Source organism: Zootoca vivipara, chromosome 12 (genome assembly GCF_963506605.1).
Source record: "Zootoca vivipara chromosome 12, rZooViv1.1, whole genome shotgun sequence".
NCBI classification, from domain to species: domain Eukaryota; kingdom Metazoa; phylum Chordata; class Lepidosauria; order Squamata; family Lacertidae; genus Zootoca; species Zootoca vivipara.
This window is the reverse complement of record NC_083287.1, coordinates 14574573-14697924: the sequence shown is the minus strand read 5'-3', so window position 1 is coordinate 14697924 and position 123352 is coordinate 14574573. Positions and strand designations below refer to the sequence as shown.

Genomic DNA, 123352 nt, shown 5'->3' with positions numbered 1-123352 from the left:
TGATTCTTCTTCTCTCTTTCTCCCACTCTCCATTTGCTTTCCTGATTATTACCATCACTATGTGGAATGCAACTGGCCACAGGCACCATTGGGTGCCATGGATGTGCTCAGTCAGTAGAGCAAAAGACTCTTAACCTCAGGGTTGTGGGTTCGAGTCCCACATTGGGCAAAAGATTCCTGCACTGCAGGGGGTTGGACTAGATGACCCTTTTCCAACTCTGTGATTCTACGGTTCTTTGCTAAACTAGACATATTCACATAATCACAGAGCTTAAGAGTGCAAATGAATAACTTCCACTATGTGACTGCTGTAAAAATATTTCTGCTAGTGGTAAAGGCTGTTAAGACTTCCAAACATTTTCTACCTGGGTATTAGGTATTAACCATCCATGGCTAATAACCTATGGGAAGAATGTATTTCCCCAACTTGTAAGACTCCTCTACAGCCATGAAACTCTATAAGGAACAGCTCATCTCCTCTGGTCTTTAACAGACCAAGGACCTGTATACAATGATATAGCACAATTGCTTCAGTGTTTAGAACTTATACAAGCTTAATTTGGAGGTATTTTGATGCACACATTCCCCTTATGCCACAGGTGACCCAAGAAAGACTGTACCCGTATCAGGCAATTAAAAACTGGCCCAAAGACTCCCCGCCCCATCAGCAATGGAAGAGTGACAAGAGCATAGTTATGCTTGCAGATGAACACACTTTATTTAAAGAAAACTAGAGTTATGGGCAACTGCATCTACTGGCTGCTTAGCAACAAGCTACTGGGATGCCCATCAATTCTCAGTTTATAATAACCTGAGACAGATCTAGTTTTTGTTTTCCCTTGAGGGTGTCTCCCCTACACGGCTCTATAATAAATGCTGCATAGCTATGCATCCAGCACATCGGGAAATAATGCCATGGGACATTCTGCATTCTGCTCGCTGAGAATTGCCTAGCCAGCAGGGTGTCCACAAGCATTATTAATCACATAATTAATCTCATAGTGTAGCTCTAAGGGTGTTTTTTTTTTATTTTTTTTTAAAAAATACACTAAAACAAGTGCCATTCAAGAACCGGAATGTATGTATGAGCAACCTGCACTCTTTAGGGCCTGTACCAATCATTCTCCCCTTGACTAACTTGTAAAATGGGTCATTATGCAAAATCGAACCTGCGATACCCCTAATACTTAGGAGGAAGGACTATAGCTCAAATGTAGAGTATTTGCTTTGCAGAGAGGTGGCAGGTTCTAGCTGCTGGGATAGCTCAGTCAGTAGAGCGTGAGACTCTTAATCTCAAGGTCATGAGTTTGAGCCCCATGTTGGGCAAAAGGTTCCTGCATTGCAGAGGGTTTGACTAGATGATACTTGTGGTCCCTTTCCAATTCTAAAATTGTATGATTTTATCCCCAGCATCCCCATGTAGGTGTCCTCTGACAAACCTTGGAGAGTCACAGCTGGTCCACATAGACCAGGCATCCCCAAACTTCAGCCCTCCAGACGTTTTGGACTACAATTCCCATCTTCCCTGACCACTGGTCCTGTTAGCTAGGGATCATGGGAGTTGCAGGCCAAAACATCTGGAGGGCCACCGTTTGGGGATGCCTGACATAGACAATATTGAGCTTAGATGAACCAGTGGTCTGGCTCACTAGAAGGTATCTTCCTGTATTTTAAGCCTTTTAACCCTAAGTAGCATAACAACCCAGAGCTTTTGGCTACAATATTTACATCAAAGTTTGGCCAGTATATACCTCTTGTGACATGAGACAGTACAAATGCCATAACAATCCCAAATGTAATTATATTCTTTTTGAGAGCACTTTTCAGTATAGAAAGATTGTTCCAGATGACAGCACTGGTAGCTGAGCTATTTCCTAAGGACACTGAACCCCAATACTTGATTGTTCTTCAATATTCCATGGTGGAACAATAAAGAACTTTGCTCTTCTTACCTTGGGGTTGAGGGCCTAGAACAAAATATAGGTAACAGTGGAGAAACTTTTGCTTTTAGCTGGGCTCCACACTTTTGTTTTGCTCCTAACTCTGATTTTCAGGATTCTTTTGAAAAGTCTGCCCCCTACTGGCAAGGCATGGAACAACACCAGGCAGAACTGGTTGCGTAACCAGTTGGACTTTAAGCTTTCTTGTTTGCAAATATAATGTTCACACTATTCTCTTCTTATATTAGGAATAGGATAGCTACATGTTTTGTTATTCCATATGGACAACAACAGGAAGGCTCAGTTATATATGCACATGTAAGGCAGGGCATATTGTGACCTACCAAATGTAACGTAGATCAATGGCTTTATATTGCAGTCTTGCCAAGTGCTTGACACACACCCTTTTATTTTTCCAGTCCCAGCCATGCAGCAAACATAGGGTATGTACTGAGCTGCTGACAGGGCGCCATCTATGGCTATTTATTTATTTAATTTGTACATTGCCCTTCATCTGAAGGTCACAAATACAAAATGAAAACACAAAATGCATAACAAACAAAAAAAACCCTCAATAATTCCGTTTTTTCAGAAACATTCAAAAGGCCATAGACTGTTTCAGTCAAAGGCCTAGGAGAAGAGGAATGTTGATAAGACTTATTGGACTAGGTGGGTAACACTGCACAGGCCTTTTATCAACCTTTTTTATCATCAAAAAAATTAAACCGTAAATAACATTAGTCATGCAATTTTAAGACTGTTTTATTTCTGAAGAACAACACTGACATCTCATCAGGAGTAGTTTAAAAATACTGATACAGGACAACAGAACTTTCAGACTAATGACATCCAGCAGCACTCAAATATGTACGCAGAAGCTTAGGGATCATTATTTGGGAATATGAATGCTATCAGCTTCCACGGAACCCACTACTCGCACTAACAAGAGTGTTAACATCTCTTCCTTTCCCTGTTGAGAGATTTCATTGAGTTAGTCATACATTATAAACACGTAAAAACAAAAGTATTTTTTTTCTTGGAAAAAATTAAAGAGAGGGAAAAAAATCAGTGCTGCATTTTAACCCAATGAGATGAAACCAAGTACTTGGTAGACAATCTCATGACAACCTAGTTTTCTCCATACTATTCCTCACACTAATACTCAAATTTGGTACAGTTTGCATGCATCTTTTGCATACAAAGGTGGCAAGACATGTCTTTTAAGGTGCTTATTTCAGAGATCTGACTTTTCAAACATTAGGGATTTCATGCAGAGTAGGTTTCCCCACTCTGCATAAATAAGCTTCCTGCTTTTGACACAGGGGTATCCTGTGGAGATTAGGGGGCCCTGTGACTTATGGGTAGATTCCCCATAGTACCTAGTAACGTGCACAGGCTGTTTCTGTGTGGACATGTACTATGCTTTGGCTGGAATAAGCTGTAAGTGCACCTGGAGAGAATTACACACCAGTATCATGGCTGAAAAGACGACAGTTTACAAATCAAAGTGCAACACAGTAGGAAATTTTTTAAATTTTATCTAAAAAAAAAAGTTGAAAGTGCAATGCTAATGGGTAAAGGTTTTCCATAGACATTTATAAAATTTTGTCAAAACAACCTGTACTGTACTTTTGCAAAATAAATACTTTGCTGTATGCTTTATGTACAAATACTCAACTAGAATATTGGCAACGTCTGAAAAATATCCATTCATCAGTTTTTATAGTCTCAACAGCAGGCATCCCCAAACTGCGGCCCTCCGGATGTTTTGGCCTACAACTCCCATGATCCCTAGCTAAGAGGACCAGTGATCAGGGATGATGGGAATTGTAGTCCAAAACATCTGGAGGGCCGAAGTTTATGGGGGTGCCTGCTCAACAGTGTGTGTATTGGGGGGGGGATCTGTGCTAGAGATAAGCTTCAATGCCAACTTCAATTCTCTAAGTACAATTTCTTATATATTAAAACCCATACTGTTCATCTATATTGGAGGATGTACTAACAGATTTTGAATATATAAAAACCCACATGCCTTTGTCTTCTTTAGAGTTCATCCAAGTTTTGTACATCTTGTCCCCCAACAGATCCTTTCAGTGATCATCCTGAAGCAGAGACATCCCGGACTTCATATAGGAACCACTCAGCCATTTGTGAGACAGCATAAACAAACTGACGTAGTAGTTTGTTGCTTTAGCAGCAGTGAAAACCAAGGAACCGTCTTGGATTACTTGTAGAATACTGGCATAAAAAACAAGCATCTCAATAATTTAGTCTAAGTAGTTCCGATTGTTCATTTGCTTCTTAGGAAAATATTGGACTGGTCAAGTTTGCTCAGTTGGTGCCTTCAGTGTTTCCAGTTCCAAGGAATACAGAGGTCTCCATCCTGCATCACGGAATAGAAATGAGAAATGCAGAGATGCATGCCTTGCAAGTTGGGAAGCGACTCCCGCTCCAGCAGTCTATTGCAAGAATGGATCATCTGTACACTGGAAACGCTGGGCTCTTTGTACAGCCGTTGGAGACGAAATTTCTCAGCTGAAGCCTTGATCAGTTTCTTCTCTAACACCATTGACCTGAAATAATAAACATAAACCCCCATTCCAAAGTTATAAATGTGAAGGGGAGAAAATACAGAATTGGTTCTTGTCATTCAGCTTTTGGAACTATCCGTTCTGCTACAAGAGGCCCATATTTTACCCCCCCCCCCCCGCCCCAGTGCTTCCCAGACTGCAAATTATCAATTTAATGGATGGCTAATCTTGTACCCAGCTGTGGGGGGATCAGGATAAAGGAGTATTCAAGGGTTTTGTCTCAGTTATCATACACTTTTCCAAATTCCTAGCCAGGTCCAGGAAAGGGAGGCAACTGAACTAGTGACTAGCTGGCACTAAGGCCAGGTGAAAACTAGGTCCTCAACCCTCTCTCGCTCACCATGGTGTGTGGTTGTATGTATATTTGTGCTAACACATCCAGATGAGAACCTAGAGCACAGCATTTACTAGGAGGGCAAGCTAGGCAAGAGTTTTTTCACAACTTCCTGAAGCAACACACTCTAAACCTCCCAAGATGTCAAGCACAGCACAGAGCAGTAGCAGTAGCACTGAGCTTTAAGAACCACAAATGATGTATAGATGGTATTTAACACCAGTAAAATTGGCTAAGATGTATAGAATGAGTAGTAAATTATGCTGGAAATGTAAGGAGAAAGATGGTGAGTTTTATCATATGTGGTGGACATGCGATAAAGTTAAAAGATTTTGGGAAATGATATATAATGAATTGAAAAAGATTTTCAAATATACTTTCCCCCCAAAACCGGAGGCATTTCTATTGGGAATTATAGGAGAGGAAATTGGAAAAGAAGATCAAGTATTATTTATGTATGTGACAACTGCGGCTAGAACATTGTTAGCCCAAAAATGGAAAACCCAGGAGTTACCAACGATTGATGAGTGGCAGACGAAAATGATGGACTATGCGGACTTAGCAAGACTGACTAGCAAGATCCGAAACCAGGGAGAGACAAGGTTCCGAAAAGACTGGAGTAAATTTGTGGATTATATGGAGAAGAACTGTAGAAGTTTAAAGGCACTTGCAGGACTGAAATAAATCCTACAAACTGACTAAAGTAAGGGAAACAAAGAACTGCAAGATAGGAGTGAATAAGAAAACCGCATGAGGGGAGGGAGGGAAGTCACAGCTCGGCAGAGCAAAAGGAACTGAGATGGGTGAATTTAAGACGAATTGTATAAAAAATTGTTTTGTTTTGTTTGTTTATTTGGAAAAAAACTTAATAAAAAATTATTATTTTTTTAAAAAAGAACCACTTACTCTTCCTTTCTTTTCAGTTTCTCTCGCGCTTGTTGTGCTTTAGTGATCATAAACCACTGGAGTGCTGCTGGATCACAGGTTGTTGGGATGATGAAGTGCCCTAGTTCATGCAGATATGGTGCATACCTGTCACTGTAATAAAAGAGGGAAAGTACACTAAGGATAGTGCAAAACAGCCGATGGTCCTTTTTGTATGGAAGGTTTTTGCTTAAAGTAATATTTACAATATAGAAACTTAACCCAAGAAGATAAGTCCTTATTTATTGGATCACCCATATGCACATGCTTATTGGTACTCTTAAATAATGCTAAAACGTTAGACAGACCAGTTACCATTGCAGAAGCCACGCTGATTCTGCTTCTTTGAGATGCTTCGTAATTCTCTATTTAATGACACTTACCATCAGTGTTCCTGGAACATATATTAATTCTAACTGGTCTGTAATTTGCTGGAACTCTTAAAAAAATGGAGCTGCCATGGAGGAAGTTCCTGCCTCCAAAGAATGCTCTGCAGCTGTTGATGCCACTGCCACCGCAGACAATATTCCTTTGAGCAGTGGTTTTCAACCAGTGTGCCGTGGCACCCTGGAGTGCCTTGAATGATTGGCAACACTGGTCCATGTCCCTCTTTCCTTCCCTCTCTCCTCTGATGCCCTCTCATGTCTCTGCCTCCCAAAGGCTTGCACAGCTCTTTATTGCAGCAGCCCTGGCTACAAGCTCCACAGGTGAATGGTGCCTCTGGGAGGTACCTCTCCTTGGGGCGGGAGGGCACCTCAGGGATGGCAGCAACAGCTGCCTGGAGGACTCCCAAGGAAAGGGGAGAGGAGGCTGAGGGAACACTCTACAAGGGAGGGTGTTTGAAAAAGGGTGAGAGGTGCCAGCTCGGCAGGGAAGGGGTGACATAACCGGGCTCCTGAGCCCCATGGGGTGCCGCAAAAGGAATGTGGTTTGTTAAGGGAGCCATGGACTCAAAAAGGTTGAAAACCTCTGCCTTAGAAGCCTGATCTGCTGCCCTTGTGGATCCTTCTGCCCAAGGCAGTTGCCTCACCTTGCCACATGAGTGGGCCAGCCCTCATTACTGTAATGCGCAACGCTTTGAATACAGTACAGAAACTGCAGCTAGTGCAAAATTCGGTGGCCAGATTGCCTGCCAGGGCAAGATGGTTGAACATGTAACAACTCTGGCACAACTACACTAGTTGCCAGTTAGTTTCTAGGCTCCGTTCAAAGTCCTGGTTTTAACCTATAAAGTCTTGTGTGGCTCAGGTCTCCAATTAACTCAAGGACTGCCTCTCTGCACATGAACCAACCCAAACCCAGCATTTGTCATCTGAGACCCTTCTCAGGCTGCCCTCTGAGGAGTGTGTGGAAGGTAGTAACACAAGAATGGACCTTTTTATTGATGGCTCCCCACTTGTGGAATTCTCTCCCCAGGGAGGCATGCTTGGCACCATCACCATCTGTTTTTAGGCACCAGCCAAATACATTTTTATTTACCCAAGCCTTTTGCCCTTAGTTGAGAGGGTGGCCTCTTTGTTGTGCTCATCCTTTTAAGTGGGGTGAGTAGGATTTGTTTCTTGTATAATAAAATCATACCTACATGGATGAGCACATTAGATCTTGTTTTACTGCTTGGTTTTAACATTTTGACAATTTCTATTTTTATTACACAAGTCACTTTGAGACACTTTGGTTCAACAAGCAGCAAATTAATATATACTGTATCATCATTGTCTTCATCTTGGTAAATGCACACCTTTCTAGAATCATGTGCAACCCACGCAGGCTGTGAGGGTGAAATGGGAGCCTGCTGTTACGCACTCGATTGTAAAAGCTGTCCAGGACAGAGTAATACTCTTCAAGCATCAGCATCGGTTGAAGCTCTTCAATGTATCCTACTTGTATGCCTCCCAAAATATGGCTTATGAGGTCCTCCAAAAGCAGCACTTTTTTCTGAAGTGCAGAGTAGCTTGGCAATCTCTCAAAAATCTGCACAAATTAAAATGTTTATTTAAGTGGGTGACATGATCAAACACAACCAACTCCCACCCAACTGTCCAAACGTACGTTTTAGAAACTCTTTATCAGCAGAGAGTTACTGTTAATGGAAAATGATAAACTCCCGGCTTGAGACTTGAACTTCCTACCTAATGAAATCAAGTTGGAAAATATCTGTGAGGGGTTTTAGGCGCCAATTTAAGGATTTTGTAATTTCAGCAAATCTCATGAAAACAATTTAACGTTTTTATAACCTTGTCAGATGACTCATCCTGTATTTCCATTTTGATGTATTTCGGTTTGTTCTCATCTGTTAATGCCATTTCAATTTTTACAAATTCTTATTTGTAAAAGAATTCATACATTGCCTATTACAATCTTTCAAAAGGTAGGATACAATGATAAAACAGTAAAATCACAATAATCTAAATAAAATACAGCTGATAACCCAGAGGCACCATTTATTCACTTCAGATTTTAACCCCTGAAAAGGTTTAAGTGCACAGCTATTTTTTAAACAAAAGCATTAAATTGTAAATAGGAACTCTGCTTAGTATTAGCTATAGTCAAAGTGGCTCTGACACAACCTCATAAATAAGCTCACAGAGACTACTAGCCTGCATAACATTTCACGAGCTTCCTAGGGGCTAGCAGAGTGGGATGGAATCCTCTGAAAACCTGCTTAGCTATCTAGGGTAGGAACAACACACTTTCTCCTTTCCTCGGAAGCCCCCTCACTCGCCTACATGTAATTCCTTGCCAAATGGCTACCAGACTAGTGCTTTAAATACAAGACTGTACCAACATATTCCTTAAGGCAGGGAGGGGTGGGAGGAGGGAGCTCATGAGTTAGGCCTGCACTAGCCCAATATATTACAGAGATATCAGAACTGCAGGAAGGCTTTTAAAAAATGCATTCATGTAACCCTTAACTAGAACCAAAATATAGCTTTATAAGTTATATTTTAGAGTTGTGAGTTAGTTGCTTTAGACATTAAGGCACTAGAGAAAGAGTCAATTACTGTATGCACATACAATGTTGTAACTCCACTTTCCAGCAGCAAGGTGACAAGTCACCATAAACTCTCCTTAAGAAATCAGGGACAGGTTGTGTCAGCCAGAAACAGGGAGGTTGCCCACATAGGTAATTTTTTTCACTCCACATACATATTAAAACAGGCTGGAAACGGCAACATTTTTTTTAAATTAGAAAATACATAATTTAGTTACCAGTTCTTACTTTGGTCCAGTGGTGGTGAACATCCATAGTTCCTAGCATAACATTGCCTGTTGCACTCATGCCTGAATGGTCTGTAAATATCACTGTGCGGCCTATTGAAAAGAGGAGGCATTTTTGGGGGGTCACTATTCACAGCTGAGCCTTTTGGAGGGTGGGGTTGACAGACAACAAAGGGAATTTGTCTAGGGATTCCAAACGGTTCCCTGTGGATCCCCTGCTACAGATCTAAGGTCTCTTTTAGGCTGTCCTCCACTCTAGGCATCTCTCTCTAGGCCCGCCTGAATTCCTGGCACCCACATGCATAAGTAAACCCTATGAGTTAACACCAACATAATCTCATGTGGGTGCTTTGAGTCACCACAAGAGATCAGAGTAGGATAAGAACACATGAAGACCTCTGCCGGATAATGCCAAAGGCAATGGTACCTGAGTGAAATGGATTCCCCCCCACCTGCAATCCCTCTGGAGCTTGTGTCCAGAATAAACTACCTCTGACAGAGGAAGTAACGTGTGGCAATCATGCCTAGTAGTCACTAATAGCTTTAGCCTCCATCAATGCAACCTTGGAGACGTGAAGGATCTGAATCATTTACAGCTTTAAAGCTCAAACACAGCACCCCACATTCTGCTGAGAAGGAAAGCAGGAAACCAACTTGCGCCAGCTTAAAAGATTAGAATTTTCTTTAAAGAGCAGCATAATATCGTTGACAAGTGAAAGAAAGAAAACTGCAGCAAAAGAATGTACCTTTAGCATTCCTTAGCGCTTCTGGGCTTTGTTGAGCTAACCGACTTAGACTGTGTAGCTGGCTGCACCGATGGGCAATACCCCAGCTCCTCTGCCATCTAAAAAAACCAAACCAACACCACTCCTTTTAAATTGCACAGCAACTTAGGTAACAAAAGTGACAGAGTTCGTCAATGAAAGGCACTATTATTTGTTATTAGCAGACAAGCAGCTTCGAGCATTATAACTCAAGGTCTATAACTCAAATAGAAACTTTGATAGTTTGGGTGAATGGGTGACTGCCATGGGTGTCTATATAGCTCTTATCTAGTTTTGCTTTAAATATATTTGCTTTTTTGTGTTCTTAAGTATTTTTTGCTGTTGAAACAATTGTGTGGGAGGATATTAAAACATTGATGATCATCATGCACAGAATGCAGCTGCTTAGAAATGCAAGAAAACCAAGAATAAAACTGCAGTGACCATTATAACACTTGGACAACACTTGGACTAGCATTGTAAAGACACATTTCTGGTACGTTTAAAATACATTCGCCAGAGTCTATGATATACCAGCAGTATTGCTCTGTTCCATCCTTAATCTAAAAAAAAACCCATTGCTTTCTCACACAGTTTAAGTTAATTTGTTACCTGATATCAGAGAGCTGTAGCTGATGAGAAAGTTCACCTTTCAGACGGTCTAGCTCTTTCCTGAGTGGTAAGCTATTCTTCAGCTTCTTTTCTGCACTTTGTTCATTACTATCTAACCAAGAACTAGAAAAACAACATGGATCACAAAGAGATTTTAAAAAACAGTATTTGGGCAAGAGGATTAACGATAAACTTTAAGCAGCAATTTAAAGTGCTCATGTATCAGAAAAATTGTGAGAGCGCATCAGGAGCCTTCATAAAATTATGGAATCATAGAATTAATTGTAGAGTTGGAAGGGGACACATGGGTCATCTAGTCCAACCCTCTGCAATGCAGAAATCTCTTTGCCCAATGTGGGCTCAAATCCATGACCCTGAGATTAAGTGTCTTATGTTCTACTGACTGAGCTTCCAATTAATATTTATCTAGCACACAGCCAGCCACACCCTCTTCCAGGATGTGCCATTCCACCTCGTTTTCTCTCTCTCAAGGTCTTTGGGCATTCAGTACCAACTGAGCATGCTTAGTCTTCATTGGGTTGTTTTGTTTACCTGCCTGTGAAATATCTGTTATATTTCTGCAAACCCCTGCAGGTTCCTCTAATCCTGCTGATTTGTCCATCTCTAGTGTGAATGCTGCCCTTTTGGCTACATAAAGATCCACACTTGGAGAATGACTCGCAGTTGTATACCAAAAGAAGAATTTCTATGGGTTTGTTGATTAAAAGTTGTGGCTGGCTTTCATTCAACAATGGCTAGCCTCCCTATGGTGCTCTTCAAAACTACCAACATTCCTGGCAGTAAATACTTTGGAGGAACGAACATTTTCATGGAAACCTGTATTGTCAGCCTGTGAACACAGTTAGAAGGACTGATGGCAACGTAGTGACAACTATATGAAGTTAAAGTGTGTGGCTGTCATTCTGGGAATTGTGCACGCAAATTTCTGTATGTACTCTCAGGGATGGAAAAAGCATGTCGCTATCAGTAGATAACCAATTCAAATTGTGATGGTCAAGTCAAAGTCTATTTCATGAATACTACTTTTCCACATCTATCTATTTCCTAGTTGGGGAACCTGTGGGGTAGATTTTGGGAGCATGGGAAGCTGGAGGCTGCAGTGGGGGAGCAGCGGAATCTGAACTTGCATTGTGCAAGCTGAAGTCCATTCACATAGCATGCTTGTATGCCTGGTAGGAGTTCCAAATTCAACACTTCCCTACTCAAATGATTTAAAAATTAATCATTCAAGTCTAAAATACGAGGCACAAAATATCTGCTTGGGATAAATCAGATGGTTTGCAAGAGAAGTTGCCAACTTCTACCTGTGACATCTCCTGGTGAAAAATCAATTGGTTCAAAATCCCGAAAAGGCCTCTTAAGATTCTGAAATTGAGGAAGGTGATGTCACTAAGGTCAGTACCTTAGTGTAGTTTCCATCCTTTGAGCCTGTTCAAGTTCTTCCTCGGGATCCTTGAATCCAGTAAAAGAGTAGTAAGTCTTGTCCCATTTGATAGGCCTGTGGAAGATTCTTTCTGCTGACTGGTTAGACGGAGTCGCCACTTTGCCATTCAAGATTTGGACATGCTCCGTAGATAAGTTACAGGAGTTCAGGATGTCCAGCACTGTGCTTAGTAGGTCCTTGGTGCGCAAGGTGAAACTGACTGCTCGAAATTCTACAAAACACAAACCCAGAACAAGGCAGTATTTAACAGAATGCATTTCCTTATGCTTGCCTTACCAAAGATAATGCAAACCATGGCTTGCATGGATTAATCTCCTAGTCAACTTCATTAAATTGTAGTACTACTGTTATTAGCTGATTTGATTTCAACTGAGAGTGCTCCTGGACTCAGCAGATTAAGTACCCACTCTCCAAGATTGATACGAACAGGCTCCACTGTGAAGGCTTTTCTTAATGCTATTTTTGGATGAAGGACTCTATTTTTGGATACAGGACTCTGATAAAAAACAACAACACTGAAATATAAACCAATAGCTGTGAAGTGCTATGGGCAGGTATGCATGATACTAAGACACAGAAACATCAGTGTATTTGTCTATTATCACAGCACCCTGCTCCAACAATTGATTACTATGTATTAGATGGTAAATAAAAGAACTTGTTAAAAGTGATTATTCATAATTAATTCTCAGTTCATTGTGCTAATAACTTCTAGAACAGGATATAGTAAAGTGAGATATAGTTAGTATTTTCAAATCAAAAACTCAACATCTTTTTGATTTAGAGACTACATGAATTTTCAAAAGTGGAGCTTTAATTTTCAGAAAAATTCCTCCTGTCTACATTAAGCAGTTTTATACACTATATTTTGGCTAAGTGAGGGAAACCATAATTTTTATAGGAATACACAAAGAAACAAATCTAGTGGCTAAATCCAATGTTTAAGAGGCTTCTCAGAAAAACAACAATCCAGTGCTTAACGGCTAGAAATTTTAATGACAAGAAAATTTCAAGTACTCAAAAGCATTTTATTTTGTAAGGGAGGCGGGACCCGAAATGTCTAAAATACCTGAGGAGCCAAATGGTTCTTGAACATTGGAAGGATTTTGTTCTTTCTCGCGTACGTAAAAAGTGAGCCGAGTTGGTTTTAAAGACCTGAAACCTGGTTTTTGGAGATTCTCCAAATACCCATTTAATTTCTTCAAAGAATTTTCATTGATCTCCTGAAAATAATTACAAGAAAAAGAATTACTCAAGTTTTGAATATGGCCCAGGTTAAAGCAAATAACACATAAATTAACAGTGTCTGTTCACAACAACTTTTGATTCACAGTATATTTATATGGAAATGTGTGTAGTTTACTAAGACTGAGGAAGCTCAGGTTCAAAAAATCCCTATTCTGCCATGAGTTACCGTGTGCCAGGCAGCTTTTCAGCCTAACTTAACACAGAGAACTGAAAAAAGTGGTGACGGGGGAGTCATGGTCACCATCTTGAATCCACTGAGGCCCACCTGGTGCCAGGGTAAAATCTGCATATTTACTCAAGCTTTTAGTAACTGTTAATCTCACAGTCTAATTTTATAATAACTGTCACGTGTTTTAAGATAATTATTGTTTTATCTTCTGGATTTGTGTGCTCCACCCTGATAGTGGGTTATAAATATTATGTTCTTACAGAGGAGCCATCATAAGCTTCCAAAGGACCCTAGGGTTCTCTGGAACACATAATGAAAATCACTACAAGAGTCTAAAACAGTGTGTGCATTTTTAAAATGTCAAACAGATTAGTAATGACCCAGCTACCATAATGCCTTAGAACATAAGGACTCCTAATATTTAGGGCAAGAGGGAATGACGCAGATTTCACCAGGTTTTTATGCATCTCTTTTTACTGGGAAATTACCCCTGTCGATTCCTAACAGCAGCACTTCTACTTCAAGTTTTATCCACAAAGTTCAACTTCACAACAATTCTAAAAAATATTTTAAGTGATATATAATGGTAGAACGGAATCCGTTCCGGAAGTCCGTTTGACTTCCAAAACATTCGGAAGCTCCTGCAGCCAATTGGAAGCCGCATCTGACGTTTGGGTTCCAAAGAACGTTTGCAAATTGGAACACTCACTTCTGGGTTTGCGTCATTCAGGAGCCAAAATGTTCAACTTGCAAGGCGTTCGGGATCCCAGGCATGACTGTATTAGAGTTTGTCTATAATACAAATATCTAACAGTACAGTATCTATCAATTCAGAAGTCCCACCGAGTTAAATGGAGCTCAGTCTCCATACTTTTCTCATTTTCTATTTTTTATGTTGTGAACTGCCCTATAATCTTCAGATGAAGGGTGGCATACAATTTTTAAAGACAATAATAATGATGATGATTATGTCATGGTAGGTGTTTAGGATTGCAGCCTAAACCACTGGAGAAAAATGTATTTACCCTTTCTCTGGGATGCTGGCCAAAGAAATCTGGATGCACTGCAAAATAGAATGGCCGCAGAGCATTGACAGCATCAGCCCCCGATAAAGCTCTTGCCTGGATAACATGCTGCAATGGTAATTTACTGAGACATAACCTAAGAAATAAAGATGAAGAGTAAGTTAAGCAGCCTAAGAGACCACAAAATGCTTAAATGTAAATTGCAATAGAGATGGGATAATTCTGGGACTATTTAAATTAGGATTGGGCTATGCAATAAGAGGTAGCTATGAGGATAATACTTGTAACAGTACTAATAAATTTAGAATTATATAAGCATGCACTCAGAACTACCACATAAGTCCAATAGGCAACATACAACCGTAGATAAATTTCCTGAGTATGAATTGTCTGCTCTATGATGATGATGTACATTTACCTCTATAGTTTTGACCAATAGATCTTCCAATTTACAATCTTACTTCTAATTTACAATTCCTAGAACTAAAAGTTTTAAACTCCCAGAAATTAAACCAAAAGTAGATGTAATAATTTATATGCTACAATTAAAAGTGTAGGAGTAGAGCCACCTTACCTCCTCACAGTCCCCCAACGGCAAAACATCTCAATTCTTTTAATCTTGATTCCAGATTGCCTCTAAATTTCTTTAAGCAAATAAAACATATTAAACATGTAATTAATACATTTAGTTTTGTATATGTTTACTTTCATTTTGCCAATACTTAAAGCAACAGAATTTGACTGTGAAATTACAATCCGGTTTTATGTAAAAATATTCACCAGTGATGCTAAACAGTAGCAGGAACAACCACTTTAATGTTGTTGTGACACAAGTCGCATAAAAATGGACAAACTAATTAAAAGTTTGTGTAAGCAAGTAAACACAAAAACCTGATAATTTCTATACAGTACTAATTTTTAATTTAAGTGCCTTTCCTGGGCCCCAGTACAATGGTAAGAGCACACTGACTAAATCAGATTACAAGGAGATGCTGTTCTAGCCAATTTCTTCCTGAAGGAAACTTTAAGGGAAATAAAACATATTCTTGAATAGTAAAGGCATTACTGACAGGGAGAGATACAAGCAAATATGTGGACACTCATACATCCCATCTTATAAATAAAATAAAATCAACTGAGAAAAAGAGGAGTGCTGCTCATCATGGGTACTATCTGAAAGGCGCATGCAACAGTCATAACTAACATGTATTGCACCAGTACTAGCTGGGTTGGCTGCTGGGTAGTAATTTACAAGTTTTCCAGGATACAATTAAAAATGCTACAGGAACCTGTTGCCTGGAGACCACAGAAGAGCAGAAAAAAAGTTTAACTATATACTGCAGGCAAAGGAAACTTATAATAACCACATCCAGTTTTTTCAAATACCCGCCTTTATACAGAGGCACACTTGCACACAAAGGAAAAAAATGTTTGAAATTCCCTCAGATAATCAATTGACATTAAGTAGAGCTCTGTGTTAATCTGGATTTTAAATGTAATAATAGAGTTGCAAGGGACCTCAAGCATCACCAACCCCTTGCTAATACAAGACACCTATTACTATAGCATCCCTGGTTACCCAACCACTGCTTAAAAACCTTAACAAAGGAGAGTCCACAACCTTACAAGACAACCACTGTCAAACAGTTTGTACCATTAGGAAGCTATTTGTGATGGTTAGTCATAATCTTTTTTTGTGTAATCTGAACTCACCAGTTCAGGGCAATACCACCATCTGGAGCACAGAATCATTTAATTGTAAATGGAAAGGGACCCAAGGGTCATACAGTATAGTCCAATGCTCTGCAATGCAGGAATCCCCTCTAAAGCATCCATGACAGATGGTCATCCAACCTTTGCTTAAAAACTACCAAGGAAGGAGAGTCCACCACTTTCTGAGGGAGTCCATTCCACTGTTGAACAGCTCTTACCGTCAGCAAGTTCTTCCTGGTGTTTATAGTCGAAATCTTCTTTCTTGCAAGCTTGAAGCCATTGGTTCGCGTCCTACCCTCCAGAGCAGGAGAGAACAAGCTTGCACCGTCTACCATGTGACAGCCTTTAAGAGATTTGAAGACGGCTATCCCCTCAGTCTCTTCTTTTCCAGGGTAAACATACCCAACACCCTCAACTGTTCTTCATATGGCTTGGTTTCCAGACCCTTGATCATATTGGTTACCCTCCTCTGCACATGTCCCAGCTTGTCAACATCCTTATTAAATTGTAGCACCCAGAACTAGACACAGTACTCCGACAAAGGCAGAATAGACTGGTACTATTACTTATAGCTAATGCTATTCTATGCAGCATCAACAGAAGTATAGAGTCCAGATCAAGGGACGCTCTATTATGTTAAGTCTGCTTTAACCATGTTAATATTTGCTCTAGCCTATCCCTTATGTTTGGGGATATGCAATGCTAAACAATGGTTTAGTGCTACATGGATGAGCTGCTATGAGCCCAAGCAAAAATCCGCCTCCCCTCCTATGTAGCTCAGAGGATTTCTGTGCGGATAACACTGGCTTTTCAACTTGTACAAATCTGGAATATGGCTTAAAACAAACTGCTTACTTAGTTGAGCCAGCTTCATAACCCATGATTTGAAGGTGGTTTGCTTTGAACCTTACCAGTTTTTGTTGTAAGTGAGGACTACTGGTTTGTAGAATGTGACAAGCCAACATTATTTGAAAGCGAAATAAAACTCTTACCAGCAGCAGAGTATAAAGAAATACAGGAGCACTCAAGCCCAGTGCTTTTCTCAGTCTCACCAGAGATTGTCCAGGTAGTGCTAAATCATGGTTTAGTGTTATGCACAAACACATGTTAGCAGGTTTCACAGGTTTTCCAAGAACAGGATTTAAATACAGTGGTACCTCTGGTTACAAACTTAATTCATTCCAGAGGTCCGTTCTTAACCTGACCGCTTTAGCTAAAGGGGCCTCCCGCTGCCGTGGTGCGATTTCTGTTCTCATCCTGAGGTAAAATTCTTAACCCAAGGTACTACTTCCGGGATAGCGGAACCCGAGGTGTTTGCAACCTGAGGTACCACTGTATCTTAAATTATGGTATAAAGCTACTTCAAATGGACATAGGAAGGCAACATAATTCTGATTGCTTAGATACATGTGGAGAATCCCTATCCTTCAGAACTACATGCCAATACTTAGAAACTCTAAATGATTTTAAAGCGTTTTTTGAAAAGCCACACACATTCTCCCCAAGCTTTTAAAATCTTATTGTGTTCAGAAAAGGAGCAGGATGGGGGAAGGAATCAAGACCATGCCAAGTGGAAATTAGAGATACAGCCTTATTGCAATCAGAAGATCACACTACATAGACAAATGATTAGCCACCTTTTGAAGGCTGTACAGTGCATGACACACAGAGGTTACATTAAAAACTGCAGACTCAGGACAAAGCTACTTAGGTTTCTTGCGGAAACAGGAGAGCAACCTCAATAGATTGGCAAAGTGCCATAACACACTCTGATTGGCTGAACAAAAAGTTACATTTTAACAGTACAGCTGATGTTTACAAAAGTACAGCATAAGGTAAGCATGTGAAGGATCAGACAAGTGCCTAGAGATTCAGAACTTTTACATGCCAATGACCATCACATAATGACTTTGGGAGATACAAAACTATGCCGGCAGCCTCATACAGTATTTTTAGATAACAATGTCCATAGGACATTCTATACAAGATCTCAAAGTAGCTGTCTTACCACAAAAGAATTTCAGAAATAGACTGGAAAGAGAAGTTGCTGAATTGCAAATTATCACCAAGCTTAAAACCATGGAAAGACCTGGTTTGAACAGAGACGTTGGATTCTTATCTCATTATACTTGATAAAGCGATCTTCAGCCATCTCACCCATTGCTTTTTCATGCAAGACCATTTGCAGTAGTTTACAGTCGTCAACTCCTGCCAACCTAGCAGTTCAAAAGCACGTCAAAATGCAAGTAGATAAATAGGAACCGCTACAGTGGGAAGGTAAACAGTGTTTCCGTGTGCTGCTCTGGTTCACCAGAAGTGGCTTTGTCATGCTGGCCACATGACCTGGAAGCTATACGCCGGCTCCCTCGGCCAATAATGCGAGATGAGCGCGCAACCCCAGAGTCGGTCACGACTGGCCCTAATGGTCAGGGGTCCCTTTACCTTTACAGTTGTCAACAGCTATCAGTCAGTCAATCAATCACCCATTTCCACCACCCTTCTGAGTGATACCCCTCCCCACCCTTTCTCTACAGTGGTTCCCAACAGGTGGTCCGGGGACCCCCAGGGGTCCGCGAGCTATGCCAGAGGGGTCCGCAAGATGCTATTAGAATAAAAAATATATTAAATATATTTCGTATGATAACAGATTTTTGTTTTGGCCGCTTCCTGCATGAGCAGTCTAGCGCAAAACTAGAATTTAGAGGCAGTAGTTCTGCTGTATGCCGTTAGGTGGCGCTTTACAAACACTACTGTTTTGCAAAGAGGCAGCGCGCGCATTCTACTAACGCTCACCTCCCCAAGATGCTTTGCACACGTCGGCTTCATTTGTGCGCTACTGCGCAGGTACCCCGTCTTCTCCATTCCCCTCCCTCCTCCCTGGCGTGCGCTGCCTCTTTGCAAAACAGTAGTGTTTGTAAACAAAGCAAGCATTTTCTTCCATGTGTTTCATGAAAAACAAATATAGGAATCGGCTTGACATGCGGTTGGATTTCAGAGTGAAAGTTTCAAGTTTGGAACCTAATATTTCAGAAATAATGGACTCAAAGGACAGATTTAACTCATCTCATTAAGAACTGAAAATTAAAACTAACTGTATACTGATGGAGTACTCTGTTGTAACTGTAAAAAACGTATAAATATAAAATATAAAAAGACTCTTAATTTGGCTCTCACTTTTTAATTTTAGGATTAGGAATTAATGGGGGTCCTTGTCACAATAGCGGCTCGATGAGGGGTCCTCGAGAAAATTTTGTTGGGAACCCCTGCTCTATATATAAGTGTCTGGGGACTTGCTATTTCAGTGTATCTGAAGAAGTGTGCATGCACATAAAAGCTCATACCAAAATAAAAAACTTAGTTGGTCTTTAAGGTGCTGCTGGAAGGAATTTTTTTATTTTGTTTCAACTACATCAGACCAACACGGCTACCTACCTGTAACTATTTTTAGATACAGTACTTAACCATTTTTGTTTCTTTTTTCCTCTTTGTCGAAAACCTTTAATAAAATTGATCTAAACAGGGGAAAACGCAGCCTATGAACTTTATTTGCCATTATGCTACGCTTGTTGCCAACCATCCAGTTAGCAGTTCAATTCCGGTCACAACAATAACAGAATCATAGAATTGTAGAGTTGGAAAGGGGTCCCTGATGACCATCTAGTCCAACCCCTTGCAATGCAGGAACAGGCAGCTGTCCCTTACGGGAATCAAACTCGCAACCTTGGCGCTATTGATGCCACACTCTAACCAACCGAGCAATCAGGTTGGCCCATTCAAGTTAAACGAGGCTTGCTTGCAAGTAAGCGCATCTCAGATCTTAGGATGGAAAGGGAGCTTAAGAACCACCTGCTGCTGGGTCTACCATAGCAAAGGTTCCAGATATGACACTCACCACCCCATTACCTTATTCCCAAGGTAGGGCAGCGCCCGGCTTTACTAACACGCCACCATAGGGGCCAGCTCCTAGGGACTGAGGTCCCTTTGCTTACCCCACCCCCAATAAAATATTTGAAGGGGGGGTGGCCTCCCCAAAGTCGATAGGCATTGCCATTCAGTCATGCGATTATGTGGGGTGGGGCTTACCTGCCCCCCATATTTTATTCCAACTTGGCACCCCTACACGCCACAGACGCGAGCCCCACTTCATCCCAACGGGCCTCGCTCCAGGTGAAGCAGGCCTAAGTCACTTCGAAACTGCGCGAACCTCCCGCGAAACGCCGGTCCCGTTGCTTTACCTCAGCGAGGACGAGGGGGGTGGGGAACCCAAAACAAAACAAAACCCCAGCGCTTCTTCTTTCCCCAACCCAACACTGTAGGAAAATCAACGCTGCAGCGCTGACTACACACCCGCTTACGGGGCAGCGCTCGGCGGAACGTGACCCGTGTCGAGCGGTTCAGACGTTCGGAGAAGCAGAAAGTCCTCCCCCTCTCAGAGCCCCCATCACTCTCCTCCGAAATCTCCCACCCCTCCACTCACCCGACAAGCTCACCTTACTCCTCCTCGCTGTCCCGCTGCTCCCGCGGGACGCGGGACGCGGCCCCCATCGCCTCACGCGGGGCGAAGCGACCGCTCGCCGAAGCGCCGGGCTGCCTGTGAGACTCGGTCGCGTCGGCGGATGACCTCGCGGGCCTCTGCGCGCGAGAGGCACCTGAACCGCCGGGAGGTCCGCGAGGGGGCGGGGCCGACGCCGTCACGCTGACGCCAGGAGAGAGACGGGAGGACGCACGCACGCACATGCCTCCGAAGCTCGGCGCTTTAAGGCAGGCGGCGTCACGAAGGCGTCGCCACTCCTCCTCTCCGCCGCTTTTCTGCGCATGGGCAGAAGAGGTTGCTGTTGGCCCTTTGCTTTGAGCGGTGGGGAAAAGCAAAAAAAAAAAAAAAGGTGGGTGGGATTTTAGCGGCCCGGAACTTTTTGCCGCCAGAGGCGAACCACAAAATGGCGCCCCTCCCCCTCCCCCCCAGGCAGGGGAGAAACGGGGAGTGATGCGCCACAGCAGGAACAAGGAGAGGCGGAATAAAGATATACATCAGGAACAAGATCTACATTGGGATGTGCTGCTCCTGTGGATTCCGCAGCCTGAGGCAGTTGCCTCACCTTGTCTTGTATGTGGGCCGGCCCTGGCTGGCTTACTTCATGGCTCCTCCAGCTGCATTTTTGGCGCCACGGGTTCATAGCTGCCAAGTTTTCCCATTTCTCACGAGGAAGCCTATTCAGCATAAGGGAATTTCCCTTAAGGGAGAACTTGGCAGCTATGCACGGGTTAGATGCTGCAAATGTGCCCATTGCCCTCCTTGAGAATGCCACCTGGCTTGGTAGATCTGTAAGGACTGCAGTGGCAGAGGCGGTTGGTTGAGCTCACTGTATGGTCTTGTTCCACATCTGCTCAGCAGTGATGCCCCACTGAGCACAAGTTCCTTGGAAAGTGGGTGTTGGGCTATCCAGTCTGTTCCAAACTGGTTCTTCAAGGCCGCCCTGGCTCTTATGTAAGGGGCCTTTTGAGAAGCTTGTAAGCGTGCAGACCGATTAAGAAGAATCTGCACACTGCAAAAGCTCCCAAAGCAACGTGGGAAGTTTTTCCAAGCAAGAAAATCAGAACAAAAGCAGCAAGGAACTTCTATGGGTTACAAACACTTCATTAGGTGCATGAAATGGCACCCTAGAGGCATGTCAGTGGCATTGGACTGGCTGCTTATAGACTCTGGAATACAAGACTGGGTTCAGGAAATGGGAGTAGAGGTGGGAGCACAAATATTTCCCCTTGGGGAAGTGCATGGGAGCAGGTGAGCCATAGCACAGGTCAGGATAGATGCACTCACACAGCAGCCAGAACTGGCTTCTGGGGTGAAGCAAATGTGTCTTGTACCACAAGTGGGAAAAATGGTAGTCTTTTGCTGTGAGGGCACTGCTCCTTTCGCCAGCAGTAAGAAGCCTTCACAGTTTCTACTACTGCAATTGTAAATGTTGCTCTTGGTTTGAATCCTTGAAGACCCCCTGAACCTATTTTCATTTCCAAGGCAAGTTGTTCTGAGCATGCTCAATATACAGCAATTCAGATGGGACTAAAGAACTTCCTACAACTTTCTAAGCTATATTACAAGTGGTGATCATTTTGCATGTATGATATATCCAATTGACGTGAAACCAGAGGTGTGGGTCTTTTTGCCAAGTGTAACTTACCTTAAGCACTTAACTTTCTCACTAGTAAATCTATTGGCCACATGCGTGTGATTGATGGGAAATGAAACCCAGCGAGAGTTTAATGGATCCTTGGGCTGTAAAGAAAAGGCACTAAACTCCACAAACTATAAACAAGGACCAGCAAATAGATAGAACAACTTAATTCCTCTTTCCTCAGTACAATTGTTCACTTGAGCTTATTCATATCTCAATGGAAATTTGATACTTTGGCAAGTTAAGTGTTCTATATTTTTGTTGTATGGAATATTGTTTCTGCCTACTGTGGAGTTAACTAGTTTGCAAATAAGTCTACCTAAAGATGGCAAAGAGATGAAGACTGTAACACTAGAGAACTCAGCAAATCCTTTGTTCCGTTACTGGAGTTTTTAAAATAAAAGTGCATAAATACATTAAATATTCAAAATCCTCCAACACATTCTCTGCAATCCTTACAACTGTCATGTGAGGTAAATTAGTTGCATTATCAGTGTGCTGCAGATGGACTAGGACTGAGAATGATTTGTGGCAGCCAGCCTGCTGTTAGTACGTTTGCCTGGCACTTTCGAGGATAAAATCGCTCACCTCCATCATGCCAAGTTGAATATTACTTTAACCGAGCAAAGTCTAAACTGATGTTGTGGGATCACTTTCAACTGATTGATGCCTGAGGATGTGGACACGGTACTTTCAGTGATTTGGCCCGCTACATACTCTCTTGACTCATGCAACATCATGACTTGAGCTAGAGGCGGACTGTGGGATGAGCCTAGGAAGCGACTAGTGCATCACAAGGGGATGATGCCAGATTCCTTGAAAGAGGCAGCTGTGTGGCTGCTCCTTAAACCCCACACACCCCTGGACCTTGAGGTACTAGACAACTAGTCCCCAGTCACAAATACTTTAGGTAAGGTGTTCAAAGAGGGTAGTGTTGGGTCAGCTCCAAATGCTCTTGGGAGGAAACAGATATTGGCCCATTTGCTTGGCTTCAGGCTGTTTTGGGACAGAATTGGGCTTGGTCACTCAAATGGATGACGTTGGGGAGGACAAGAGGGATAACAATAGTCATAATGAGTTGGAAGTTGGCAGCACTGTTTTCCACTCCTACTTAAAAGGCTGAATTGACAGAACAGTGCTAGTTTATGTGTACACCCCACTGCTATACAAAGCTATCTCTCTATTATATCTGAATTAGGAGGTGTGGCATTTTAGATTGGTCCCTGGGTGAGGGGGACAACTGACACTGATGCTCAGTAATACAAATACTCTGCGGGTGAGCTGTTCCCAGGTCCAGGAGAGTTTACTATCTCTATATGAGGCTCAACTCCTTCTGCAGTAGCAGGTATGTAAATTGAAGGTGCTCCTAGATTTGTCTAACCACTGGTGAGGAGCACTTGTTAGCAACTTAACTTGGTATGCCAATTTCACCCTCCCCAGGACAGGGATAACTTGGCCACCATGATTCATGCACTGGAAATATCACCAATGGATTACTGCAATTTGCTCTATGTAGCATGCCGAGACTGGTCCAGAAGCTTTAGCTGGTCCAGATCAGAGTCAACAAGTGGAGCGCCTAGACGTGCATTGATTAGAGAGGGCACTGAAGTGGCTACCAGTCAGCTACCAGGCCATGTTACTAACATATAAGACACTCACTTGGGACAATGTTACCTTAAAGACCACACTTGTCCCTGTATAGATCTGCAAAATAACTTCTATCTGGGGAAATTTTACTCATGGTGCCACACCCTGCAGTGTCACAGGCTACTGACCCCCCCAAAATGCACATTTCCCAGCATTTCCACTGTAGGATGTCCTCGGTGCCATAGATGAAAACTTGTAATTTCACAAGTTTGGTAAAGATACATCTTTTTGCTCAGGCTTTCCCTGACCCACAAGATTGGACCCTATTATCCAATTCCTGTTTTTAATAATACTGTTTTACTGGTTTTTATTTATTTTTATGATGTGTATTGCTTATATGTTGCATTTTTATATACTGCTTAAATATTAAGTGGTTTAGAAATGCTTTTAAATATAAAAGATAAATGAAGCTAGTGAATTCAATTTGAATTGGGGAATTCCCAGCTCATACTCAGCTTCCTTTTTCAAGTGATAAAAGGAATAAGGCTTACATAGTCTCAAAACCTTTGACATCCTCATGCATGATGGGTAGGAGGTAAATGATCTGCCACACTTCTTTTATTAGGAAAAACACACAGTACTTCACAGGATTCCACAGCTTATTGTCAAGGGCTTGCAGCAGGTAGATTAGTTTATTCTGGAAGATCTCCATGTAATTTGCAAATTGGCAAGGGTTAATGACGGGAACAACTATTCCCACCTAAATTAGATGGCTGAAATGAAGAAAGCTAACCAAGAGAATATACTTGTATGAAAGGACTGTAGCAGATCAGTTCTGCTACAGAAGACAAATTCCTAAAATCCGAATGTGGTCAGAGTCTAATTCTATGTCTTTAGCAACTGGTTGGTAGATCTTGAGTTTGTAGTAAAAACAAGTATCTACCAAGTCAGGAGCCTTTTAAATGCAAGTGTTATTTGGGTTACTGAAATTAAAACATAAACAGGTTAGAAAACTGAATTATATAAAATTAACAATGGGAAGTTTGAACACAACAGAAACCATTTATTGATTCATTATTTTGAACAGTGATTACTATAACTGAAGTTTTATCAATGACTAAAAAAGCCAGACTTTTCCTGCCCACTTCATATTCTCTTTCAACCACTCAAGTACACAAGTGTTTTCCAAACTACACACTTGCTCCGTGCCACTATTTACTGTGAAATGCTTTATGAAAAGCTTTGGAGTAGATATGTTAGTAGCTTGAATCAACCTCTCCACTGCACATTGATAGTTATCTTCAATGCCTTCACATCTGAAAAAGAGTTTTCACAATCAAGAAAAGTTACTATCAGCAACCAGTCATTCTATGATAGTTAGCAGTGTGATTTAAGCTACCATCCTGCCTTTCCTCCCCAAATGTGCTTCAATCCTCTTCTGTTAAGTCTTTCAACTGGGAACAAACGATAACTACTGTAACGTGTTAGCAGAAATGAAGCAATTGCATGGAAGAACCAGCTCCTTTCCACACCAAGCTAACTAACTAAAAAATTCCTTCCAGTAGCACCTTAGAGACCAACTAAGTTTGTCATAGGTATGAGCTTTTGTGTGCATGCACACTTCTTCAGATACAAAGTTTATTTTGTTTTGACTACGGCAGACCAACATGGCTACCTACCTGTAACATCCTAACTAATGTGTGACTGATCACAAAAAAAAAATGAGGAAATGGTGCAAAAGTAGAAGACAACACCAACAGTAGCAGGAGGAGAAGATGGAGAAAATTCAAAAAGACAAAATAATAAAACCAGGTTTCTATTACTGGCAACATTACAAAAAGGACTTTGAATAACTTAGGTATTAATTGTATTTTATAAGTTACTGATTTAAACTGATTATCATAAGATTCTTTTCCTTGACACAAATCAAAGACATAAGCAAGAAAGCTGAGGGGAGGATACACAATCATGTACTGTACAGTGGTACCTCGACTTACAAAGACGATCCGTTCCATAGCCATCTTCGTAAGTCGAGGTTTTCAGATGTCGAAGTGTGAAGTCGGCGCAGAACGCGTGCGTGGGGCACACGCGGCGAGAAGACTTCCGGGGTTGTCGACTTCGGAAGTCGAAACCTTCGGAAGTCGAATCGTTCGGATGTCAAGGTATGACTGTACTTGGAAAAGCAAATGAACTCACCTTTTCAGTACTATTTGAAGTATTTGATTGGAAGCACCAGGACTCAGAATACTACTAGCATTAGAAACCAAGAAAATTTCAATTGCTAACAGCATCTCAATCTCAGTCATGTAAGAGGGAATCAGAAGAACTTTACGGTGAAGATTTACTTCCAGTGGTGGGTAGCAACCCAATGCTAAAGCATCTAAAAAGTGACAGGAAAGTATGTAAAAGAAGGTGTCAAAGTTGCACTAAACAGCACACATCTCTAGGTTTGTGTGTGGGTACTTGGATCATCCACTGCTTTATTGAAAAACAGTTTCTTCCAAGATTATTTGAGCTTCTGGACTACTTTTAACTGTTTCCAATTTCCATCCTACTGTTATTGCTGTTTTGGACTGTCTCAAAAACTGAAGGCGAGAAGTGGCAAACCTCCCCTACTTGTTCAGAAAGTCCAAAGCTGCTCTACATATTCCTAAAAGCTAGAAAACTCTAAATTTCAGTTTTAAAGTTCTGCAATTGAATTTTGCTGCAATCTGGGACCAGACCAGGTTTTGTTTTCCCACTTCTCTTTTTCCAGACAAGGTTAGCAACCTACTACTTTTCTTCGAAAAGAGAAGTTGTCACTGAATGTTCCTTTTGCTGTAGATCCATTCTAAAGCACAAACCTAGGAAATCTAGAAAATGCTGGGTTTGCTTGGAATGCAACACATATCAGACAGGTCTTCTGAATAATTATAGCAAGTCATAAAAAGTCAAACAAAGCAGATAACTTCTTTAGCTATATTGTACCTTCAGGAGCTCCCAAGACATCTCCCAAAAATAATTTGGGGCAGAATTCTTCAATATCTAGTTGTTAATGTGTAATTGTGGGTTAGACTGCAGCCTGAACTTTTCTAACAATGCAACCCGAATCATATCTATTCAGAAGCAAGTGCTACTAAATTCAATGTAGCTTATTCCTAGATAAGTACATTTAAGATTGCAGCATAACTGAAGTTCTTCAACTAGTAATGTAGTAGACATTGAGAGCTTACGTTTATAATGTGTCCTTGCTTTAAGCCACCAACAGCCTCTTCCAAGTGCTGTGATTAAGGCTCTAAGTAAATCAAATTCAACGGGAATGTTCTTTGCAAGCATGAAATCTACTACAGTAGATGATATTTGAAGCTTCTGGCTTTCTAAAGAAGCACCTAGCAGTTTATTAAATAAACGCCTGTACTGGGCTACATCCAAACTATCTGCAAAAGAAAAGCATTACAAGTGATTAATTTTCTTCAGTTATTAGAACATTGGTTTCAGCAATATAATAGTGGAAAACTACAGCAAACATTTCCCTCTCTGTTTTAAGTTTTTTTAAAAAAGCAGATCTTAGTTTCTTTCATTTTCACAAACAAATCAACCAAGCTTAGAATGCACCCCCCCGGCCACCTGAGGCATCATTTCTTCTTGTATTGGAATAACTGCACTGCAAAATGGTTTTCTGCTAAATGGAATATTTCAGAAGTGTGTACACTAAGCAATAGATATTATTTTCATATCATAGATGCTACACAGAAATAGATCTTGATGAGAAGCAAAAAAAGTTACAAATATATTGTGATCTGCAAAACAAACAGCTTAAATCCTGCATCCTGAGATATATAGGTGATTGTTTTATTAACCTCTCTAAAGTGTTTGGGCGAGCAAACAGTGAACATCTGTGCAGGCCCCCAGTCTGTTTTTGAGCCCATTTAAAAGCACTAGTTTTAACTGTTAAAGCCCTTATTTGCTTTTAGCCAGGTCCCCTGAAGGTCCATTTGCTCTAATTTATACCTGCCCAAGGGGACCCAGGTGGCGCTGTGGGTTAAACCACAGAGTCTAGGGCTTGCTGATCAGAAGGTCGGCGGTTCAAATCCCTGCAACGGGGTGAGCTCCCATTGCTTGGTCCCAGCTCCTGCCCACCTAGCAGTTCGAAAGCACATCAAAGTGCAAGTAGATAAATAGGGACCGCTCCGGCGGGAAGGTAAACGGCGTTTCCGTGTGCTGCTCTGGTTCGCCAGAAGCAGCTTTGTCATGCTGGCCACATGACCCGGAAGCTGTCTGCGGACAAACGCCGGCTCCCTCGGCCTATAGAGTGAGAAGAGCGCCGCAACCCCAGAGTCAGACACAACTGGACCTGATGGTCGGGGGCCCCTTTACCTTATACCTGCCCAAGAATTGATTTTCATCAGAAACCCTTGTCCAAGTTCTCCCGCTTAGCAAGGACTAGAGAAAGGGTCTTATTTGTGGTGGAATGACCTCCCTAGAGGACTAACTGGTGCCCACACTATGATCCCTTTTGCTAAGTCTTTGAATGTTAATCTGTACAATTATTTTAGTACTTTTAGAACTCAGAACCAAGTTGCTCCCCTGGCTGGTATTATGTTGTTTTAAATTGTTTTCAGTTGCTGTGTTGGCTTCCATTGCCTTGATTGTCTTATAATTGGTTTTTGTGCTTCCAATTTAAATTTTATATTTTGTATTTGAATGGTGCAGAAACCACTTATATAACTCACTTATATGGGCAGTATATAAACGTTAGTATACAAATATTTATCCCATTATTGCGCCTCACAATCCAGAAGTATGGGTGAAGACTTAAAAATAGTTCTGAGACCACCCAGCAAGCTTCATGGCTGACCTGGATCAGACCTAAGGTCTACATGGTACAGTGTCCCCTTTCCCAGTGACTGGCAAGATAGTTATGGGAAGGAGAAGAGGGCAAATGCCAGTGTGGTGTAGTGGTTAAGAGCGGTAGACTTGTAATCTGGGGAACCGGGTTCACGTCTCTGCTCCTCCACATGCAGCTGCTGGATGGCCTTGGGCTAGTCACACTTCTCTGCAGTCTCTCAGCCCCACCCACATCACAGGGTGTCTGTTGTAGGGGAGGAGGGGAAAGGAGAATGTTAGCTGCTTTGAGACTCCTTCGGGTAGTGATAAAGTGGGATATCAAATCCAAACTCTTCTTCTTCTTCTTCTTCTTCTTCTTCTTCTTCTTCTTCTTCTTCTTCTTCTTCTTCTTCTTCTTCTTCTTCTTCTTCCTCTTCCTCTGCGGCTTTCCAGCAACTGACATTCAAGGAATTTTAACTCTAATCTCCACACTGCAAGTCTACAAAGGGTTCCAACACTGCTATATGCCAAGAAATAATCCACCTCAGTAAATCTGTTCTCATTCCAATCTCATCTAAAATTGGCCCACCATCTCTTGGCATCATTTTCAGGAGTACACATGTCCAGCTTGTTGCTCCTCTGATCATCTCTATCCACAGTGTTTACCTCATTCATTTCCTGACACCCAAGGCCTCCCTTTACACTTCCTTTGCCTCTACCCTGCAAGCATCAAGGTATTGCAGCTTTAAAGTTCTGTTGGCAGATTAAGAATATATTGCAAAGGACAGGCAGGTCAGATCCCCAGCAAAGACTACTTTCATGACTTAAGGTAGGAGGACTTGTTTCTGGAGGAGCCTTCTTGAAGGCTGACCAATAAGCTTTAGCGCCCCCCCCCCCCCCGATTTCAAAGGAGAACCAACCCAATGCAGACTGCCTGCACTCTAAGAAGGCAGGGAACAAATGCTTTATATATATATATATATATATATAATCTGAATGGCAGTGATGATGCAACATGGTATCTACCTAGATACATACTGTTGCCAAGTGTATCCTGCTTTGTAGATTCCTGAAAGGTCTTACCAAAACATAAACAAAAACACCTTGTGTGTTTCTTAATTCTATAGACCTCAAAATAGAAGACAGGATAAAAAACAGAAAGAAGCGGTTGTTTTAAACTGAACAGTTGCTCTCCTTTCAAGAAGAGAATGGAAGGAAAACCTTTCTTATGAAATGAGCAATCTGTATCAAGCACTTGCAGCATAAAATACCAATTTATCCTAGTTTGCATGAAATCTGATTAAAAGCCAATAGATGCTTACTAGCTATTGAGAATGGAATTATAAACACTTACTACAAGAATTCTGGAAGCCTGGTAGATTTTGCAAGACTTCAAATGCTTCTCCATAACGGCTCTTTGCAATGCATTCAGATGCTATTACATATAGCAGGTTATGTCGCTTGAGGACATCCATTCGATCACAAGGCCATGTTGGAGTACTTATTATCCATTCCGACTCTAGAGAGATTAATACTGGTATTTTAAAAGCGATTAAAATGAGGCCATGAATGCTGACAAACAAAATATTATAGGGCCTTGTGAAAGATCCCAGGTAACTGCCCACCTTGCATTCAGCTATTTAACAAAGAACTGCTCTCCATGCAGAGCCTGAGGAAAATCATTTTGATGTCCAGTTATGAACTACTGATCATTGTGAATGTCATGGGAATGTTTGGAGGCTGCAAAGACTTGAGTGTTATCTTGGCAGCTTATGTGGAAAACTATCAGTTTGGCCTAGCCTTGTTGACAAGCTTGAGTTCCTGACTGAGACAGAAGCCAGGTGTCCCCAAGGTATTTGCACAGGATGGGAGAGAGAAAGAGAGAGAGAGAAGAGTTTAAAATGTGTGATTGGAGGATATAATGTCATATATCATATATCCCCCTTCCAGAGCAGGTCTATAGGGTTCATTTCCTGGTTGGCTACTGCTAGGAGCAGCTACCCAAAAGTGTCACTTGAAGCACAGCAGCAGGTCAGAGCAGCAGAAGCTGGAGTTAAACACAGACAAGAGCACCAAGGGACCATCTGCACAGCAATGTGCGGCACTGTTATGGAACAGGCCATTAATCTCACAAAATGTTACATAACTAATGAAAGTTGCTCTCCTGAAAACTGCCAGGGAGGTAAGGATTTGACATTTCTGCATTCAGCAAGACATGAAATATGAAGGAGACAAAGTTTTATATGATGGACAGTTCCCCCTGCTTCCTCTATTCTTTATTATTGTCAACATACTTTAATTATTCACCAAGCCTATGTCAGCAAATTCTCCGAAATATGAGTAAATGTCAGCTTGAGACTTCAACCACATATTTTGGCTCTCTCAATTTCCGCTTTTGCTGTAACGTAGGACAGAACCTACACGTGTCATTTTAAGCCCTGCTTATTTCTGTTAATAAAGAAGTGTACCTCTCAATACCCATAATGCTCCATCTAGGCTCCTGCACTTGAGAAATATTTCCACAGCAACATTAACAATGTGGCACCGTGATGCCAATCTCTCCTGACCAAGAAGTCCTTTCAAAAAAGTGAAATGTATCTTTAAGGCATGAAGCGTATCCAGAACCTTCTTGGCCTATGATACAAAGGAGGAAAGCAGCGTAGATAATTACCACAGTACATATCAGTTTTTCATCTCAGAATACTTGTTCATGCATGACACTGTATATTCCTAAGCACGAGGGTGTGTGTGTTCTTTTTTGTTCTTAGCTAGCAACACTGATAAGTATGAAAAAAATGAGCATGGAAAGGAGTGGTAGCTTTTACCTGTGATAAACTCATTTCTGCTGTGATAGGATGACACCCTCATTTGGGTTGCTCCTCCCACTTGCTTCTTTTTGGATCAGTCAGGACAAAGGACTGAAGGTTGGCTGCTGCCTCCCACAAAGGGAGCCTTGAAGCCTAATTGTTTCAGCCCTAGTCTAGTGGGAGGAGCAATCTGAACAAGGACATTATCCTCCATCACAGGAAAATACAGTATTGGTTCAGCCAAAGCACAATACACAAGCATATTGAGCTGCACTCCCTTCATACAAGGAATTGTTTTCTGCTTATGAATTTAATTCAAGATTAAAAGGCACCAATATTTTTATACCTGTATGGTTTGCAATTTCAGCTTAGGGGTCCAAAAAGGCAAATTGCTTTGTTGGTATGTGTTCAATGATTGCCAAAACCACTTTGAACTTATAAAAGTGAGTATGTAGTATACCAAGCATTACCCTGGCTCCTGAGCATTTACATGAATAATTTGGCTGGAAATTTCCAATATTATTTATATAAATACATATGCCTCAAGAGGAGAGCAAACATCAGGCAAGTGAGACCCTTTTAAAAGCAAATCGCCAAGTCCATTTGTCGCAGCGGGAAAACCTTGCCACATATACAACCAATTAACCAAGTTTAGCAAATGAAACTATTTTTAAATTTGGCATGTCCTCCACATAACCCTTAATAACCATGATGTACAGGGAATTAAAGAAACACTGCCTCCCCTAAATCCATATTCCAGTTCCCAAGAATGTGTATGCCTCTGAAAACAAGGTAATTTAGAACTATATATAAAACTCCCAAGCATTCACAGATGCTGTTTAAAATTGCTGATCAATTTATAATTAAATCTATCCCCACTCAGAAAACACTCACTTAAAGGCACTGTTTCTGCCAAAGTACTGTACTTCTTATGCTGTCTCGCTTATATATCTTGTGCATGATCAGGCAAAGTTAAGTACTTTTAAAATCCCACTGACTTAAGTAGGATAAGTAAGCACTTTCCCACTGAAAAGAGTGAGACTTAAATTTAAATACAGCAATGCAATAACCACAATAATCATTTGAAGCATTACAACTTGTTTTGGTCTTCTTCTAAATTGCCTCTAAAAGTTTGCCAATGTCATCCATCTAATTGAATTTTAGAGATTCAAAGTTGGCAGAAGCAAACTAGAATAATCTTAGGAATGTGGGAATCATTATTGTTAGTAATTAATTATGAGTAAAGGAACAGTAACCCCCCCCCACTGCCAAGGTGTGCAATAATTTCTAAATTAAATATCTCCAAAACCATGCTGCCATGGTCATGTGTTACTTGCATGCTCATGTAATATGTGATTAGACACACAAGAATGCCCTGTAAGAAGCCAAGTACCTTTGGCCACTGCTGTACTTTGTAATATGAAAACATAGCACCGATACCAATCCTTCCCAATAAAGTTGTATCTGTTGCATTGTGACAAGCATCAGCCTTAACTAGAAAAGAAAAAACACACATGTTGCTTTAGATTTCTTGAAATTAAGTTTTTAAAAGAAGGAACTAGTTAAATGATTACCCATTCCCATATGTGCCAATGTGACATTCATTATGTGAAGTAAATAATCTGAATTATTTCCTATGAAAACAGCTTTTTTAAAGACATACAATAAATGTAGGATTAGCAGGCTTCCATCTTCAACATGCTTACTAGGTGGCATGTCTCATTGGACACAGTGGGACTACTGAGTTAGTATGCAGACTTTTGCCATGGGTAGGCAAACTAAGGCCTGGAGGTCAGATGCGGTCCAATCGCCTTATAAATCTGGCCTGCGGAATCAGCGTGTTTTTACGTAAGTAGAATGTGTCCTTCTATTTAAAATGCATCTCTGGGTTATTTGTGGGGCATAGGAATTTGTTCACCCCCCCAAAAAAAATAGTCTGGCCCCCCCTTAAGGTCTGAGAGACAGTGGACCGGCCCCCTGCTGAAAAAGTTTGCTGACCCCTGATTATGCTGTAACTGTTTTGAAGGGTGACAAGTAGGGTGGGAGAAAATGGCACCACCACACCACATATGACCCATTTAAGGGCCAGGAAACCAACACCATCAGTATGGAGCCAGTTGGCTGGTTCAGATACCATGTTAAAATCTAATTCAAGGATGGGGAACCTCAGACCTTGGGCCAAATGCAGCCCTTCAGAACCTTCCCCAGGCCACACCCTTTGCACGCCAAGTATTTTTTTGCACCCTTTGCACCCTGGCTGCAATGTCTCCTGGAACTCTGATGGCTCTTATTTATCTGGATGGAGGACAAGTGCGAGTAGAAACTAGTTTACTGCCCCACCCCGATATTTGTTGCTCCACCCACTATTAGAGATAAACAACTACCTGACATTTAGAAAACATCTGAAGGCAGCCCTGTTTAGGGAAGTTTTTAATGTGTGACTTCTGTGGATGCACTTTTTAAAGATGTCTCCATGCCTGTGAACTTCCTCCAAAATCTCATTGGGTTGGTTTGCCTGTGAAATATTTGTGGTGGTACTGCACTTGGAAGAGGACTTGGGGGTGATAGTGCTTGCTGAAATGATATTTTGGTGAAGCACCCCCAACTTTTATTAAAGTTCCCTTTGCATGTGACTCCAGAATAATGGGCAATACTGTACAAATTTTACCTGCAACTGCAAATTCACAAAAAGGAACGCCTGGTCTCTCTTCTGTCACTGAATCGGTCAGGATATTAGCAATGCATAATGAGTACTTTTCAAGGTCACCAAAATTTTCACATCCACTTCTCACATTAACATATAAAGTTCCCAGTTTGGCCCAGTCACTTTTTTCTTTGCAATGCTGTTCAAAAAGTAATAAAATGCAAATAGAATTATTCATAATTTGATATGATCTCAAAACAGTAAACTTAATAAGCATTTGAATTTTTTGTTTTAAAACTGGAAGTTTTATCTCACTTTAGTAACTTGGGATTTGTTTGTAACTTTGTCACTGGGAAACTACAGTAAATTCTGTAAGATCTTTCACAACCAAAGCATTCAAAACAGTTATTGTACAAAGAACTGAAAGATAAGTCTTCCAATTATTCTTCAATGCAAAATGCAATCCAATTTTCAAATAGGAAAATATATAATATTATCAAAAATGTACTGCCTTAAGCAGCTGACAAATACTTTACATTTTGTTTAACAGTAGCTTCATAGGGACAAACAAAGATGCTGAATACAAAGATGTTTGGGTTTCTATTTAGCTTTTAAACATATACAAAATGCAGCAATGTAGGTTGCAATCTACCTCAGGCTAGGCTGTGCTACTTGTTCCCCTTCAGTGGGTTTTCCAATGAAAACCTTGGATGCAGGTGCACCCACAAGTTTTCTCTCCAGCAAAAAGCTGCCAAAAAGTCAAGTTTTCATCATGTGCAAGCCTAATACCATTCACATTTAGTACTTCCAAAAGCAGCTACCATCAGGACTGATTTCTCCAGGGAAGGATCTTCTTGGACAGGACTTATTAAAAACTAAGATCAAGACAGTGCTACACTGAATATGCCAGCAAGTTTGGAAAACTCAGCAGCGGCCAGAGGATTGGAGAAGATCAGTCTACATCCCAATCCCAAAGAAGGGCAGTGCCAAAGAATGCTCCAACTACCGCACAACTGCGCTCATTTCACACACTAGCAAGGTTATGCTTAAAATTCTACAAGGCAGGCTTAAGCAGTATGTGGACCGAGAACTCCCAGAAGTGCAAGCTGGATTTCGAAGGGGCAGAGGAACCAGAGACCAAATTGAAAACATGCGCTGGATTATGGAGAAAGCTAGAGAGTTCCAGAAAAACATCTACTTCTGCTTCATTGACTACGCAAAAGCTTTTGACTGTGTCGACCACAGCAAACTATGGTAAGTTCTTAAAGAAATGGGAGTGCCGGATCATCTCATCTGTCTCCTGAGAAATCTCTATGTGGGACAAGAAGCTACAGTTAGAACTGGACATGGAATAACTGATTGGTTCAAAATTGGGAAAGGAGTACGACAAGGCTGTATATTGTCTCCCTGTTTATTTAACTTACAGTGGTGCCTCGACGTACAAATTTAATCCGTTCCGAAGGCACCTTCGTAGGTTGAAAAATTCATAAGTCAAAAAACCCCATTGGAAACATGATTTCCCATAGGAATGCATTGGAAATGGAAAAATTCGTAAGTTGAAGCAACCCTATCTAAAAATTCGTAAGTCGAAAAATCCCTATCTAAAACCGCCGCGGTTTCCTTTCGGATGTCGAGACATTCATAATCACGCAGCCATTAGCCCCATTCGTAAGTCGAAAAGTCCCTATCTAAAACCACCGCGGTTTCCTTTCGGATGTCGAGACATTCATAATCACACGGCCATTAGCCCCATTCGTAAGTCAAAAAATTCGGCTGTCGAGTCGTTCGTAAGTCGAGGTACCACTGTATATGCTGAATTCATCATGAGAAAGGCTGGACTGGATGAATCCCAACCCCAAGCCGGAATTAAGATTGCTAGAAGAAATATCAACAACCTCAGATATGCTGATGACACAACCTTGATGGCAGAAAGTGAGGAGGAATTAAAGAACCTTTTAATGAGGGTGAAAGAGGAGAGCGCAAAATATGGTCTGAAGCTCAACATCAAAAAAACTAAGATCATGGCCACTGGTCCCATCACCTCCTGGCAAATAGAAGGGGAAGAAATGGAGGCAGTCACGAAATTAGAAGACGCCTACTTCTTGGGAGAAAAGCAGTGACAAACCTAGACAGCATCTTAAAAAGCAGAGACATCACCTTGCCGACAAAGGTCCGTATAGTTAAAGCTATGGTTTTCCCAGTAGTGATGTATGGAAGTGAGAGCTGGACCATAAAGAAGGCTGATGCTTTTGAATTATGGTGCTGGAGGAGACTCTTGAGAGTCCCATGGACTGCGAGAAGATCAAACCTATCCATTCTTAAGGAAATCAGCCCTGAGTGCTCACTGGAAGGACAGATCCTGAAGCTGAGGCTCCAATACTTTGACCACCTCATAAGAAGAAAAGACTCTCTGGAAAAGACCCTGATGTTGGGAAAGATGGAGGGCACAAGGAGAAGGGGACCACAGAGGATGAGGTGGTTGGACAGTGTTCTCGAAGCTACCAACATGAGTTTAACCAAACTGTGGGAGGTAGTGGAAGACAGGAGTGCCTGGCATGCTCTGTTCCATGGGGTCATGAAGAGTCGGACACAACTAAACAACAACAAGATCAACAGATGACTTTCTGTTCCAATTAAAAAGAGGATGAACGAGATGCAGTGCCATGAAGTCACCAGACACATTTGGCTGGCACACTGTATAAACATTTGAGTCAAGCTTTCTGAGAAGCAACTATGGTTGGTTGGAAGGAAGGATGGAAGGAAAAAGAAAGAAAGAATACCCAAAGACGATAGTGTAGAGGTCAGGTGAATTGCAACTGCTAGCTGTGAGTAATGATGAAGCAATTAATCTTCAAGCTTTTCACATTGACAGTAAAAGAGAAAGTTGCAAGTACACATGGCCATATAGACTTTTTATACAAACTGATCTTAATTCCTATCCTGAGCATGAAACTAAGCCTATTCTGCACCTTGCTCATGAGTGCTGGCAACTGCATTCAGAATACTTAATACTTCAATGTGATGTATGAGAATGAAGATTGAGGGACATTTAAGCAGGCTTTAGCAGTCCAGGTCCCTAAGTCTCCCACCACCCCATTTATTTCTCCTTTTAGAAGGGAAAGTTATTTCCTCCATATTTTTTTGAATACTAAACCACCAAGAAGAAATATGCCATTCAAGCATTTAGCACCCCAGTCACCATGTGATATATACAGAAGCAGGGTCTACTGATTCCAAGGTATCTCTCTTCCATTTGATTTGATTAGTATTGAGATGTCCTCCCAAGCTTGATTTTAAAACAATGAGTATATACTGTACCTGAAATTCTGCAATTGCTGAATCCAAGTCACAAACGCTAGCCTTATGGAAATGTCTTGCCTGAAATCTAAGGAACAACAGTTATCTGCTTTTGATAAAGCTTAAATTTGGAGTTAACAGAAAAAGCAACAAGTGACTTTCTAAAAAATTATCTTTTGCTGCACTTATACTCCCCCCCCCCCCCCCCGGCCACAAAGCATACACTCTGCAATCAAAATATGATCCAGTTTTTTTTATCTGCTGCATGGCATGGGTAGTATTATGGAGGTCAAGGGAAGCAACTGCAGCATACAACAAAAGTGTGCACCTGGATACTTCATAGTGTTGTTTTTGTGGTTCAGTGTGGATATCTTTGTGTTCCTTCCAGGCCTATGATGCTGTACATGTGAGGTTAGAATGTGTGAGAGTAAACCTGCTGGACCAATCAAACCATTTCTTAAGTTAAGATAATTGCCTTAGCTACCCAGTTAATTACTGGTACATGTCCAAAGAGGTTGCCCTTTTCCCATAGACACAAATGTGTGGGTCTTTTCCCACCTCACCTTGCTGTATGCTACATCACCCTAGGGCAGAGAACAATAGGCAAAGGGGGGGGAAGGCCGTGTGTGAGAGTGCTTGGGCCCCTGCTGGACCCGGAGCTATGTCCTGGGGTTCTGCCTCAGAACCTAATGGGGAGGCAAGTTCTGTTGGAATGTTAATACTGCTCACATTACCCTAACAGCATCTCCCTCCAGCTTCCCCATTCTCCTACCTGTTGTGGCCTCAGATTTTGTCCCTACAGCCTAATTAATTACCTCTTTCTACTCCTAAATTCACCCAACAACTCTGTATACTTACTGGGGATTGTGGTAAGCATAATCCAGCTCATTAATTACCTAGTTGGTTTCGCTCCAATTCCTCCTTCCTCTCTCCACAGGCTCCAACAGAAAGTTCAAGACCCAGTTCAGAGACAATGACCATGGTTTGTTTATTAGATGGAATATTAGCATTATGCACTGTAATGAAGGACTTCCAGGGTTTCTTAAACCGTAGCTTCTCTCTTGCTTTCAAACTGGGAAACTGGTTTAACTAGGATCTGATCCTGGTTTCATATCCTAGCTTGTACTCTAAGGCCATACTACAGTTCCCAGGTTTGGATATAAAGAGGAACAATGGTTTAATAAACTGAGACCTAATTGTGGAGCATCAGAGAAAGGAGGAAGGACATAAGCAAGTTTTTATTTTGGGTTTGATAAACCATACTTTATTAGACCAAGATTGTTATGGCTGAACCAGACATAAAAGTTCAGAAACGGGAGATCTTTATCACATTGTATGTACTCATTTGAAAGTGATATTGCCAAACTTCATTCTTCATTTTTGTTCATCCTAAGTAAACTCCATGGACATAAAAAAATGAGAAGCTTTGAAAAGAAAGAGAGAGTTTCCAAGGCATGCTCTGGTTCATGGGGTCACAGAGAGTCAAACACGACTAAGACGACTAAACAACAACAAAACAAAGCATAAGAGCCCTCAATGGCAGCTTCCAAAATAAAAAATAAAATAAAATCAATAATATAACCCCATATTTAATATTGTCATCTTGTTGAGACCGAAAAATAGTTTATAAAATGCGTAGACTGGCATTTTATGGCACCAGTAGTTGAGAAAATATATTTTAGATTTAATATAGATTGCATAAGAGAAGAACATACCTGGACAAAAAAATAGCTTGTTCCTGACTGGAAACTTGTAGTTGGTTTAGGAATGTGGTGATGCAGCCAACGTGTTCGTCTTTAAAAACCATTCCACCATCACAAAGCTATGACAGGAAGGAAATAAACCCCAAAGCACCAAAAACCTGAATATCACTGAAGACTTCCTAAGCAATTCTTTGTTTACAAAGTTCTGTACAAGTGATTAACAATAGACAGTTAAGTAATACACCTATGTATAAAGCAGTGTTGGGCAACTGGCTTTCAAAATCCCGCTGCAAGTGATCAGTTCTGTTATCTGGCATGAGTGATCTAGCCCTACTGTATGCAGCCCTCAACAGCAAAGAGGTTGCCAATCTCTAGTATAAATCCTTATATGACATATGCTCTGGGGATAAGGGAAAACTGGTGGAAGAATTCTATAGCTAAATGGATTTTGGAGGTAACAGCTTTCCCAACCTCCAGCCAAATTCTGTCTAATTCACAGTTGCACTGTAAAAGGTAAAGGGGCCCATGACCATCAGGTCCAGTCGTGTCCGACTCTGGGGTTGTGGCGCTCATCTCGCTCTATAGGCCGAGGGAGCCGGCGTTTGTCCGCAGACAGCTTCCGGGTCATGTGGCCAGCATGACAAAGCTGCTTCTGGTGAACTAGAGCAGCACACGGAAATGCCGTTTACCTTCCCGCTGGAGCGGTCCCTATTTATCTACTTGCACTTTGATGTGCTTTTGAACTGCTAGGTGGGCAGGAGCTGGGACCAAGCAACAGGAGCTCACCCCGTTGCAGGGATTCGAACTGCCGACCTTCTGATCAGCAAGCCCTAGACTCTGTGGTTTAATCCACAGCGGCACCTGGGTCCTCCAGCCAAATTCTGTCTAATTCACAGTTGCACTGACTCATAGGTAATGCAAATTATACTATTCCTATGGTAAAGCCAAGGCTTATCGTAACATGAAGCAGTCACTTCAGGCAACAGATTTTAATTTGGATGCCAATTTTGCGCCTCCTGCTAGCAGACCTCTGTGTTATGTAAGAAGGGTGCAAATTTTGATTCCCCCCCCCTTTGAGGTATAAAATGTCTAAGGTTAGTGCTAGTACTGACAGGATTGAGTCTTCTAAATACTATGATGTTATAGCCTTTGCAGAGGACTATAGAAGAAGCTAGTACATGACAGCAGCTTATGATCATGTAAAGGGATGACCCAGAATTCTATAAAGCTGTCCAAATTCTCCAAATCTTATACCAATTTACAGTACAAAAATCAGCTGCAATCCTCCATGCTCCCATTATATTAAAAAACAACAACAACAACCCAACTTCCTCCCTTGTATTCAAGAAAGCATCTTTCCAAACATACAAAGTTCTTAATATTACAGGAACATAAACACCTTCATGGCGTTTGTAACTTTAGTCAGTTTTAATCATCTGAACAAACCTCCCAGTGAACTTAAGTTATGTAAACAGTAATGTAACAAATAAATGGGAATTATATATGCCACCTCGAGCTCATTGGAGAAAAAAGGTGGAATATAAATGCAGCAAACAAACAATAGCTTAGTATATTATCTACAAGGCTGATACTATTTCTTGGCTTAAGTTTTTAATTCTATGTGTATTGACTGTGGATGGTAGAATTTATTTTCAATAAATATGCTCTATGTCCATATAACTTTCCTCTGGAGTTTTTTTTAAAAGGGTTAACCTTTGGACCCACAATCTTCAGCATGAAAAAGCATAAAATCTAATAAAAATGAACATAATTTATGAGCTTTATAAGATGTGTAGAAGAAGCAGATAAATTTATGCAGAAGGCAGAATGACATTTAAGATAGAATCAAATAATCAAAGTCATACCTTACAAGATATGTCAATTAACTCAGGCACTAAGACTCTTAGTTTCATGGACGCCACTTGTTCAAAGACATTGAGGAGAATGTCTACAGTTGGCTAAACAAAAATGCCTCAACATTAGAGCTAAATACATTAGCTGTAATTAACAAAACTTCAAGGAACAATTTCAATCTGAAACAAAACACCTGACTCTCGTATAGATGGCTTCCAACAGTTAATCATTACTCCATGGCATGAGGTTGCCACTTCTGAGCGACTGGGATACTGTACCTGTGCAGTATCACCTGTCCTGGTGAACCTCAAGCATTGGACAGGCAATGTGGTGGTGGTGTGGGAAGTTAAATTCTCTGTGGTGACCGCCATGATTTATACTGCATTTGTGATATTCTATTATGTTCTTACTATTTATTGTTTGTAAGCTGCTTTGCGATTCACCTGAATGAAAAGTGGCACAGAAATCTAATAAATGCGTCCAATCAGGTTGTAGGACTTCCACCCTGAGGTGCATCTTGCATCATCACTATATGCTTTTTCATGATTGGTCAAGAGGTGCCTCTTTTACTCAGGTCTTTGGCTGACAGCTGTCTTACTCCTCCTGCATTAAAGGTAAAGGGTAAAGGGACCCCTGACCATTAGGTCCAGTCGTGACCGACTCTGGGGTTGCGGCGCTCATCTTGCTCTATTGGCCAAGGGAGCCGGTGTACAGCTTCCAGGTCATGTGGCCAGCATGACAAAGCTGCTTCTGGCAAACCAGAGCAGCACACGGAAACGCCGTTTACCTTCCCGCCAGAGCGGTACCTATTTATCTACTTGCACTTTGATGTGCTTTCGAACTGCTAGGTGGGCAGGAGCTGGGACCAAGCAACGGGAGCTCACCCCGTCACGGGGATTTGAACCGCTGACCTTCTGATCAGCAAGCCCTAGGCTCTGAGGTAACCCACAGCGCCACCCGCTGTGCATAACTGTTCTGTTAACTTGGTCATGGCTTGTTTTGCAGTTTTATGTTGTTTGTGGTTTAATGTAACTTGGCTATTTTTGTGATCATTTGGTGAATGGTGAGTTATAAGTTAGTTAAGTTAGTTAGTTATTATCTGCCTGACCCTACCAGGTTTTCAGATACAGTCAGTACTATTCTGGTGTGGGACCCCATCCATATGAAAGCAACCACCATGCTGCCAGGCAAGGGGTTAAATTGCATTCTATGTTTATCTATTTTTAAATGGCGATGGTCACAATGCAGAGCAGTATAAATCAGAGAAAAGTGTGCTGAGAGTTTTGAAAAATCTGCTATGCAGGGAGTGCGGAAGCACCTATTTGTGTGCACATACAATAGGGTTTTTTTGTTCTTGCAATGTGTAAAGTCCAATGGTCATAATCCAATGGAGCCACTTATGCATGTGAACACTTGGAACCCATTCAGTGCCATTTCTGGAGTTTTAAATGTCTTAACTTTCACAGAAGGTGAAAGCAAAGCACTGGTTGTCTATTTGCCAGGGATAAATGCAGTTATGGGCACACAACCTCTTGCTATGCTCCCAGTTGTCTCAATTCAGTCCTATATTTGTAAAAGTTTTAGTCTAAAGTAATGTTCAAAATCGGGGCTCGTCTTATACATGGATAGTGCAGAGGGGGGAATGGGCGATTGGTTGCAGCCACAACCAGGAGTTTGTCAGCAGCGATTGGGTGGGTGACTGGTAGCTGTGGCAAGGGCTGCTGCTGCGCCAATTGGGCAGACGGTTCTCTGCTTCTGTGACGCGGGCGATTGGCAGCGTTTGTCAGTCTGGTGAGTGATTTTCGGCATTCCTCCCCCCAAAAAGTTCAACAACTCTGGGCAACCCTCCCCAGAAAAACCTCAACAACTCTGGGCCATCTCCCCCCATTTTCTTAAATTGGAGCCCCCAAAAACAGGGGGCATCAATTGCACAGCAATTTTCCTGCCTTTTTGATGGGTTCACACCACAGCCACTCACGTGATGAGTCAGGTACTGCACTTCCCTGGGCATTTAAAGGCTGTCTCTCCTCCCTGTCCCACTTTAACATTTTTGGCTCTTGTAGATTTTTAAAACTTATCTTATGATTTCCAAATTAATAGCTCAGAACCAAAACCCAAGTAAACAAAATTGAAAGCTTATTAAGATAAACACATGACGTCATTATACCATGAGTAAGAAGACCTTTTAAGCTGCAGTTGTATACCCATTTACTCAATGGGACTTACTTCTAGGTAGACATGTATAGTCTTCACCATTAAAAATACCAAGCTACTTACCAGTATTTTAATCATTATGCTAGTGCGGAATACATGAAATAATTCTTTCAGCAAACAGCACCGGAGCAAAGATGTTAGCAGGTTATTTAGCATTTGTGAATCCAAGTGCTTTTCAGAAACACCATTTTTGCAGTAGTCTATAAATACTTGGGCTAAAAAAAATGGGAAATTTAAGTGTGAAATTGTTTTATGTAGCATAGTACTGAAACATTATTTAACACATTTGTAAAAGGCAAAAATGAGTAAAAATGAAGCACTGAAAATCTATTTTACTGGTCAAGTGCATTTGTAATGTTGAGAGCAGTATCTATGAACATATGAAAAGCAGCCTTTATTTCTTATCAGCATTATTTCATGATCTGTTGGATGAAAATAGCTGTACCAAATTTTGTTCCTTTCCTTTACAAAAACTGTCCTAGTACATCATGGATCCAAAAATGCTCGCATCCCTAGTCAAGCTCAATGAAGAATTAATTTAGTACTTTAACCTGTAGGCCACATTAATATTTACTGGTTCATAGCTTCACATAAGATGAGAGGGATAGCACCTACTAAAGCAAACACCTCAGCAATGATGCCTCAATATGTACAATATCCAAAAGAACCTTGTTGTGGGGAGCATATTAGAAAAATACAATTTCCCTCTCAACAGTGAAATTCACTACCTTGAAAAATGTCATCTAGAGCTTCTGCAACAATTCATCTGCATATTATTATTTTTTAAAAAGAATTGAATTAAATTATGGTAGGGCCTTGATCTCATATACCGTGTTTCCCCTTTTTTAAGACACCGTCTTATAACTTTTTTTCCTCAAAAAAAACAACACGGTGTCTTATTTTAAGGGGATGTCTTATTTTTTTTAATTATGTTTTTATGGTACCTTAAGGCCTCCTTGGCCGGGCTGGGCCGAGGGCTCGGGGTGCTGCTGGGTGCTCTGCATGGTGCTGCTGGGCGCTCTGCGCGGCGCTGCAGCAGCAGGTTCCACGCACCGAGGCGACAGGCTGCTGGCTCTTTGCTCTGCCCAGCGCTGCCGGGCGCTCGGTGCTGCAGAGCGCTCCGCTCTGCAGCTGCTGATTCTGGCGGCGGGGCGGCAGGTCTCCTCGGCCGGGCCAGGAAGAGGCCAGGCCGCTGGCTCGGCGCTCCGCCCGCTGCAGGGCGCTCCGAGCACTCGGCGCTGCGGAGCGCTCCGCTCCGCAGCTGCCGATTCCGGCGGCGGGGCGGCAGACCTCCTCGGCTGGGGCAGGAAGAGGCCAGGCTGTTGGCTCGCCGCTCCGCCCGCTGCAGGGCGCTCCGAGCACTCGGCGCTGCGGAGCGCTCCGCCCTGCCGCCGATTTCGGCGGCGGGGCTGCAGGCCTCCTCGGCTGGGCAAAAAAAGAGAGAAGAAGCTAAGCCGCTGGCTCGGTGCTCCACTCTGCAGCCGCGGCAGACCGATCCTTTGCGGAGCGACCCTTCATCTGCCCGCGCTTCAGCATGCGGGACCCGGGAGACGCTGCAGCGGGGAGAAGAGGCAGCGGTGGCAAAGGGGGAGGAGGCGGTGGAGGGGGAGGTGGCTCCGGCTTCGCCTCCTTTCCTCCCTTGCAAGGCTCCTCGGCAGCCCCAGCGGAAGGCAGAATCTCGGGCTCGGGAGCCGCCAGCTGGCACTCACTGAAGGGAAAGGACCCAGCATGCCGGCGACATGGCTCGCGTGTCTGTTAGCTGCCCCCATCGCTTGGATTCACACCGCCTCTGCCATTTTCCTGGGGCGCCGCACATGCCCGGCAGCAGCACGGGGGGGGGGGCTTCCCTCCGCCTTCGCGTCCTCCCTTCACAGCCCCCTGACAAACCCACCGCCTCTGCCCCTACCACCATGCTGCGGACCCGGCTCGGAGGTTTCGGTGGTGGTTTCGGAAGAGGGAGCGGGGGGAGGGCCCGCTTCGGCAGAGATAAAAACTCTCTCGCGTTCTGCGAATGCGGCAGGCGCCCAAAAACTAAACTAACTAAAACAACAACAGGGGGACGAAGAGCGTGCGGGGTGGCGGAGGTGGCGATAGCGAGGCTGGCCACCCTCAGGAGCTCTATCCAGGGCCGTCTTAGGTATGGCTTATTTTCGGGGTGTGGCTTATATTTCTCAAATGCTTGAAAATCCTGCTACGACTTATATTATGACTACGTCTTAAAAAGGGGGAAACACGGTACATATGTCCTAATAATGATAATAATACTTCCTGTTTCAGCACTGAAGTACTAATATAATAAAGCCCACAAACCGAAGAACTTCTAGTGCTTATACCACAAAAAACCTCATTCAGGTTAGAATTCTAGTTCTGCGTAGAGTTCCAGATCTAAGTAGAACTATCCTCTTATTTGGCTACAGGCTTTTGCTTTTATGATCTACATATTAGACTGCTATCACAAACTATTTCAGAAATGCTGTGCTAGGATACATGTTAAGAAACTATGCAATGTTAACAGCCAAATTTTGACTCAACATAGTTGGACCGTATAATGGAATGTATTATTTGGTCTGTTACTTATAAGCATTTAAAAGTTATGGCACCGCCAATCTTCAAGCAAAACCTATATTTTGTGTTATAATGATGATTATATCATACCTGCACGCTGCAACAAAACCTCTTTACCAATACTTATATATGTATTAAGTATTTCAATGAAAAGCTGGAAAATAAAATAAAACCACAAATCTATTATAAATATATTACAGATAAACTTGCCATCTATTACAAGCGTATTCCAAGTTTCCAAAATGTGAGGATCCACATATGCAAATAATTTTGAAGTACACATTGATCTACATTTAGTAGAGCTAAAAAAAATCAATACATATTAAACTGTAGCTAAGAGTTAGTTGTGGACAAGAGTGTAAAGCATGAATAACTTCCACATGGAACTGCAACAATTGTTTTATCATTATCATCCCTGTGCACAACCTTTTGCTTAGTATACCAGCCAAACCCATTGTTTGTGGTTGCCACCCCCACCCACCCTCCCTTTCCCCAGGCATGTGTAGAGAAGCCAGAAAATAAAGGAATGTTTTGTCCTTGTACTGGGCTTCTGCTGAAGATGCAAGCAGCACATTGCTGCTAAAAAAGTGTAAAAACCCCACAGGAACCCTCAAGTTGTTCATGGAGAAAAGGCATAGTTTCTTTCACTTTCCATTGTGCATTCTGCCGGAGGAAACAGCAGTTAAGGCTGGCACTTTCTGCAAAACCCAAATCACAGGTTACATTTGAGATGGTATTAAAGTTTTATCTGTGCTCTCTTATTTGATGGCTGCATTCACAGATCACCAATGGGTTCTGTATTCATCAAGTAATGAACATGTGTATGTCTCTCAGGCTACAGAATTCTCCAATTACTCTACTGTTAATGACAATCTTATCCTGGAGATCTGATAAAGGCCTAATGTATTTTGTTCTTTAACCAGGCAGCACCAACCAAGTATTTTATACAGAGAAGAAACACACAGTTTTTACCTTTTCATGTCTTGGTGCAAGTGAATGCGAATACTGGCAATTTGCTCTCTGACAACCATTCAATGTATTGAAATGAATTCTGCAGTATCCACGGGGTAGACAACTCAATCCTAGATAAGTCTGCAATGCAACCAGAGAGTAGTCTTTCATTTCCCTCTCAGAATTCTCATTTGAAAACCAAAAAAACACATATGGCACACATATTTTGGGATTTATGTGCATTAAGCAGGGTATGGACTACTTCACACATAGCACAAAGTGTCATAGTTTCCTTAACCTAACAATGGTTTACTTGAATGTACAAACCTAGCCCAGCAAACTACTTATAGCTTATTTTTCTACCAACACACCATGATGAGAAACCATGATTTGTTATTGGCTTATGAAGTAAGACTTATTTCTGAAGGAGTGGGTACATTGCTTGGGGTACATTACTGGATCCTTTGATGTTGCTTGAGGCTCAGGTGGCCTCAGTAGTGTGGAGTGCCTTGCATCAGCTTTCAAGCTAGCAGATTTGGGTATGAGAACCAGGAGAGAGGCTTAGAATCATAGACTTGTAGTGTTGGAAGGGACCCTGATTATGCTAAATTTTCAAAAAATATGAATCAAATGTCTCTAGCAGCTATATACCTTAAGTCAGAAACTTTATATAAAAGCAGGACAGTTGAAAACAGGATGACTAAACCCTATGAAAGAGAAACCTCAAACAAGCATGTAAATTGCACCTGTTTAAACTGAGCTTTAAATGGTTGTTAACAATGTAAATGCTTAAATGGTAGCTAAACTTATGCTTAGTTGCAGGAATTTATGAATTTTAAGGACTTACCGTAACATTTTTTTTAAAACTGTTGGAATATGATTGCTGCAAAAGACCTTTCCCTGAGAATCTGAAATCTAAGATTGAAGAACAAAAACCTCCTAAAGTAAATGAAATAGCCATAAGTCATGATTATACATTATAAACTTCAATTATCTTATCCCAGAGATGACTGACAACTGAAGTTTTCATTTCCTGTCTATTGAAAAGTTAAACTCTTTTCAAGTACCATGAGTGATAACAAATCTTAAATGAAATTTGCCACACTGGAAGGCAAATTTTGCAATTTTCAAACTGATTCTGTGGCAACGTAACAAAGAGTGATTTCTTTATGTTGATATTGCATCTATGCAGGAATACTGTACACCTTAACACATACAGTTTCATTTATGTATGCTTTTTTCAGATGTTACAGTATATAGACAGTGGCCTGGTTCACACACAACTCTAAACCATGGTTTGTTTAGCCAAAGTGTGTTTGTTCAAATATCTGGACCCTGCCCATCAAATTAGCCATGGTTTTCTAGCAGCAAACCATGATCTGAAGCCAAATTTGTTGTTACCTTATAAACCACTGGTTGTTTAACTACATTTTAGAGTCATGTCCTAAAACCAAACGGACTTGCTTAAGCATGGTTTGTTTTGCCACCCCACCTTAGCCAAGCTAGAGGAGGAGTTGTGGTTTGTTTGAGCAAACCATGCTTAATCCATGGTTTAGCATTATATGCCAACACCGTCAGTGTATTACATTGATACCTTACACACAAGTAATGCATTTTGGAAATTATTTTGTGTGTAGCTGTTCTTTTATCTTTCGGTCATATAGCTCTTCAACATCCTAAGAGAAGTACAAATACTACTGTATTTGGAAGAATTAAATGGTTTTACTAGTAGGGTAGCAAACTTGTGGTCCTCCATGTTGTTGGACCCACAACAGAACCCCTTCAACAGCCTTTAAACTTGTTGTTTGACGATTATGTATTCTTACATGCATTCCTATATTCCCAGGGGATACATTATCTCTGTGTTAAAAAAGTGAGAGGAATGCTTCACTATGAAAATCTGTAATTTATCTGACTTCTGGGGTGACAGCCTTTGAAAGATTTTGAATTCTGTTGTAAAGCTGTAACTCTGAAGAATCCAAGTAAGCATGATTAGGTACACAGAAAATGTAGTTCTAGTCACATAGGGTCAAATTTACAGACGTTAAAATCATTTGGGCTCTTTGACTGCAATAGGATCTGGCCTGCACCCTACTTTACATGCATGGTCATATTTCTCAAGATTTTATCTAATCTGGATTTAACTCAATATGGTGACTAGAATCCAAAACACGTAAGGACGCTTGTGAATGTTCATTGTGTGTGTTTTACTCTCTGAACGCAAACCTCCTGCCATAGCAAACTACATTTGAAGTTTCCTTGTTTTCAAAAACAGTTTAGTAATGCCAAAGCTTTACTGAGTGCAGGGAACTAGTTACATGGTTCTCTAAGTCTTGGGCCAATGAAAATAGAAATGGCACTCAAACGCTATCCTAAGTACACATGATAATGCACTGATTCGGTAATTTATTTCACTGTCATATTTAGGTTTAGTTTAGCTAACTTTCCATAGTATTTTAATTAGAGGGTCATTTTAGCTAAACAAAGATGCATTTATACTAAATCTCAACTAAAGGTTGCCTTGGCAAGGACAAATCTAGAACCCGAGTACAATTAAGCTAAAAACCCTCTGATCTGGATACAGAAGGTAGAACTAAGTGAAACAGGCAATAGAAAGGAAACTCCAGATGTTAATTCCAAGCTTTAATACAGAATCACCCTACTTTTCCTAGGTTGTATTTTAACTTTTATAAACTTAAAGTAACAAACACACCCATCCACATACATTTGCATCAGGTACACAGACATCATGGCCAAACCATTTATGCCTCTGGAATGTGCTGTGGGCTCACACACTCCTGCCTCTTCCAACACATTGTTTATGTCATGGTTGCAGAAACCAGTTTGTTGCCACATCTGAACTGGGAAAACTATGGTTACCACTACCACCAGAATCCACTGCCCACTTCAGCTGTGGTTTAGACTGTGGTTCCCACAGAATGGAAGGGAGCTTTAGGATTACCTAGTCCAACCCCTTGCAATGCAGGAATAAGCAGCTGTCCCTTATGGGGATCAAACCTGCCACCTTGGTGTTATCAGCACCACTCTGTAGCCAACTGAGCTATCCAGCATGGGCAAACTATGGCTAGCAGTAATAGCTTGTCTAGTTCATATATTATGAGGTTATGGCTGTGAGCCAGGAAATTGAGGAAGAAATCAGCACATGAGTGAGCCCACAGGTTTTTCCTGCAAACCAAACCCTGTCAATGAAATAGACCTTTATACAGACATGGAAAAGTAGCACTGTAGTACCATAAAACAAAATGTGTAGGTATTTTAAACTAATACAATACCATTCACCCACGGTTTCACTGCTGTGACTTGCTGCCGGCGATCAGTTTTCATAGCAGGAAATGTCAATTCTAGCCGATGATCAAGGCTCGTAGATTCAATATATTGAGCCCTCTCACTAAATTCCAAATGAGGAAAAAGATGCTTATTTGACTAATGATACAAAAACTTTATATCTATTATTTAAAAATTAGCACAATAAAGTAAATTATATTTTCTATACCCAAGCACACCTCCCTTGTGGAGTAGAGGAGGCTGCTCCTACTGATAGCAAAGATACACATAGCAAGTGAGCTGGGAATGAGAAGAAATGTGAGTAGACAGATGGGATGTACTGGGCGTAGCATTTATCACTTCTTGGTCAGTACCATCTAAATGGTTGTAACCTGCCCTGGGATCAGCTGATGAGGCAATACATTTTTTATTATTATTAATCCTCCTCCATTGGCTATATCAGTTAGGGTTCTGCTCCACAGCACTTGTGTTGTGAATTTCCAAAAGGCTCCATGCTATTTTACATCTATGTAAAATCACTAAGTGACACCATACACTGTTCTGAAGCGACAACCATCCAGTAATATCTCTCTTTTTCAAACTCAGATGAAGTGGTCAATGTGCTCAATAGGTGGCAAAGATCAGTAATAGACTAAAAGAGGGTGAGCAACCTGCAGTTCAATTTAGGCAAGACAAAATTACTACTGACAGGCTGCTTGCGTGAATTGAGAAGTGGCCTTTCAACATGTTCTGTATCAAGTTGCTGTTAAATCCTGAACTGTTGATGCTCTTCATGCTGCGGCATGAATTGCCTTCCAGCAGCTAAGGCTGGCCAGCTACAATTTCTGCAAAAACATGGGCGGTTATTATTAAACAACTGCGAATGCATTGCGCATGGGGCTGCCTTTGAAGACTGCTCAAAACCTCAACTGGTTCATAATACTGCTGCTTTGATTACATATCAAAACCGGTCAAGTGGAACATCTTGCCAGCTTTAACACAGTTACAATGGCTTCAAGTATGGACTTCTTAAGAATGGCTTCAATTCAACATTTAATTTAAAGCCATAAAGAAATAAATAAAATACTGCGGGAAGATTATTTGTTTTGGTTTGTGACTATGTTATGTATTTTTGTGTTTTTATATCATAAACTGCCCTGTGATCCTTGGATGAAGGGTGGTATAGAAAATAAAATAAAATAAAAAATAATATAATATAATATAATATAATATAATATAATATAATATAATACACAGCTTGATACCCAGGTAGCTTAAAGGACAATTTGCTAGGTAGGTGATAAGTGGGGAAAGGCTCATTTTGTTTGTGGTGCCTCAGCTCTGTAATGCTCTCCCCAAGGGGAGCTTCTGACCAGTCATTTTATCTCTAACTTCTATGTGTCTAACCTTGACTATAAGACCAGAGAAACAGGTTTGAAGATAAAATATCGTCCTTTCACTTAACTAGGACTACTTAAAACTCATACACACATTTTTGCAGTGTCTTGAATCTCTGCTTCTTCTTTCACAGTTGAAATTTTGTACTGTAAGATTTAAAAGGTTGCAATTCAGTTAAAATAAACAGAGACTCGTGTTTCATTTAATAACTTTCTCTTTTTCTTCACAGAATATTCAAGTGGAAGAAGTTTGGTTGCTGTTTATGGTTCTGCAATGTCTAAGTCCAACTCCCTAATGCAGGATGTCCTGTTTATGGAAGAATACCAACAAAAGCCTACCAAGGTCTTCTTCAAATCTAGCATGGAAGGAAGTTCCATGGCTTCCCTCTATAGCTCACAGTATTGCTAGACCCATAAGTTAATAAAAGAACACATCATTTTTTAAACGTTCATCTAATTTCCTTGCTTTGCTTAATTTTGATTTACAGACTTAAGATTCACAACAGAGTTTCAGATTTATGAAAGAGAAATTAAAACTACCATGCTGGTTGAAAACAGTACATCTAATGAATCTCATTGTATTAAAACAGCATGCATACATCTTTAAGGCCAGGCATAGGCAAACTCGTCCCTCCATGTTTTGGGACTACAACTCTCATCATCCCTAGCTAACAGGACCAGTAGTCGGGGATGATGGGAGTTGTGGTCCCAAAACATATGGAGGGCCGAGTTTGCCTATGCCTGTCTAAGGCTGTAACCCTATGCACACATAATTGGATGTTAGAACTGCCCAATTTCAGTGGGACTTACTTTTAAGTAAACATGCATTGGATTGTGCTGTATGTAGTGCAACTTACTACATGATAAAAGTTCCCTCAAATAAATGACACTCTTCTGCAACAGTACCTTTTATACAGCAAAAAATTAATTCACTTCAGTACCTTTTCATTTGCGTCAGAACTCTTTATAACATAATCTGATTCGCTCAAGTGCCCATCCTCAAAACAGGATTCTGCTACACCTCCTGTAGAACTTATTCCACATAGGAATTCTGATTTACTTCCATCAACTGGAAAAAATGCAATACATAATGCTGAAACAGTAAAATTAAGAACAGAATGCTTAACTATGAAGCTGGGCATATCACTGGTAAGTTTTTAAAAAGCTGACCCTTCTTACAAAGTATGCAGTAGTAATGTACTGTACTAGTTGTGAAATTTCTGTGTTGGGCAACTGCTAAACTGATACAAAATAATACCACATGATTAATCATGTGATCAGCAGCAGCAGTCCCATGTATTTCAAGTAATGAAATGACAGCAATTATCATATGAATATGCTAATATGGGACTAATTTAAGACTCAATATTAAAAAGTTAAAAATTCTCTATGAAATGTCTTTTATCTTCAAATACACTTAAAAAGACAGCACTGTATCAAAAATTAACACTAAGACTGTGTGCAGCAGCTTGTGTTTTTGTTTCAAGTACCTGTACCGTGTTGGCCCAAATATAAGCCGCATCTTTAATAGTGGAGGGGGGGGAAATGAAAAAATACCCGAATATAAGCCGCTCCATTCCTCACTGCTCCTAACTGCATACTGGGCCGGGGGTGGGGAGTGGAGCCACGCTGTGTTGCTGGCGGCCTTTTCCCTTCCTCACTGTCTCCCTTCCCAACCTTAGGGGAGAGAACGGCGGACTACACATGGGGCGGGTGCTGCTTTGCCACGCCCCTGGCACTGTTTGCCCTACACTCCTGATTACATACCAGAAGGTTGCAAATATAAGCCGCACTTTAACTTTTCACAATCGGAATTTGGGGGGAAAGTGAGGCTTATATTCAGGCAAATATACTTAGTTTTAAAGGAAAAAAGGAAATATTCACATATTTAAGGAACGCAACCAACTGCTGTCACGAGTTGCTGTTAAGGGTTAGTATTGTAAAAGGATTAGATCTTTATAGATTCAAATAAATGCACTACCATAATAGAATCTGGATAATCAGGCAAGTCACACAAAGAACTAGGTGTACAACGGTAGCTCCTGCTGGGAGTTAAGCAGAGCAACATCTGTCACAGTGCTCAGCAGCTCATAAGAGGCAAAGCAGCAACTTTGGGCTCCTCCTCATCTTCCCTTGGACAATAAAAGACCCACAGCGTAGATAATTATACACCAGGCAACAAATAATAATGACAAGGAAGTTGTTTCTCTCACTCGATTGTCCTTTTGCTCCTTAACCTTCTAATAAATACATGATTGAGGCAGACCTAGGTTTACACTTTAAACAAATGGGTATGCCACATCACAAGTTGTTTAAACTTGGACTTCCAGGGGGGAAACCCCCAGGATTAATTTAACAACAGCTGCATGCTAAGTGCCTCTTCGCATTGTGAGGTATAGTCAATCCCTGCATAACTGAATTGTCTTCATGGCAGCTACAACTGTGATTGGCTTTAAAATAACCCAAATCCTATATGTGATGCATGGGAGGACAAAGGGAATAGCAGTACAAGAAACAACAGACTGGAAGAAGCTGATGGCCAAGGAATAATGGAGTGGGTGGAGCAGAAGTTAAGAGAAGTAGAGATTATGAAAAGAACATGAAAGAGCAAGAGGCAAGGTCTTCTCAAAGACAGTTATTATAGTTACAGGTAGGTAGGCGTGTTGGTCTGAGTCGAAGCAAAATAAAAAAATTCCTTCAGTAGCACCTTAAAGACCAACTAAGTTTATATTTTGGTATGAGCTTTCGTGTGCATGCACACTTCTTCAGATACACAGTTATTATACCGGTAGTTATGTTTTTGCATACATGTATAGACATTTACATCAACTGCTGATCCTTGCATCAAGCCTAATCATTTACTCACTTCAACAACATTGACTACACATAGCAGCAATCAGAACTTATCAGAGCATTCTGGGAAAAGAAACATTGCTCAGGACTCGGAATGAAAGGGAAATGTTATGCCTCCAGAAAGAGCTAGCACCGAATTTTTCACAAATACCTAGGATTTAGGGAAAACCAAAGTAACATTTAAGAGTAGAGGTAAAGGGACCCCTGACTGTTAAGTCCAGTCGTGGGCGACTCTGGGGTTGCGGCGCTCATCTCGCTTTACTGACCGAGGGAGCTGGTGTTTGTCTGCAGACAGCTTCCGGGTCATGTGGCTGGGAGCTCACCCCGTCACGGGGATTCGAACCACCGACCTTCTGATCGGCAAGCCCTAGGCTCTGTGGTTTAGACCACAGCGCCACCTGCGTCCCATCAACATTTAAGAGTAGACGCTGTTTAACATGCTGTTTAACAAGTTGTCATATTCTCCTTAATGTTGCATTTTTAAATTCCTGTTCTTACCTTCTGCCAGTGGAACACCAATATCTGTGAAAGAGTCCAATGTTCTATCATACTGAATGGGATCTTCTCTGTAAGCAAGAAAATTTTACAAAATGTTAAGTGAAGGAAGTTTTCTGAACCAATACCACACTCATCTAACTAAAACACAATGAGTGCACTAAGTCTGCCACAGCTATCCTTAACAATCTGGGTCATGAGTTCATTTGCCCGATTTCCCAGCACCATAAACTCTTTTTGGAAATGGTGCCTATTCAATCTAAGCCCCTTATACCTACTGATAAGCTCAGGAGGAAAATTTGATGACAATATTTGAATTTTATAGCAACAATTGCAGTGGGGAAAGGCGGGGCACATTCCTCTCTGCACTTGCATTGTTATCCTAGGACCCATTATCTCCCTGAAGGAACAAAGCAATTCTCTAAGAAAGGTGAAAGGAAGTTCCTACGAGAGTTTGAAATCAAGTAAGATTCCTGAGACTGGTCCTATAAAGGAAGTTGGAGATTGGTTTGGGAGTCTAGATCAAAAGAATAGGGAGAGAATCCATAATGTCCCCTTACTTGATTTGTTTCCAGCCACTTAGTTCAATAAATAACCGACTAAGCCTACAGGATGACTTTTATCCATGTGCTACTTTCCAGATCCTCTCTTGGGATGTTGTTGCAAGATAAGAGATGCAAACCGATGGACCTGAAATTCTGTACTACCTTCAGTCCTTTGACATTATGGGACCCCCAGCCCTGTCCTGTTTGTGAGATAGAAATAGTGGCAAACTTTAAATATCTCTTGCTGACCCATCTATTAAGCAGGTTTACCCTTGCTCATTAGATTCATCACACTGCTCTTTTAGCAATTATTTATATTTCACTGAATGTTTTATTAATAAACTCTCTTTTTACTGAAGTATTTATTTGTAATTCTGGTTAGAAGAAGAAGAAGAGGAGTTGGGATTTGATATCCCGCTTTATCACTACCCAAAGGAGTCTCAAAGCGGCTAACATTCTCCTTTCCCTTCCTCCCCCACAACAAACATTCTGTGAGGTGAGTGAGGCTGAGAGACTTCAGAGAAGTGTGACTAGCCCAAGGTCACCCAGCAGCTGTATGTGGAGGAGCGGAGACGTGAACATGGTTCCCCAGATTACAAGTCTACAACTCTTAACCACTACACCACACTGGTTACAATGTTGTATTCAGGTTTATCTTTTCCTTTTTAATCTTATTGTGATTTATGCAAACCACTTGGGTATTTTTTATGTTAAGCAGTATATAAATATTAGAATAAGAAACATAACTTTGGAGCTAAAGAGACCAGGAATGCTTATATTATGTACAATATAGTCTCCCACCTTCAGCTCAGTTCAACAAGTAGTGCCTTACCAAAGAAAGCTGTTTTATTAACCTGGCTGAGTTTATATTTACAATAATTTAATAATAGGTTCTGGCATTTGGGTATCAGATTAGAATTGACTCTTCATTCTACAGGTGTAACAATAGTGGTATTTTAAAATAGAAAATAAAATTTTAGATGTGTCTAAAAGAATCACAAACTGTGCCTTAAAGCTAAGGGCAGTAAAATCTTGCCATTCAAATTTGAACATGGAGACTTGCATGCATAAGCTAGAACCGTTAGTTTGTACTGACTTTGTTTAGCTATGAAAGGGATATGTCCACTTAACTTGGGTAATTTATTATAGAATCATTTATTGTTGTTTTGCGTTTTCTTGTTTTATTATTGTTAGAAATTATTCTGTCTTTTTAAGTATTCTGAGTCAATTGAAGATTCTTTTCCGAGCCTTAGGCATAACAATATGTGCAGTTTTAAAGCTGGAGAATTTAGCACAGTTAAGATTAACAAAAGATGCATACAAGATTTGTTTTTAAGGGCTTTCACCTGCCTAGTGTGGCAAGTTACCAGTCGTAAAGCTGTTATGTATTCTAAACACATCCCTCCAAAGGGATCACAACTTCATAAAGATGCTTTACAATACAGTACAGGAAAAGCAAATGTAGGATTATCACATTTGGGAGTATTGATGGTAGGCTGAACTATTCACTACTGCCCACACAACATATTATGTATGCGGTAGTTGGCTTAAATTATTTGCCATTCTGCCTTGGTTGTATTCTATTGATTGACAAAATTAAATGATAAAAATGATACATAACACAGCCCTATAGTTCTATTAACTATGTCAAGCAAGCATATTCATCTTTGGCTAACCACAAATCTACTACTGAATACCTACCAAATGAAATTAAGCTAAGTAAGCTTTGGCTAAAAAGGTTTACTGCAGCTGTATGGAAAAGTATTTCTAAATGCTATGGTACTACAAAGAACAATCTTCAAATGAAAATTATTAAGATAATTCGAAGAGGCTATTTAGTTCTACTGTCAATTGCAAAAGACAATTTTATACTGTCTCTCACCAGCATAGTCAGATGTGTTTCAAACTTCACTTTCAATTGTTACTCTTATAGTTTTAGTTTTTACTTTTATCACTGGGTTAAAATAATAAAAATAAAAAGCAGAACAATCCATTATTGCTAATCCTCAATTCTCACTGTAAATCCTAATCTATTACTGTAAATCCTACATAATATACTAAGTAGAAGCAAATCACATTTTTAGTAACTAACCTCAAAGTCACTGAATTGTTTAAGGCTAGCTAGAGCACAAGCATCCAATAACTCAATACACTTACCATACTACATATATACAGTGGTACCTCTGGTTAAGAACTTAATTCGTTCCGGAGGTCTGTTCTTAATCTGAAACTGTTCTTAACCTGAAGCATCACTTTAGCTAATGGGGCCTCCTGCTGCCGCCGCACTGCCAAACCACGATATCTGTTCCCATCCTGAAGCAAAGTTCTTAACCTGAGGTACTATTTATGGGTTAGCGGAGTTTGTAACCTGAAGCGTTTGTAACCCAAGGTACCACTGTAAATTATTTCCAGAGGAAATGCTTACCTAGGACAGCAATCCAAATGTCTCTTCTGTGGAAGCCGAGGGGGTTCCGGTTCTAATTCCATTTCTTCCTTTATGGAAATGCTGACATTCAAGTTGGTTTGGGTACAATGCCCTTTTTCTTCTTCCTTGGTTTCTCCGAACAGATCAGGGTCATCCTGAATTACATCAATCACAAGAACATCATCTTCATAAGCCTTAACAACCTCTGCAGAGAAGTTAGCTTTGTCCTGTGCAAAGTTATTGCTGTAACTACTTTCATCATTAGTTGGCACTTCCAATACCACAGCAGAGTTGTGGTTTTGAATCTCCATATAACCAGTACTCAAAGTATCAGGCTTATCTTTCAAATCTGCCAATTCCAATTCTCTCTCATGGGAAGTCTTCACACCTTCATTATGAACACTTCTCTCTTTATAAAGGCTTTCAAGAACACTGTCAAATTGGTCTGCATTTTCTTCTAGGACAGTAATTCCACTAACTTCCTTTGACTTGAACTGATGTCTACAATTCACATTGGACGAAATCTCTTTACCTCTGGCTTTCTTCACTGACACAGTAGAATCTAGGATGTCCAAAGGATTGCAAACATCTCTTGACAATCTGGTATATTCTCTTTTTCTGGATTCATTTTTATCCTTCAGTAAAGGAATTTTGAAATTTGATAGGTTCCCTTTGATTAGCGGTTCTTGCTTGAGAACTGATGTCTTCCTATGTTTTCCACTATCTGAACAAACACCATTTTTATGGGTATCTATAGAACTATTTCTCTTTGCTATACTTCCTTTATTTTTAGCCTCTTTTGCTGGTGAATTTAAAGCTATTTTTGATTTCTTTACATTTTTAGTGCTAGATGTGCAATGTTTAGGTCTCTCCTCCGTACCCATAGAGGAAATTCTGTTGTTAGCAGTAGCTGAGTGAGCCTTGCATATATGAACTACAGATTCTGAGGTTGGGTTTTCATTGGGAAGTTGCGTTTTATGATCCATTACCTTATATGCAGAAGTTTCGACAGTACAAGCCAATGGCTTATGTAGCTCTGCCTGGCGAGAGAGAATTACTGAATCAGAAACTCTTAAAAATTCTCTTTTTGAGTCTGATGCATGATTTTTACCAAACCACAAGTATGTTCTAGCACACGATTCACGGGGCCAAACATTTTTACCAGAAATTGGTACTGCTCTTTGACAGCTTTGTAGCACCAATTTCTTTCTAACTTTATATATTGTGTTTTCTTTGACGGTTCTTTTTTCTCTTTTCATACACCCAGCAACATTATTGTTGTGGTCGGTAATTTTCTGACTGACTAATGTCTCCCTTATAGAGTTATCAACCAATTTATTACTACAGCAAATTTGTGGTTCTATGCTACTTAACTCATTTTCCTTTTTGATGAAGTGTGCTTTGCTCATCTCTGTACCGTGAGATAATTTGGCACGTTGATTTTGAGGTTTTTGCACAGCCTGCTTAAGAACAAAATCAGGTGTATGACCAAGTGAAGAAAATAAAGTTGTTTCATTGTAGAGTGGGTTTTCCAAAATCATTGAACTTGTTACAGCAGTTTTATTCTCCATTTGTAATCCACATTCGCTGTGTATGTTCACACTTGTGAAAGCTTCCTGGTCTGTTATTTTTTCCAGATCCTCAAGCACTTTAACCCCTTTGTTTAACTTTTTGAAATCTAAACACATTTTACTTTCCCTGGATCGCTTTCTATTTTGACATCTTGAGGAGTTCTTAATATTTTGGCACATCTCTTTTTCAACCAATGTACTTTTTTCTGGAAATGACTGTCCAGCTTTTACTATATTAGGGCTCCGACTCAAATCGTTCTGTCCCATATCCCTGCTAGAGAACAAAACCTTACACTGATTAAGTGCAACATGCAGAGATCCAGAGTGAACCTTACAGCTTTGGGTGGTCTCAAAATCTGTAGGTGTCAAGAGTGCCTTAATGTAACGACAGTCAAGCAATCTCACTACTGGAATAGTAGTCCTTTCTACTGTATATGGCAAAGTATTATGCCTAGAAAACAATTTGCATTCTTCATTTTGCTGCACTACCAGTGCATTTGTTTCCACATTTTCAGCTACTGTTGTGCCCAAAAGCTGTGAATTGGCATTTGTAACAGGAAACAAGGAAGTATCCGCTCCAAAACAAGGGATGACAGGATCTTTGTTTTCAGTCTCATCCAATTTAGATACTGGAAGGCTTGCAGATTGCTCTAGCAGATTTTGTATATTGCAATCTTGATAAGTACTCAGACCAGTCTTGCGAACTTTTCCATGCTGTATGCTTGAAAGTTCATGGACTTGCTCTCCTGAGATTTAAAAAAGGGGATGATAATTAATCTAATGTTGAATGCATTCTAATATACAAGGTTGGACTTTGCCAAAGCATATCTGTAATAATAAATATGTATTTTATAAAAATGCCTTTATAAACTGCAAGTGTAGTAATGACAAGCATATCTAATGGCTTAAAAACACAAAAGCATAGTTCTCATCCACTATGGCTGGCATTCATTAGTATAGCAATTAGAATAATAGAATTAGAAATACAGAATATAAGAATCACAGAATTGTAGAGTTGGGAGGGACCACAAGGGACATCTAGTCCAATCCCCTGCAATACAGGAATCTTTCACCCAACATGGGACTTGAACCCATGACCCTCAGATTAAGAGTTTCATGCTCTACTGACTGAGTTCTGTATTTTGCTTGCTACTGGCTATATAAAATACTTTTTTAAAAAAATGTTTTTTAAACTGCTAAAATAAATTTGCAAGCATTTCCAGAATGGCAAAAAAATCACAATGTTGGAAATTCAATGCTAAAATTACACAAAGTAGAATGTGCACATACATGCACACACACAATATAGGTAACATACCCAAAGTAGGAAAAAAAAGTTCGTGAAATTGTAAATTCAAACTTTGCCACTTTTGGTGATATGTTAACAAGCATATTAAATTTTCCCCATAGATTAAGTTTAAGTACTGTACAGGCTAAAACTGTGGTGCCTAACATTTTCATTAGTCAAAAGTGAATCTAAATATGAATCAAAAGAAGCAATTTAATGGCTTCACACAAATTGTAAACAAAAGAGTGCTCCTTAGTCAGGGATGGAATTTCAGTCTCTTGTCTCTTCCAGCAAGAAGCTTGCTTTGTGAAGTCCCAATAAAATGACTGTACAATGGTTTCTAGCTTAAAGATTTCCTAGTTAACAGTATCCTACTGTACAGTGTTTCTCCGAAAATAAGACACCATCTTATATTTATGTTTCCTCAAAAAACACACACTATGGCTTATTTTCAGGGGATGTCTTATATTTTTCCTCCTCCTGCTGTGGCCGGTATTGCTGTTGTGCCTATACTATGTCTTATTTTCGGGGTATGGCTTATATTCCTTGAAGGCTTAAAAATCCTGCTATGGCTTATTTTATGACTACGTCTTAAAATAGGAGAAACAGGGTAAATATAAAGAACTGTGATTTAGTTTTTATATTAAATTTGAAAATGAATCAAGATTTTCATGCTGTAAGAAAATAAAGGCCGGGGGGGGGGGGAGGTTATGGTGAAAAAACATAACATACAAATACAAAGAGAAAGAGCGAATAAGCATCCTTACTAGATGTTCTGGTCTTTTTTTTTAGTTCAGTTGAAGTCAGAACTTCATCCTTTCCATCTCTCTGTTTCTTAATCCTACCATGTACTCTGGTAATCAGTAGATCCTCTGTGGGTCCACAATCCATCATTTTCTCCTCACAGATCACTTGTCTACACCCAGGAACCTCTGAAACAGACTTCTCTGGTGTCCAGCTCAGGTTCTTACTATCATTTTTGCACACCACTAGTTTCAAAGAAGCTCGGGTTACCATTTTATGCTTTTTTTCTGCAGTGTCCCTATACCTTCCATTCTCTTCTTGATTTGCTACACTCTTCAACAGGCATTTGCTATTTTGTTTTAGAACTTCTGCACCTACACGTAATTTTGCTAGATTCCCTGCAACAGAATTCTCCCCTCTTTCTCCCAAAGTTCTCGGGCTTACGTTCTGTATACCAGACTTTAACTTAAAAGACAAGCACCCCCTATTTGTTATTTGACTTTTCTCTGGGTTCATAAAAGCTTTTTGCTCTTGCCAAACCGATTTAGTCTTCTTCCTCATGTTCCATGTTTTCTGGTGTGGTCCCGGTTCAGAACAGCTTTTGCTTTTCTGCAGTCCCCTAGTTACTTTCTGAGATTCTAGCCCTGTTACAGAACTCCTATCCTTTCCCATTAAACAAATACTTGGTTTTAGGAAGGGACAGCTGTGCTTTTTCCTCAAGCTCCTTGCATTCTTCATGCAACTTTTGATTTTTCGTTCAGGTTCCAACAAGGAACTCAGACTATTTTTCTCCGCTGTTGTATCTTTGTCATGAGATTCCATTCCCAGCAAGGATCTCTCTCTTTTCTTCCTCACCCATGATGCCAATTTAGTTTGCAAACAAACTCTAGAAGCAGAATCATTCGGCTGATCCGTCATACTCCGGACAGCCTTCCTTGAATTACGTCTTTCCACCAAAGCCATTTCGCCTTTCCATTTTATGCCCACATCATCATTACAGTCTGCTCCGATTGCATTCCTTTCCCCAGTACTTTGCCCCTTCCTTCTTTTAGAAACAAACCCCTTGTTCTGTTGCTGTTTCTCCCTTAACTGTACTTCAGAACCAATAACAATCGGGTTGCTTAAGTTACTAGCCGGCAAAGAAAATGACTTTTCTGTGCGCCTGCTCTCATCTTTCCGAAAGCAATCTAGACTTCTGGATGGTTGCCCCCTTTCAGCTTCCATCCCAATTCCTGGCAACAAGCAAACTGGCCGCTCTTTACTCTTTTGCACTTTTCGTACCATCATGGACTAATGGAACGAAGTGCTCCCCCCCCCCTTAGAGACAACCTACAACTCTTCTCTTTTAAAAAATAATAATCTTAGAATCACTTGAAGCTTATGCTCACCTACTTGCCAAATCTATAGACATAAAACTAAAAAATATTTTTGTAAAAAAAAAAACACGCTTCCAAAGGACGCTAAAAAAAAAAGATGGAAGGGAAATATGTGGAAGGGCCCTGCCACAGGAACTTGTCTTCCTCAGGCCACGACAACAAAGATGTGTATAATATTGTGTGTAAAGAAAAGAAACTGATTTAACCCTAGCTGCCTATCCCTTTCTTTTGAGGTGCTTTAGGGTCTGCACCTCCTTCAGCAGGAAAGCGAGAAAGAAGCCCCCCCCCCGGGCGCTTTGCAGACCTGCGGAAATTGCGCGGTCCCAGAGTCTAAACAACGGCCACTGAACCGGTAAGAGAACCCGAGAAGCCGCACTTCTTAATTACCCACCCCCCACCCCCCACCCCAGTACGGCGACCAACAAACCACTTCTTCCCGCCCCCCCCTCAGAAAAGCCGCCCCCCCTCAGTGAGTGCATATCACACACACCCCACACCCCACACAAACACACACACCGCCCCCACGCCTTTTTGTAGGCCCGACCGCAAGCCTTAGGACTCCAGGCTGCCGCCGCCCTCCTTTCCCGCCCTTTCCCCCTCCTTCCCGCCCACACACTCACACGCTCCAAGAGGGGACCGCGTGGAGCGAGCGAACTTAAGGCGGAGAAGACGCGCGGCCTGAGGGGCGGTGGCTCCGCGGATCCGCCTCGGGAAGGGAACGGGATTTTTTTAAAAAAAGGCCGCGCAGGGAGGGAGGAGGCGCACGGCTTTCCCGTCCAGCGCGAGAGTGAGCCGTCGCGTGCCGCTGAAGGGAACGTGAGCGAAGGGCTAGAGCGCGTCGCTTGCTCGCTCGCCCTCCCACTGTGGTCACCTTGCACCTTAAAGGGAAGCTTGAGGGAACCGGCCGAAGCTATCCCCCTCCCCACCCTTTCCGCCTCCTCCCGCTGCCAATATATTAAGCAAAGGGAGAAAAGGGCAATACTGTAAAAGAAAACGACGACGACGCAACCAGCGCCGGTCCCTTCCTTCGCAGGGTCACAAAATGGCGCCGTCGAGGAAGCGCGGGCGTCGGTCAAGGCGCCCCGCCATCCCGCCCCTCCATGAAGAGTTTCAGAGGGAAGGGAAAGGTGTGGGGAGTCGCTTCCTTACTTTGCAACTCTCAAGTGTGGGCAGAAGACACGTGTTAAAGGGTCTCGTGGAGATAACGTGCAGACTGGGAAAATCTGCACGCACACTTCAAACACACACCCCGCCATGTTGTTCTCTTATTCACCATCGCTTCGAGGGGCTTCTTCCTGCCCTTTTTTTTTTGGTTCAGACCAGTTTTCCGAACTTGGTTCTCCAGCTGCTTTTGGACCACGACGCCCATCGTCCCCAGCTAGCAAGGCCAGTGGTGAGGGATGATGGGAATTGTAGTCCAAAAAACCCACACAGCAACAGCTGGAGACTCAAGTTTGGGAAACCCTGGTTTAAACTCCAGAGAATCCCTTGGGTTTCTCGAAAACTGCCACTAGATGGTGCTGCTCTGGTGTGCCATGCAGGAGTTTACTTAATGAATTTGCACGTTGTGTTAATTTATGCAGAATTTTAAGGAAATGAGAATGAACCTTTGGAAAATTAAGGTACCTTAAAGTGCAAAGCCCATCTCCGGAGGTCAACTGCCAGTCACTTATGTTTCTATAGTTTAGGCTTATTCTGTAAGAAATGCTTTGCATTAATCAGGTTATAGTTTTTCCTATACTGTTATTTGCGTGGTATGGGATTCATTGATTCCAAAACCGCTAGCTCCTATGCTTACTCTAATACAGGATCCCCAAACTAAGGGGCCGGATGCGGCCCAATTGCCTTCTCAATCCAGCCCGCAGACGGTCCAGGAATCAGCATGTTTTTACATGAGTAGAATGTGTCCTTTTATTTAAAATGCATCTCTGGGTTATTTGTGGGGCATAGGAATTCATTCATTTATTTATTTTTCAAAATATAGTCTGGCCCCCCACAAGGTCTGAGGGACAGCGGACCGGCCCCCTGCTGAAAAAGTTTGCTGACCCCTGCTCTAATACCCTAAAAGCATATTCAGCCTCATGACACTACTACCCCTTTCCTTCAGGTTAGAGGTTGATGCCCTACTCTGATTTCTGTCAACATGGGAAGTGGAATCTGGAAGGGTACAGAACAAGGATTTCTCTCTGGTGTTTTAGCTTTGAGCTTGTTTCTGAAAGAAACCCCATGAGGTCTCACCATGCCATCTCTTAGGAGTATTTAAACATTTTTATTTGAACAAAGGTTTTATGGGATAATCGCTGGATAATTCTGCACTCCTGCTGTTGCTTGCACCTGTAATTGAAATGATGCTTAGAAATGTTGCATCATTTGAGGTGAACATCAGTGGATGGAGGGGCTTTTTTTTAAAAAAAGACTCAGATGTGATATATATTATAGACAATTCTTCCATAGATGCCAAGCCAAAGAAGAATGGGAAGGGACTCTACGTATGCCCTATTCTCATTTCCTTCTGTACCTGGTCAATTCCTGATGGCGTAACAATAGAATGACTGAAAAAGCTGCATAAAACACAGCACTTCTGAAAATGCTCAGTCTTGTTTAGCCGCTTCAGACAAAAGGGAATATGAAGGGGGAAACATGATATAAAGACTAAATCTTCATTTTATTTGTTATTTCAATTCTTACGAGATCCTCTAATGTGGTCAGAATTACCCCCATATTACAGATATGGGGAGTGATGAGGGTGGCTTCTTTTAAGGCCATCCTTTTAAAGTTAAGGAATGAGCTTGAAATCTTAATTGTTGGGGTAGGGAGAACTCTGGGTTTTAGGCCCGTGCTGTTAGCTACCATAGTATGTTAGCTATTTTATACTTAAGCAAGAGGAATCATGCCTTGATACGTCATATTTAAATAACCGTTAATTTCCACATAACACATCTCTAGCGCTTTCATCATTCTGTTTATTTAGCATAATCAGTAAGCACAGTGCTTTAAAGAATACTGCATGCAGTTGCTCCAGTTATATATCTGTAGGCTTACTTTCAGTTCATTAGACAAATATTCTGTACATTGCTTTTAAAGTCAATCTAATTTCAGCTTTTAACCAAGTACCCTGATGTGAGTGGTAGCTTTTTCCACCAAATGTATTTACGCAGTTGTTCAGTTTAATTTTATTTCTCTCTTTGCCCATCTCAGGCGTTGATGCTCGACCTATGAAGGGCTGCTCATGATCAGAACTGCAGAACATCCCTCCCAGCGGCTCAGCAAGCTACCATTTATTTTTAATTGCTCCCCACAGTGGAGGCCAATTAAGGATGAAGACAGCAGGGTAAGGATCACTCACAAACCCTTTGAAGGGCACAGACTAAGCATTTGCTTTGCCGGAAGGCTGCCATTAACACATTTCATTTGTGCAAGAATGCAAACACTTGGACACATACTCTGTAGTATTAAATGCAGTACAGTTCTAATTCAACTAAGTTTTAGTGCAGATGGCAACAGAAGTGACAGAATATCACCCCTAGGTTATAAACTTTGAAAATTAGATTTATTTTCTTTATCCCTCCCTCTTTCAGGAAGCACCTGCTTTAGACACTCTAATAAGACCTCTCCCTCCCTCCCTGCCTCCCTCCATATAAATACTAGGTTTTCAGATTAAAATTATAGCAGGAAATTAGCATTAGTTCTCCTTACTGTTTGTTTTTATGGTAAAGAAATGATTTCCTTGTCATTTAAAGTTTAATGAATTGCGGAGTTAAAAAAATATTCTAGGTATTTATAGACTGTCAATAAAATTCTCAGTGTAATTTACTATAAAATTTTGAGAAAATAAAAATTTACCTAAAATAACAATGCAACAGTGGTTTGCAGCCACTGTAGGTTTAAATGGGGAAATATATGGTATATACATATAGCAGCATGTATATATAGTATGCATATATATAGTAGGGAAATATATAGTATGTTGAAATGTAGATTTATTCTGGTTGTGATTAATTTTATTTTAAAATCAATTTACACAGGGAGAGTTTGAATACATTAAACTACAGTATTACTGATTACTCAGTGAATAGATTAAACCACAAGGAGTTTCAAAGAGCTTGTGACTTTTAAACTTCATGAGTACACAGCAGGAGTTTTGAAACTTTTGTTGCAGAGATGCTAAATTTAGTTTCAATTTATTCACTTCACACTCAAGCTTTTCCATCTCTGCATGTGGCTTCGTGCAGTAGTATAAATATAGGTTAGAGTGAACCTCCTGTATTTTAGGTTACAGGTAGGTAGCCGTGTTGGTCTGGATCGAAGTAAAATAAAAAAATTCCTTCAGTAGCACCTTAAAGACCAACTAAGTTTTTATTTTGGTATGAGCTTTCGTGTGCATGCACACTTCTTCAGATACACGAAAGCTCATACCAAAATAAAAACTTAGTTGGTCTTTAAGGTGCTACTGAAGGAATTTTTTTATTTTACTCCTGTATTTTAATTTCCCCTAAAAAATAGTACATACTGTTTGGTGTGATGTTCTTTAAAACAAATTACACTCTTTACTACCCAGATAACAAGTTGTATATTGTGATTTTAAGATCCTTGGTAATTGTTGCTCTTGTCTTGATGTGGCATAATAGGTTTTTGTTTGTTTATTTCTTTAATAGTTGTTAAGACCAAAAGTATTTGAACATGAAGTATATTTAAGTATGCTTTGTCTACTTATTGCTCAAAATGCATCTATTTGAAGACTTGTAGTCTAATCGCTGTATGAGCACAAACTTGTAGGACTGGCATGAGAGTCCCTCCCTGCTGTCAGGTGAGAACTGGATGACGTACAAAACTGGTGCTCTTTACCTCTCCCCTGGTAAGGCATACTTGCTTCTTTGATTAGAATGAACTGATCCACTAGTGTTAGGAAAGGCCATGCCTGCCTTCTTCTCCTGTAATCAGGACAGATCCATGAGATATGGAGCTTGCTGCTCTTTGTAGGACTTGAAAGGGGAAAGTATCATCCATAAATGATAGGGTACATATTTTGGCAATTTTAAAAAACATTCCAATTCCCTGAGGATGTAAATCCTGATTTGTCTTGATATTACTGCAGGAATTTACTGCTGTGAAACATGCTTCATGTCCAATTTTGAAATGTTGGTCTCAGTTTTAAATGTCTTTTCCTTCTGAAGATATGGATGCTATTTCTGGAATCAAGGTAAATGCAGCCTTCAGTGGAACATGGAATCTTTCTGAAGGCATTAGCATGGTGAGCATAAAAACGCATTTGGAACCTTGCTGTGACTGGAAAGGCTCCCTGTGGAGTTGCTCAGAACTCTCTGCATATGTAATCCATCTTTCTGTCTCCCACAAGCTTCCTGCATTTGACTGACAAGTCACTAACTGGCTGGAGTCCATTCAATGGGAAAGGATCTTCCTGATTTACACAACATTGTTTGCTATGCTAAGATAAAACAAAACTCTTAGAGGTAAGAGTCAGTAACTTTTGGGTCATATGCTTTCTGCATGCATATATGGTATAATAATGCTTAGTCTATCTAAACCATGTGGAGAGTATTTGGCAAAACCTTTAAATGGCTGAAGCCTCAAGAAGTAACAATCAGAGAAGCATCTCCAAATACTCCACAAAACTGATGATTTTAGCATGTACACTTTGACAATCTTAACAAACACAAAATGATACATAATAACCTCCATCACTCAGACTATTGTCCACAACTAAAAAGATATATTGTATCAGCAGTGCTGGTCTGCAGGCTTTATACAAAGGCAGGAGGGAAGGAGAAAAAAATTAAAATGTGTACTTCATGTACGTCAAACTATGCTGTAGACTGTAGGCACTGTTCTACCATATGCCTCATTGTTCTATAAAATCGCCCCAGACTGGATAAAAGTTACCGGTAATCATATTCCGCTGGCCTCTTGCTATCTTCCATTTCCATGTCAGTTTCCCCAATAATGCTACTTGCCAGACTGCACTATATCACATGTCCATTGTCAATAATTGCAATGATCTCCGTGTCCTGGCAGTGGCCATTCTTGCCCTGGTTAACAGTTCTTTGTTTCCAATTTGTGGCATATCCTGACTATACAGGTTAAGCAGAACCAGTCCTGGGGTCATGGGTACTGTCTGCCTTAGGATCAAAGACATCTCTGTGAAAGCATTTCCTTTGATCTTTTCTGTTTTTGGACACTCCCACCACATGTGTCAGTATGTCCCTATAGTGGAACACCCTCTCCAACACCTGGTAGATGCTAGGCATCTAGGTGTTAAAGTACCACTTTAAACCTAAAGGAGGATGCATATTGGTGTTGCTTCCAGAAAGTGAAGTACACTTCTGGTAGTCATCTACATGCCCAGGACAGAAAAGTATGGGCAGAGTGCCTATGGCTCAAACCTGCAGTGCATATGAGCTTAGAACTAGAGATGATACTGCAACATTTAGCCATGGTATCCTCTGAATCATGCCCCCAAGTCTCTTGAGGGTGCTGTCTAGTTCATGGGGACCTTCTCAGCTGCAGACAACTTCTATCCAGTCCCTCGGACACACTGATATTCTAGTAATTATAGATTGTGTTACTTTCGGTATTGAAAGGACCACGCTGTAAGACCTGGACTCCCTCCATGGTGTAAATAGGTGAATAAACCATAATTCTTAAAGCCACGACAGTCTCCGCCATGTCTTCCATTCTGCAAAGGAATACAAACCCTGTGGGGATGCCTGGAACCCCATAGTCTCTTGCTATCATTCGGCAGAGAGAGGGGCAGACACACGACTTTTGTAACAGTATGTTACAAAAGCACAAGCTGTTGATCACATTTATGACTGCTTTCTAGGAAGGCTGGCCTGATGCTGCTAAGGTTGGGATAGAAGAGATGCTCACACCATGAGTGAGCTGATAAAATATTGGGGCCCAGTGTTTGTAGGTGACCAGCTGTAATATGGATTGATAAAAAGGTGAGGCTGGTGACTTTACTGTTCTCCTGGCCAAATCACTTGTACCAGTCTATCTGTGAGGTCAGAATAATGTGCATTGTTATGCTAGTGTTAAGTCAGGATTTGTGATAACCAGCTGGCAAGAGCTGTAGATCTGACTCCCAGCCAATACATTTACTGTAACTTTGGTTACAGGCTCAGCTCATCTTTTGCAGTCACAGGGTAGCTAGTTTTGTGAACAAAAGGCTGCAGCTCTTGTTTAGCTGTAAGGTACTGTGTCTGCATTGCTTAATTATGAACCTGCAGTGCAGACAAAGGTTTGAATCACTTTCCCTGGCTTTTTACTGTAAGACAAGCTACAGGTTTCCAACAAATCCAACATTCCTTTTAAAAAAGAGTGGGGGTAATATTGCTCCAGGTGATGTGTGCTACTTTCTTTTAGGAATTGTTAGCTTTCTGCAAATTATCTTAATGTACTGCCTACATAGATAAAACATGTGGTGTCTGGTTAATAATTTTCTGCAATATAAAATAAAGACCTTTAATACAGAGTAATATCTATGGTATTATGAAAATGTTTCTCATTTTAAAAAATCCCCTACAACAGGAGCACAAAGGGGTTAGTAAGAATAGTCTTTACAACTGAATTTTATTGCTAATAGCTTTAACATGGCAAGCAGCTTATGTAGTGTGTCAACATAAATTGTTGTCCACTGTTGTCTCTGAAATTTTGGATGAAGTTTTATGGAATTATGCAAAACTATTATAAATGTAATAAAATATTGAAGCAATAAAGTAGACAAAACTACCAAGGTATGGAGCAAGATGTTGAATCGTTTAGTTCTGATCTGACTGCATTTATATTGCTTTTAAACATCTGTAACACAGTTTGCAAACATTAATATGTGTATGCACTTAATTTTATTCACTTGGAATTTATGTCACAAGTCTGAATTTTGTCGCTGAGTACAGTATTTTTTTTTAAATCATCCCTGTAGCACTTTTGAGAGTGCGCCATGAGTCATGTTTGACTAACATATCTTTCAAATAACCTTGTGAGATGGGCTGAGCAGAGGCTATCATGTGATTTGTGGCTTGGGTGGGGATTTGAACATGGCCCTTGAATATGCAAACACTACACTCTATCCACTGCATTATACTGTTTTTGTAATTAGCATGATTGCTTTATCTTGTCTTCCAGGATATTAATCATTTTATGCTATTTGAATACATCATGGAGAAAATATGCCCATTAATTAAAATAGGTGCATAATATGACAATAATATCTCCCTTCCCCCAAAGCAGAGCAAAAAATGATTTGCTATGCATGCCAAATTGTTATCCTGTTTTTGATCTTCTGTCGCAGTGTGCAGATTGTAACATTCTGTAGGAACCCCCAAAAATGCAGAGAAGTGGTCAAATCAGAGTAAGGCTTTATTGTTGCATCAGCTTCAGTATCAGTCAAGTCCTTTGAGGTTTTTCACGTCACCAGCCACCCCACCACAAGAATCCTGTGGCAGATGTATGTATGTGTTCTACCCTCGCAAGTGCAAATATGCACTAGCTTTCTCAGTACTATACTCTAACCATGTATAGATCTCAAGCTTTTATAGTTTAGTATTTATATATGTTTATAATAGGCAGTTTCAGGCTAGCACGGACTCAGTGCACTAATCTCAACCTTTTCAAAAGACTTTTGAAGCTGTGGTGCTTTCCTGTTTTATATACCCATTGCTCTGGCAAATACCACGTGTTTAATATTAGCATATAAAAATGTGCATACCAGACAATATCTCAAAGGAAAGAAAATGAACTCGGGCATGTGTGATGTGCGCACAAAAGAAACATCTGTTAATAAAAATGGACCATTTGTTCACATAAAAGCAAGGCGGCAAGTCACAGAACTATATAACATTCCCCCATCCTCAAGTGAATAATTTTGCATGTACACAATACGTACATAAGCCAGCCCAACGCTGAAAATGAAAAGTGTTTTGTGACCAGTGCTAAAAATATTTGGACATTTCCTTTAAAATTAATAGCATAAAGCCTTGGGGCACCTAATTGTACAAATCCTGAGGATAATGTGGGCTATTCATTTCCTTTATCCTAAATACCCAGTCATGCTTTTAATTCTTAGATATACTGTGTGCCCTTTCCAATATAATCAGCCTAATTTGTCTTCAGCTGCAAGCAAGTAAACCAAGCTTCATTTGGTTAAGCAAGCTAAGCAAAAACATTTTAAATTCCCCCTCACCCCACCCACCCACTTATAGGTAAGTCAACAAGCATGCGCTCAGGAAAAATGTGTGAACTTGGGATTTTGGTTTGTGTGTGTTCAGGCAGAAGGACAGAACTGCCTTTCATAAGGAAGGAAGACTTTCTTGCCTTACAACATCTGTGAATATGACTAGCATTTCTAACTTGTAGTTTGGATACTCCCTATCTAATGCTGCTTATTTTGTAAATCCATCAGACGGATGCCAACAACAGTAGTAATAAATATCGATATAATACCTATGCTTTTCTTTGACTGTTTGAACATGCCTATTAGCATTCTTTATCCTTTTGACTTTTCCTTTCTCTTTGACTCATGCTTTGTTCAGAATTAAAGGATCTGGAAAAAAATGAAGGGTTTATGCAAGATAATTAACTCCCATTGATGAGAAGAGTAATAAATTATAATTTATTTAAATAAATAAAACATAGCAGTACTTTGAAGATGTGTTGATTTTCTTTCTGGGCTTTATGATTTGGTGGCTGGGGGGAAAGGGAGAGGCATTTTCACAGCACAGTCATTTGTAGTACCTAGCAAATTTATTATGGCATACATAATTCCACTTCTTTGGATGCACCTGCAGGTACATATGTACTTGGTTGGGTAGAATTATGGACAAACATACCTAGAGCCACCAAATGGCATCTTTCCTGGAACAATGGTTGATCCTGGTCCCTTCCAGGCCTTTGTTCTGCAATCACAGTGAGGGAACCACCAGAAGGCCCTCAGAGCTGGACCTTGGTGTCTGGGCTGGCCTTGAAGTGAGGTGTCTGGGCTGGCCTTGAAGTAAGTGAGGCAGAGGCCTCTAGCCAGAAATACCAGAAATGTTCTTGTTGTGGGGAGGTGGGGGTTTAGAAAGGATAGGGAATCATTGTAGAACAGCAGGCAGAACAGAAATGTAGGTGACACAATATATTTCAAGCTTTTTATTTCACAGACAGACATAGCCGCACAATTGCATGTTTCACCTCTGCACTTAATTGAATTGTAGCACATCTTAACAACTGGGAAAATATCAGGGAAGATGCAGCCAAGGGCGTAGAGAGGATAGAGGGGGAGTTTCTTTCATTTAATACTAGAATTCTGTATCATTCAGTATCACTGATGGGGAAGATTTAGCAGACCATGGAAAGGGTTTCTTCCTGTAACAATTTGTGGAATTCACAGGCACAAGTTGTGATGAGGACTACTAGGTTGGAGGGCTGGGAAGGGGATTACACAAATGCCCAGAGACAAGGAGAAGAAATCTGTCTCTGGCTATGAAGACTCTATAGAACCTCCAGGTTCAGAGGCATTCTACATTGAAGTGCAGCGTGTTTGAGGACCAGGACATTCACAGGGAAACCAAAGCTATTGTATTACCAACCTTACTATATGCTTGTGAAACATGGACCACTTATGAACACCATCTCCAACTTCTCAAAAGATTCCATCAACGGTGTCTCTGAAAATTTTTACACATCACTTGGGAAGACAGGTGAACTAATACCAGTGTACTGGAAGAAGCAAAGATCACCAGTGTTGAAGCAATGATTCTTCAACATCAACTTCGTTGGACTGGTCATGTTGTGCGGATGCCTGATGATCGTCTTCCAAAGCAACTACTCTATTCCGAACTTAAAAATGGAAAGTGTAATGCTGGTGGTCAACAAAAGAGGTTTAAAGACCGTCTCAAGGCAAATCTAAAAAAATGTAGTATAAACACTGACAACTGGGAAACACTGGCCTGTGAGTGCTCCAGTTGGAGAACAGCCTTTACCAAAGGTGTCATGGGCTTTGAAGAAACTCGATCTCAGGACGCAAGGGAGAAACGTGCTAAGAGGAAGGCATGCTTGGCAAATCCACACCGTGATCAACTCCCGCCTGGAAACCAATGTCCCCATTGTGGAAGGACGTGTGGATCCAGAATTGGCCTCCACAGTCACTTACGGACCCATTGTTAAAACCGTGTTTGTAGAAGACAATGTTACTCGGCTACAAGTGATCGCCAAAGAAAGAAGACCACTGAATTCCACCTGCTAGAGGGCAAGCAACAGACCACCATTTGGTTCTCCACAAGAATGTCATCTGTTGTGTATATTGTGTGCACACATGCAAAGCCTCTGTACATAGTGGCACTTACTTCTGAGTAAGCCTGCATCAACTTGTGCTGCATGGAATTTAAGAGCACAATCTCATATGTTTACCAAGACGCAAGTCCCAGTGTGTTAAATGGGGCTATCCCCCAAGTGTCTGTATATAGGACTGCAGGTACCGGTAGCCTAAAAATCCTTTGTGGTATGCAATGTGTCCCTCCACCTTCCTTTCACCTCTAAAATTATTTCAGTTCTTCTACTAGAGCAAACAGATGAAAAGGATGAGTGTCAAGGCTGTAAACGAAGACTCTGTGTCAAACAGGCAAAGCCAGGAAGAACTCTTCAAGGGAGGAAAATTGCTCACACTTTTATTGCTAAGGCAGAAGGCAGACACCTTAATCACCATCTTTCTCCGGGGAAATAAACAGTCTGCCCGATTTATTTATTATATTTTCACTTGTGTCTCCTGGTTTTATCGCTGCCATGCTGTTGAAAGCGCCATTGTGCATTCCGATGACATTATCTCTACCATTTGAAGGCCCGTATAGAGAAGCAGCAATAACATGCTGCCTCTGTCTTGTGGTGACCTCAATTACACATTCCTTCCTGTCCTTTGCCTGTTGGAGATGGTGCCTTCGCTATCAGGTAACACACCTGCCTTCCGATATCAGAGAAGGGGGCGGGGTGTAACTCAGCCTTACTATTATTTCTTTTGCTTCCTTTGTTTTTAGCCATTGAGCTGGCAAACAGTGTCTGCAGCTGTTCAAGTCATTTATGGGATTTAAAATTTTTTTAAAAAAGATTATTATTGATACATTTCTCTACCATTCTGAGGCATTTTCCCCCAACAAACAGAGAGAGAGGATTACAGTGGGTGCTAAGCAATAAAGGGCTAGTAGCTTAAGGTACCTTCAGAGACCATTTTCAACATAACCGTTTGCTTTTTCCATCCAAGAATTTGGACGTTTTCTTCTGTTTTAAACCTATGGAGCTGACATTTACTGAACCGGACCATTGATCTCCACTCTAGCCTGGCGGCATCATCTATCTAGAAGCAGTGCTGCTCCATATAGATTAGGCTCACCTTCTCCACCCTTCCTGCTCTCTGACTTCCTGATGCCAGGCACTGAGATCCAGACTTTAGAGCATGTGCCTAAAGGCAGAGGTTCCCATATAACTCCCTCCCAACACTGAAAATTGCTGGCGGGCTCAGCAGATCACTTAACTAGTCCCCACACTTTCAGTGTCTGCATATTTGTCTAAGCCAGAGCCATATTACCGGTACATATACCGGTACATAAATCACAAGCCCACGGCCAGGCTGCTGAAAAGGACCTCTGTCAAAAGGGCCAATTTTTAATGAAAAATTTGTAGACTGCATTAACACCATATTATGGAAATCACATAGGGCAGCAGGGCCTTGTTAGCTTGTTTCATAGGCTCTTCATTGGTGGTGCTAAATTATGTTTGTGTGAGCAGATGGGGCTTGTTGACCTGGAGAGGTAGCCCACCTAGGAGAACATAAACGCCTAAACCTGCACTGCCTTATGGGGCATCTTTGCGGGAACAAAAGGCTAAGGAGTAAACCCTACACAAATCCAGAGTGGAGTCCCTAAGATGGTTGGATGGCACCTTGTATGCCTCCTTCCAGGAACCCCTGCAGCCAAGATGGTGCCAAACGTATTGCTCTGCTTTCCTTTGACCACATCAGTGAGGCCGAGAGGGGAGTTTTGTCTGTTGTCTGGGCAGTCCAGGACCTCCATACGTACTTGTGCCCTGGGGGAGGTCACTTTGATGCTGCTAACGCAGCAGTTTGACTTCACCTCCAGAGGCACACTCCATTGCCTCTTAAGACAGACAGATGCCAACAAGTTTTGTGTGCATTGAATCTAGGCCAGCAATTGAGGTGTCCTGTGGGCGTGATTGGCTCAACTTCAGTAAGGCCAGTAACGTGTTCTAAAACCTGTATGGTATATGATAGAATTAGCCATGCCAATGTCTCCCAAAACTGATTGATAATCCATTTATTTCCTGGTTTTTTAATTGTCACAACAAAATCAATAAAAATATGAATATAACAATATAATTTCACAGATAGCATTCTCCAACCTTGTGCCCTTCAGATGTTGCTGAACCACAACTCCCAATGTACCTTTCCCCTGGCCATAGCCGCAGGGGCTGATGGGAGCTTTAGTCCAAATAATTTGGATAGTACTCTGCTTTGGGGGAAACTGAAGTAGGGCATATGCGACAGGAACAAGACACAAATGTCAGACATAAAACATTAATACAGCGCAATAAAATAATGTTTCCAAATGTTATCACAATTGGCTCTAAGGAGCAAAAGGCAAATTATAAATGTGTACAGGTTTGTGTACAGGTTTGGCTTTTCTTAAACGAGGCCAAAAAAACAACACTTTTCCTGGACATTTTTGCTGCTTTTCAAAAATTCTGCCCAGAGGCCATTTTTGACAGGCAAATCCCAGCTATGTCCAGAAAATTCCAGTCGTATGTCAGCCCTGGTATTACGTCATTCAGAACCTGTACAGATTAGGGAGCACGTTTAAGTAAAAACAAATCCTTTTACAGTAATATACAGTAAATTAACAGCAACCAGATATTTCCTTGTTATAAAACATACACAATGAAAGTGGGTCCATCCAGCTTTCCTGTCCTGGAGAAAGGAGTTTTCTTGCTGAGAAAGTTGACTGTGGCAAGGGGCAACCCTGGTGTTGTGAAGTAGCCGTTCTCTTTTTGGCAACGGCCTGATTCACAACACCAGCTGCTGCACCAAGCCATACGTTTTAGACCTCTCTTCTTCGCACTCTAGGATTTAGGGCTGGTTGGTTATCTTCTTTCCTGCCCACACCTACAAAACAGAAACCAAAGATATGTCAGATGTTAACAAGAGCCAGCTAGCTTTCCTACTTTCTCCTTTTAAGCATTATAAACTATAGAAAATTTCCCCAAATAAGACTACTCGCTTGATGCAGTGTTAATAATCTTCCCCGAAAACAAATTTAGTGAAGACAAACTAATTATATGAGGCTGATTTTGCATTGTTTATTTGGTGTCTGATTTTCTGGCCTACCATACCAAGTAGTTTGAAGGATATTCCAAAGATATCATGTGTGAAATGCTCAAATGCATGTAAGGAATGCTTTAAAAAACATTATGTGCATAAGATTACCAGTGTTGCATCAGTATAAACAATTGTTCCAGAATAAGTGTGTACCACCCTCTATTTTGGCATTCACAATCACCAGCACAGATTGATATCCTCACTGCATATGAGTGCACCAAAGTGTTGCGGAAGATCTGCTCCTTTTGCTAAATTTAACCACTCTGATTTTGAGTGAAACAAGCTGGTTAACAGGAATTTATCAACACTAATCTGTGTTAAATTCTCTTGGGTATTCTGAGGATCGCTGATGCTATAAGGCAAATATCTTTTTTTGGGGGGGGGGGTCTGTTCAGTGCAGAAAAACTGTAAAAATCCTGGCATTTTCAGCATTCCAACTCACTAAAGAGTGTTAATCTACTGTGGAAAAACCACCCCATTCCCTCTAGCACCCACATGGACAATCCAAGGCCTGAATATGCAGCACTAGTCAGATGGGGAAGGTGGGAGGCATGATGGGACATTTAAAGCAGCTCACGCTGAGATGGGGGAGAGGGAATGTGACCGAGTGTGATAAAGTGACTGCGGGCTGTGTTTCTTTTTATATGAGTGAGCTGGAGTGGGGTGGGATGAGCTGGGAGGGACCAGGGGCCTTGCAGAGTGTGCTGGAGCTGTAATGAGGACAAGACTCGGGCTACTTCAACCTCCTCTTGGAAAGCTCACCAATGAAACATGCAAATTGAGCATGCCAAATTTGCATATTTATTATTGACAATTACGCTGGCCAGGTTTTTGAGGCTGAGTTACGGACAGCGCTAACAGAGCTGTCCACCTGTTGCCTAAATGCCCACTGAACGATAAAACCCAACCCTGCTTATGAACTAAGGAATGAATAGCAAACACCCCTATTGGCATGCACATTATTGCTCATATAAAAAAAAGTAATCAGAAATTTGGCTGCATTGAGTAAGCTGACAATGCAAGGGAGCTCTTGAGCTTATTTTTACACTGGTGGAGCAAAGCTGCATTTCCAAAGCTGAGGAGTATATAAACCACAGAAAATCAATTCCCACTTTGTCTGATTCCACCCCACCTCCAATCTTATGTCCATACTTTTTTTAAAAAAATGCAAATCTGTGGGTTTTGGTTGAAAGGACAAATGTATATATTTCTTATGTCTGGCCTGCTGACTTTATATAAATTGAAATGGCTGTATCTGGGGAAGCAAAAGGATAATGCAATCCTATATACAGGTAAGTATGGTAGGAAGTAAGTCCCACTAGCTTACTCCCAGGTAAGTGGGCAAAGGATTGTAGCCTGAATGTGTGTGTTTTGTGTGCTGTTTTATTCATGGCGCCTTTTTCTTGAGAGAAAAGTCGTTTGTTAAGAAAATGTTTCTTAGAAAATCAAGTAACCCTGAGAAAAATAGTGCATTTTATTTTACTAGTATTTTGCTCTCACCCAGAAAAAGAAATGATTTGGAAAACAAATTTACACGTGCATTGGCTAGAAAAACAAGTCACTGAAGGGAAATGGCTGCTTCTGAGTTGCTTGTGTGGTACTGGCTATTTTTTTGTTGGCTTTTGTATGCTGCACAAGATTGACTGCACCAAAGAAGTTTGGCAGGATTAATCTGCAGAAGATAGAAAGATGACTGAATTAATAGGCTATTACCAAAGAAGGCGACTCTATTTGCATGAAATATTAATAGCACTAATAAACTTCTGGCAGATGAATTCCAGAGCATATGGATGGCATTTGTAGCCACTATCGCTCCAGAAAATGAAAACCACAGAATAGGTGACAGGGTATCGTTCACCACGACAAATTACAATTAAATTGTTAGATGGTTTGAGAGTTGCAAGCTTATGAATTGGCTGGGGCCTGTTTGGACATTTCTCCCACCTAAAGGGATTTTGCTTCAGAAGAGAGTGAGCTTGTGCAAGTCTTCCCATCCTCTTCATGGTGGAAAAATGTAAACTTCTGAATGGGAGAGCCTGTGGTTAAACTATTGCTCAAATTTACCTGCTCATCCTTCCTGGTGGTGGAGGAATAAAGGGGTGGGTGGGTGGAGTATGCAGTGTGAAGACAACAGACATGGATTTGCAAACTTCCAAATCAAATAGATTCATTTTTCAAGGAGTTGGTGTGCTGGCTTCCATTCATAGCTGCCAAGTTTTCCCTTTTCTCGCGAGGAAGCCTATTCAGCATAAGGGAAAATCCCTTTAAAAAAGGGATAACTTGGCAGCTATGCTTCCATTTCCTGTCCACTAAGCCGCCTTGTTGAGACGTCAAGCTAAATCATAGGTTGCCAAGCTTTTTGGAATATGGGCACATTTGCGAAAGTACAGTGGGCACAAGTCATAAAACAGCTGCTATGGGGTATGTGTGTGTGTCATAACTCAAAATGGCTGCCACAAACAAAAGCATAGAAAAAAATTACAGGACTATAGGATGGTGTGGGCAGGCTCCCCCATCTCCACTCCACAATAAATGGAACAAGGTCCAATCCTTTCATCCAGTGAAATGTGGGCATGTTTTAAGGGGATGTTTTTGGTGTAGGAGAGATGAAGCCAGTGGAAACAGGAGCTGAGCCCAAAGAGCAAGCAACCTCTTGTGCTCTGTTGACTTTTGAGGGGATATTTATTGAGATGTATGGAAGTGCCAGAGGGTACTGCCAGGCACCCTGGCACTTGCCATGTCGGTGACCATAGTTTAGAATGTGGATTGGAGAACCTGTGGTCTCCAGATGTTGCTGGACTCCAACCAGGTCAGGGGTTGATTCAAGCTGTGATCCAGCAACAACTGGAAGGCCACAAGTTCATCAACATTGGTTGTGTGTGACACGAATGACCCAGGCAATTCTTGGCCTCCTCAATGCAGCCCCAAGGACTGAGATTAACGCTAACATTAGTTGTGAAACAAGTAAAATTGAAAGTGCACAGGTGGAGGGTTGGAGCATGCAAGTTTACCTAGGCTCCTTCACACCATACTAAATGATTTTTAGCAAGACATCTAAATGTGGTTAGTGACACATTCCAAATTTGCTGCTGTCAGATGGGAAGTGTAAGGGACACTAAAGCATGTACAGTGGTGCCTCGGTTTTCGAACACAATCCACTCTGGAAGACTGTTCGACTTCCGAAACGTTTGAAAACTGAAGCAGTTACTTTTGGAAGCATTTACTTCCGGAAAACTCAATACAGAAGCTGCGTGGCATGTTCAACTTCCTAGACAATAGAAAACCGAGGTACCACTGTACAAGCTTGGTACTGGTTACCTAGAGTGGTCTGAGACGAATGGGTAGTCTGGACACAATTGTCTGGTTTCGATTCAGTTGCAATTCTTTCTCTCTTGCTTCCAAAGCAGACAAAGTGACTAACTGAAACCAGAGGAAGGCAGCATAACAGGCAGCTAGGTGTATAATACATTTATATTGAATTTGTTTAGATAATCATAATCAGCAACTTCATTACCTAAACAAGACTCAATTCTGCACTAATAGTTTACTCCAGATTTCGAGAGGTAGGAAAAGGTGCCAAAGGCAAAATTCCTTGAAAATTCAAAGTAATTTATCCCAGCCTCGTCTAAAACATAAATATATTCACCACCCTGGGTAGTATGCTGTATCCAAGCAACCTATTGTAACTGTGACCAGTCTTTGGAATAGATGAGGCTTTTCACCAAAAATTCATCATGACAGTCCGTACAGTGGGCGAAGAGTGATTTGCATTGGTCCCCGTTAGCCTTACATTTTGAGCAGCATTTTTTTTATAGCCTAAGTAAACAAGTAATTCCTCCCCAAGCCAAATGTCACAATTAACCTACCCTTTTATTCCCCCCCCCCGCCCCAAAGTTAGTGCCTCGTGAAATATGTACTACCCTTTGAGCAATGTCTGTCACATTTGTTTGGTCAAGTATCTCTCATCCTAGTCATTTTTGCTGCAGCTTCTTTTAATTTTCTTGCCTGATAATACGCGTGTATAAGATGCATCCTCAGAGTACCAACTTGACCCAAAATACAGCGTACTGCTGGTACAGATATATCCTTACTATTTTATACGGAACAGCCATTTACCAAAACAGAGCAGAAAAGTTAGCCCTATTCGTATGCATGCAAATACTTTATTTATTTGGCAACAGTGGCCTAATAATTCTGCCCCCTCTTGTCTGTGATATCTTTATCCTCCACAGGTTAATCCTGCCAAGTTTCTTAGCTACAGTGTATGTCACACAGTGTATAATATCCAACAATGCAATTTTGCTAATCCTGTTTTATGAGCTTTGTGGCCCTGTCTGGTCAATCCAATAGTCGTTAAAAATCTCATGGAAGGTTTTTGGCAAGATCTCTTTTTCCTATGTAGCTTGAATTAAGTGGTTTAAGAGCCAAACATTGTACTTGAACATCTGCCAATGTCCTTCAGACACAGAATGTCAAGATACTTAATTAAATAGGCCTCCAAACTCTTTCAGACACCCCACCTTATCCAGTCAGCGTGAACATACTAAGTAGAAGTGATGTGATATATATATATAATCAGTTCAATCTTTTTCAGTGCATTCTCCACACAACACAAACGGTCAAGTCGCGGCACATTCATGGCCCATTATCTTAGAAACAGATTAAAAACAAACACGTAAAGATGGTCTCATTAACAGTCCTTTTGTTGTCTTGTTTACCATTTAGTGGACTCATTACCATTAATTATTAGCGGAGGAAACGAGCAACACAGGAATGTTATTCTTTCCAGGCAAAATTTACATGTGTAAAGAAAGAAGCAAAGATCCAGAATATCCGGGTTCTGTGCCATATCTCCATCCAGTTTCCTGAACAAACTGCACAAATCTTCAACCACCGCTACAACTAAAAGTACAGGGTGATTCATAATGAAATATACAGTTTCCATTCACTATAAATGGAAACTGTGTACTTCATTATGAATCACCCTGTATAGATCTGCTGCATGGATGTGGGCAGGGGGGCAGCTGCCCCCTAAATCAATTAAATAAATAAAAATACTTAACTACTGTATAAGTAAAAATAATCAGAATATTTGAAATTGAAATGCTCACTGAGGTCACTTGGATATGGCGCATTCTAGCAGTGCAACTGGCAACCCAGATGAACGATAGGCATGGCTTTCACGAACTGACCAATTGTGTCGCAGGTAGCTCAGTTTTGGAACAGGACAGGTGGTTCTCCTACCCCCCCCCAAAAAAATCCTGGCTAAATGTAAGGGACGCAGGTGTTAAACCACAGCGCCTAGGGCTTGCCAATCAGAAGGTCGGCAGTTCGAATCCCCGCGACAGGGTGAGCTCCTGTTGCTCAGTCCCAGCTCCTGCCAACCTAACAGTTCGAAAGCATGTCAAAGTGCAAGTAGATAAATAGGTACAGCTCCGGCGGAAAGGTAAACAGCGTTTCCGTGCGCTGCTCTGGTTCGCCAGAAGCAGCCTTGTCATGCTGGCCACATGACCTGGAAGCTGTATGCCCGCTCCCTTGGCCAATAGAGCGAGATGAGCGCCGCAACCCCAGAGTCGGTCACGACTGGACCTAATGGTAAGGGGTCCCTTTACCTTTACACCCATGATCTGCCTGGACTATCAAGTTACCTGCAAAGGCCCTTCTCTGCATGAGCCCACCAAATGAGTGGGTGCAGCCATGAGGGAGTGGACCCCATTTGCAGAATGCCCTCTTCAAGAAGGCTAGCTGGCCCCTACATTGTGGCCTTTTCACTGCCAGATTAAGACATTTTTATTTTCCCAGTCTATTCAGCTTTCTGGTGCTTTTTGCGTTCTTCACACTACTGTTTTCCTTTTTTATTGCTGGCTTTATTCTGATGCTGTTTTAACTGTTCTTAAGATTTTATGTCGGTGCCTTTTTTATGGATTTAACTTCCCTTTGAGAACCATCCAGAGAACCTTTCGCTGCAGTGCAGCATAGAAAAGGTGCAAATGAACACATAGAAACATTGGTGTTCGGATGCCAGTTGCCACACCACCCATTTCTGAACGTGAAATACTAAGCAGAGGAAGTGCCTCTTTCTTCTTCTCCAGTGTGACCTTATATACTAATAAACTGCCTGTATATTTAAATTATACTTAAATAATAATAAAAAATGTCAGGTTTTCCTGGCACAATAGCAGTGTTGTTTACACACACACACCCTAAGCTACATTTTCATAATGTTACCTTATCGTGGGCATAAACTAGTGCAGAAAAACGTGACTGATTGAATGGTTCATAAATTGCAGTTGAAACTGTGAACTGTAAATGGCACTTTACCTCCCCCATGGCAGGATGTTGGCACAGGATACTGCAGCTGATAGCACTCTCTTTCAATCCAGGCAATGAATTTCACATTATTTCATCTTGTTTAGTTAAGAAATATACCTCCTTTAAATATCCTCTTTTTTAAAAAAAAACAACCTCAACTGATAATTTAAACTGGCAGAACCGAGGCATAGAAAGTTTTATTTTGTTTAACAGTGGAAGTACTATTCTCGTCCCCACTTTTATACTGTTGGATATTCTTTGTGGAGGTTTATATTGTCAGACTAAGGGATACTGATCTATTTTGGGCTTTGATGATGCCTATTTTCTTTCCTATCCCCTATTTTTATTATTAATAATAATAATAATAATAATAATACCGTAATAATACTAATATTTTGAGGAATTTTAGTTCTGAGAGCAAGTGTGTGACTTTTGTTCAGTAAAGTTTTTGATGCAGCCTATTGTCAATTATCCTGCTCAGTTCCTACGAGTCAGAATGTAGAGCCCTATTCCCATATCTCATCAATCTTCACATTCTCTCTGTGAGGATCAGCCATTTCTAAGCTCACCACCCATCCCTGCTTTGTTTGCTTAATGCAAATTGTACACCCTCTGATCACTGGTTCCTACTCAAGATGGCTAGATTACCTGCAGTATCAAAGGCAGTTATGCCTCTGAATGCCATTTGCTAGGGACATGAGTGGGTTGAGTGGTTTCTGCAGATTTTCCCGTGCTCTGAGAAAAGACGGAAGAAGCAGGATTGCAATGACCCGAATGACAGCAACCTGTGGATGTTCCATACAAGTGAGTGAACAATTGCACACCAGATGCCGTGAAAACACCCCTTGTCCAACATATTCTTAATTGGGATGGGGAATTATAAAAAAAATTATCTTGGAATTTAGCATCCAACTGCAATGCGAATCATGCAACAACTTCAGCATTGGCTTGATGGACCTGATGGATCTCTGTGAAGACCAGCACTTGACAGCCACAGTCAGTTGCATCTAGGAAGTTCGTAAACAGGCCAGGTTAGAGACAGTCTAGCCACAATGGCTAATGACTATTGGTAGACACAACTCCCTTGAAGTATGTTGGAATCTGGGTGTCCTCCATTCTATCATCTGAGCCAAGATTTTCCAATGAATTACTGAAAATATATAGAGATTCTTGCTAAAGCAACTTACAGTGGAATAATAGTAACAGTTGTTGCTATTATTCAGGGTACAAATCATTCAAAATATCAGTATTCTCTTTCCTAACACAGGGGATGAGTGCCACCACCCGCAAGGATTGTAGCCCAAGCAGGGCCACTGAGAAACAAGAGGGAAATACCAGAATGCTTGTGATAATTCCAAGGGCTGCAGAAATGCAACAAATCTAACCGGGGTGGGGAGACTCCTCCCAAAATAGCCTAATCAGGACTGAGCATGTTCAGCAGTACCAGAATGGAGAGGGATAGCTGGAAAAGAAAAGCAAAATGGGAAGGGAACAGTTGGCTAGAAAATGAGTGCTCCATTTAGAAAAGAGCACACTCTGGAAGAGTTTCAGGTCCCACTTGTCATTTCTGTACTATAAAACACCAAAGGGGATGGAGAAAGGTTAAAACGGGCATTTTCTCTGGCACTCTTTCACTACCTGAAAGAGCAATGCCATGAACTGACCAAGCCCATCCACGCACCCATTGAATCATTGGCATTCCTGCCTGGTGTAAAATGAGTTTTGCCTTTGTCTGCTGCTTCTCAGCCACAGGCGGCTAGTTGCAGACAGCGGATCAATGCACTGTTCTTTGGGCGCGAAGGGAGTCTGATATAAGGAAGCTTACGTAGAGGCACCGCAAAGTGACAACCACCTCAAGCTGTCAGATCAAGTCCTCCTTGTCGCCCTGCATCTAAATGGCCATCATGAAATACGTTGCATTTGCCTGCCAGCCAGCCATATTGGTTTTGCATGCACTCTGTGCTAATTATAATGAGGAATAATTAAGCTATTTGCTAAATTAGCAGTTCTTGCCCTATAGCCTTGTGGCTGGGCAGAGGTCCATGGAGGGTTTGCCACGCTACCTTGGTGAGAATTTGTGCTGACAGAACAGTCCATTCGTCTTCGCGTCTTTAGACAGCTGTGCTTACCTAGCAGAATGTAAACATCTTTGAACTTTGCTTACTGGATAAAATGAAGCATTAGTTTCCTCCTGCATTTCCTCCTGCAAGATCAATCATATATGTAGGCTAGACACAGCATCCCTGTGTTTGTAATTAATCTCGTAAAGGCAGAACATCTCTGGATCGATTGCTTGCTATATTTGTCTGCAACCTTAGAGAGGAAAAAGGGAATCGAGGGAAAGATATAAGCAGTGAGAATAATAATCACTTCTGATATGGACATGAAACACGCCTGTAGGCAATCTATACTTTATACATACAAAACAGGAATATGCCATTGTGTCAGCTGATTCATTGCTGGAGTTGTCATATATATATATATATATATATATATATATATATATATATATATATATATAGCTTCTAGTTCTCATATGGGAAGTTGGTATTATTTCTAGGTATGCTAACAGAGATAAACTGATCACAGAAAGATTAAAGGTTTTGCCTTGATATATTGTACTCTGCAAAATGGCATGCAATGGGGTTTTGAGCTGGAAAGTTCTTGATTTGTTTTTGCCTTGTGCTACTAAGTTTCAAACCAAATAATCTGAATTACTGTATACATCCACAAATAGAAGAGCCTGTAGATAAAACATTTGCTTTTCAAATCTGTAAGGAATCAAACCCATTTTGTGCCAGGATTATTATGCTGTACAGATATTTAAAATTTGCCATTTGTGGGGGAAATGCCTGAAAATTAAGAGAAAGAAAAGGGAACCTTGTAGAAAATGTGGCTTGTTTTGCTTTCTGTTAATGTTCTTTCTTTATGATACTTGGTGGCAGTAGAGGAAGTGGACAAGTTGTCGATTATTAGGGTAAAGTTGAACAATTTTACAAACATGAAGGGAATACTTGGACAATCATATTCAAGAATTACAGGATGTACAACTATTCATGAGCTGCTTCAGGCTATGCATGTATTTATGAATATACAATCCTTCTTTCGAAATGGCGCTGTGCTTCACAAGAGAGTTACAATAAATGCTTAATGCTGAAATGAATTCAGTGATCCCCTCCTCCGTGAATTAAACGGCAGGAAGACTCAAAACTGTTTTAACACATCAGAATACAGAGAGATCAGACTCACAATGCAACTCTATAAATGTCTACTCAGAAGTAAGTCCAATAGAGCTCAATGGAGCTTAATCCCTGGGCAAAGGATTGAAACTGCAGTGTCTCCCCCACAAATCAACTATTGAGAGCACTTTTCACTGCAGAATTCAGACAGAAAAAGACTGCACTGTAAGTCTATTGGATATCATAATGTGTCTGGTAGCAAATAACCTCCCCAAATTTCAGCCACTTATTATTTTTAGTTTTTCTTTCTGTATGCCAAAAGCATATTAGGCAGCAAGCATCCCCCCAAATTCCAATCAAATTATTTTATTTGGGAGGGTGGTTTTTTCTTTTCTTTTTCTATTTACCTCTTGCAATTTGTTGGGGCAATGGTTTTCCAACTAAAGTGATCCAAAGAAACAGGTGTAAGTGCCCAAACATAAATATCTTTCTGAAAATCAAAAATGCTTTTTTTCTACCGATCCCTGCACATTTGGGGCACATTTTTTTTTATAAAAACAAAAACCATGAGCTGATCCAGGGAAGGGAATTAAGTTCCCTTCTTCTAACACATGACTTTTGTTTGGGGACAGTTAACTACTAACATAATACATTGGAATTTGCTTTGGTATAGTAACCCCCCCCATCCCAAAATTTCTAAGGGGGTTTGTTTTGGGGGTTTTGGCAGTGAATTTTAAAAGCTTGGTGCTATAGTTTGGTGCTATAGGGCTGATTCTCACAATGGGCTTTCTAGACTTTCTTCCATGCTCTCTTAGGAATGTTGAGTTTCCATTAGATTTTTGAATGTTACTGTAACTCCAGTAGCTTCTGAAAAGCTCATCTGGCCATGAAATATGATAGGCAACAATTCATGGCTTTCACACAAGCAGCTGAACACACATTAGCCTGAATTAAAATCAACAGTGCTCATATATTAGAAAGTTACAGTCAGATATTTCCATCATATCAGATACTTCAACACAAATTACGTTTTCTTTTGATCATTATTCCTACTTCGGGAAAGTGAAGTATACTATATTGAGGATGGCAATACTGTATTCAAACAGCTTTAAAATGTTAATATATAGTTTTTAGTTGTTTTACTCAAGCCCAGTGCTTTTTTTCTTAAAAAATGTTTAGGGGTACTTTCATTTTGACTCAAGAAAACCACCATTTTATGGTTCAAATTGAGAAGAATAAATACAGTAAGTGGATAAAAGTACAAAGATTCACAAAATGTTTAGGGGCATGTGTACCCCTGTAAACCCCCAGAAAAAAAGCACTGATCAAGCCTATATTCAACTTACTTCAGCATATAATACATTTAGGATTTCTATGCAAATGAATTTTTAACTTAATAATATTAGCCAATCACCCATCAGTACAAAACCATTCTATGCTTGCATAAGATATAAAATGCAAATATTCAGAACATGAATTTTCACCATTATTTTTAAATGGCTAGACGATTTTAAAATGGCCTCCCACACAAAACAGTATCAATTTATTTTGCACAATCTGCACATGGATGAAGATAGGAAATATCCTTTGAGCAGCAATACTTGTTCCCTTTGGAAAATGAATGGATTTTTTAAAATGTCATTGTTTCCAAAGCATATGCTAAAGACAAATAGATTTGGGCCATCTTTGTTGGAGAAAATATTTGCAGAACCCTAATAACGAGTTTGGCTGGTATCTTAAAAAAAAAAATAGTCGATGGCCTTTCTGCCTGTTCATTGTTCAGAGAAATTACTAACTAAATCAAGGGACAAACCACTGGTCTCAATCTTTCTGCATCTATTAATCAGTTCCCTGCGCAGCAGCCTCCTTGTCTCTGCGTACAATCAGACGACAGAGGTGCTGTCGCCGGACTGTTCACGCAGACACATAAGCTGAAATGACAGACTGTTCTAGAATATCATTAAGAAGCCTGTTCCAGGGCTCTTTCTGTCCCCTTAGTGGCGCAGAGAAATGGGTCACTTTGAGCAAATAAATACCCTTAAATCTTGCTTTTTCTACAGCATCACTAGGAGGGGAGGGAAAACCTTTGGAATGCCTTTGTGCAGATTTCATGAAGTTTGATCTCTGCATTCTTATAGAAGTCTCCTTGCTGTCTGTTGTCAGTTGCTTTCTGTCTGTGTAAAAGGAAAGGGGGAGAAGGGGTTTATTTTATTTTTTGCCTATACAGTGGTACCTCAATTTACGAACTTAATCCGTTCTGGAAGTCCGTTCTTAAACCAAAACTTTTCTTAAACCAAGGCACGCTTTCCCTAAAGAGGCCTCCTGCCGCCGGTGCCCTTCCACCGTTTGGATTCCGTTCTTAGAACAAGGTAAAGTTCTCAAGCCAAGGCACTATTTCCGGTTTTGCGGAGTTTGTAACCGAATCGTTCTTAAACCGGACTGTTCTTAAATTGAGGTACCACTGTACATAAACTATTTATAGACTGATTAACACTGGGGGATGTACAGGAAACAGGAAACAGCTTGAACATACCAGGAAATTGGAACTACCAGCCATCAATGATAGCCACCAATCTGCAGGCAAATAAACGAGGAAAAATGTGCAGAAGAAACCAGGAAAAATGTATAATTGCCTTTGGGAGGCAGTGTTTCTTTTCCCCCCTTAAAAACTTTTCATTGGTGAAGAATCTGATTAATGAGAACTACACTATGACATTCAACAATCTTCTGAAACCCATCTGTGGAAAGCAGCTCTTGGAAGATCAAAACAGATATGATATTGATATTATGTAGGAAAAAGCAAGAGGAAAAATGGGAGTGCCTGACACAAGTTGAAAAAGAGACGGAAGAGAAGGAGAGATCTGCTTATGACACCTCAGACCCAAGTGAAGGGTTGATGAATCTCCTGAAAAAGATGTATGCTGAAGGCGATGAAGAGGTCAATTAACAAAGCCTGGGTTGAGAGCCGAGAAAAGCAAGTCAAAGATGATTTACCAATAGACATTTGAACAAATAACCACCTTAAATGTACAGTACATCTTTTGTATGGGGCTTCTGCTGAGATCAGAGAAAGTGTGCTGTTTATGTACTGTAATCTTCCAAGCAAAAACAATGATTTTTACATTTCAGGTTGAAGACGGGAAATAAAGCATGCAGAAAAGCTTTTCTTTCAAATGTGTTGCTTTTTGTTAAATTGATAAATATAAGTAAGCTAGTTTGAGTGCAAAAAAACAAAAACCTTTTCATTGTAATTATGAAATACAATATTCAATAAAGCAATGTCTTATAAAATTATTCATCCTACTTTTAAAGTTGAGTAGCTCAGTTGGTTAGAGCATGGTGCTGATGATGCCAAGATTGCATGTTCGATCCCTGTATGGGGCAGCTGCATATTCCGCAGGGTTCTTTTCAAATCTACAATTCTGATTCTACATCAGCTTGCTTATATATTATCTCCGCTGTTAGAAGCATCTGGCAGACCCCTGTGAGAACTTATGGCTGAAATCCTATACTCCCTTATATTGTAGGGCTAAGGTTAAAAAAGGTAAAGGACCCCTGGATGGCTAAGTCCATTCAAAGGTGACTATGGGGTGTGGCGCTCATTTCGCTTTGCCGTCCAAGGGAGCAGGTGTTTGTCCACAGACAGCTTTCTGGGTCATGGGGACAGCATGACTAAACGGCTTCTGGTGCAGCTGAGAACCATAAAACAAAATGCAACTTACTTCTGAATAGACAGTATTGCAGTGTAATTTACATGTTTGCACCAGACAAGAAAAGGACTTCAAAGGGTGCCTCCAGACCAGGGGTCAGCAAACTTTTAAAGCAGGGGGCCGGTCCACTGTCCCGCAAACCTTGTTGGGGGCTGGACTATATATTGAAGAAGGAGAAAAAGAACAAATTCCTATGCCCCCCGGACCTTAGTTTGCCTACCCATGCTCCAGACTTTCATTTTATTCTAGGAAAAATTCAAGCTCAAAGTAGAAATTTTGGTTTGCACCATCGAAATGGACCAAAGCACTCTATCATTCTAGCAAATGTTTCCCAAACAACTTGGGTCTCCAGCTGTTTTCAGACTAAAATTCCGATCATCCCTGACCACTGGTCTGCTAGCAAGGGATTGTGGGAGTTGTAGTCCAAAAACAGCTGTAGACCCAAGTTAGGGAAACACTGCTCCAGCACGACAAATATACTTAAAAACAACAACAAACCTTTCATAATTAGGAAAGTGGCAAGGACATGCACTGAAAAGTATGGGATGAACAAATGAGGAATAAGATGACATATACCATAAACAGCCTGCAAGCGAATCAAGAGAAATGCCCATTGTCATATACTGTAACTAACTTCCTCTCAAACAAATTAAGAGTGAATGCTCAATGAAGACTGGACGTACCCTAACCTCTGTGTTAAGCACGGTGCAATCAATGAATGTTCCATAAACTGGTTGTCTGGAGGAGCCCAGAGATGGTGGCCTAGTCTGTGTGTCCCGTCAAACCTACTTAATAACAAACTAGGGTTTAATGTGATTGCACAGTGTGTTGGTGCCACTGAAAGATTCTCACTCCTCAGCTCAAATTGCTGCTGCACCCTGGATGAAACAAGCTAGAGTCTGGGTATTCCTATGTCTGAACCTGGGCTCATGGTTTGTTCCCCAAAACAAATCATGAGTCCAAATTCAGATGACAGAAGAAGCCAGATTCTGGCATGTTTTGTCTATGGTGCGGCAGCAGGAGTGAAGGAGGAGTATGCCCAGGGAGCAGCAGCATGTTGCTCGCTCACATTCAACCATAGCATATGGGAATGTGACAAATGAACTAGGCCAGAAACAGAGCATGATGTGCATTAAAACCACACCGAGAAAGTTTAGTGAACATTAAATGCAACTGATAAAACCTTGCCATTGAGTAACTCAATTCACACTGCATAAATACACATCATGTGTAATCAGGAGTCAATGGGAATCTGGTCAGCTCACTCAAAAAAAATCAGGGTTATCAGTACCACTGGGACTCATATAACAATCAGTGTTGCTCAGCAAGCTGTAAAAGAAGAAAGCAATAATTCTGCATCACAGCTGTGTGTAATCTGCACAATAATACAGGTGCACATGCAGATATGCGCTTCCTTACTGCTGCCCCAAATTCCAAGCAAAGGTGACCCAAATTATGTGCAAGAAAAACAGGATTCAGTGAACTACATTAAAATATTGACATTTGCCACAAAGAAGACAAGGTCTGCTAAGAGCCAATTTCACTAAGAGTGTTTTTTCCAAGATGCACACCACTGTCAGCTTCCATAGAGTCCAGACATTTGCCACGTTGCAAAATCAAGTTTGGCAGAGGTGGCCAGAATGCAAAAGAAGGACGATTTTCCAGTGTGAGCTGCTTTAGCAGGATTTTAGGGGAAATGCTGCAAGAGTCTACTCTCCTTCCCACCCACATGTCGTCCTGTTTTTAGCTAGTGAGACTGGAGACATGGGTGTCCACAGACAACAGGCCCACCATTTCTAGTGAACCTCGTGACAAACAGTGGTGGTTCCTCAATTATTTTATGAAATATGATCTGAGTTAGACACCTGTCTTTGATGCTTCCTTTTGGCTTTGACTTGCCACTCTGCAGCCCAGAGGTGGTTTTAGGGTGGTGCAACTGGTGTGGTTGCACTGAGCACAGTGATGCAGGAAGCGCCAAAACAATGGTGTAAAGCAGAGCGCCAGAGGCGTGTGTGTGCGTGCCTAATTTTAGTGTTGCACAGGGTGCCGCTGAAATTTGAGACCCCCAAGTCTGCCACTGCCCAACCCCAGCAGCTACACTAAGATTGTTATCTTGCCCAGAAAAACAATGTACTGTATGTTCTTTTTAATAATAAGACTAATAATACCCTGTCCATCTGGCTGGATTCCCCCTTCCGCTCTTTGAAACAAAGCAAAACAAAACAGTTTTGCCTGAGAGATTTGGGCTTTCACATATTCAACTATGAGGGCCGTTGGTAAATGAAAACAAGCTGGCCATCTCTGAATTCTATTCCAACCCCAGCAGAGTGATACACACACCTGCCCAGTTGTTAAGTGCAAGATTTAGGGATAAACCAGGTTTAAATCAGTGGTGTGTTCTTTGGCTAATGAAAGAACTGCCAATGCAATGCCTTTGGAATTGATTTTAAAACAAAACTGCAAATTTGACCATCAAGTTGTTGATGATTCTTGATGAAACACAGTTGTCATTTTAAAGAAATCACATCCAAACCGCCAAAGTGTGCAAATGTGAGGTTTGCTGTGTGGGTCCACTTACAATGGAGCATCTGGAAGTTGAAGCTTGCAGAGAGCATGTTTTTATGTTTCCAGAGTAATTAACAATAAACTGTTGTTTTATCTTCTTGTCTCTAGCTTTGGGTTACGGTTCATTTTCCATCTTGTTTGCCCTTAGTGGTGAGCCGTGGAATCCAAGGACAATAAACATTATATTAGATGCCACGAACAACAATACAATTGTGGGGGCTTTGCCATTGACTGCGCTGAGTTCTTTCCTTGTTCACTCATAAGCATCTGTAAGTGCAGATATGTTGGGGTACATAAAAGCAAAAATAATATTTCCTCCATGTTTAAAATAATAATAATAATAATGACTCTGCTAGTTCTCCACCCCCATGATAAAATATACTTATTTAAATTTAGGGGAATGAAACTGAGTTGGTGTTAATTGCAGAAATTGTTTTCGTTTTGTTTTTTTCACAGCACAACTGACAGTAATTTCCCCACCAAGGCAACTTCACAATTTTACATTCTGGGCACTGCATGTGGGTTTATTACCATTTTATCCCCATAAAAACCTTACAAGATAGCTTGGGAGTCAGCCAGTTGTGCAAGGCCACCTATGACTAAGTTAACATTTGAACCCAAGACTCCCTATCTACCAAACCACAGCTGTCTATATAACATTTTAATATGCACGGTTTTTGCCAACAGTCCAGGAACACTGTGTAAGGGACCACTATATGTACAGGGGTCCTTGAAGTTCCCACTATTGCCACACCTGTTGCTGAAGAGGCAAGCCACGTTTTAAACTGAAAAGCAGCTTGCCTCCTCAGTCATGTAAATTGCTTTGGTGGTGATTTCTTTGAAAATCTCTGAGTACATAGTTTTCTCTTCTCCAACAAATGGCTTCAGTGGATTGGGGAAAGGCTATAGCTCAGTGACAGAGCATGCAGAAAATCCCAGGTTCAATCTCCAGGACCAATGCTCTGAATAAGGCAGCTTCCTGGGATTTCAGTCATTGTCTGTACAAATTAAAAAGGACAACTCTGGCTCTTGATGATAGTGGCTTGAAAGTGGCTGCCATATCCCTGTCTTTAAATAATTTGTCATCAGAGGGAATCTGCCTTGGGGAGGTGTGTTTGCAGCCCTCTCTCTACCAGTCACCGAGATAAGATATGAGCTTCCTTTGAAACGATAAGAGTCATAAAGCATTCTGGAGAGAGAATGGGTGCTTAGCTAATAGATGCGCATAATTGCTAGGTAACAGTATTCCTTGATGGGGAATTTTGACAGCCAGTTTTGAGTGGCATCACAAAAGACACGCAATGTGTTCAGTGCCTGTACTCATTTCCTTGGAATCCTCCACAATATCAGCTGTAATTAAAGAGAGAGAGAGAAAGAGAGAGAGAGAGAGAGAGAGAGAGAGAGAGAGAGAGAGAGAGAGAGAGAGAGAGAGAGAGAGAAGTTCCCAAATATTTCAAGATCTCAAGAAGGCATTTTTGTGGCATTGTGTCAGAGAAGTGTATAGGCGTTAAGAGCAAGTGTTATATTTCCCCTTTGTTCCAGCTACGTGCTGTAAGAAGCTGAGAATGAATTGCATGGGAGTTAAAGAGAAAGAGGGTTGGGAGTTAAAGAGAACGAGGGTTGAGGGTGGAGAGAGAAACATGCTGTGGTCTGGAGGGAAGGGGGGAAGCTGTAATTACCTTCGTGTGTACAGGAAGGTATTAGAGAAATGAATGGGAGATTGGCATGCTAAAAGCCAATTTACGCTCCCCACCCAATGAGGCAAAGGGAAGCAAAGATGCTATAAGAGACCAGCTGGCAAGGGCAGCATTCTAAAAAGGCAGGAACACTGTTTCAAAGGCCACATAACGTTCTATGGCCAAATAGTTAGTTTTATTCTTTCTGTTTTATCTTAGAAATAATTGTAGCGTCTTCCCTTTGTATTAGGCCACCGACCGTCCATCTTTAATTTCCACAAGTGCATGCAAATTAGGAGTTCATGTTTTTCAACTTTGCAGTGTGCATATCTATTTTTTGAAACCCAGCTACAGCCGGGGGGAGGGGGGGGACGGTGTGCAGGGAAGAGGCAGGATGCACTTGGGAGCAAAATGTGTGCGTGACCCAGTCCAAGTTGCACAGTTTTATAATTATCAAAGCTGAAAAAGAATATGCTGTTTGAGTTGGTTATAAAACACAAATCTGGAAGAAAGAACATGCCTCAACGTTCAGAAGTCTTTCCCTTGGTATTTTTGGGAACCTCAGCTCAATCACAGTTTACTTTACCTATTTGCATTATCAACTTTTAAAATTTTGTCTTAGCCATTTGGGGAGACTCTTGAGTTCAGATGGTGAGAGGGGGAGATGTGTCCTTTGCTTTGACCCAGATATTCCAATTGCTTCCTGATTATCCTGAGTGTAGACCCAGCTATGCATCACCTTTGCATGGATCACTTTAGAGTGGTGTGCATACAAAGCTCGATTTGAGCCACAAAGTGTCAGAGCTCAGGTCTGGACTATGTTGATTTCAAATGTATGAAGTATGTGGAAAGAGGGTGCTCAGTGCATGTGTGAAATGTAATTTCCTTAAGTCACACAGTAACCACTGTTGCCTCCATACCTCTTTGAGGAGGGAGCAATGATTCTAAGAGTGTGACATTTCTAGTTAAGCATGGCCTTAGCATCTTTCATATTCAGAAACGTGAGCCCTCTAGATGCAGATCTGAGAAATCTGTGATTTTGATTCCTCGACTTAAGCCAATGGAGTCACCGGGTGTCATCTTTTGTGTAGGTCCATCTCAATTCCTCAACTGTAGTTGTAACCAACACTTGCCCTCTTGTCTCAGGTCTACCTGGCTACACTGCTAAGCTGATCTGGAGGAAGCTACTGTCCTTGAACCCTCTAGATCAGGCATGTCAAACATGCGGCCCTCCAGATGTTTTGGCCTACAACTCCCATGATCCCTAGCTAGCAGGACCAGTGGTTGGGGAAGATGGGAATTGTAGTCCAAAACATCTGGAGGGCCGCATGTTTGACATGCCTGCTCTAGATGTTTCTAAACTACAACTCCCATCTCAGCAGGTGTGGCCAAAGCTTCCCCATATCTGGTCTAGATCAACCTCCTCTGTCTTGGTGCCCTCCAGGTGATCTGGACTACAACTCTCAATGCTCAATGTCCCTAACCATTGGTTATGCTGGCTGAGGCTGATGGGGTTTGTAGTCCAAAACAGCTGGAGAGCATCAGCTTCAATGAGACCGCTTTAGATAAGTGATGTATCCCACTTTTAGCTTCAGAAGTGTACAGCTCTGTGGGAATGATTTGCTCATGGCTACCCATGGTTGAGGGGGGTTGAAATGCAGACCAAGTCCAATGTTATATGAACCACACACTACTGACACTTATTCTGCAATCTGATAACAACTTACCTAGAACTAAACCCTGCTGAACTCAGGAAGGCATCAAACTGATCTGTAACAAAGCAGCATGATTTCTCGCTGCACAAAATGTTTTATAACATTATTTTTTACAAAATTAACTTGGCAATTCCAAATGTCTCAATCACAAGAGAGAGAAAAATCAGAATAGCCGGCAGCATTTTCAGTACAGTAATAACTTGTTTTTTCTAGGCTTTCATATTCATTACAAAGACACTATGAGTATATGTGTATATAACTGTGATGCGCGCACGCACGCGCACACACACACACTGCAGTGCTGCAATATTTTGATGAGTTTAATAAGCTAAACATAATAAAGGGGATATACTATACTCAGTACAAATGTCAGGTTAAGTTAAATCAAAACACAAAGCAAAGTTCTGGTTGCAAATAATGGCTGCCAGGGATAATAAAGGAAGATGACTTAATTTCTGTACTTTGGGCGGTTTGGAAAGAAGACATGCAAAAGGTGATAATTATTTGCTATGAAATTAATTTGCTTAAATTAGCTGTGTGGTGCATTTTGGTCAACTGCCTCAGCCGGTCGTAGACAACATATTCCAGTGATCTGACAAGGGAATGCACTTTTCTAAAAATAAAAAATAAAAATCTTCAGGAAACGCGGTTCCATTTAATTTCAGGTCATATCCTACTACAGAAATTTCATGCTGATTTGAAAGGAAAATCCGAGCATATTCAACAGATCCTTAAAAGTTGCACTAACTGTCAGACTTGTTGAATCTCAGGCATGTCACACACACAAACACACAGCAGGGGTTTTAGTTCCAGGCAAAGTTATGACAACTAACCAGAGTGGTTGAATGGCAACTCAGGCATCCTGAATAAGCAGAATCTGGAATTTTTGTCCAGTAAATCAGCCTGCCCCCACCCTGGTTTAAAAGACAAATGTCACACAATATACTCGAAACAGTTGGGGCTACAAATGAATGTAATGCAGAGTTCCTCAACCTGTGGGATGCAATGTCTGTGGAAGTGGGTCATGGGCTTTGTAAGTAAATCCAAAATAATTATTGCAATTAATCCTTGACTGGTATGATGAATTCCTCTTACAGAGGCGGTCTGTAATAGTCACTTGAAACAGATCCCTGTACAAGCATCTTGTGGTGAACTGTCACTGGATCAGTTAACTGCCATGATTAGTTAATAATTAAGCCAAGAGTAATCTGAAGTTTGCTTAGTTGAAATAAATAATAATGTATCAATAATGACCTGAGACCATGCCTGGCAACTTTGAAACCCCTCATTGGCTTAGTCACTGGCAAAATGCAAGCTTAGCCATCCCACTGATATTAAGACTTTTAGCCTGCTTGCGTAAACACATTTCTCCAGAAGAATTTTTGCAGCTTAGGATGCAATATCCTGCAATCAGATGGTGGGTGTGCTTTCATTCCCATAAACAAGACCGCGAATAAGTTTTTTTAAAAAGTACAATAACATTTCAACTAATTTGACATTAATAAAGGTGTTAAGTATATTCTTGCTGGGATGCCTCAAGGTTATAAAATAGGGAAACTTCCTGTTAAAATGCATGAAACTGATGGCTCCTGAAGACCTAAGGTCCAAAACTCAGGTGACAACAGGATAGTGGGGCCACCACTCTAAGTGAATTTGAACTTGTGGGTCGCCATATCAGAAAAGCTGGGAACCAATTGTGCCTGTTTCACTCCTCCATACTATCACCAGGGAGAAAGAAATTGTGCTTTCTGCATTACTATGCCTGAACCAAAGACTATGGTTTGTTTCACCCCCACGCTAAGCACAATTTGCAGCTAAGGTTTGTTCTTGGCTTACTGATTGTGATTTGGTTGGAGGGGCATAAACCACGATCCCTGGTTCGGGCCTAATGCTGGGTCAGGGACTGTGGTTTTCTCCCCAGCACTAACAAGGAGCAGTAAAGCAGCTGTGATTCTCAGGCCTGGCAAATCCATTAACTATGGTTTGCCCGTGAGAAGGAAACTGACCGTCAACCTAAGGATACCAGATTTTTTTTCAATAAAGCCGGGGACGCTTTAAAATAAATAAATAAATCTTTTTTTTCAAAAAGAAAAAATACTTTAAAAAATAAAGAAAAAAAGTCAACACCACAGATCAAAGTTTGCTTTAAAACTGAGCTGGCGAGGAGGTCCTCTCTGCAAGTGGGTGGACAGCACCCAGTGGGGACCCCGAGATGCAGCCGGGCCTCCTGCTCTCGCGGGGCTGCCCCAAAGCTCCCAGCCACCGTCAGCTGAAGTGATCCAGCGCTCCCTGCTGCTGCCAGATCGAGCCCAAGCGTTTGCATGAACACCCCCAACACCCCCTTGCACCGCTTTTTTCTCCTTCTCTCCCCAGCCCACCTCCCCCCATCCCTCCTCCTCTCCTCCCCAAAGCCATGCAGCCACAAGCAACTCAAATGGAGTGGAAAATGGCCAGTGATGGCAGATCGAGCCTTTAGATTATCTCCTTCACCTTTGGTACTTAGTTGTCTCTAATTGCTTTTATTTGCCAGAAGCCCCCCTCCCCTCCCACCAGCTTGGGTGGGTGGTAGTGGTGGTGGCGAGGAGGCAGAAGAAGCGGGGTGGTGAAGAGGAGAATATATATGTGCCCCCCCATATTTTTTGGCTGCCACCGATTCTATACATGACAGTATGTTTATATGATTAGCTGAGCCCAGGGATGGGTAGAAGAGAAAGAGAGAGAAATAGTGGGGGTGGAGATTCGCAGAAGAGATGGAGGCTGGAGGTGGCTCCAGTTCAGAGCTAGTGGAGAGTCTGTGTCAGGACTTCGCAATCCCCAGTCACACACTGAGAGGTGCATAAACGAAAGGGAGCTTTTAAGAGCGATTTTACCCCCCCTTCCCTCTCTGTCTCTCTTCCTTTCTCTCCCCATTGCTCTTGATCTCTGCTCACGGGGCAGCAGCAGCAAGGAGTGGGGAGAAGCAAGGGGGGGGGGAAGCGAAGCTTGAAGAAGGGTTGGAACTGGATCCTGCCAGAGGCCAGGATGCCATCCAGGGAGATAAAAGGGGCTTTTCTTTCCGATTTTCCCTCTCTCGCATGTGTGCCTGTGCTTTGCAATCACAGCGCCTTCTCCCCTGTCACCCCCCCCCCCCCGTGCTGAACAATTGAGCTGATTCTGGCTGCTCCTATTGGTGTCCCTGTTTCCTGGGGACATTTAATGAAATCCGGGGACATTCTGGGGATGGAATTTGTCCGGGGACACATTTTCAAATCTGGGGACTGTCCCCGGGAACCGTGGACGTCTGGTAACCCTACCTCAACCTCCACTGCCTGAAAGCCTTCAGGAGGAAACCCCAAGGAAAAATCTGTACCTGTTGCCTTGCGGGACATATTGGGGAGAAGAAAAGGCTAAGGCGTAAACCCTACACAAATCCAGAATGGTGTTCCCAAGACGGTTGGGTGGCGCCTTGTACGTCTCATTCAGGCTACTCCTGCAGCCAAACTGGTGGCAAACATATTGCTCTGCTTTCCTTGGGACTACACTACATCAATGAGGCCAAGGTCTTGTCACCTGGGCAACCCAGGACCTCCATACACACTGCCCAGGTTTGCATGACGGGGAGGTCACTTCAGTGCTGCTAAGGCAGAAAAAACAATGCAGGAGGCAGCAGTTATGAGTTGCCAGTCTCTGCAGCCACAACAGACACCATGATTCTCCAGTAGTTTGACCTCACTCCCAGAGGCACACTCCATTGTCTCATGAGATAGGCAGATGCCAACGTAGAAGCCAACTCCTAGGGCCTGAGCCCCCCCCCCCCAATATTTTATTGGATGCCAGCAACCTGCGGAAGGTAAGCATGCTCCATATAAGCACTCCCAATGTAAACTTTATTCATTTAATAAAAGAAAATGATTTTGTCTCTATGGCTTCAAAATCTAAAGAGAGAGAGAGAGAGAGAATGAATGCATTCTGTCTCATTTATGTCATGTTTAAATCCCGCCTTTCTCTCATGGAGCTCAAGGTGGCAGTCAAAGGAGTCCCCAGCTGGTTTGCTAGCTGGGCACTGATCATACCCAGATCTGCTTAGCTTCAGCAGGTTTGTGGCTCCATATGCTATTCAAACCATACATCACGGATCGACAACTTATATTATTATTATTATATATATATATATATATATATATATATATATATATATATATATCACACACACACAAACCGTATATTCCGGTGTATAAGACGACCCCCAACTTTTCCAGCTAAAATATAGAGTTTGGGATATACTCGCCGTATAAGAAATATGACCTGGCGTATAAGACGACCCCCGACTTTTGAGAAGATTTTCCTGGGTTAAAAAGTAGTAGTATACGCAGGAATATACAGTATTTATATCCCGCCCATCTGGCTGGGTTTCCCCAACCACTCTGGGCTTACAATGGATATAAAAACACAACAAAACATCAAAATATTTTTAAAAAACAGAATATCCTATACAAGCAACAAACAAATAAATCAACCAACAGAAATCAACAACAACAACAATAAACAGTTTACAGTTATACCCAAATTAAAATAACCACCAACTCCAACTAAACATTTAACCAACACCAACCAGGGACAAGTGTGTGAACATTACAGTGTGCAGGGACAAGTGTGTGAACATTACAGTGTGAACGTTAGAACTCCCACACTCATAAGAAATCCCTGACTCACTCTGTTGTGTGTTGGCATGCAATAGGCTTTGGGAGAGAGAACTCTATGCTCAGAAGTCTTTTTGTGTAAGCTAATTGCAGCAACATCTTCATTCCCCTGCCGCTTCTACTCCACGCTGACATTGTCATCTGTGGCTATGTCAGCAGTCCCCCCCCAACTGACATTTCCTTTCCGGTTGAAGAACAGATGCGTGATCAGATGGCATCGAGTGGTGCTTTTACCTCTTCGCAGCACTATTGACTCATCACACATAACAGGGTTCATTAAAAACCATTGTTTCATCCCTTCCTCTAACCACAGGGAGACAAGCAGGGTGGCTGCGTTGTTGTTTGAAATACAACCACGTTGGTGTGTGCATACAATTGCACTTTTTGTTTCTTTACCTTGACATGGAAGCTGCTGCAGGGGGCAGGGAATTATGTCATGTGCATCATCACAGGTCAAAATTCTATTCATTCATTCATTCATTCATTCATTTTTTAAAAATAATGCAAGTTTAATCCCCTACATGGGAAGAATGGAGCCTTAAAGCAAAATCCTATGCATGTTTACTTTGAATTTAAGTTCTACCGATTTCACCAGGACTTGCTCCGTGGAAAGATTATGCCCAGGATTGCTGCCCTCAATGCTGGAGCTTGCTCAGTTGGGCTTCTTAAATCAGGTTCCACCATCTGTTTTGAAATTGCTGGTGCAGGGCTTTCAGTGAACAGAGGAAGAGATCAGCGGGAGATGGGCAACAGGAGGCTTATGTCGGAGTCCCTGCTGAAATCTGGCTCCCTAATATGTAAACAGGGTGTTGGTTATTGAGGCTGCCCAAGTTTTAACAGTGAACCAGTGCAAAACACTGTAGGAATGCCATAGCATGAAATAGGGGTTTTTTTCGGGGGGGGGAAGCTAAAACAATGCAGGTATAAAAATCTGAGTACAAAATGTTGCAAAAGAGGCAGATCAATGGCAAGCAGATTCATGGCATAATGCAATTAACAATAGATTAAACAGAAAAACAACAGAGCCAAAATTGTATTGCACTTATTTAAATGTTAAACACAAGCTACTGGTATGAATTCATTCTTCATCTGGGCACATTTTGCTCTATTGACATCTAGACCATATCACATGGCCTCAAAATAGCTTCGGCTGACTATATTTATCTTTACTGCAACTGCACAGGGCAATTAAAATTGTCTTCTAATGGGATTTTTCCCTTGGATTTGGCCCAATTTTTTTCAGCATTAGATGAAGGTGCCTCTCTCTCTCTCTCCCTCTCCCCACCCTCCAATACCATCAATTGTATGTTTTGTTGGACAACAGTAATAGCTTCATTTATAACAGGAATGCTTGAAAACAAAGCAAAACGATCCAACAATTTTTAGTGGCAGAATTGTATTATCCAAATAGACCAAAACATTTTGCCTAAGGGTGCATACTAAATTTTTTGAGCAAGCGGTTCAAGAATCTGAAAGGAGAGTAAAAAACTGGGGAATATAAGGTGGAGGCACTGTGTGGAGTAGGTTCTCCACAGTTGAAATATCTATCTGCGCAAGAGAAGCAAATAATAGTCCATTACCTGTTCGTCCCTCAGTTCATTCTCCAGCAGTGAAATAATCCTGTCATCTTTGAGAGTACAACTACGGTACAGTATATCGCTATCACAACATACTGCTTCTCAAAACCACCTGGGGAAAAAGCTTGAAGAGACCCAACTGCCTAAAGAAAAAAGTCTCACACCCAAAATTTCCACAAGCTGGGTTGAAAACAGAAAATGGGTTCTAGTAGATAATCTAAACGTGAAGCTTCGGAAATTTTGCCGCACCTTCTGCAGAACCTAACACACATGAAGCCATTTAAGGAATGCAAATCCTCCACTGTTTGCTCATCTTAAACTCAAGAGTAGAATCCTTCCAATAAGACATTATTGAGCCAATATGAAGAATGGGGTAAGAATGGCAGCATAAGTGGCTTACAGATCACAGCCGCTGTCTTATCAGTAAAGTTTTAGACTATAATGTCAGAGGCCTGGGAACTGTAAAAGGAAAACGATCCTGACATAGTTTTATCTCCCATTTATATTTTCCTGCCTTGGTCAAATGATACTACCGTAAAACAATCCAGCTCTTTTTCTGAGTGACAAGGTAGAACCTGCAGGCTGTTTGAGTCACTGCTGTTTTAAGAGAATTCAGATATTCTGAATTTTGGAATTTTTTAAAAAAAGTCACTGTTAGTAATCATTCATACCATTTTGTTTCAAACAGCCTTGTCCCATTTGAACCACATCTTCTATGCCACATGGATGCCAGCATAAGACATACACTTCATACTACAGTGCTTCCTATCAGATTTCTGGCTACAAACGCATTTCAGTCCATGGGCTGGTTCAGACATTAAGGCAGGCACCAAACCCATTTTCTCTCTGCCTTTTTATAAACCTATGACTCCTTCTATGAATGTTTATATGGTGGCACCTCTCCTCTCCCCTTTCAAAGGCTTTTGGCTTTACTCTCCATCCATGACCTGACTACAATCACACAAATGTCATTGTGATTTTCTCATTATCATCCATTGCTGTCACCGCCATCCATTGTTCCTTCTACTGTTGCGTTCCCCATTTCCAATTTTAGCTCCTTTGGAAGAGAGACCTCTTTTTTTGTGTCCTTTGATGGCCAGCTGTTGAACTGTACATACATGTTCAGCTCATGTGCGACATCATTTGCACAATAACAGCCATGCTTGCTGCTAAGGCTTACACAGAAGTTTGAAGCCACTAAATTTGTACCCCAGTGTGCCGCTATCGGAAAGTAGGGTGCCAGTCAACAGTTAATCAAATATCAAGCAAGCCAAGCCACACATTTGACCTGGGAAGAAATTCCTTCCCATCTCAATTTATTATGACAATGTTTTCAGATGTTACACATGACCAAAAGCCACCCACTTTTTTGATACAAATGAATCTCCTTAATAAGCGCACCGTTTCTGCAGTAGTCCATAAAAGAATGGAGATATGGAAGAGGGAAGGAAAAGTCTTTCCATATACAAGTTGTAAGGTATTTTGTTTCAGTGGAGGGGTCAACACGAGAACGGGGCTTTTCTGTAGTGGCTCCCTGTTTGTGGAATCCTGTCCCCAAGGAGGTTCATCTGCCACCTTAGAATCATAGAATTGGAAGGGACCACAAGGATCATTTAGTCCAACCCCCTGCAATGTAGGAATCCTTCATCCCACATGGGACTAGAATCCACAACCCTGAGATTAAGAGTCTCATGCTTTACTGACCGAGCCTTCATTATATATTTTTAGGCACCAGGCAGAAATGTTCCTCTTCAACCATGCCTTTGACTGATTAATATTCTACGCCTCTGATTAATATTCTACGCCGTGTGTGTGTGTGTGTGTGTGTGCGTGCTATTGTTTTGTCGTTTTTGTTGTAACTACTTATTTGTGTTCCATCTGGTCGACTCCCAGAGATCTTTTCATGGAGGGCAGTATATAAATCTAATAAAATAAACCAACTAACTTCATATTGAAAGGGATGTACATATGGATCTGGCTTCTCCATTCATGTGAATGCGGGAACCTGCTCATGTGTGAGCAGCATTAAACCCAGCCTTCCTTTTTAATAATAATAATAATAATAATAAGTTATTAGCATTTGTAAAACCTGAGATATGAGGCAACATGTACAGACAATAAATACCCTTCTCCTTTTTTGGTGAGAAACTAGCCTGCTCCCCACTTTTATTTTAATTCTCCCCCCAAAAAATTTTTCATGTGGATGCCCATGCCTAGAGCACATGCAGAATTCTAGATGGGAGGTGGTATTAACAGGTAGGGTACCAAGTAATTGGATTTACAGTGCAGCCATGTGCTTAAAACGCAGCTCCGAATCAACCCTGTGCCTCAGGGTTAACTGAAGACATTATGCCTGCTACCCCCCTGCCCCAGGTGCTTAGTATCCAAGCCTGGCCATTTTATTTGGCACCTGAGGCTGAAAATTGTACAAGTGCCTCTTCCCCTCCCTGGCAGACGAGTACAATCATAATAAATTAAATATCTAACCATTTTCTGCTTTTCATGAAGCTCAAAACACTGTACCTTATGGTAGGGCCTAGGCCTGTGATAAGTGCATAATATTTATCGTAAGGATACTTTGCATGGGTTTTTTTTTAACCTGCTCAAGAAAATTGGCTGTTGTTTTTTTAAAAAAATTACACTTGAGTTAACAGATGCTGAAGCTATTCCCCCTGTTGACGGTAATATGGTTAAAGGATCCTCTGGAAGTTCAACCAAATTCATTCTGAAAATAATTTGTTCTCCATTAAGCCATTTATTCCCTCACTAGTTACACTGATATACAAACTCTCAGATTATATGAATATCCTCCATGCCCTGAATGTCTATTTAGCCAGATAAAGAGAAGAAAGGGGTGCTGTTTGCCTGCTTGATATGTTTGGCTTAGCTATATTTTAAAAATAAATTTCAAATCCAGGCTTCAACTGCTGCAAGTTGGAATATTTTTGCTTGGCACTGAGCAGGTCTGTTTTCTATTTTTATTTCCTTTTTTTCCAATTGAGTTACGTTACTAGGCAACGGAAGCATTCTGCTCTATTGGTTAATAGCTATACTGTATTTCACATAATCAGTTGGTATATTTGGGCAAATTGTCTATGGAGTGGGGGGGAAGACAGCACAAATGACTGTCTTTTGGACACCAATTGCTTATAAACTGTGTTACCAGCTGTCTCTACTTAGGGATAGAAAGCACTCGGACGCCATTCAGTTTGCAATTTATAGAGGTTGTCTCTGCTATGAAAGGGGATGACAAATTTCCAAAACAGTATCCTCAGTAAAAGGCAATTTGATCAGTTTAATTTCCTAAAGATACAATTCAGCAAGCACACCAGCCACACTGTGTGCTCACAATGGACAAGGTTTTGTTTTGCTACAGGAAAAACAACAACCATATGAAAACGGAGCCACTTTGAATTTATGGCCAAAGTGGGGTGGAATCACTGAATACATACCACATTTCTTTCTTGTTACATTTATACATCACCTTTCCAATAAATAAATAAAAGCCGAAGGTGGCTAAACATAATAAAACAGAAAGTAAGCAAATAAAACTGTATAATCAGAAAAGAGCTGATTAAAATGTAAGAACAGCAGGCCGTTAAAATTATAGGGTGATGTCTTAGTCAAACTCACAGTAGGCCCACTGAACTCAATGGGTTTTTTAATCATAGAATTGTAGAGTTGGAAGGGTTATCTGGTCCAACCCCCTGCAATGCAGAAATGGGTCTGAATGACTTGGTTGGCTGCCACCCTTAGGTTAAAAAACAAAATGGTAAAGAAGAGCAAAGCAGCTCAGCAGAGCAAACACCTATTTAAATAGAAAAGGGTTTTGTCTGCTGCTGGAAAGGCCACCAAGGAGAGATCTAAATGAGCCTCTCTTTGTGCGGAGCTTTGAAGTCAGGGTGCAGCCACCAAGAAGGCCCTTTCTGGAGTTTCCACCAAATTTGCACAAGATGTTGGCAGGACAAGACAGAAGGGTATTTCTGGCAGGTTCCAGTGCATGAGCAGGTTTGTACAGGACTACAGGTAGCCTTACAGGTAGCCTGGCCCCAAGCTGTTTAGCCTCCATACCCTCCAACATTTCAGGGACAGAATATAGGAACATGACTGTAACATTTCCGTTCTCATATTTGTCCCTTTGGGCTAGCTATACTAGAAAAATACAGTTGTCCTACAAAAGATTTTTGGCAGTTTCAATACATATTTCAGTAGCTGCAATGCTTAAAATGCCAGGTAGTGCATGAAATGGTGCCTTAAGGTTCATATAAGTGCAATTACAAGTTGTGTAGATTAGAAGCAAGGTGGGCCTAAAGCTGCCCCAACTCATAGATGTAACTGTTAAGAGACCCACAGAAGGGTCTCTATCTACTCTCAAAATTTTAACATGGCATTGCCAAAAGGCTAAAGTAAGGGAAACCTCAAAGGCAGCAGAAGGATAGAAAAGAAGCAGGGCTATTCTACTGCTTCTGCTCTTGGCTATCCTTCAACTATCTTCTAAGCAGCAGCTATTCCACCAGGCAACCTGAACAGTTTGCATCCCAGGGGTCATAATGAGACAGTGTTTCTCAACCTTGGGTCTCCAACAATGTACATCCCCATTTCCTGTGTGTTATATCATTTAGTCTAAGCCACTCTGGACACTGCTTTGTTTAAATAAAGTCTTTAAATAAAGAACTAAATTGGGGCGAAATTGCTTTCCTGGCACAACTGGTTGCAAAGGACTACTGCAGGGCCTTAGATGGAAGGGAAACAGGTATGCAAATGTCCTAGCATATTTGAACAGCAACAGGCAACACTGTTACGAGTGCACTGGAAATTAATATGCAATCAGAATTGCATAATTTCATTATTCCCTATTAGAGAATTGACAACTTTCCATCAATTTATTCAATGATAACTATAATAAGATATGGAAAGAGATCAAAAAGATTTGGAAATTTGGAACAGATTAAACCTGTTGCTTTGGGGGAGAATCTCAACAATTAAGATAAATGTGCTCCCAAAAATGTTGTTTCTATTTCAGATGATCACAGTTGGGGATGGACGGACTAGATGTTTTAGGGATTGGCAGAAGGAGCTGTTGAAATTTATTTGGCAAGGGAAGAAACCCCGAATTAAATATAAATTAGTAACGGATATCAAGGAAAGAGGGGTTTTTACACTACCAGATCCAAAGCTCTATTATGAGGCCTCATGCCTTTGTTGGTTAAAAGAATGGATGACAGATTTGGGTGGCATTCCTATTTAGGCTATGAAAAAGTAAAAGTTCATAAAGGCTTTCTAAATCATATAATTCAGAAATCATTATATACAGTAGGGGCAGGTATAAAAATTTAAAGGTGGTTTATCACCTCTGGAGGCCATTTCAGTAAAAAGGAAGAACATGGAAACAAAACTGGATCAAAACCAACTCAACCTATTTTTTTTTAAAAAGAAATCAAACATTATTTTACAGATTGGCTACAATACCACCAACTAAACGATGTCTTCAAAGCAGATAGGAAAACTGGGTTTGAGATAGAAATATCAAAGTTGGAAAAAGACTTATTACAAAACAAAAAGAAAATACTATCTAACATGTACAGATTGCTGCTGGACTGGGAGGTTAAGGATGAAGAGGTCAAAGAAGTGATGATGAAATGGTCAAAGGACTTTGGTTATTCCACCCAGATGGACGATTGGGAAAAATTATGGCAAAAAGACTTAAAATTCACGTCTTGCTACACAATAAAAGAATGTTTTTTATGAAAATGCTATGTAGATGGTACATGACCCCCAGCAAATTGGCCAAAATATATAAAACAAACTCAAATGCATGTTGGAGGTGTAAGCAAATGGAATGAACAATGTACCATATGTGGTGGGGTTTTGATAAAATTAAAAAGAAATGGGACATTGTCTATGATGAATTAAAAGAAATGTTTAGACAAACATTTGTGAAGAAGCCAGAAGCCTTTCTTCTGCGTATTCTGACAATTGATATATCAAATTAATACAAGGAGGGTGTTCCTATATGCTACAACTGCAGCATATGGAATTAGCAAAATGACAGAAGTAATTATAAATCAACCAAACCAAAGGTTTAAAAAGGAGTGGGACTGTTTTAAAGAGTACTGTATCTGGAAAAACACTGTTCTCAAACAAAATCTTTGATGTGTTTCGACTAAAGTTTGCAAAGTAAATAACAGATAGATAACATATATTACGCAAGAGAAGTGAAATAAGGAAAGCAACACAGTTAAAAAGATAAAGAAGTAAGAAGCCGCAATAAGGTGGAATTGATTTATTTTGGTTTACATTTGTGTATAAGTTAACATATTTTGAAGAACGAATGGAAAATGTATATAATTAATCAATGTAAAACTCAATAAAGAATATTTAAAAAAGACAACTTTCCAATTTACCACAAGCAGAATATACCCTCTGCTCTGATCACTTCTCTCCCCGCATATCCCAAACACCCTTTTATCCTAGTTTCCTCTCCTTAGCACAGATTCATCTTCACAGTCAAATTAGCCCATATATACAAAAAAAAGGAACATGTTCCCTTGTTTTAGACTCCTGCCATTCCTCAGTGAATTAGAGAGCTTAGATTTTAAACCTTTTTAAAGTTAGGTACACAAATAGCTATGGAAATTGGCAAAATGTTTTCACTTAAAAGCAATGAATATAAAGCATTAAAAAACCCCACTATGTTTGCAAAGAAGCTTTTCTTGATTTTCCCAGAAAGGGCTCTAATACTATAAAGTCCTATTCATTTGGGGAAGATTTTAATATAACCTGCAGACCCACCCAACCCATCACATGCTGTTGTGACTCACAGACAAATGCTTCTTCCTTTTCCTATGATACGCAGTGACATCCCAGGTTGGCTCGGGTTCAGCAGGAAGAAGCCATGGCTGGCTGGCTGGCTAGCATTGTGACTGGAACAGTCACTTTCCCCAACCTGGTGTCCCCTATATAATGTTTGGAAAGACTGTGGAGTATAGGTCAGTGCCAGTGGGGGAAATAACATGGTAGGCTTTTATCAAACTGATATAATCTATGCATACTGGTCCAACACAGCAGCTGATTCAAGACAGCGTTTTGTTATGAAGTTCAACAGAACCAAGGAAATGTGAATTGTCCACAAGTGTAATGTCCATTGGTCTTTTTTAATATGGCCCCATGTGATAAAACATCAAGTGTGTGAGTTACCTTAAATCTGGCAAACTTAAATCTTTTGCCGGACACTGTAAGGACTAATTCGTTATTCTCTGCGGATGTGATATTTATACCTCCCCACAGGGCTGTTTATCTGGGCTCATGGCAATATTTCAAAATACATGTTACTTTGGTAGATCTTAAATGAATAATTCATTGGCAATTAATCCTCTGAATATTCATCTGTGCTATGAATCAGTTTTGTGAATTATTCCCATGTTTATGAGCCATTCATAGTCCAGATTCTGCAAATATTATTTTCTTCTAATTATATATAGAAAAGAAACTATACAGTATATGTATATGTATTACACAAAAAACACTTCCTGCATCTGTCTTTTGAAAATATTTGATTCACAGAAAAGTCACAAATGATGATTTGGAATAACAAGTTCTACCGATTTCTCTGGAGGCTGCTGATTTGATTAATTTTGGGGTGTTTAAATGCAAAAACTATTAAAATCAAAACACCATGGGTCACCACAGCACTCTCACTGTAAATCAGTGCAGCTTCACTGATTTAACTGGAGCTATTTTTTTTAAATAAAAAAAACAGGTTACTGTATTCAATATAACATATTCAGAAGCATATGTTTTCCAACTACAGAAAAAGAAGAAAAATTCAAACCAGGGAATTGATGGGATTATTTCTATACACAGCTAATGTGAAGGAATTTATCCAACCACAGATTCCATTTGCTTAGCTTGGGCTTGGAACTCCAACCCCAGTTAACTGTTCCATTGTATTTTGAAGCAGCGCCAGGCTATCATTACAAAATGGGTGGGGCAGTGATTGTTGTGCAATATGTGTTGGTATGCATAGCCTATACCTCTTAGGTGTGCAAAAATGTGAAGTTTATTATTAATAATAAGCAACTGGTTTTTTTCTTTCCCCCTTTATTTGGCCAAGGTAGAGGCTGAAATGTCTTAAGCAGGTTTTCCAGAACTGTGCCTTCAACTACTTAAATTACTACCCACGTCATCATTTTCTTTTAATATCATTCAGGTCACCTATATGTGTGCAACACAATCTCCTTTTAACCGTCATTGTCTAGGAAGGATCCAAAGAGCGCCTTGCATGAGCAGAAGGCCCTTCTGCATGCAGGGGGTGGGTGGGTGTTGCAGGTTTCCAATTCCTTCTCCCAAACCTGCACCCCCTACACCACAGCCCCCATTTACGACACGGTGTTCTAGAGGTTATTCCTCAAGACTTATGAGGGGTGCCATAGGAAGAGGGAGCAGAAAAGTCTCTTTGTATAACCAAGACTTCACTGATGGAGCAAAGTCATTGCATCTGATCAGGAACATTGCCTCTCCATTGCTACTAAGGTCCCATTTCTGGTGTTGACATGATGGAATTGCTCGTCCAATACTTATTAAAGAATGTTGGATGAATTGGCATTGTTGAACTTTGCCATTTCCATGCAACTTTTAAGCTCTAAAATGTAAATGGTTTTTAAAAAATTAATTAACTTTTGCCCTCTTTTCTTTAACTGAACTTGAACAGAACATTTGCTACAATGTGGGCTCAGACGTTGCTGCGACAATTTCCCCCCTCTCCTCAAATTCACCTGCCCACATCTATAGTATCTACCAACATAGCCCCATATTCAAAAACTGATTATATGGAAGACCAGTTCTATGATGTGATTTGTACCATCCCTTTCCCACTCAGCGTTCTTTATAATATTGTATTTTAAGATGGCCTGGGCTGCTATCATATTTCTATTAGCACATTCCAGAGGGGAGAATTTATTCTCTCATGCAGGTATGAACCCTTGACTTGCACTTATAATAACACCACGAAGGTTGGAAAAGTAATGTTATTCCTCCCCCGCCCCAAACCATATAAATATCCATACACAAATAGACACGCGCACACACACACACCTGACAACTGCTGTAAACTGAATGATTTAAAACTGGGGGGGGGGATAGCAACACTGGAAGAAGAAAAATCAGGAATTCAGGAAGCTGTACAAGAGGCAGGCTTTGCTATTTTTGCTCATGCTCTTTTTGTCTGATTTAGATAGCAGTATCAATTAAAAACTCACTTAGCACTGGGATTTAGATGAGTTTTTCTTTTACTTTCAGAAGAAGAAGAGGTAGTAAATTAGACTCAAAAAGCATCAACAAAACCAGCCTAGATCCCAAATATACTGCTTATTTGACAGACTCATATGAAATGTCTGAATCTGACTTGGAAAATAAGTTTGTTTTTTGTTTTTGTTTTGTTTGTTTGATTTATAGACCATCCTTCATCACAAGATCTCAGCGCATTTCACAAGATAAAAATATAAGGTAAAAACACAAATAGTTAAAAACAGCAAAATAATAACCTACGCTCCCACAAACACATTTCAAAGGCTGTAGAATGTTAATCAGCCCAAAGGACAGGTTGAGGAGGAACGTTGTTGCCTGGTGCCTAAATATATATAATGAAGAAATATAACGAAGGTGCCAGATGAACCACCCACAGTGGCCAAGTGGGTGGATTAGGAATGACAAATATTTGTATGCTTATAGCACCATTAACCTTGCCATGCAAGGTTTCACCAGCCTAAAATGGTTACTTGCCATGGGCGTACCCAGGATCAAAACTAGGAGGGGGCAGGCAAGCCACGCCCCCACCCTAGCCACCCGATTGGCTGGCTGGCGATGACGTAGCCGGGATCCTCCCATGAGGCGTGGTCAATGTCCACACACACCCCGGAGGGGAGGGGGCGGTCATGCGGTTCTCTACAACTCCTCCCCGTCGGCCTCTGCTCTTTTTACCCTGGAAAAAAACAGCACACGCCGATGGTAGGCTGCTGTGCGCGCTCTCTCTCTCTTTCCCTCACGCCCTCTTCCTCTTCTTCCTCCCGCTCACTTCTGCAGCGTTACAAGCCTTGCCACAGATGCAGCTTTCCAGCCTTTTCCAGGCAGCTGGGGGCAACTCCCACCGCTGCCTTCCGCTGGGGTCTGTCTGTTGGGGTCTGTCTGCCTTCCACTGGGGTCTTACGCTGTGTCCGCTGCGGCAAAATCGTGTAACCGACCGAGAAGGACAAAAGCGCGTACCGCGAGCTGTCTTTTTTTCTTTTTAGCTTCGTGCGAATATGGGAGGTGCCCACACAGTCTAGACCTCAGTTACTTGCACCTCCCATATTCGCACAGTGCCCAGCTGATGCCCACCACACAGAACAAGTAGGTACATGACCAGAGGAAAGAGAAACTAAATAAAATTAACCAGACACGATGACCAAATTTCTCTCAGGACATTGGCTATCAATTGGTGGCGGCGGAAAAAACTGCTTCCCTTCAGATCCCTCTTCTGCAAAACTGTGACTTTGTCGCTGGGAGATTCATTAAGTGCCAAGTGTAAATAAAACCAAATGGTTCAAAATTAGTCTGGGTTTTACCTTAGAGTTCAGTAACTAGCAGGTTTAAAAACAAAACAATTGCTCCCCAAAGCTTCCTTGAATTTCCCAGTATAAGTAACTTAGAAAAAAGCTAAGAGCCAATTTTCACAGCCAACATTTGGATGCTCTAGTCCCACGATTGTGTATCTGTGGGTAACTAGTTGTCTTGGACTGAGAAGATAACCAAATTAGAGCCTGTGAAGATGCTTTTGTCCACGGACATCTGCTGACTAAGTCAGTATTCCCGTTTCCCCCTGTACCTGTTGAATTGAATGTTGGCGAATCTTCTGCAACCACGCTGGTTAGCAAGTGCAAATGATGAGGTATAAGGCAAATCTCTGCTGCACTCACAAGATGTGGGGCTGCAGCATCAACCCTTTTCACCTTTCATGTACCTGCCATGTGAAATTAATGATAGTCCGTTCCAGAAACTGAGGTCTAGACTGTGTGGGCTCCTGTTATCCGTAGTTATATTTTTATAACACAAACTTTGCCTTAGGCCAGGGGTTCAAAATTCAAATAACGGAGAGGAATTTTGTATAGTCTTACTTGCTCAGAAGGGCTGCTTTGGTATATAAACCATGGAAAAATATTCCATTACTGATGGTAGTTTGAGTGCAACTGCAGAGCTTTTGCAGGCAGAATCAATAAACAGAAGACCTGTTTATTGTGCATTCATCTAGATTTGTTTGCAGGGAGATTAGATGATGTTGGTTATTTAATGACCACTCATTCTGATTTGTTTGTGGGGATGTTAGACAATGTTGCATCAAAACAGCATTCAATCATATATGAAATTTATACAGTGCTTTAGAGTAGGGATGGAAAACTTCCCCCTCCCCTGTCAATAATGATACTCCCTGAGAGGGTAATATATTATTGCAATGTGTTCCATGTGGGGCTGCCCTTGAAGATGACCTGGAAACTGCAACTGGTCCAAGATTGAGCTGGGGTTCCAGTTAGAACTCTTATAACCCCTGGTTTTAAAACAGCTGGATTGGTTGCCAGTTCATTTCCTGGTCCAATTCAAGGTACTCGACAACTTAGGCCCCAAAGATCTGGGAAGACTGAATACTGAACCTCTCAAGTGTCACGAGCAGCAGAGGGCTCTCTCGGTAGTTCCACTGCTCAAAAAAGTTCAGTGTGGCAGCAGCCCAAGAGATGGTCTTCTTTGTGGCAGCCCCTAAGTTGAAAAACTCTCTCCCCACATAGATGAGTCTAGCTACTTCTTTTTTGTAAACCACTTTGAGGGGAGTTTTATATATATATATATATATAAAAATCAAGTGGTGTGTACATTTTAATGCAAATAATAATAATAAATATACAGCTTCCATTGTGTGCTGAAGATGCACCTCTTTATCCTGTGGCCTCTGAGATGGCTATTTAGGGGACCTGTTCTCGTGATTGCAACTTGTTCTAAACCTTTTAATATGATATCATAAAATGTTGCGACCTGCCCTGGGACCTTAGGGCGAAAGGCAGGTAATAAATCAAACTAATAATAATAATAATAGCCACATGGAGGCAGTGGGTGGAGCCAATACCAGCAATGGGTGGCTCATCCTCTCTTGTCACTTGCTTCTCTCACTGTCTGCCTTTCTCTGTCACCTCCTCTTCCCATCTATGCCCACCTGCATGAAATCAGGCTAAGGGTAACATGTGCCCTCACATACTTGTTATTTTATTTATTTATAAACTCCTATGCAATATCAAGGCGGTGCACAACAATATATACAATAAAACGTAAAAAGTATACAATAGAGCTGGGTGATATATAAATATATTGTCCAACAACCAGTTTGAAGTCCATATCTTGATTCATAATTCTTGGGTTCATAATTTTTGACCTGGCAATATATCACTATGCAAAGATCACGATGTGGGAAAAACCATGAAGCTGGTGATATATCGCAATGTTCAAAACCAGATATCGCCCAGGCCTAGTATAGACACAATACAAAGGTCATCTCAACCTTTCAGGTGTTTCTGGACTCCAATTCCCATCTGCCCCAGTCAACATGGATAAAGCTCAGGGAAAATGGGAGCTAAGGTCTAGAACCATCTGAAGGACCACAATGTCTGTGAGGGAAGCCTCCCCTGTAATGTGGGGACTGAGACTAGGTGTGCCAACCCTAAGTTCCTGACTGAGGCAAGGTGTGGACTGTGGATTTTTCTGGTTCAATCAGACAAGGAGCTCCTCTCAAAAGAGGAGATATAATAGCCACCTTCAATTATCTAAAGAGCTTCCAATGGAAAGAGGAGCAAGCTTGTATTCTCCTGCTCCGGAGGGTAGGACCCAAACCAATGGATTCAAATTACAAGAAAAGAGATGCCAAATAAACATCAGGAAGAACTTTCTGACGGTAAGAGCTGTTCAACAGTGGAATGGACTCCCCTAAGAGGTGGTGGACTCTCCTTCCTTGTGAGTTTTTTAAGCAGAGGTTGGATGCCTACCTGTCAGAGATGCTTTAGTTGAAATTCCTGCATTGCAGGAGGATGGACTAGGCAACTGTCAGTGTCCCTTCCAGCTCTGCAGTTCTATGATTCTATGACTGAATCACAGCTGAGTCTGTTAGGCTGTTGTGCTTTTCTACCTGTCATTGCACTTCTGGGCTTTAAAATGGGTTGGGTGGAGCAAAAAAAAGGAAAAGAAGAAAACAGGGGGAGATGGCTAATTATGCTAATATAAATCCAGCAGATGGCAACCATTTAACAATTCTCCTCCGAGGCAGTTTTTGCATTATTCTTAAGATACGGGTGCTGGAAGTCACACCTGTGCCTGAAGATGGATGAAAGCACACTGTGCCAATGCAGTCATACATCTGAATGTCTTGGAGAGAAAATGTCCTATGCACGACGTGTCGGCTTTCTCTGCAAAACACACTTTATTATCACCCCTTGATCTTCAGCATTTTCAGAGAAGGGAGTGCCTAGCGACCAGGTTTGAGAATGAAGCAGATTTGCCAGTACACCTGCATGTACTTAAATCTTGTTGATCCTAAACATTTGCTTTAAGGAGAGTGGGGCTTGGTGGGGAAATCCTTTCAGACAGTTCTGTTACAAAACAATTGCTTCCTTTGGGGGGGGGGCAGTTAACTGCCAGAGATTGCTCGTCGCTTGAGAAACCAATTCAACTGGCCAGCCACGGAAAATGTGCTTTATAAAAAGGTTAGATTCGAAATGGACAGAGAGGCAACAGCTTTTTTGTTCCCTCTGCGATGCTGAGGTTTGGAACGTGGCAAATCTATGTCCTCTTTGTGCACTGAAGAGAACATTATAGAGCCGTTTGTGCAGCCGGAGAGTTAACTGAATGGTGCCTGGTTGAACCACAGCCATTTGTCTTGCTAAAATGACACAAACTTCATTAGAGTGAGCTGTCACACTGCTTCCCTCCTGATTAGTGATATGGCTCCACCAAATAGATGGAATTTAGTCAGACTGGAATGACTCTATAGTGTCCAGAGGAGACAGTTATACTTCATCTTCTATTAAACCAGAATAATTACTTCCTGGCTTTCTTTTCCAGCAGCTTCCTCCTAATACCAATGGATCTTGATGTTCGCTTTCAGCTAGCACTTCTGAATTCTATTGTCTGGATTGTGGCATTTCAATCTCTTCAGTTTTCACAACAATACTTCCCACTCCCCTCTTCTTGTATAACTCTGACCCTTTTTTATTACTCTGTTTTCTTGATCATGTTTAAAGTAGCAATTAACAGCACAAGCCTAACTATGTCTACTCAAAAGTAAGCCCTATTGAGCACTGGAGTGATTGTTCTGTGGTATTATGGCAGTGGACAAAGCTGAAGTGTAACTATTGAATAAATGTGTTTTTAATTAAAAATAAATAAAAAGTAAGCCCTATTGAATTCAATGGGGCTTACCCCCAGGTAAGTGGGATGAGTTTGCAAAATAACAGAGTGGAATCCTGCTGAGCCATATCCCACCCTTCATTCTGACCTTCCTCAAAGGAGGTCCTGGGCTGCCAGGTGACAAGACACACCCCCCCCCCGGCCTCGCTAATGAAAAGCAGAACAATACATTTGGCACCAGCTTGTCCGCAGGAGCTGCCAGAGGGAGGCAGACAAGATACCATCCGACCACTCACGATTTGCATAGGGCTTACTCAGCCTTTTCTTCTCTGGAAGATACTCTGCAAGGAAGTGGAGCTTTAGGATCAAAGTTTTCCTTCTCCTAGATAGGCTACCTTCCCAGGTTGATGAGCCTCATCTGCCCCTCACTTCCCTCTACACTACAGCATGTGCAGAAATTAGCTTCTTGACTGTTGGACCCACTCTTGGTCTACTTTGCTCAAACTGCAAGAGCCTGTCTTCACATGTAGGGAAGGCCCTAACTCACCAAGGTTTGAGACCCATGGGCTACCCTCACCTGGTTTAGCCAGCCAATCAAAACCATTTCCCAGGGTGTGACCGCTGTCGCACGCTGACAGCTTCTAGGACCCACAGGTGAGAGCTGAGTAGAGAGTGGGGACCAAAGGTCGACAAACTACTCCAGAAGGAGCATGTGTGCCCCACCAGAGGTACTACCCCTCCCCTAACATCCCTTACACCACTTACTACTACTATTACTACCATGGTACTATTACTACTACTACTACAAGTTCTTTGTTCTCATTGCATGAGATTCAATCATTTCAGTGTTTTGTTTTATTTTATTTTCTCCAGGCAGCCACTAGGGGAAAGGGGTGGGGTGGGGAGAAGAGCAATATTGAAGAATGTAAGCTTTGGGTGTACAGAAATCGAAAGTATTTTTAATAGCAAGCCTGGGTTATCATTTCATGTTGATTCCATCCAGGTAATAAAGTCATTTATCATTCCAGTACCTGAGCTGATTCAATATCGGATGGAAAATGCTGATGATTAATTCCATTGATTCCCCTGAAATACTGGAGTCCAGTCATGACTTCTTGCTTGTACGGTTTTCGATTTGGGGAGGGAGCAGTAATAAATAAACCATTGATTACAAAATGGCCCAGACAATGCTTGACAGGCCTGATTTACACCTGTAGCTCCTCTTGCTGCGCCTCGTTAATATGTTGCAACTGCTGTTGACAGAAGAGCATCTCGGCCGTGACACCCATGAGTAATGCTGCAAGTTAGTCACTACAATGCATGCCAATTACACAGTGTATGCTTTTCTACGGACGGTAGCTTATACCAGATAAAAACTATTAACTAAATAAGCTAAGCCATCGGCATACGTTGTCTATCACCTTATGTGAGAAAAAGATCCATCATAAATCTCACATAGGGCCACACTGTATATGAAGTTAGGGCTGCACACAATCATTAAACCCTCCATAAATCAAGAGCGTTACAGAAATATTATGCTGCGCTATTCCCCCCCGCCCCCTTGATTCTACCTTTTCATAAATTGCTAACGCCTTTCCAGTATTCTGTTAGGAAGAGCGTGGTGGAGCTTGCTGAGTTAAGCAGGAGAAATGTATCACAGCTTCCACACAAATGATGTTGTTGTTGTTTAGTCGTGTCCGACTCTTCGTGACCCCATGGACCATAGCACGCCAGGCACTCCTGTCTTCCACTGCCTCCCGCAGTTTGGTCAAACTCATGTCCGTAGCTTCAAGAACACTGTCCAACCATCTCATCCTCTGTCGTCCCCTTCTCCTTGTGCCCTCCATCTTTCCCAACATCATCTTCTCATGAGGTGGCCAAAGTATTGGAGCCTCAGCTTCAGGATCTGTCCTTCCAGTGAGCATTCAGGGCTGATTTCCTTCAGAATGGATAGGACCCCTTCATGGATCAATGCCTTGTCGTGGCGAAGGGGCTTGAATAACTCAGAGAAGCTATGAGCTATGCCATGCAGGGCCACCCAAGATGGACAGGTCATAGTGGAGAGTTTTGACTAAAAGGGATCCACCTGGAGAAGGAACTGGCAAGTCACTCCAGTATCCCTGCCAAGAAAACTCCATGGACAAAGACAACATGCATATAAGAATAAGATAGGCTGCTTGAATGATCATGGTTTATTGCGAGCAGTCACTGCCCATCTTATGGCATGGCATACATGTGCTCGGTGTAATTCAGCCTCTACTGGTGATAACTGCCTAGGTACACAGAGTGCACTCATAGGCTCTATGCCTTTGAAAAATAGAAGGCAGGATCCCTTGAGTCTGATGCCTCTGAAGACAGTATCCAGATTCTACCACCACTGTTGTCACAGTTCTTCTGACTTTAAGGAAATGAAATTCCCTGCCTGCGATCTGGGGTGCAAGGTTGCTCTAAACACCATGGCTGCAACGCTATGAAACACCACTCCCTCGTGCCTGAAAGCAGGTCTTTACTAACCTGGTATTGGGGGTCAATTAGACCGCAATTAAGATGCAATTCAGGAAAACAAATCAGGTTTTTCATGACTAATGTAAAATAAATGTTTACATCTGACTCAGAGTTCTAGAAACACAGGTAGCTGTCTCTGTGTCTATCAAGCTCTATATTGTCTATCCCAAGGTGCCTCTCATCAGCCTGAGGGATGCTCTTTCCCCATGGAGAACCTTTCCACTGGTCACATGCCAATGGTGGGGATAATAATAATAATAATAATAATAATAATAATAATAATAATATATACCCCGCCCATCTGGCTGGGTTTCCCCAGTCACTCTGGGCAGCTCTCAACAGAATATAAAAAATACGATAAAACACCAAACATTAAAAACTTCCCTAAACAAGGTTGCCTTCAGATGTCTTCTAAAAGTCAGATAGTTGTTTCTTTCCTTGACAACTGATGGGAGGATGTTCCACAGGGTGGGCGCCACCACTGAGAAGACCCTCTGCCTGGTTTCCTGTAACCTCACCTCTCACAGTGAGGGAACCGCCAGAAGGCCCTCGGAGCTCGACCTCAGTGTCCTGGCTGAACGATGGGGGTGGAGACGCTCCTTCAGGTCTACTGGGCCAAGGGCGTTTAGGGCTTTAAAGATCGGCACCAACACTTTGAATTGTGCTCGGAAACGCACTGGGAGCCAATGTAGGTCTTTCAGGACCAGTGTTATATGGGCATGACAAAATGCAAAAGCCAAAAGGGAATGCAGGAATGGTGTGACTCCTAGCTTTTGAGCAGCAGACTATTTCCCATTGTATGCAGATGTCTTCACTTGCACCCCCACACTTATCTCTATCCTCCCCACAGGCAGGTTAAGGGGCATTATTACAGTGCAAAGAAACATCCCAGCCAGGCGTAAAACACTTGAGGATAGATCAGAGCAGGGCTGTTGAGGGGCACAGCCTGGGAATATGGGTGTGGCTTGAGGAAAGTCCTAAGGGCCAGACAGAAAGGGCCGGAGGTCCCCATTTATTCTCCCTCCACACCCACCAGGTTTAGGCTCCGCACCCCTGCTCTACACTGGATGGCAGTGGCATTCCAAGGTTTCATGTAGGAAGCTTTTTCCAATCCTACCTGGAGATGCCAGGAATGGAACCTGGGGACTTTTTACATGCAAAGCTCAGGTTCTTACTAATGAGCTATAGTCCAGCAGACGAACAGTTAGTATCAGTATGTGTTGGATGGTACATGTTGGAATATTTGTTGGGCTAGCATTGTAGACTTATTTGCAAGGCCTGACATACTTGGAAACACGCCCCCCCCCAGGTGTTGTCAAATATACAACACTGAACAGCATTCATTTTTACTGCAATTATTATGGGTGTATCACACCAATAGCAGCTCTTGCTAGAGAGCTGCCGCAGTTAAATCTAGTGATGTTCTACTCTTCCCTTTTTCTTTTAACGATGTAACTATATGCCTACCATGCCTGAATTCTTCATGCTTCTGAGCACGAGAATAAGTAATGTTCAATGTGCATCACCATGTAAAATCAGGCAAAAATCAAGACTGTAAAGCAGGCAGGCTACAGAGATGGCCAGCCTTGCATTAACGCCAGTGCTGTACATCTGCTATGCATTTTTAATCTATTTAAATAATGCAGGCTTATACTCACAGGAAGAAGCTTCCAAAAACAAATAATGAGAACACCTAATTTAAGGAGGAAAACATCCAAATGAGCATGTCATGTTTATTTACTTCTTTTAAAAAAGGAAAAATCTGCTCATTCACATCACTGTTAACCTTATTCCATTAAAAATGCTGCATGAAGGATTGCTTTGCAGAAGCATTCTAACCATGAGTTTGTGTTTTTTAAAAGTGCAGGAGCAGAAAATGGTTTGTCTCCACCATTCCATTTTCCTGTCAAGTGATTCTTGCTCAACTCTTCCAGTTCCTTGATCCTTTTTGCCAGTGTGGCTTGCAAAATAGCAAAAACATGCATGAGCCTAGTTAGAAGGGTGACTGCATCTCAACCAATCAGATTTATTTCCTCCGCATCAAGTCCCACCTCTCATCTCCCCATTTTTCTTGCTATCTTGTTCATTAGGTAATCTTATCAGAAAGCTTGCCCAAACACCCAGTAAGCACACCCTGCAGCATTTAAACTGAACATGTTTTCCACCAACAGTTGGAAATAATTGCTATTATCACAGCATAATTATGCAGCCATTAGCATGCATAAAGAAAGCAGTGCATTGTGCCCAAACTGACAATTTTGTTTAAATAGGACTTAAGGTGTGTCAAATTTTCATTAAGGAGTTTGCTTTTGTGAGAATACAGGTTGATTAAGGACCTGAACTTCACAAAGATCCACTGCATTAAATGTGGGCTTGTTTAACATTCCAACTCCACTTGTGAGGATATAAAATATATAAGTGTTTGTTTGTTTGTTTTTTAAAAAAGGACACAAAGAAAACTTACTGATATTAAAGAAGTTGGGGAGGATAGAGCCTGATGATGCAGCAAGGTGAAGTTCCGTCTTTTCGTTTTCAGAAATGGCATCTCTGTTTGTTGGCTCATCACTGTGAGCAAGTGGAAATCCTGATGGAAAACCTGGATAAACAAACAAAATCTTAGGAAACTGTTGAAATTTACATAGGGCAATTTTTTCCCCAATCTCTAGTGCTTCACATTTCCACATTAGTTTCAATTTTTTAAAAGGCAGTCCTCTTTAAAATTCATCAGCTTTCCGGTGCAAATTTGCCTCAATATACACATTTTTTCTATGAAACTTTGCCTAATGAACAATTTATCGCAAACGAATTATCCTTAATATGAAGTATTTTTGTTATGTTCCTTTTGCCAACAGCATATTTTACTCTAGTATACTGTATACTCTGCAAAGGCATGTGGAACATTACAAAGAGCAAGTTCGTTTTCTGCAAGTACTGCTTCTTAAAGTTGTTGCTTCTGACACTTGTATTCGTAAAGACATACGTGGAACACAAAAAAGCTTCTATTTGGACATTACGTATATAAGAACTGATCAGTTTGTATTTCCTGTTCAAAATGTTGGTCTTTAATTGCTTCTACTTAATTTGATAATGTGAAAAGAGGTACCGTATGTTTATATGATGTATAAAGAATTCATATAGTTAAACACAGCCAGTTATGTTGTGGGTGTTATTGTTAGTTGAATTTACTGCACGTAACTATAGGTTTGATAGTGTTGTGTATCTGTTGGCTTCAGCAGCAAGGCCTGGGCTGGCTCGCGGCGGGCTCTGTTTGTCCTCCACACCCTGGATGCCATGAAAACACGTTCCGCCACTGCAGTGACCAAACCCCAGACCAGGTTAATTTCAGCAAGGCAGTGGCCTCGTGTTCCTTCAGACGACACCCTGGGTGAAAGCCAATGAAATTTTGTGACTCCTACCTACCAATGGAAAAGTGGGCACTTTTTCATGCCTTAAAAATGCACAAGGTAGGTATACCTTGTGCCTCTTTTATGGGGTGGAAAAGAAGGAAATCGGAAGTAATTCAGTTGCACTCCTCATTGTTCCTCTTTATTGCCACATCTAAAATGGGTCTCAGATAAGGAACAGAGATATACTGTATGTGTAAAGCTACTGGGGGGGGGGCGTCATGGAAGAATCATCCCATTTGCCTTCTGTTTTGTCTCTCCTTGACAGCCGCATGTGTAAGCAGCAGCTCTTCTTCCCCTTATAATGAGATTTCCTGCTCTGAGGAGGTTCCATAATCTCCCGAATGACAAAAAGGTGCCATCAGAAGATGGAAGGAAATATGAGAAAATGGGAAGTCCTGTCTCTCTCTCTCTCTCTCTTACATTTTTAAATGTTTTATTTCAGCATATTTACAAAAAATACAAAAAAGTACACACACTTAACCCTCAAAACCAAAGAGAGTAAAGGGAAAAGGTAAGAAAGAAAAAAGGATGAAGTACCACACCCATTGGACTCCCCTCCACCAGCACTCATCATCTTTGAGTCATTGAAGTTCTTATTTACACTGCATATCATTTATTGGTGTAATTACTTCTTTTATAGTACAGTACTAT

The 123352-nt window shown here is 41.2% G+C and overlaps 2 protein-coding genes across 3 annotated transcripts; both read right to left on the bottom strand.

Moving 5' to 3' along the window:
- Positions 1-2492: 2492 nt before the first annotated feature.
- TCAIM (T cell activation inhibitor, mitochondrial) lies at positions 2493-20676 on the bottom strand. 2 transcript variants are annotated; one of them, XM_035129806.2, is made up of 11 exons: positions 20495-20676; positions 14866-14935; positions 14292-14427; positions 12919-13072; positions 11808-12060; positions 10385-10507; positions 9755-9852; positions 9010-9101; positions 7528-7760; positions 5772-5903; positions 2493-4513 (listed from the first exon to the last, which is right to left on the bottom strand). In XM_035129806.2, exons 2-11 carry the CDS (start codon positions 14892-14894, stop codon positions 4285-4287), a joined length of 1479 nt encoding a protein of 492 aa, XP_034985697.1. In that variant the 5' UTR covers positions 14895-14935; positions 20495-20676; the 3' UTR covers positions 2493-4284. The 2 variants fall into 2 exon arrangements, with proteins under 2 accessions (XP_034985697.1, XP_060136635.1); XM_060280652.1 differs by lacking the exon at positions 20495-20676 and having other exon boundaries at positions 14866-20462.
- A 4205-nt stretch (positions 20677-24881) lies between these two features.
- Positions 24882-62492, bottom strand: TOPAZ1 (testis and ovary specific TOPAZ 1). Its single transcript, XM_060281054.1, has 18 exons — positions 61232-62492; positions 57606-59922; positions 54639-54706; positions 52229-52356; positions 49906-50049; positions 46627-46791; positions 45745-45808; positions 43153-43304; positions 40887-40979; positions 39034-39140; positions 37340-37406; positions 34046-34220; positions 32771-32871; positions 31039-31204; positions 29925-30089; positions 26977-27180; positions 25961-26144; positions 24882-25080 (listed from the first exon to the last, which is right to left on the bottom strand). Exons 1-18 carry the CDS (start codon positions 62490-62492, stop codon positions 24882-24884), a joined length of 5760 nt encoding a protein of 1919 aa, XP_060137037.1.
- Between the last annotated feature and the right edge of the window lie 60860 nt (positions 62493-123352).

What these genes read in the sequence shown, in the direction of transcription:
- TCAIM (XM_035129806.2), bottom strand. Translation starts at nt 14,894, where the DNA reads ATGTTTTGCCGTTGGGGGACTGTGAGGAG. An exon ending in GCCAGCATCCCAGAGAAAGG is followed by an intron (nt 13,073 to 14,291) that starts GTAAATACATTT and finishes AATTATTTTCAG; the next exon opens with GAGATCAATGAAAATTCTTT. An exon ending in TTGCACATGATTCTAGAAAG is followed by an intron (nt 5,904 to 7,527) that starts GTGTGCATTTAC and finishes CTTTTATTACAG; the next exon opens with TGACAGGTATGCACCATATC.
- TOPAZ1 (XM_060281054.1), bottom strand. Translation starts at nt 62,492, where the DNA reads ATGGTACGAAAAGTGCAAAAGAGTAAAGAGCGGCCAGTTTGCTTGTTG. An exon ending in TCACAGCAGTGAAACCGTGG is followed by an intron (nt 46,792 to 49,905) that starts GTGAATGGTATT and finishes TTTTCAAATGAG; the next exon opens with AATTCTGAGAGGGAAATGAA. An exon ending in CAAGCTATTTTTTTGTCCAG is followed by an intron (nt 37,407 to 39,033) that starts GTATGTTCTTCT and finishes GTTGTTCCTTAG; the next exon opens with ATTTCAGGCAAGACATTTCC.